General features: G+C 42.5%; 3 protein-coding genes across 6 annotated transcripts; 1 reads left to right on the plus strand and 2 right to left on the minus strand.

Moving 5' to 3' along the window:
• Positions 1-25,718: 25,718 nt before the first annotated feature.
• On the minus strand, positions 25,719-37,361 carry EEF1AKMT4 (EEF1A lysine methyltransferase 4). Its single transcript, XM_072142386.1, has 3 exons — positions 37,164-37,361; positions 34,587-34,870; positions 25,719-26,847 (listed from the first exon to the last, which is right to left on the minus strand). The coding sequence occupies exons 1-3, from the start codon at positions 37,306-37,308 to the stop codon at positions 26,560-26,562; spliced, it is 717 nt and encodes a 238-aa protein (XP_071998487.1). The 5' UTR covers positions 37,309-37,361; the 3' UTR covers positions 25,719-26,559.
• A 2,756-nt stretch (positions 37,362-40,117) lies between these two features.
• Positions 40,118-53,994, plus strand: ALG3 (ALG3 alpha-1,3- mannosyltransferase). Its single transcript, XM_072142391.1, has 9 exons — positions 40,118-40,438; positions 40,519-40,618; positions 42,488-42,635; positions 44,433-44,593; positions 50,113-50,233; positions 50,541-50,746; positions 50,839-50,915; positions 53,399-53,543; positions 53,629-53,994. Exons 1-9 carry the CDS (start codon positions 40,270-40,272, stop codon positions 53,810-53,812), a joined length of 1,311 nt encoding a protein of 436 aa, XP_071998492.1. The 5' UTR covers positions 40,118-40,269; the 3' UTR covers positions 53,813-53,994.
• On the minus strand, positions 50,113-113,409 carry VWA5B2 (von Willebrand factor A domain containing 5B2). 4 transcript variants are annotated; one of them, XM_072142388.1, is made up of 22 exons: positions 113,064-113,408; positions 110,094-110,239; positions 103,823-103,981; positions 102,765-102,984; positions 100,408-100,601; positions 100,119-100,250; positions 93,218-93,342; positions 91,677-91,850; positions 90,818-90,928; positions 84,533-84,735; positions 74,974-75,088; positions 74,709-74,894; positions 74,425-74,626; positions 73,373-73,686; positions 73,047-73,242; positions 69,216-69,551; positions 69,008-69,142; positions 67,248-67,346; positions 63,424-63,498; positions 55,725-55,782; positions 55,522-55,642; positions 50,113-54,746 (listed from the first exon to the last, which is right to left on the minus strand). In XM_072142388.1, the coding sequence occupies exons 2-22, from the start codon at positions 110,230-110,232 to the stop codon at positions 54,138-54,140; spliced, it is 3,903 nt and encodes a 1,300-aa protein (XP_071998489.1). In that variant the 5' UTR covers positions 110,233-110,239; positions 113,064-113,408; the 3' UTR covers positions 50,113-54,137. The 4 variants fall into 4 exon arrangements, with proteins under 4 accessions (XP_071998489.1, XP_071998488.1, XP_071998490.1 ...); XM_072142387.1 differs by having other exon boundaries at positions 102,753-102,984; XM_072142389.1 differs by lacking the exon at positions 90,818-90,928 and having other exon boundaries at positions 102,753-102,984; positions 113,064-113,409.
• Positions 113,410-144,179: the final 30,770 nt, after the last annotated feature.

A 144,179-nucleotide genomic window follows, 5' to 3' on the forward strand; every position in this document is an offset into this window, starting at 1 on the left:
TACTCACCCATCTTCGGCGCGCAGTTAAATAGATTTGTGGTGGTAGGTTTCCTTTAAAGAGGACCTTTCACCACCTCCTACATGTGGAGATGGGTATACCATCCTGTAGGGGCTGCCACACAGATTCAGTAGCACTTTGAATTATCTTTCTAGCCGCATGTTGCGGAGATATCAGTCCAGGTATCTGACCATTGTAATCTGTGTTGTGTCAGAGAGGAGGGGCTGGAGCTGGGGGCTTGTGTTATGCTAATCTTCTCTCATACAGTCCAATCAGCAGGCAATGTTAGAGAAGCTACTATACACAGTAGTGAGCTGTGATTTTTTACTCATCTAAAGGCTGTGTTAACACACATTCTGCTAATATTCTGTTGACATTGGGGTTCATTTACTAAGGGTCCACGGACGGCACAAACGTTGCATATTCCGGCGATTACCGTTTTACGCTGCATTTAAAAGGTGATTGTAGCGCATGTGATCGGATTTTGGCGCAAATGCAACGGCTTTAATGCGACACAAATCGGGGGGTGGGCCGTCGGATGATCCGACTGATTCGGACTGTGCGCGGGATTTAACATTTGAATTTGTGTCCCAAGCCATGCACTTACATGCACCGGGAATAAAATGGTGAACTCCGGCGGACCTGAGCGGGGAAGCGACACAAGCAGGAAATCCGGTGCATGTTCTTAGTGAATCGCGCTGGAAGAGTCCATGATCGTCGGACAACACACAGTGGGGATCGCACAAGGGACGGGTAAGTAAATGTGCACCATTGTGTTTACACCGCCTATACATAAACACAATATGTAAACTCAAACGCAATGTTACAGCAAAAGCAATGTAAACATAAAACTTGATGTAAAAGTATTTACATTACATTTACACAAACATGAAATTACATAGTGTTTGCGCTTACATTACATTTGCATTCAAGTTATGTTTGCAGTACATTTATGTGCTGCTTGCGTTGTGTTTACGTGTATGTGGTGCTTGGGTCACATAAACATAAGTTTATGTGGCGTTTGCATTTACAGTGTGTTTGCCTGGCATTTGCATTACATTTGCACTTATGGTTATGTTGCAATTTCTTCAAGATTATGTGGCATTTGCGACACATTTAGGTTTCTGATTACATGCAATTTGCATTTACGGTGCTTTTGACGTGGCATTTGCATTGTGTTTAAGTGGCATTAGAGTTTATGTGCCATTTGTTTACATTGCATTTGCATTATGTTTACACCTACATAAGGTTTACGTCCTGGTGGCATTTGCATCGCGTTTCCCTATACACGTGTTTTCATTTGCATCATGTTTAGATTTATGTGGCCATGTTTGGGCCATGTTTGTGTTTCTTTTACGTTACATTGCATCCAGATTGCGTTTTTTGTGGTATGTGCATTGGGTTTAAAGCTCGTGTTTGCATTTGCTTTCACGTGGCGTTTGCATTGCATATATGTTATATTGGCATTTACGTTACATTTATGTGGTTCTTGTGATTTCTCCAGCACCTGTCAATGGGAGATATCTGACACTGCCTATGTGTTAAAGGCAGTGACAGATCACCTCCAATACTGCCATCTACTGCAATGCAGTAGTATTGCATTTGATGGTAGTAATAACTAGAGATGAGCGAGCACTAAAATGCTCGGGTACTCGTTATTCGAGACGAACTTTTCCCGATGCTCGAGTGCTCGTCTCGAATAACGAACCCCATTGAAGTCAATGGGAGACTCGAGCATTTTTCAAGGGGACCAAGGCTCTGCACAGGGAAGCTTGGCCAAACACCTGGGAACCTCAGAAAAGGATGGAAACACCACGGAAATGGACAGGAAACAGCAGGGGCAGCATGCATGGATGCCTCTGAGGCTGCTTAATCGCACCATTATGCCAAAATTATGGGCAACAGCATGGCCATGACAGAGTGACAGAATGAAGCTAGATAGCATCTAAAACATGCAATAATTGACCCTGACACTATAGGGGACGGCATGCAGAGGCAGCGGCAGCAGGCTAGAGAGTGGCATGGCGACATACCCTAAATGGACTCAGGCTTCAAACCAATGGGTGGCAGAGAGGAACCAAAGGAGGTGAGCAAGAAGCGCTCAAATAATATCGGTACATGATAAAAGTTTGCCAGTATATTTTGTGGATTACACAGCAGGGTGGCGACAAAGTTAACATGGAAGCCATGAAAACAACCCAAAATTCTGCCTGACACAGCTCGTTTGATAAGGGGACCATGTATGGAGGCAGTGAACTAGTAGTAGATTAAAGGTGCTGCAGTTAAAACTATGTTAGTTGGATCTTGGCATGGAGCTGGCGCTCCGCTGCCAGGCGAGCTTTCGCCAATCCAAGCCCCTGTCTCTAGGCTACTCCCCAAACAGCACTTCTAAGAACCTTTTGTATAAGATCAAGTGTAGTAGCGTTCTTATAAGTTTAGGATATGCCGGGTGAGGGGAATGTAAACAGATACGCAAGAAGCGCTGAAATAATATCGGTAAATGATAAAAGTTTGCAAGTATATTTTGTGGATTACACAGCAGGGTGGCGACAAAGTTAACAAGTTTGATGTGGAATGCCCTGTAATAGCTCTTGGGCGGTGTGCCTTTTATCGCCTAGGCTCAGCAGTTTGAGCACCGCCTGCTGTCGCTTAGCGACGGCACTGCTGCTGTGCCTAGAGCTACCGACTGATGGCGCCATGCCCACGGATGGTAATTCGGAGGAGGAGGAGGTGGAGGAGGGTTGGGAGGAGGTATAGTAGGCCTTTGAGACCTGGACCGAGGTAGGCCCCGCAATTCTCTGCGTCGGCAGTATATGACCAGCCCCAGGGTCAGACTCGGTCCCAGCCTGCACCAAGTTAAGTGTAGTAGCGTTCTTATAAGTTTGGGATATGGCGGGTGAGGGGAATGTAAACAGATGCGCAAGAAGCGGCTGATGCGCATGGAGCTGGCGCTCCGCTGCCAGGCGAGCTTTCGCCAATCCAAGCCCCTGTCTCTAGGCTACTCCCCAAACAGCACTTCTAAGAACCTTTTGTATAAGATCAAGTGTAGTAGCGTTCTTATAAGTTTAGGATATGCCGGGTGAGGGGAATGTAAACAGATGCGCAAGAAGCGCTGAAATAATATTGGTAAATGATAAAAGTTTGCCAGTATATTTTGTGGATAACACAGCAGGGTGGCGACAAAGTTAACAACTTTGATGTGGAATCCATGAAAACAACCCAAATTTCTGCCTGACACACCTCGTTTGATAAAGGGACGATGTATGGAGGCAGCTATATGGACGACTTTTGGAGGTAGCAATGGAGACAACGTGTGGAGGCTGCTATGGAGACAATTTAATTTGGATAGTGCCTGTATGTGGCAGTCCCAAAAATTTTTCAAACCAGAGGAGCAGGTAGGTGGCCCTCCAGTAAAATGGAATAGATTGAGTGCCTGTATGTGGCAGTCCAAAAAAATTTTCAAACCAGAGGAGCAGGTAGGTGGCCCTCCAGAAAAATTGAATAGATTGAGTGCCTGTATGTGGCACTCCCAAAAATTGTTTAAAACAGAGGACCGGGTAGGTGGCCCTCCAGAAAAATTGAATAGATTGAGTGCCTGTATGTGGCACTCCCAAAAATTGTTTAAAACAGAGGACCGGGTAGGTGGCCCTCCAGAAAAATTAAATGCATAAAGTACTATAGCTAGAGCCAGTGGGCCCTGTCAAAAAATAGCCAGTTTCCTCTGCTTTACTGTACAAAGAGGAGGAGAAGGAGGAAAATGAGGAGGAGGAGGAGTGGATCAATTATTCAGGTTGAGCTTCCTTCACCTGGTGGAGATTGGAAATTATGAGAAATCCAGGCTTTATTCATCTTAATAAGCGTCAGCCTGTCAGCGCTGTCAGTCGACAGGCGTGTACGCTTATCGGTGATGATGCCACCAGCTGCACTGAAAACCCGCTCGGACAAGACGCTAGCGGCAGGGCAGGCAAGAACCTCCAAGGCGTACAGCGCCAGTTCGTGCCACATGTCCAGCTTTGAAACCCAGTAGTTGTAGGGAGCTGTGTGATCATTTAGGACGATGGTATGGTCAGCTACGTACTCCCTCACCATCTTTCTGTAAAGATCAGCCCTACTCTGCCGAGACTGGGGACAGGTGACAGTGTCTTGCTGGGGTGACATAAAGCTGGCAAAAGCCTTGTAAAGCGTACCCTTGCCAGTGCTGGACAAGCTGCCTGCTCGCCTACTCTCCCTCGCTACTTGTCCCGCAGAACTACGCACTCTGCCGCTAGCGCTGTCAGAAGGGAAATACTGTTTCAGCTTGTGCACCAGGGCCTGCTGGTATTCATGCATTCTCACACTCCTTTCCTCTGCAGGGATGAGAGTGGAAAGATTTTGCTTGTACCGTGGGTCCAGGAGAGTGAACACCCAGTAATCGGTGCTGGAATAAATTCTTTGAACGCGAGGGTCACGGGATAGGCAGCCTAGCATGAAATCTGCCATATGCGCCAGAGTACCAACGCGTAAGAATTCACTCCCCTCACTGGCCTGACTGTCCATTTCCTCCTCCTCCAACTCCTCCAACTCCTCTTCTTCTGCCCATACACGCTGAACAGTGAAGGACTCAACAATGGTCCCCTCTTGTGTCTCGCCAACATTCTCCTCCTCTTCCTCCTCATCCTCCTCCACCTCCACCTCCTCCGATATGCGCTGAGAAACAGACCTGAGGGTGCTTTGGCTATCAACAAGGGAATCTTCTTCCCCCGTCTCTTGTGACGAGCGCAAAGCTTCCGACTTCATGCTGATCAGAGAGTTTTTCAACAGGCCAAGCAGCGGGATGGTGAGGCTGATGATGGCGGCATCGCCACTGACCATCTGTGTTGACTCCTCAAAGTTACTCAGCACCTGACAGATATCAGACATCCACGTCCACTCCTCATTGTAGACTTGAGGAAGCTGACTGACCTGACTACCAGTTCTGGTGGAAGTTGACATCTGGCAGTCTACAATCGCTCGGCGCTGCTGGTAAACTCTGGATAACATGGTCAGTGTTGAATTCCACCTCGTGGGCACGTCGCACAACAGTCGGTGAGCGGGCAGTTGGAGGCGGCGCTGCGCTGCCCTGAGAGTGGCAGCATCTGTGCTGGACTTCCTGAAATGCGCACAGATGCGGCGCACCTTCGTGAGCAAATCTGACAGATTGGGGTATGTCTTGAGGAAACGCTGAACTATCAGATTTAACACATGGGCCAGGCATGGCACATGTGTCAGTCTGCCGAGTTGCAGAGCCGCCACCAGGTTACGGCCGTTGTCACACACAACCATGCCTGGCTTCAGGTTCAGCGGTGCCAGCCACAGATCAGTCTGCGCCGTGATGCCCTGTAATAGCTCTTGGGCGGTGTGCCTTTTATCGCCTAGGCTCAGCAGTTTGAGCACCGCCTGCTGTCGCTTAGCGACGGCACTGCTGCTGTGCCTAGAGCTACCGACTGATGGCGCCGTGCCCACGGATGGTAGTTCGGAGGAGGAGGTGGAGGAGGGGTGGGAGGAGGAGGAGGCATAGTAGGCCTGAAACACCTGGACCGAGGTAGGCCCCGCAATCCTCGGCGTCGGCAGTATATGACCAGCCGCAGGGTCAGACTCGCTCCCAGCCTCCACCAAGTTAACCCAATGTGCCGTCAGCGATATATAGTGGCCCTGCCCGGCAGCACTCGTCCACGTGTCCGTGGTCAGGTGGACCTTGTCAGAAACGGCGTTGGTCAGGGCACGGATGATGTTGTCTGACACGTGCTGGTGCAGGGCTGGGACGGCACATCGGGAAAAGTAGTGGCGGCTGGGGACCGAATACCGAGGGGCGGCCGCCGCCATGAGGTTGCGAAAGGCCTCGGTCTCTACTAGCCTATAGGGCAGCATCTCCAGGCTAAGCAATCTGGAGATGTGCACATTAAGGGCTTGGGCGTGCGGGTGGGTTGCACTATATTTGCGTTTCCGCTCCAGCGTCTGGGGTATGGAGAGCTGAACGCTGGTGGATGCTGTGGAGGATCGTGGAGGCGACGATGGGGTTTTTGTGGCAGGGTCCTGGGCAGGGGGCTGACTATCAGCTGACACAGGGGAAGGAGCAGTGGTGTGCACGGCCGGAGGTGAACGGGCTTGTTGCCACTGAGTGGGGTGTTTAGCATTCATATGCCTGCGCATACTGGTGGTAGTTAAGCTAGTAGTGGTGGAACCCCTGCTGAGCCTGGTTTGGCAAATGTTGCACACCACAGTCCGTCGGTCATCCGGTGTTTCCTTAAAGAACCTCCAGACTTCTGAAGATCTAGCCCTCGCCGCAAGAGCCCTCGCCACGGGAGCTTCACTAGTTGACACATTTGGCGCTGATGCACCAGCTCTGGCCCTGCCTCTCCGTCTGGCCCCACCACTGCCTCTTCCAACCTGTTCTGGTCGAGGACTCTCCTCCGTCTCAGAAGCACTGTGTTCACCCGGCCTCTCAACCCAGCTTGGGTCTGTCACCTCATCATCCTCCGATCCCTCAGTCTGCTCCCCCCTCGGACTTCCTGCCCTGACAACAACTTCCCCACTGTCTGACAACCGTGTCTCCTCATCGTCGGACACCTCTTTACACACTTCCACTACGTCAAGAAGGTCATCATCACCCACAGACTGTGACTGGTGGAAAACCTGGGCATCGGAAAATTGCTCAGCAGCAACCGGACAAGTGGTTTGTGACTGTGGGAAGGGTCCAGAAAACAGTTCCTCAGAGTATGCCGGTTCAAATGCCAAATTTTCCTGGGAGGGGGCAGACTGGGGGGGAGGAGGCTGAGGTGCAGGAGCTGGAGGAGTGGCGATTTCGGTGACATGGGTGGACTGCGTGGAAGACTGACTGGTGGACAAATTGCTCGAAGCATTGTCAGCAATCCACGACATCACCTGTTCGCACTGTTCTGGCCTCAACAGTGCTCTACCACGAGTCCCAGTAACTTCAGACATGAACCTAGGGAGTGTAGCTCTGCGGCGTTCCCCTGCTCCCTCATAAGCAGGTGGTGTCTCACCCCGGCCAGGACCACGGCCTCTGACCCCTGCAGTAGTTGGACGCCCACGTCCCCGCCCTCGTCCTCTACCCCTAGCCCTCGGGTTAAACATTTTTAAAATGAGAGTTATAGCTTTAATTTTTTTTTAACTTTTTTTTGTGTTTTTTTTTTTTTTTGTGTTTTTGAGTTTTTAAAACCAAACGATGCTATCCTATTGCTATGGCTATTTTCTAGCCAAGTATGAAAGCACACTACTATGCCAGATGAGATGACACTGAGTTATTAAACAAAATAAACGTAAAATAAAAAAGGACAAATGGCAGACTGTGCCTAATTGAAATCCAACCCCTACTAAATTTTCCCACTTCGGTCTTTGCAATGGATATGTGCGTCACTAAGCGCAAAACACAGCGGTCGCAAGTCTCACTACAAATTGCTCACAATTGGCTAGTAGATGCACTGCAGCAAGTACAGCCACCAGCAGATCAACCATAAATCAAATATATAACGCTACTGTAGGCGTAAGTAAGCCGTTTGGATTCTCCTATGGCTATTTTCTAGCCAAGTATGAAAGCACACTACTATGCCAGATGAGATGACGCTGAGTTATTAAACAAAATAAACGTAAAATAAAAAAGGACAAATGGCAGACTGTGCCTAATTGAAATCCAACCCCTAATAAATTTTCCCACTTCGGTCTTTGCAATGGATATGTGCGTCACTAAGCGCAAAACACAGCGGTCGCAAGTCTCACTACAAATTGCTCACAATTGGCTAGTAGATGCACTGCAGCAAGTACAGCCACCAGCAGATCAACCAGAAATCAAATATATAACGCTACTGTAGGCGTAAGCCGTTTGGATTCTCCTATGGCTATTTTCTAGCCAAGTATGAAAGCACACTACTATGCCAGATGAGATGACACTGAGTTATTAAACAAAATAAACGTAAAATAAAAAAGGAAAAATGGCAGACTGTGCCTAATTGAAATCCAACCCCTACTAAATTTTCCCACTTTGGTGTTTGAGGTGGATATGTGTGCCACTAAGAGCTAAACACAACGGTAGCAAGTCCCCCTGCTAATTCCTCACAAAATGGTACTAGATGCAAATAAAAAAAAAAAAAAAGTAGAACGTTATTGTAGCCCTAAGAAGGGCTGTTGGGTTCTTGGAGAATCACTCCTGCCTAACAGTAAGCTAATAGAACACCCTAACGCTTTCCCTGACCAGCAGCAGCTCTCTCCCTAGCGGCATCCAGACACAGAATGATCCGAGCAGCGCGGGCAGCGGCTAGTCTATCCCAGGGTCACCTGATCTGGCCAGCCAACCACTGCTATCGACGTGTAAGGGTACCACGTCATGCTGGGTGGAGTGCAGAGTCTCCTGGCTTGTGATTGGCTCTGTTTCTGGCAGCCAAAAAGCAAAACGGCGGGAGCTGCCATTTTCTCGAGCGGGCGAAGTATTCGTCCGAGCAACGAGCAGTTTCGAGTACGCTAATGCTCGAACGAGCATCAAGCTCGGACGAGCATGTTCGCTCATCTCTAGTAATAACCTGACTTGATAGGGTTTAAGTACCCTATGAGGTCTATAAATACAGTAAAAAAAAAAAAAGTAAACGACCTTAAACTTCAAATCACACCCTTTCCCTAGATATAAAAATAAACAAAAGATGCCCAAAAACCAACAAAAATGTAAAGTGAAGGATATACAGTCCTCAAAAATTGTAAAAGAGACATATCATTTGGAACACATAGAGAAAGCTGGAAAAACAAAGCCCACAAGACCTGTGCAAATGCGTTTTTTTCACCAATTTCACTGCATTTGGAATTTTTTTTTCTGCTTCCCAGTACACAGCATGGAATAAATACCCCCACTAAATTTGTTACTTAGAAAATAAGCCTTCATGCAGCTCTATGCATGGTAAAATGAAAAAGTTATAGTCAGGGAGCAAAAAATGTACAAAAAAATGCTGCATCCTTAACTCCTTCGTGCACTTGGATGTAATATTAAGTTCCTGCAGGAAGATACTTCCTGTACAGGGACATTCTATTGTGTCCCACTTCTTCTTCTCACAAAAAGAACCAATACCAGAAGCAGGGGCTGTCAGCTGTATATTATATTAAACAATATATCAAGCATGACCGCGATGTGTAAGGGTCTTCACCCTATGGATCAAAACTCCTGTGCCGCTTGCTGAGGATCCGATCCTCTTCGGAGCTGCCCCGAGGTCTGGCAAGTGCCCCCGGGCTGCCCGATGTCTCAACTTAGATCCCGGAAAGGATCTGACTGTAAACTGTCTGCATGAGCAGTGTAGAGCAGTGTATTGGACTTGAACCAACGATCAGAGCATCACCGGTCCAACTTTAAGTTAGTAGAGTAAAAAAAAGTTTAAAAAAGTAAAGGTTAAAACATTAAAATAAATTAAAAATAAATAAATAAAAATATAAGCACCTAACATTTCACTTACCCATGAACACTTAATAAAGTATAAAAAAAAAAATACACAAAAAACCCCACATATTTGGTATTGCAACCCCCATAACAATCTGTATAATAAAACAGAATTGTTACTGGACCCGCACAGTAAACGCCGGGAAAAAAAAACAAAAAACGTTCTGAAAATAGATAAATTTTAATAAATACCCTTAAAAAAATGCTCTTAAAAGTGAGTAAAAAAAAAAAGTTACGCACTCTAAAATAAGACCACTAAAAAGAACAACTCTTCTCGCAAAAAAATAAGCCCTTTGCTGGATTTGTCAGCCGAAAAATAAAAAAGTTATGGTTTTGATAAGATGGTGATGCTACAATGAACAAGATTTTCTCCAAATTAGTTTTTATTAAGAAAAATTGAATAGAATACACAAAACCCCCACATATTTGGTATCACTGTGTCCGTAACAATGTGTATAATAAAACAGAATCGTTACTGGACCAGCACAGTGAACCCCATTAAAAAACCTGCAAAAAACTGATCATTTTTAATTGATACCCTTTAAAAATGTTTCTAAAAGTGATTTTAAAAAAGTTTTGCACTCCAAAATAAGACCACAAAAAAGAACAATGCTTCTTGCAAAAAAATAAGCCCTTAACCAGATTTGTCAGCCAAAAAAAAAAAGTATTTTTGTAATTGTGACAAACCACAGAATAAAAATAATACACTATTTTTATGGTATTTTAAATGGCCAAAAAAACCCTAAAAAAGATCTTCCCAAAAATTGATGATTTTCATTTCCTCTACCAACAAAGAGTTAATAAAATATCATCAATTAGCTATAGATGCCCCAAAATTATGTACCTGAAAAGTACATAGCAAAAAAATAAGCCACTAAGAGTCAACATTAAAGAAAAAAAAAATGATAGCCTGTACAATTTAACAATAGAAATCTGCTCTGGATGCTTCTTCCCTGCTTCTTCCCTTCTATGCCCCGCCATGTACTCGGGAGAAATTGGGTATCAAACTTTGTGGAGCCTTTTTTCATTAAATTCACTGCAAATTTTCCACCCAAAATTAATGTATTGTCCAAAAATATTACAATTTGTAGACCACACCTCAATTTTGTTTTAACCCCTATAAAACACCTAAAGGGTTAACAAACTTCTTAAAAGTGGTTTTTCATATGTTGAGGTGTGTAGATTCCATAATGGGGTAATTTACGATTCTAGCTATTATTTAGGCCTCTCACAGTCATTTGAAAGTTGAACAGGTCCCTCGAATTACAGGTTTTGGTGATTTTCCCAAAAATGTGAAAAATGGCACCCAAATTCTGACCCTAATAACCTGCTAGTAAAATACTTGGAATCTTAAAAAAACAATGATAACATAAAACAGACATTTGGGAAATATAAATTATGAATTAATCTGGGTGCTATGACTGCTTCAAATGTAGAGAATTTAGAACTCTAAAAAATAAAGAATTTTTTACATTTTTTGCCAATTTTTAAAATAATCTTAAAATCAGCTGGATATGCTGAAGAGTTCCAGAGCTATAGCCACTTATAGTGACACAGTGATCACCCTGGCATGACGTCTCCAGCATGGGAGAGTGACAGGTGATCCCACGTGTCATCATCATTAAAAAAGACCAGCACCAGGATTGGGATAAAGAGGACATTAGATGAGTATGTGTAGTTTGTTTTCTGTAATTCTTATGGGTAGTTTTCCTTTAAGCCTACCTGCACACAAACATGTGCTTTTAATGTTCCCGTGGATGGTTTCCATCCCCTATGTCATTGGCGGGTGAGATATGTTCACGTGCCAATGACAATAGAAATAACAGCCAGTACAAGGAATCTTGGTGCCCAAGGCAGACACATCATTGTCTTGTTGTGGTTGGCCTGCTTGCAAATTTTAAACCTCAATTTTTAGCTGAACAATTGCAATTAATGATAGGATGGGACATAAATTACTGGTTGGTTCAGAGAGATTCCCAGTAGTATTTTAGTATATGTGAGGAGTACTGTAAAAATACAGTAAAAATGTTTAAAATAAGTTTTAAAAAAAACATGTTAGGTATATGCTAGTCCCAAAAGTCCCTCTCCATCAAGATATAAAATCGGTTATTTCCGGCAGTCAACCCTGTAAATATAGCGCCCAACTGTCTGAATTGGCACTTTTTTGCCATTTTGCAACACATACAATGTTGAATAAAAAGTAATCAAACACTCCCAAAAATGGTACAAATGAAAATATCAGCTCTTCCCACACATACCAACACCCCATACATCTTACCAGCTGTACCTTTTAGTCCTTTTAGTGATTTTTAAAACCCACAGCAAAAACCCACAGAACACATGGAGGAGCTTGTAGCCCAGACCCCAAAAGGACAACTTTTGCCATACTGGTAATGCATTTCCCTGTCATCGAAAGGTTGAGTGTTACTCACACAACAATGACAATCGAAAAAGATTGTGGCTTGGTCAGGAGTAGGACCAATACTACCTTTTGCGTCGTGGGCAATTGGCTCATCCATGGGGCCATGGAAGCCATGTACATTAGCTCATAGAAATGCTAGCTGTAGTAACAATGGCTAGCATGGGTCCTAAATATGTTCTTGTTCTTATACTGTCTTTCAAGGTCCTTTTGTCCTTTATTGCCCTTAAACCGTTGGCATTTCTGGCTCAATAGGATTTGAAAAGTCTTTCATTTATTACTTCTTCCCCTATTCTTCCATTCATGCTTATCTCATTTGGTCATCAAGCACTTATACAGTCTTCGTTTTTTCCTGTCCTTGACTGCCCTTAAACAGTTGTTATTTCTGGCACAATAGGATCCAGAAAGTCTTTCCTTTATTACTTCTTCCCCTATTACCTCTTTCACGTTTATCTCATTCGGTCATCAGTAAGAGATGAGATTGTTCCACAAAACTCAGTTCATATTTGAGCTTTTTAGTGGTCCAAATACAGTACAATTGAACAAATGTGAAGCAAACCTGCCCATTTATTTTTCAATCTTTTCAGCCATTTCTGGTTCAAATAAGGATTTTGGAAAAGCTGGATGTGGAGATTTTAGTAGCACTCATAAAAGTGGAACTGAGTACAGCACACTTCAAACCGAGGCATTAAAAAGGGCCCTCTGGACCAACTGCTGTCTGAACTGTTATGCACATCATTTATCCCATTCCATAACACTAAGTAACCTGCTGTTGGGTTTTTATAAATGATGAAATCCACATAAATGAACCAAGGCTGTTGCTGTGGTTTCATGAAAACCAGCAATAAAATGATAGAGCAAGCCAAGAATCGCTATAAATAGTAAGTAACTGCAAATGTTCCTGTTTTGTTTCATAGCTCAATGCCATTAACTAGTTGTTAACATAATTCAATAACATTTTAACCCTTTGCTTGAAGAAAACAGTAGTTACTTACCAATAACCTTGTTTCATGGAGCCACGACAGCAAGGAAAATTGAGCATAAAGCGAATGCTCCTCCCCACTGGCCTCAGTGCTTACAGAGACTCGAAGGGAATGTTTGGTTAGTACATTTATAGTTTTAACTTAAACTTATCTCTAACAAATCCTTTTTTTTCTTGATTCACCTGTGAGCCTACACCCATTTTACAGAACACCCGGGTGGGAATAAATGGTGCTGCTGTGCCATGAAACAACGTTACTGGTAGGTAACTACTGGTTTCTCATTCGCCTCAACAGCATTACCCGTCAGAATAGCAGAACATACTTTGGGAGGGGAAAAAGAGGAAAGGACCTTTCTACCAAATTGCAGATGATCAGCACCCAACACATCTACCTTATAATGTCTATAGAACGTGTGCGGAGAAGATCAGGTAGCAGCCTTGCGTATCTGGTTGATAGAGGCGTTTCTGAATTCGGCCCAAGATGTTGCTAAGGCTCTGGTGGAGTGGGCTCTCAGATGCCCGATGCAGGCTGGTCAAGAGCCTTGTAGGCCTCTCTAATGGCAGTCTTTACAAAGGTGGCTTCTGTGGATGACAAGGCCTTAGTCCCTTTATTTTCTGCAGCAAATAAGATAAACAAGTTGTCAGATTTTCTGAAAGCAATAGTCCTTTCTAGATATTTTAGCACACCCCTCTTAATGTCCAGTTTATGGCAAAGTCTCTCTTTGTCTGTCTTAGGGTTGTTGTGAAAGGAAGGGAGAATCCCCTCTTGGGATTGATGGGATTTCAACACTACCTTTGGAAGAAATGCCAGGTCAGTCCTTAAAATCAGTCTGTCAGGAAGTACCTGTAGGAATGGGGCCTTAGAGCACAGGGCCGCATGTTCCCCTACCCATCTGACGGAGGTCACTGCTACCAACAGTACTACTTTCAGGAACTTTGTTGAAATCTCTCCCAGAGGCTCAAAGGGGGCTCCTGATTGAGTACAAAGGACCAACCTATTATCCAAGAGGGCACTGAAAGCCACCACCTGCACCTTCAATGTGGTTGGTCTGAGACCCCTCCTTACCCCGACCTGCAGGAAAGATAGATTATTGGCAAGTTTGGCTGATGTAAATCTATTGAAGCCCCGTCCGCAAGCTCAAAGAAAATCTTCCATATCCTAGCATAGATCCCATACGTAATAGACTTCCTGCTGCCCTGTATCGTGGGGATAACAGACTCCGGCACCCCTTTGTGTCTGAGAGTTAGCCCATCAACAGCCAGGCCGACAGATGCAAGTTCTTCTTTACGTTGGGATGTTTTATTGAGCCCTGATAGAGAAAATCCTGAACTTCAGGGAGGATCCACGGATCCAACCCCGAGAGATCTCCTAACACGGAGAACCAGGCCCTCCTCGGCTAGAAAGAGCCAGCCTCCAATCCCACCTTTGGGAGAATGCGTCTACTGCTAGCGGTCTCTGATCTAAACTGTAAAATCATTGAACCTTCCTGTTTTTCTTGTGCTACCTCCAATAGTTCTGGGTTTCTCTTAATATGGAAAGTTCTCCTAATACGTAGAACCAGGTCCTCCTCGGCCAGAAGGCGGCTATCAGGGTGACCCTGTTCTCTGATTTTCCTTAGGGTTCTCTGTATTAATAGCAGATACGGGAAGGTGAGGAGAATTTGGGAGGATGCGTCTACTGCTAGCGGTCCTCGGTTTAGACTGTAAAATCGTTGAACCTTCCTGTTCTTCAGAGAAGCAAACAAGTCGATTCTGGAAGGCTCCACAACCTCACCACAACCTGAAATACTACTGGATCTATTGCCCACTCTCCCTGCTTCACTGGCTGGCCACTCAGGAAGTCTGCAACCTCGTTGTCCTTTCCCCTGACATGAACTTCCACTAGGGAGGACAGAGAGGTATCTGCAAGGGAGAAGATCTGACTTGCTACCTCCATGAGTTCTGGGTTTCTTGTGCCCCCCTGATGGTTTACATATGCCACCGCTGTCGTGTTGTCCGAGGACCTTCAAGTACGCTCCTACAATTTTTGGAATTGTGGACTGTAAGGCTCTGAGGACTGCCAGTAATTTCCAGAAATTGGAGGACCTGTCCCTGGTGGCTGGGTCCCAGGTACCCTGGAAAAACAAATCTCCTAGGTCATCCCCCCACCCCGAGGGGCTGCCATCCGTGGACATGATGTAAATCTTTTTCTTAAAAACCACAGAAGTCCTGCTGAGAGTCCCTGACAATTTCCCACAACCACAGGGAGAGAAGGACCTCCTTGGACACTGACAGGGGCTGATCTAGGGAAGAGGGGGACCCTTCCCACTGATCTAGAATACACGACTGTAAGGGCCTCAAGTGAAACTGAGCCCATGCTACCCCCGGGATGGCTGTTGTCATAAGACCCACTGGGGACAAACCTTGATGGAGAGAGACAACTGTACAGGCCCTGAACTGCTTGACGATCTTAAAAAACTTTTCTATCTTCTTGGGTGGAAGAAAGAACCTTTTAGCAAAGGCAGTCTAACAGGATACCCAGAAATATCTTCTGTTGGCCTGGAACTAGAGAGAATTTTTCTAGATTAACGAGCTACAACAACTGAGACAGAATCTCGCAAACCCTCCGGGTCCGAGTCTGCTGTGCCTCTATGGAGTCCCCAACTAGCAAGAAGTTGTCCAAGTATGGGAAGAATAAACCCTGACCTTGTCTTATGTTGGCAGACCCCACGCTACATGGATGGCTACTCTTAGAAATTTTCTGTACTGAAGGTGGATTGAGACATGGTAATAGGCGTCTGCCAGATCGATAGATGCCATGAAACAGACTGGAAAGAGGTTACATACAATGGCAACAATGTACATATTAATGAGACCATTACATGTCTTTTATGAAAGCTCAACAACAAATTATGCAAACACGACCAATTCGTGTGTCCATCTTTTTTGGGGAAATCAAAACAATACATATAACCAACAAGCCCAAGTGGTCTCAAGGAGAGCAACAAAAGGGCGCAAGAAAGGCAAGGGACAAGCTTGGGGGGTATTGGGGCATTAAGCAGAGTACAGGAAGTAGAGGAAAGAAAGAGACGGGGGGGGGAGGGAGGAGGGAAGGAAGGTAGGGGGAAGAGGGATAGGGGTATGTCTCATCCAAGAGGGGCGTGCTTCCTCCAAGATTTCACAGTAGCTCCCTATATTCAGGAGACTGCTGGAATTGAATCCATGGCAGCCATGTCTTATGGAATCTTTCATGGTTAGAAGAGGAGAGGTCTTCAATGTACATAAGGTCATTAACTTTTGTCACCCACATAGCTATTGTCGGTGGTGTCGTTTGCTTCCATAGTAACGGAATGCAGGCCCTTGCAGCGATGATGAGGAACTGGCCCAGGGATTTTTTATATCGTTGTGTAGATATCTTGCAGTGGTGGAAGAGGAAGAAAGAGGGCTCTAGTACAATCACCTCTCCGCATAACGTAGTCATTATTCGCCCCAGATCTCTCCAGAACGGGGAAGAGTTTTCTGCAGGACCAAAATGTATGTAGAAAGGAGCCCTCCTCTTCCCCACATCTCCAACACGTATCAGGGACTTGTGGAAAATTTGTGTGTAATCTGGTAGGGACTCTATACCACGTGCTAGAAGTTTGTAGCCTTCTTGGTACTGTGAACTGATATTCGCGTGATGGCACAGTTCAAAAATCCTGTCCTTTAGTTCCGGAGTCAGTGAGATGTTCAAATCTTCCTCCCATTGTCTGAGGTATAAAGGACCTTAATCATTTGGGATTGAAAGAAGGCAAGAGTAGGTGAGTGACAAAGTGTGCCGCAGTCCGGTCACGTTACCACACAGGCATTCAAATGTAGTTTTTTCTGTCGCGTACTGCTCGCTGGGGGGTAGTGACGTCAGGTAATGCCTTAGTTAACCAGTTCTCCAAGCTCCCAAAGGGCAGGGCTCAGTCAGTTCTGTCATGTCTTGAGTCGTCATCCAGGTCTTTTCTTTAAGGAAATGTTCCGCCCTGAACCTCCCAGCCCCCCTCCACTGCTTGAAAATCAAGTCCTCAACGCCCAGGGCAAAATCAGGGTTGCCAAGGATCGGAGTAAGAGGGGACTTTAGCGGTAGAAGTCTGTCACGTATTTATGATGGTTCTTCACTTGGCTCTCTCACCCACCTAATACCTCTTGAAGGACCGGTTCTAACATCCCCTTGTCTAAAAGGGACAGAGCCTCTGATCTCACCAGAGAACAGTTCATACCCGAGTCTGTCCGGGTCACCCTGAAACTTATGGGGAGAGGGAAGCGAAAATCTAATTTTAGGCCTAGACCCACTTGCTCTCACATATTTTTTCCCAGGCTGAAAAAAAATGAGATAGCCTCCCCCCACCGGAATCCTGATGTCAATGGCTAGGGGGTTTCTTGGGGTCCTCTGAAGTTCAGGAGAAGAGGAACCCCTGAAACCTCCTGGCTTCTCTGATAGAATTACCCTTATCCTGTCTTGTCCCACGCCGACTAGAAAAGTCTAGCAGGGCCTTTTAAGGCGGTGAACCCTTTCTTTGTATCTCCTGCTTTCTCCAGCAGATCTTCAAGGGTTGGCCAGAACAGGGTTTTTCCTTCACAGGGGATGCCACACAATTTGTATTTTTAATTTAAATCCTTGACCAACTGTTCAGCCAGAGGGCCCGCGTCACAGAATTTGAAACTGTGGCTCCCCGGGTTAACAGTCTCAGGGCGTCTACTGACGCATCAGCCAAGAATGATGCCCTTTTAATGGATAGTGAGGGAATAAGGCTCTCTCTTGGCATTGTTTTCTAAATGTTGCCGCGATATTAGGTATAAATGAGGCGGTTGCAGCTTACCAGGTCTTCCTCAAAAAACCTTCCGCCTTCTTCTCCATGGGGTCTTTAACCCCTTCCCGACATTTGACTCTTAGTGCATGGCGGGAGGTGCGTTCCCGCAATATACGGTATGTGGGAGATTTGGCCCAGTAGAGACCGTGGTAGCGGGGTGCTGTGATGCAGTTCACGACAGTGACACCAAAGTACAGTCCAAAACAGGTCTAGCCTGTGTTTATTTCAGCAGGAATCAAAATAAAACAGCCTTCACATTCAGGCATCAAAACAAAATAATATCCTACCTGTCAGGGTGCTAACTAAACAATGGTTCTCTGACTCACCACTAACAAAATCACTTGGCTGCTCCAGGCACAGAGGTCAGTGCTGTGTGCTCTCCAGCCTCCTTCCAGAGAGAGACAACATTCTGAGCTCTGCTGAGCGGCTTTATTAGCCTGATTGGCTGTTCCCACCACCTGTGTCCAAGGTGCTGGACAACACAACCTCAGCACTAAGGCCTTGCATAATAGCAAAACCTAGGGGAAACATACCGCCCATCCACAGTTAACCCCTTCAGTGTCTCACATACCCTTCCCCTCTGTTTGACCCTGTGGGGGCGAACACTTTTGGCCATCAGACAGTGGGTACGAGACAGGGCATCGGCATTGCCATGCAGCTTTCCTGCTCGATGTTCCACCGTGAACTTGAAATTCTGCAGCATTAGGAACCACCTTGTGACCCTGGCGTTCCTCTCTTTGGCCTGACTCATCCAGGTGAGGGGAGAGTGATCGGTCACTAGTGTAAACTGTCGCCCAATCAAGTAGTATCTCAGGGATTCCAGAGCCCATTTTATCACCAAGCACTCCCTCTCAACTATACTATAGTTCTTCTCAGGGGGTGTGAGCTTGCGGCTCAGGAATGTCACGGGATGTTCCTCACCCTCCACTACTTGGGACAGGACAGCCCCTAAGCCCACGTCAGAAGCGTCAGTCTGCACAATAAAGGTCTTGGTGAAGTTAGGGGTGGTCAGTACCGGTCCCTCGCACAAAACCGTCTTAAGTCGCTGAAACGCCCCCTCAGCCTCTTCACTCCACTTTACCATCAGCGCCCTGCTACCCTTGGTCAGGTCAGTCAGGGGTGCCGCTATGGTAGCAAAATCGGGGATAAATTGGCGATAATAGCCCACTATGCCTAGGAAAGCCCTCACTTGCTTCTTGCTCATAGGTCGTGGCCACTGCTGGATCGCCTCTACTTTATTTACTTGGGGTTTGATGACACCTCGCCCAATACGGTACCCCAGGTAACGGGCCTCTTCCAGACCCAGTGCACATTTTTGGGGGTTCGCTGTCAACCCTGCTGCCCTCAGGGAGTCTACCACTGCTTGCACCTTGGCCAGGTGACTCTCCCAATCGGTACTATAAACTATGATGTCATCCAGGTAGGCCGAGGCATATCTCCGGTGAGGTTTTAGCATGAGATCCATTAACCTCTGGAATGTGGCGGGAGCCCCATGTAGCCCAAAGGGAAGTACCACATACTGAAAAAGCCCATCAGGAGTAACAAAAGCGGTCTTCTCTTTGGCCCTGTCAGTAAGGGGTACCTGCCAATACCCTTTCGTCAGGTCAAGGGTGGAGAAGAACCTAGCCTGTCCAAGTCGTTCTATCAACTCGTCAACCCTGGGCATGGGATAAGAATCAAATTTGGACACCTCGTTCAACTTCCTAAAATCATTGCAGAACCGTAGGGAACCATCAGGCTTGGGAATCAACACAATAGGACTCGACCAGTCACTTTTAGACTCCTCGATAACCCCCAGGTCTAACATCTGCCTGACTTCTTCGGATATGGCAAGCCGGCGCGCTTCGGGGACCCGGTAGGGTTTTTGGTGTACCCTGATGTGGGGTTCGGTTATGATGTCATGCTTGATGACTGAAGTACGTCCCGGTAACTTAGAGAACACATCCACATTTCGGAGCACAAACTCCTTTGCTTCCTGAATCTGGGCCCTGGAGAGGGACTCCGAGATCCGTACTTCAGGCACCTTGGCATCGGGTACACCTACCTCCGGTGTCCCCTTCTTGGGGACAGATGCTTTTTCTACTCCCATGGCCATCAGGGACTCTCTTTCCCTCCATGGCTTTAGGAGGTTCACGTGGTATATCTGTTCGGGTTTCCTCCTCCCCGGCTGAGATACCTTGTAGGTTACCTCCCCCACTTTCTCCATGACCTCATATGGTCCTTGCCATTTTGCCAAGAGCTTGCTCTCAACGGTGGGCACCAGAACTAGCACTCTGTCGCCTGGGTTAAAGGTCCTGAGTCTGGCTGACCTATTGTAGACCCTAGACTGGGCCTCTTGTGCCCTTGTCATGTGCTCCTTTACAAGGGGCATTACCGCCGCTATGCGGTCCTGCATAAGGGAGACGTGTTCTATCACACTACGGTGGCGGGACCTCTCCTCCTGCTGCTGGAGCATGGCCTGCTGCTGCTGCCGATTAGCTCTGGCCTCCTCTTGCAGGTATTTAATAAAGTATTAAAGTATTTAATAAATCTTGGCTTTATCCTGCACTTTGCCTGCTGCTTTCACCCAGGCCATGCAATGTTGCAGGATGTAGCCAGCCTTTCAGGTGTGTGTCTTTTTTGAACTGCCCGCATCCTCCACCATATGTGGGAGATTTGGCCCAGTAGAGACCGTGGTAGCGGGGTGCTGTGATGCAGTTCACGACAGTGACACCAAAGTACAGTCCAAAACAGGTCTAGCCTGTGTTTATTTCAGCAGGAATCAAAATAAAACAGCCTTCACATTCAGGCATCAAAACCAAATAATATCCTACCCGTCAGGGTGCTAACTAAACAATGGTTCTCTGACTCACCACTAACAAAATCACTTGGCTGCTCCAGGCACAGAGGTCAGTGCTGGGTGCTCTCCAGCCTCCTTCCAGAGAGAGACAACATTCTGAGCTCTGCTGAGCGGCTTTATTAGCCTGATTGGCTGTTCCCACCACCTGTGTCCAAGGTGCTGGACAACACAACCTCAGCACTAAGGCCTTGCATAATAACAAAACCTAGGGGAAACATACCGCCCATCCACAGTTAACCCCTTCAGTGTCTCACAAGTAATAGGACGTCAAACTTCTGGCCCTGGCTCCTAAACGGAGCCGGGGCCAGAAGCTGCGGTTGTCAGCTATATATTATAGCCGACAACCGCCTCCAACACCCGCGATCGGAGATTTATCCTATCGCAGGTATTAACCCCTAACACGCCGCGGTCGCGCTGACATTTAACTCGATTCAGACACCCCCCCCCCCCCACAGCGTTTACCGGGGGGGTCCGCTGCTCCGATTGCAGCCCCAGGACTGTATTAGGTGAATAGCTTGAACAAGCGTTCAGTAAACCTGTAAAAGTAAAGAGAAAAAGTTCAAAACACTAAATAAACACACTTTTAATAAAAAGAATTAATTAAATAAAGTTAAAGTCCCCTAAACGCAAACATTCCCTATACACATCTAATAAGGTAAAAAAAAACCTGAAAATCACCAAAACCCCCCACATATTTGGTATTGCCGCGTCCGTAACAATCTGTACAATAAGTCAGAAACATTATTGGACCCATATGGTGAACCCCGTAAAAACAAAACCCGAAAAACTCACCAAAAATTTTAAATTTTCATAAAAACCCTTCACAAAAATGTTCCAAAAAGTGATCAAAAAAAGTTATGTACACTAAAATGGTACCAATTGAAAGAACAACTCAACACGTAAAAAATAAGCCATAAACTAGCTCTGTCAACCAAAAAATATTAAAGTTACATCTCCGAAAAGATGGCGATGCCAAAACAAATGAGATTTCCTATATTAGTTTTTTTCCAGTAAATTTGGATGAAAATAAATGAAAAACTATATAAATGAGGTATCACCGTAATCGTAGTGATCTATAGAATAAAAATATTATAGTATTTTTAGTGTATAGTGTACAACCCCCAAAATATACAAAAAAAAGAAACAAATTGACAATTTTCTTTTCCTTCATACATTAGAGAGTTAATAAAATCTCATCAAAAAGCTACAGACCCACTAAAATGAAGTATTTGTAAAGTGGTTCTCATGTCACAAAAAATAAGCCCGAATATGTCCAAATTGCCAAAAAATAAAGATTGTATAGCCATTATAAAGTGACAATGCATAATCTGCTCTGAATGGCGCAGCTTCCCTTCGCTGCCCTGGCGTGTGCCCATACAGCAGGTTACCACCACATATGGGGGATTGTTATACGCGGGAGGGATTGGGTATCAAATTTTGTGGAGCGTTTTGGTATTTTATCCACTGAGACTTTGTACATTTTATGAAAAACACATTCATTTAGCCAAAAAAAATTTAATTTTTCGAAATTGCATCCGATTTTGTTTTGACCCCTGTAAACCAATTAAAGGGTTAACAAACTTTATAAAAGTTGTTTTACGTACGTTGAGGGGTGTAGTTTCTATAATGGAGTAATTTATGGGGTTTTACTTTTATTTAGGCCTCTCAAAGTGACTTCAAACCTGAGCAGGTCCCTCAATAGCAGGATTTTGCTTTTTTTTATGAAAATGTGAAAAATTGCACCTAACGTTCAAAGCCCCATCACATCTTACAAAAATAAGAGTATGCATAAAAAACCATGTCCACATAAAGTAGACATTCGGTGAATGTTAGTTATTACGTTTTTTGGTGTTATGACTCATCTGTGGAAAAAGTAGAACATTTTGAATTTCGAAAATGGCTTCAGGCGTTAAGGAACCCCATATCCTTAAAAGAAAGGATTTAGAGATTTAAAAAAAGAAACGTCTATTTTCTGGCCCCCCTCCCAGGTAGAAGAATCCTCCTCTTCAAAAGGGTACTTCTTCTTGATGACTCTAGAGATAAACATCTTTCGGTCTGGTCTTTTCCACTCATTCTTAATGAGGTCGGAGATGTTTTTATGTATTGGGAATACCTTCTTTTGTTTGACCCTCAAACATCACATCCTGAATAGACTTGGGTTCTATAACCTCCTCAATGTCCATAGTGACTAATCTTATCAGATGGTCAGTTTCCTCTAATAGAAACGTTGGTTTCCCTGCACCGTCGTCCTCAGAGTCAATATTAGCCTGGGTTGCAGTTGAACAACCTGGGACATTAGGAGCCCGGGCGTTCCTTAGGAATCTTCCTGGGGGAGTTGCGGACTTCCTCCCTAATAATGTTCCGGAAGGAATCGACTAAAGCTGAAGTTTCCTCAGCTCCAATTTTTCCCAAACAGGTCAGCTTCTGATAACCTGAGGGTAGTCTAGCCTCACAGACCCTGCATTCTCTATGGCTAGTTTTATGGGTCGCTTTCCTTGGAACATCCTCCCCCTAGAATACACCAAAAAAGGGGGGCCCTATTAAAGTACAGGCAGAAACGGACTCACCGCCTTGGCCTACATACCGGTATAGCAGTTCGCTGAGGGGTGTCAGGGGGGTCTTTCCTGTTGCTTTCCATACCAGCACATAATGGATATCCGTGCAGTTACCATGTGAAAATCCGGATGATGATCCTCATCAAGGGCTGACTGAGTGCAAAGAGGTTATATTCTGCAGTAACCTCTCCACTCTGCCAGAAAAACTCCAGGTGCTGCCCTCCCCACTCCCTCAGCCTGGCGCTCATCACCATCATCAAGTGCGTCATACTTCCGACGCACGGCCGCCCACGTCCCTTCCAGCCTTTAGAAAGCTCCAAAAAGTGCGGGAAGGGCGTGCCCGTGGGTCCAGCTTGCGTCCTTACCGCTGCTGATCAGGGACGTTCCACTCCGGACCTCTTCAGTGCCGAAACGTCCCCTGGAACTTCCGACCACCCGCTGGACCTCCAAGTGTGCCTCTCCTTTGTGCAACATTAAAAAGTAGTTAGTAGCTGAGGCGAGTGACACAAAGCCAAGATCTCTCTCTCACCTGCTCCCCCACCCTCAGGAATTCTCTATAGCCAGGTTAGCAGACTCAGTCAGTGAGGAGGTGGGGTAGCATGACTGTATACTGCAGTTGGCAGCCTCAGTGACTGGTACAGAGGACATCAATTTAAGTGTATTTTAGCAGAATTCTGGCCCTTAGGACATGGATAGAGACATTAGACTTCTAAAATGTACGGTGTCTGGTTGGTGGCAGTCGCTGGTGACAGGTTCTCTTTGAAGAGGACCTTTCACCACCCACACAGACACTGACTGCCTCTGATTGGACAGTGTCAGAGAAGATTAGCATATACACATGCCCCCACCCTCGCTGTATCACCTCCTCTCTGATGATTTGGTACATTGAATGGTCAGAGAATGGGCTCATATCTTGGTAACGGTGGGGGCTAGGAATACAACTCAAAGTGCCCCTGAATCGGTGAACAAGACCCTGCATTCTGTATATGTTAAAGTTAATAAGTTTGGGGTGGTGAAAGGTCCTCTCTAAGAAGTAATACATCCAGAATAAGATCAAGGTTTACCATTTCTTACCTGTTTCTGCAGTTCGCCCCACCCATAAAACAAAGTTCCTGCCATTGAAATGTTTGTCTTTAGGTTAAATATACAAGCCTCCCCAGTTTACTTTAGTAAGCAGTCTTTTTATCCATTGGGTCTCTGAAATGACTAATCTGCAGGTAATTTTATACTTACCCTCCCCATGTGTGTCCAGGTAGTCGGCATCTTCCGGGGGAGTCTGAGGGAGCAAAGCATGCAGCTGCCTGGAGACTACAAAGACACTGTAAACCCTAAGAGGCATCTAAGAATGGTCTGAGGTCTGATCGAGGAGGTATCCCTGGGAGCAGTAACTTAAAGGGGTATTCTCGTCTGGGCATTCACATTCAGTTTGATTAATCTGCCATTAATAAACATATCTTCAATTAGATGTTATTAAAAAAAATGTTCCTGTGTGAAGATAATTTTCCATAGATGTAGTGGCATGGTCCCTTAGAAACGAGATGGCTTCCTCGGATACGGCCACCTCTGCTGAAGGGATTGCAAAAATAAACAAAGTTTTTGTATATGAAATATCTGAGAATTACTACATGTCCCACAGCCGTCCTGTAGTGATGATCGCTGAAGCCAGGTGGTCAGAAAGGGCTCAATAGCGCATGTCTGGCCACTGCTGCCTAAATGTGACGTGGTCGTAACCGAGGAAGCCATCTCGTTTCTAAGGGACAACATGGCTATGTTTATGGGAAATTATCTTCACACAGAAACATTTTTTTTAATAACATCCAATTGAAGAAATGTTTATATATGGAAGATTAATTAAACTGAATGTGAATGCCGAGACGAGAATACCCCTTTAAGTTGATACAAGCTGACATCCTCCACCAACCTCCGCATTCCCGCAGTAGATACCTCTCAATCCTGACCCATGTAGGGACAGGAAGGGACCAGAGGTGCAGGAGGAGCCTTTTAACCCCTCAACATCCTGTCCCTTCAGGAGTCAAGGAGCAACCTCCAGGGGACCACCATGGGGGACATAATAGAAAACTGGCGTACAAGCCCTGATAAATCTCCCCCAAAGTCTATTTCAGGTGCAGTTTAGTGATTAAGCAATCACGTTATAAACAGGATTATAATCATGTTGGGGCATTTTGCAACGTGGGGATACCATTAAAGAAAAAGCTTCAGAAATTCCACATCCAGACATTTAATAAAAATATAGCCATAAACATTTTTTATTATCAAGTTATAAAAAGGTCATACAATCCCCAAAATTGTATTAATGAAAATGTCAGCTCCTCCTGCAATAAAGAAATATATTACCGTTCTTTACACCAAATTTTCTAAAAGTTCGGGACATCATAAGGGGATATAAAGGGAATTATATTTTGGTTTTTACCCTGATTTTTTTGAATAAAGCATTTTTCCAATAAACACATCTGCTTTCTGTGTGCAATTTATGGACATCATAATATGGTCATTAAGGAAATTTTTTTTCCCTATTTGGACCACACACAGTGACAGCACATTGTACTGTATATGGCAAAAACTATGCAAGTCTTTCATCAGATGTGTCATGTTAACATCAAGTATGGCAGAACAGATATGTGGCAGATCAGAACAAATTATAGTTTTTAGTCTTTATTTTAAAAAAAATTAAAAACAAAGTCAATTTACAGCAGTTTTCCAGATAAATCAATCAGCTGATAAAAAAAATCCTTTACAACAGGAATGACCATCACCTGTACATTTGCAGTTCAGTTCTCTACACTGCGTTACATCACGGGCAGCTACTGCTTGGATACAGATTTCCTATTTTTTATCAACGTTCCTGTACTGTAAAATGCATAGTGCAGCTATTTATCGTTGCAAAAATTTGGCTCATTAGATACGAACCATTCCGTCTTTTCCTTGAAGAGAACCTATCACCATGGACCTTGTCTTCACAGAGGACAGGTTGCAGAAGCCCATCACAGCTGGATAGCAAAAGATGTTTTTCTGCCTTTTCTGTGCATTTGCATTACAATATATTTATGTGTTTTAACTTACTTTGCATTCGGACAGAATCCTGTTCTGAGTCCCAGGTTTGTCTTAGTTTGGATGCATTTAAAAAGAAAAAACATGTGACTTGTCTGTGCTTCTCAATCACACCATAGCTCTCACCTTTCCGCTCTTGTACAACCCCTCCCTCCCCCTGATGTCAACTTCTCTGACTGTCTAAGTGAAAGAGCAGGAGGGAGGAGCTGTAAAGGAGCACAGAAGTAGAACAGGATTCTGTCAGGGTGCAACGTAAGTTTAAACACACAATTATATTATAATGCAAATGCACAGAAACAGTAGAAAGACATCTTTGCAATCCAGCTGCAATGGGGCTCTGAAACCTGTATTTGGTGAAAGTGAGGTCCCTGGTGACAGGTTCCCTTTAAGGAGTTAATTTCATCAAACCAAGTGGCCAGCATTCTTCCATCAGATCTGGATGTTATTAAGAAAGTCTTCGTCATCACATTCTAGAAGTGTAGGCATGTGCTCCAGGTTCACATGTGACTTATAAAGACTCTTTCCCCTCTCAATGTCCAAACATGTCAGTTGACCCCCTTTGAGCATCGTGTAGAAGTAGTAATGGAAGTCTCTGCCATAAGTGTCACATGATACAGACCAGCCATACTGTGGTTGTGCATAGTGACGTGCACGGAAATGTGGCGGGGAGAAAGTGATTGACATGAAGCATCCATTGGGGGCGAGAACTCGACCAACCTGTTTAATACAAAACACATGTTTAGGAGTCAGCAGCTAAAAAAGTATGTGGAAAGCAATGATAAATGGAAAGTTAACATATGATACATACAGATAGAGTGCTGCAACAATCACTACCAATCCAAATATCCCATTTGTATCAGTGTTCATCGGACAAAGAAAGCAAAATCACAGTTTTGTAAAGGAGAGACGGTAAGCTGTATTATACTTCTGTAAGCAGGGTACATGATGTAGGTAAGATACAGTGAGGGCATCCATTTGCTAAGGGATTAGGGATGTCGGACAGAGAATCTCATAAACCTGTATTCTTAAGAAGCAGAGATATGTATGTGTCTGCCCAAATAAAAAGATGCCTAGAGGCGGCTTTGTTTCCATGGCAACTTGACCAGACAACACTCAATACTGCCTTTGTCTCCATGGAAACTAACAGGGCCACAAATTTATTTATCCTCTAGAACTCCACCTTTGATCAAATTAAATAGGTTAGAGGTCATCACCAAAACATACATAAAAGGTCATCTTGTTGAGGTTATCTTAGAGAGAAAACTCATCATAAAAACGTGGAACTAAAGTACAAATATTGCAAATTGCAAGCATCACAGCCATGCCGTATTGTCACTACCTGCTAGAACTGCAGAGCAGTTTGCAAACTTTCACTCATGTCTTCACAGGCTAAAGCAAGTGCCCACTCTGCCGCGGCTCTCTTCATGCCCACCTGTAGTGTAAGGTGGTGTAAAGGGAGGAATAATTGCACTAAGTGGCGGTTCAATAGTAATTGCCATCATTTCTGGGCTCGTACACTGCCAAAGCTGCCATAGAACCTCTGATAAATATCACTAAGGGACTACAAGCAATATACTGTACCACACACAGAGGTTACAATAGTTACATCTTTCATTACAGTAAATTGTTACTGTTAGTATTATAAAAAGTTATACAATTTTCCAATATACTTTCTGTATCAATTCCTCACGGTTTTCTAGATCTCTGCTTGCTGTCATTCAATAGAAAACTTCTATGTCTACATCCAGTGGACATGATGTCTGAGGAAGAGGGCGTGTCCCTCGAAACGTCACATACCAACATGGAGCTTTCCTGTTTGGCGTGCGAGTGAGGTAGAGTCTCTGCCCTAGGGATCGTATTTATGTGAGTCTTTTCTACTATCATATAATTCAAGTACCGTGAATCGGACTTAAAGAATGGTGAATATTTTGCTATGTGAATTGGCTCACTAGACCCCAAGATATTTACAGGTCTTGCAAGCAAATATTAAAAAGAATATACTAATGTCTATGCATAATTATGGAATGAAATGAGAAGCATTGAAAAGTATTGTATGGCTATGAATTTACAAAGTAAAAGCAACATTTTGTGAAAGAATATTGGTTTGGTCAATTTTTGGACATTGTTCATTGAATGCGATTTTTGAGGAGAATTGGAGAGTCTCCCGTCCTAGACCATAACATAAAGAGAAACTCCACATACTGTGTTTTATATCCTACATCCAGTGGACAGAAATCTGACCATGGTCACACAGGTGCACGGCTTGTTATATTACAAATCTCTAATTACGCTCAAGAACATGATGAGCTGTGCACCTGTGTGACCAGGGTCAGATTTCTGACTACTGGAAGTAAACATAGAAGCTTTCTATAGAATGAAAACAAGTAGACATACAATTTTCCAAAATACCCAAGATAACTTTTTTTTACATAAAAACAAGAACTTAAATTTGCTGAAATTGGAATACCCCTTCCAACCAGGAGAGTTCTGGTCCATGGTGACTATTATGGTATCAACACATTTGTTGGTTTTGCTTACACCATGTACAGCATATGCTCACAAAAAAAAAAAATAAAAAATAAAAAATAAAAAATATAATAAATAAAAAAAAAAAATCTGATATTCGCATCTTTATCCCCAAAAACTGCTCCAGCTCTGACACTGCTCTGGTCCCTGCCCAAATTTACCTACTGGTGTCTTTATACATAAAGGAAATGCCTGGAGATCCTGGGACAGCTGAGGCTGGAATATCTTGGTATTATGAAATTCCTTCTAGAATTCCCACTTTTATGTTGGCACCCACCCGTTTACCTATTTAATAAACAATTTGCCGTCAAACTCTGATTCAAATGAGCAGAGAAGAGACACAGAGGCTGGAAGGGGGTGTAAGCTCAGACACCCCTATCTCTGGTTCTATCACATAGTCCTAGAAATATGCTTTTGGCATCATATAAGATCAACGGCTAGCACATGATCAAAAACAAATGTGTGTATGAGACCTTAGGAATATTTGATTGGTCGGTGTCGGACACCCTGCATTCCCACTGATCTGCTTTTTGAAGTGCTCCTGTGAGCGACACTTCTGCTTCACTGGGTATTGCCGCCGACTACATTTTTCACATGGTCTGCTTCAAACTCAGTCCATTTCAATTACATGGTGCCGAGTTACAATACCAAGAACAGTTACTGTACATTATTACTGGCCCAATATTTTATAAGAGGTGAGAGACCACAGAATTTGTCTGAATGATAGAGACTCTTCAAACAAACACTTGCTGATCCAAGATCAATCAGCTTTCCTAGATCGTACCTTTATAGCACTGGTAACATATCACCTGTCTGCCACTACACTCTACTGTCTTTCAGGTTGCATTAGGGAAAATGGAGACAAAAGTATTTGTAATGCAGTCGCAAATACATATCTAATAAGCTGACCATAAACTACAGTATACAGTAAACACAGTATTCCCATGTAGATAGAAGTCTACAACACGTGCCTGGTAATAGAACTGGCAAACAAACACAGCACCACCTACTGCACATCAAGAAGAATTACAGCAAAGCACGTGTATCAAAGTAAACACCATTTACAGTATGTACAATATATAAATTAGGCCAAGTTCACATCACCACTACAGGTGCCCTTAGCTCTATTCCATGGATAATGGAAAGCCCTTTTGTTTGTATGTGCATATATCTCAATAACGTGTATGCATGCAAGTTTCCCTTCCAGTACACTTCGGTTATTTACCATGGAATAAATAGCAGGACCATGTGTCACATAGTCAGTAGTGTGGATGGGGTTAAGGTAAAGCTTTAAAGGGATATGCCCCTGAAAGAAGGTTTTCATAATTGAATCCCCTAGTGATGTTCTACACAATAAATATCATTATTAACCCCTTACTTTACTATGTTACTGAGTTTTATTGCCGCTTTAGCTCCTAACACTGAGGGCATGTTCACATGATCCATCACATGGTGTGTCACGGTTTTTGATGCCAAAGGCTTTAGCTTTAAACATATGCTTAAAGAGGACCTCCTAGTGCTTGAGCAAACGCCGCAGTGTTAGAGTGATAGCGTTACCGGAAACCTCTGGTAAGACTATCTAACACTGCGGCGGGGTACAATGGGCGGGGTCATCGGACCACTTGCAAAGCTGTCCGATGTATCAAGGAGGGGGCAGTCCGAGGCGCTGCCTCTTCCCCGGACCGGCCCGCTCGCTCCATAGGCCGGCAGTGACTGCCCCGCTAGGCCCCTAGCCACGCCCCAACCCCAGCTTTGCGAGCTGTCCTACAATTAAACTATACCCCCCCGCTGTGTTAGATAGCGTTACTGGAAACCTCCGGTAACGCTATCACTCTAACACTGTGGCGTTTGTTCAAGCACTAGGAGCTGCTTACTGTAGTAAGCAACTCCTAGTGCCGATAAATTGGGTGACACGTCCTCTTTAAGTAACATTGCGTTTTAGCAAATACAATAGAAACGCGCTGTTAACTCACCATGTGATTCAAGTTGAAGCCTTTAGAATGTGTCAAAAACGTGATGCAACGCATTGTGTGAACGCGCCCTCAGGCTGCATTCACATGTTCAGTTTTTCAGGTGCAGTTTATGATGTCCAAACCAGCAGTGGAGTGAAAAAGGAGCAGCTTGTCTCAATGATATGGTTTTACCTATTATGATCCACACCTGCTTTTGGCTTCAAAAACTGCATCTAAAAAACTGACCGTGTGGCTGCACCCTCAGGATGCGGTCACACGTTGCAGTTAAACTGCATTGCAATTAGTTTTGGGTTGGTTTTAGGTGCAATTTCGTATTTTAACAAGTGAAAGACATCAAATCAACAGGTGAATGACATTTATTGAACAAGTTTCTCCTTGAAAATCAAATTCATCTGTTCAGTCTTTCACCTGAGAAAGTAAAACTACACCTAAAACCACCTCAAAGCTAACTGCAATGCAGTTGTAACTGGATTGTGTCCCCGAACCCTGAGGGCGCATTCACACAATGCGTTGCGTTTTTGACGCATTCCACTGGCTTCAGCCTTGATTACATGCAGAGTTTACATTGCGGTTCCACTGAATCTGCTAGAACGTAATGTAACCTTAGCATGTAATTACTGATGAAGCCAGTGGAATGCGTTGAAAACGCAACGCATCGTGTGAATGCGCCCTGAGGATGCGGTCACACGTTACAGTTAAAACTGCATCGGAATTAGTTTTGGGTTGGTTTTTAGGTGGTTAAAACTGCATCGCAATCAGCTTTGAGGTGGCTTTAGGTGCAGTTTTGTCAATTGAACAGGTGAAAGACATAAACTGAACGAGTGAATTTGATTTTGAAGGGGAAACCTGCTCCACAAATGTCATTCACCCATTCAGTTCATGTCTTTCATCTGTTCAATTGACAAAACTGCTCCTAAAACCACCTCAAAGCTGATTGCGATGCAGTTTTAACTGCACCGTGTGACCGCACCCTCACACGTTGCAGTTACAACCGCCGCAATCAGTTTCAGGTGGTTTTAGGTGCAGTTTTGTTAATTAAACTTGTGAAAGACATGAACTAAATAGGTGAATCCTGTTCCACAAATGTCATTAACCTGTTGAATTAACAAAACCACACCTAAAACCACCTCAAAGTTGATTGCAGTTTTAACTGCAACATGTGACCGCACCCTCAGTGATCATCAGTGTAAAAAGAGTGTGGATGGGGACACTATCAGTAGGTACATTATGATCTCTCTGGTTTTGTGAGATGCTGTGTGTCGACAATGTCCTTAGATTATCAGGGCACAGGGTTTATCTACACTTTTATGTAGCATCTAAACATTCTACTAGTATCTGACACAAAGAAAAAGAAAGAGGAGGCAGTTCAGAGATGAGATGCATATAACGCACAATGACACACCAGCTCCGCTACATCTAAGCTATAACAAACACTGTCAGCTCTGCAACATCTCACCTATAAACACACAGTATGGCACAATATAGGTATTTTGGCTAATTTATTAACCCCTTAGTGACCACCCATACAAGTTTCTACATCGGTCAACCAAGGGGCCTTTGGCTAGGAAGACGGGTTCTTACATTGACCTGAACCCGGAAGAACTTTGACCCAGCTGTCACATGACAGCAGGGCCCCCGTTTAACCCCTTAGATCCAGTGGTCAACGTTGTGACCGAGGGATCTATGTACCTGGTGAGGGAGGGAGGGTGCAATCTTCTTTTCCAGATAGCCAGAGACCTAATGAAGTACCCGGCTGGACCAAGCAGTCGGTCTGTCTGCCTGAGCAAGTGCATAGGCTAGTACTTCTAATACACTTCAATATATGGTTATTGCAGTGCATTAGTATGAACTAGTGATCACATGATGAATAGTTCATATGCTAGTAAAATAAAGTAACCACAAAAAATAAAATGCATAAAAAATGTCCCAAAAGCCCCCAACACATAAAATAATATAGAATTTTTAATAAAGTGGGAAAATATCACCATTAGCCTTTGGATTGCATTTCAGAAAAATTATTTCCAAAAAAATTAATAACTTTTCTATTTTTCTGTGTACAGAGCTGTGTGAGGGCTTGTTTTTTGCGTAACAAATTGTACTTCCTAGTGAAGGTATTTTATATTCTATGCCATGCACTGGGAAGTAGAAATAAAATACAAAATGCAGTAAAATTGACAAACCGCATTTGTGGCATTTTGTTGTGGGCTCTGTATTTACATCTTTTACCAAATGCCGTCGTCAACACAAAACGGAGATATGGTAAATGTTAGTCTCATTACTAAAATTAGTTATTAACTATCAGTTAGAAAAACAATATATTTAGAATTTTGAAAATATCTAATTTTTTCAAAATGTTTACCAAATTCACCTTTTTTTTTTTTTTTTTTTTTTTTTATAAATTATTTCTAAAATATAGCAACCAAAATTTCCCACTAACTAACTTGAAGTACATATTGTCACACTAAAAAAAAAAACAAACAAACAAAAAAAAAACAAAACACTTGGTTAATGTAAAGCATTCTAAAGTTATAACCGGATAAAGTTAAACGTGCTGTTTTTTTAAAAATAGGCCTTGATCATGAAGCCACAAATGAGCTTGGTCACTAAGGGGTTAAACAAAAAAAAACTGAAATATTACTTGGTCATAAGTATTCAGATCCCTTGTTGTGACACTCCTATTTAAATCACATGCTGTCCATTTCCTTCTGATCCTCCTTGAGATGGTTCTACTCCTTCACTGGAGTCCAGCTGTGTTTATTTAAACTGATTGGCCTTGATTAGGAAAGGAACACACCTGTCTATATAAGACCTCTCAGGGTGCGGTCACACGTTGCAGTTATAACTGTATCGCAATCAGTAGAGGTGCTTTTAGGTGCAGTTTTGTTAATTTAAATGGTGAAAGACATGAAGTGAATGGGTTAATTTGATTTTGATTACATCAAATCTACCCTCAGGATTCTGATCAATGCTGGAGTTATGGTAGGATGTGGACATGAAGTTGCAGATTTGGTGGAGTTGTTCTACCATTGTCTCTTTAATCAATCCTATAACTACTTTAGAAGCCCTTCTATTACACTGCAGCCAGGACTCCCTCTCCTCTCCGTTTTACCTGGCCCCATTTCAAAAATTGATTAAGTCTCCTCTGACATTTTTTTGACAGCTACTGGCCAGATCGTACCAAGAAAGAGGCGATTCTCAGATGAGAGATGACCGTTGCTACTCCCAATCATATTATTTGGATGGAGGATCTGATAGCAGTAGATGATGAAAGAATAAATGGGCAGAACTTATCAATGTCTTGCGAGATCCAACAGTGCAGCCCTCGACACCACTAGGCTAGTGCTGCGCCAGATTTATCCTTGTGATGAATTCTGCCCATTTAATCTGTCACAGCAATAGTCTATAGAGTTCTGCTTTTACCTACCCTTAACTGTGCGCCACAATCTGATGAACCATCCCAATTTGTCGGAAAGTTTTTTAGACAGCTTTTTTTTGCGCGAATCCAACATTTTCCTCCAATGTGTTTACACGACCATAACCCTATGGTTGACCTGCAGGGATTCAAATTCCTTTGTGCCCTGGATCTCTGGTTTTCTGTCAGTATTTTTTGATATAATGTATCCCTCCCTCTGCAACTCCTTACTTGCCCACTGGGCCAGCTACAGCCTTTTAGGTCTTTTCCCCTTCGTTACCTCACCCCTTCCCTTTATGTTTTGTTCCCCTTGTCTAGTCGTTTGTGTTCACTAGTTAATTGTGTATTTTGTTAACTTTATATATGCAGGGTGTTTACACACCAGTGATTTTCTTTGCCAATTTCCAACCCGGTAATTATTTGGTGTTGTGCTCATCAGGTTCAGACAAGATTTGTTTGCTTATGCCATTCTCGATAGTAATGTTATTTACAATTTGTAAATTGTTTGTACTTTCATAATAATAATTATAGACCCATAAACTTACTTCACTTAGGACTTGATCCACAAGAGTAATGGTATCTTGGCTAACTCTCCACGGATCTTTCTCATCCACCATCATAGCGTCGAGGGTTCCCTTTTCAATAACCAGGTCAAACGTCTCATCAGGAAACTGAAGATGCCGTGCATCCATGACCATCCAGCTCATGTCCGGTACACAGGCATTTCTCTGGGCCATCTCCTTGATACATACTGGGGAGTAATCAATACTCACAAGAGGTCTAACTCCTTCCTTGTGCAACTCAGCACTCAATGAACTTGTGCCACATCCTAGAAGGATAACAAAAATATATGATTACTTATAATCCCACATGATACAGAGGAGCAGTGAAAACAATGTCTGTAGCGAATCCCTGGCTTGTACATGACTACATACCACAGTGTGACTCCTCTTACAGTATCCCTATCCAAGAATCCCTGTATACTGTGAGTCTCCTCTACGTGGAAAGGAGGGCCTTTTATCAAGGTCACTGGCCGAGGTATATATCCATCTATAGATCTCCAGAGAAATATCTCTGTACTGCCCAGTCGAAAATGTGGTCGCCTCTTTAGAAAACAAAATAATTTGAGTGTAAATGCTTAAACCCATGTTTCACAATCTGTCGGTAGCGGGAGGCGGAGTCAGCTACGGCAGGGCCGAAATGTGACGGGGCACACCGATATGCCAGTGGGCCAGTCCGACCCTGGATGTTAGTATCTGTGTACTTTTGATAATTTTATGTGTGTACTATTTTAAGCTTACTAGTAAAAGTTAAATAAAACCTACAATGAGGAATATGCCATCAGAACTAGATCTGATGGTAGATTCCTCCCACCTGCCTTTAGCCCTGGTTTAAAACCTTTATTTTAATAATATGTTAATTAACTGCAGAGGCTAATGGGGTGTGTACTAACCTGGTCAGGCACTGGGAGCTAAGGCTACTCCACGCCCCAGTAGCCACTGCAGTTAATTTACATATTACTAAAATAAAGTTTTTAACAAGTTAGGTTAGGTTCCAGGATTATTAAATTACAGATTAGGAAAGAGGCGTGGTAGGTTTCCTGTAAGTATTAATTCCATTTTTTCTCATTATCTCTTCTAAAGTTTAATTATGCTCTACATTTATGAGAAGAATAATTAACATTGCGTTGGAATATTAGGGAAGATTTATAAAAACTGTTGGAGTGTAAAACTGATTTAGTTGCTCATGGCAACCAATCATAGTCAAGCTCGGCTCTGGAGGCGGGACACTCTCCCAGCCACCTGTGACGGCAGGACAGCACCCAAAAACCGGGATAGTCCCACCAAATCCGTGACAGTTTGGTGTTATGGTAATAGTTGTAGTGATCAACCACATTAAAAGTGTAAGGCACCGTGAGGGAGCCAGACAACTGCCGTGCAAAATATAGGACACGTCCTATATTTAGGCAGATTTTCTGGGTGGCCATTCAGCTTTCAGTGGAGAGGGGAGGAGTGAGGAATGGTCACCCCGACTCCCTTCTCGAACTGGTCATGTGCTACGCCTGGGATCTGGTCCAGGTGAGCACACAGGCCTTACATGCCAGGTGTTTGCTGCCATCTGCAAAAGGTTTAAGTGCAGCTGTCAAGCGTAACCACATCAGTTATTGGAGGGGAGTGTTGATGTGTTTAGTGAGCCCATCCAACAACTCATATGGGAGTGCTCATAATGGAGAAGCAATCATACAGTAATGTCTGCCGCTCCCTCCATCCACAGCAAACCAGCAGGACGTCACAGAAAGTCCCAGGAAATGCTGCCTGAGCATCATGTGACCAACGGCCTCAAGGAAACTTTATCAGACCAAGTATAATATGGATGACCCTATTAGATTCTTATACTTATCCTGGTAAAGTTATCTATAAGTATCCAACCACTTAAATGACCCTTATATAGGAGCAGCATACTGCCCAGTACTTTACATCACATAGATAGATGTACAGTAGATAACTGTGCACATGTGCTATACTGACAGCAGGCACTTCTAGCCATAGCATGGACAGGTCAAAGGAGTCAGTGGTCCACGTGGTCTTATGCGCCGGGGTAGGAGGAAGCCCCGCTCCTGGTGATGGGGCAGCTACGCTGACGTACAATTCTACTTCAATAAAAGGTAAATAAAAAGTCTTCTGTTCAATTTCCGTTCTCCAGGGATTCTAGTGGACCCTTTGGTACATGTTAATAACACTATAAAAAATTGGAATACTTCAAGGTTTTTTGCTCTTATGTACAGTAAGAGAACTTGGCCCAAACAGATGGGAGTGCAGAGGCAGCTGAAGCACTTGGGGTCGCAAAGGGGCCTGACCCAATGTTCAGAAGCTTCACCACTACTCAACTTTCACCTATAGGGGGCAGCTCAGGGTGAGGAAGGCGCCCTCACTTATCACTGGACTGTGACTGAAGTAGCTGCAGCACTTCCCCCCTCCTCACCCGGGACAATGGCTCTATACTGTTATACACGGAGCTGTAATATTAAACACGTGCTAAGGATTAGCATCCCCGCTGCCACCGCCTCCTAGTTAGATGGATGATGGGAGGAGATACATCAGTACAGGAGAAAGTGTGAGTACCGAGCACGAGTCCTCTAGTCCCGGGCCGCAGCTCTCTCCTCACAAGGTGTGCGAAATCATGATAAGAGCCAAACCACTCGTGCCCGCGCTCCTCCTCCTCGTACCGGCTGTCCCAGTACTGCAGCTCCTTGTACCGGCCCGACATCTGCACCTTTAGCCGGCGACAACTCCACGCGGGTGGCGGCGTCACTGGGGGGGCGGGACTTACACAGCCAATCAGCTGCGCGCTAACCTCCTACTCCAGCCACGTGTCCTGAGCCTCTGCACTGTGTCATATGGAAATAGTGCAGGAGCTGCCGCCGTCCCGTCATCCCCTCTGCTCCCCCTGAGGGCTGCATTGTAGTCTGCTCACAGCGTGTAGTAGTAGCAGCTCCCCCTGGTGTCAGTATTCTACCATGACACATACTACATAGAACGTGTTATCAGAAGCCAGTCCTTCCATTGAAATCCGTATTCTAGTCTGTGCAGGACAGGGCGTTATCAGATATAAGTCCCTTTTCCTGGAGTCACTGGCACAGATATACATTAAGGGGACACTCAACACATCATAGATCTGAATGAATGAAATATTCTTATTGTTCTGTACAGATTGAAATCTTTTATAAAGCATTTAAAGGAAACCTACCACTTCCAATAGGGCTTCTAAGCAGCTAAGCACGTACCACCGTGCTGCTTTGTATATAAAGATTACTAGAGTGTTTAAACGCTCTTGAGCTGGTGCACGGTATTTGCTGCTTAGCAGCACTATTGCAAAGTGGTAGGTTTCCTTTAAGACAATTTTCAGACACTTCTAGGCCGGCAGCACATGTGACGTATTGAAGCAGTCCGTTAAAAACGCATGCGTTTTTGAGCGGTTTTACCAATTATCTTAATTAAAACGGGTCAAAAACATCTGCGTTTTTTAAAAACCGCCTGCATTTTTCAAAAACGTCTGCATTTTTTAACGGACTGCTTAAAACGTCCCAAAAACAGGTTCAAAACGCCACGTGTGTCACTAGCCTTATAGCTAGTACAACAAAGGGGGCTTGGTCTCTGGAAAGGGGCAGTTTTCTAGTATTAAAGGGGCAGTTATCTGGGTGTTAAAAATTACTGAGGGACAGGCTATTTAAAAATAACAAACATGTACTTACCTCCTCCGGCGCCGCCGATGTCCCGTGCCGCGGCCCCTTTGATCCGTGCCCCTGTTTGTTTACAGGGGCACAGAAGCCGCGCACTGGAAACTTCCGGTCCGCGATGTGGCCGGCTCCTCCCATCTGCCCCGATTTGCGCCCCTGTATACAAACCGGCGCGCAGAGGAGACGGGCCACGGCACGGGACATCAGCAGTGCCGGACCAGGCAAGTAAATGTTTATTATTTTTAAATAGCCTGCCCCAGCCCAGCCATAAGTAATTTTTAACACCCGGATAACTCCTTTAACTAAGCCAACTAATAGGATGTGCAAAGTACGACTAAAGAGTCTTAGACTGCTCCAGATTTATCATCTAGACCAGGGGTCAGGAACCTTTTTGGCTGAGAGAGCCATGAACACCACATATTTTAAAATGTAATTCTGTGAGAGCCATACAATATGCACATTCCTTCAAGTAGATAAGTAGCCACGGCACATGCCCTCCAGTAGATAGGTAGTCACAGCACTTCCCCTTTAGTAAATAGGTAGTCCAAGTACATGGCCCCCAGTAAATAGGTAGCCACAGCACATGCCCCCCAGTAGACAGGTAGCCACAGTACATGTCCCCAGTAGATAGGTAGCCACAGAAAATGCCGCCAGTAGATAGGTAGCCCCAGTAGGTACTCCCAGTAGATAGGTAGCCACATCACATGGCCCCCAGTAACTAGATAGCCACTGCACATACCCCTCAGTAGATAGGTAGCCCCAGTACACGCCCCAGGTAGATAGGTAGCCACATCACATGACCCCCAATAAATAGGTAGCCACAGCACATGCCCCCCAGAAGATAGGTAGCCCCAGTACATGCCCCCCCAGTAGATAGGTAGCCCCACACATGCCCCCCCAGTACATATGTAGCCACAGCACATGCACCCAAATAGACAGCTAGTCCCAGCACATGCCCCCAAGTAGACAGGTAGGCACGGAACATTTCCCCCAGTATATTGGTAATCACTGCACATGTCTCCCACTAGATAGGTAGCCACAGCACATGCTCCCCAGTAATTGGGTAGCCATAGCGCATGCCCCCGTTAGTTAGGTAGCCACAGCGCATGCCCCTCAATAGATAGGTAGCCACAGCGCATGCCCCCCAGTAGATAGGTAGCCACAGCACATGCTCCCCAGTAGATAGGTAGCCACAGCACATGCTCCACAGTAGATAGGTAGCCACAGCACATGCTCCACAGTAGATAGGTAGTCGCAGAAAAAAAAGGGTATACTCACCTATCTGCTCTCCCTTCAGAGGCTTCTCATCACTCCCGTGCTCTTCTCTATGACCCAGATGCCACTGCCATCATTGCTTAGGCAATGGCGCCTGGGTAATAGAGAAGAGTGGATGCTGCTCTACTCTATGACACCAAAGCAATGGTGCGGTGATGGCACCCTGGTCACACAAAGGACACGGGCAGTGGTAACATCTCTGCATGCATCCAATGATCTTTGCTGTGTGTGTCTTAGATGTACACACTGGCGATCACTATTAATCAATTATCTGTCTGAGAGCCAGATGCAGAAATCAAAAGAGCCACATCTGGCTCCCGAGCCATAGGTTCCCTACCCCTGATCTAGACACTTTGATAAATCTGGCGCATCATCTAATTTGACTGGACACTTGCAGACTACAGCCCACATATGTAATAGGGAGAGCCACATATATAACATATATAACTGAACTCTTGCATCTGACCCCCATTGTTCCCCACAGCCATAACCTCTAAGACCCCTTCCTCTCAGCACTGACAGCGCACTGCCACCTCCTCCCAGGAAGCAGCAGAGCCCCGCCTCCGTAACGCCGGTCACATGATCTGTAGTGACACGTGCGCAGTGACAGCAGCACAGCCGCTCGTAGTAGCATCTGCCCTGAGCGCCCCGTGTGCTCCCAGCCTGCGCCGCTTCCTGTTTCCGGCTGGCCCGGTGCAGCTGTCACTCTAGAGCTGATGGCTCCGGCCCGGAGGAGAGGGCGCTCCACCATTATGGAGGGGCTGCGCCGGGGATGGGAGAACAAGTTCCAGGTTCTGATCGACCCCGGATACACGGCGCTGCTGGGAGTGTGCCTGTGCCTGGCCGAGCTGGGGGTCACACACTGGGTCATCCAGAGAGTCCCGTGTAAGTGAGACACGCTCATGTGTGGTGTGCGATACCGCAGTCATGTGCACAGACCTCATGCGTTTGCCCTCTCTCCACAGACACAGAGATAGACTGGAAAGCCTACATGGACGAGGTGGAGGGGGTCCTGAACGGGACCTACGATTACACCAAGCTGCAGGGGGACACCGGACCTCTGGTGTGAGTATCCTGCTGAGACTGTATAGGACATGCACCCTCAGACACTAATGGTGCCACTCATCTCCATTTTAGGACCACTCAGCAGAGCACATCTACCATCAGTTTACCCATGCTAGATGTGTCCTAATAAGTTCCTTAGGAACAACTTCTTTTATTAAAACTCCTGGAAATATAGAGTTATAAAAGTTGTTATCCTGGGGCGCTCAGGCTATGTCACCTCAGGGAGCCTCGTATTTTCACATTTATGTATCTAACCCTGTGCTAGCAGGATGGGGGGGGGGGGGAGGGGGGCATTAAAATACAAGGCTCCCTCGGGTTACGTAGTCTGTATTTGTATCGGTTTGTACCATCAGTTAATTTAATTGTGTGTGTTTTTAATAATACCGAGCATCCTCTCATTTTCGATGTTTTCAATGCAACCTCTAGTGGCCAAAGCAAAGAATTTGAAAAAAAAAAATGTATGGCAGTAAAATAAGGTATCTGTTGTTGTTGTTGTTTTTAATAAATGCATTAAAGCGAATGTCACGACATTTTCAAAAAATACAGCTAGGGACAGGTTCCTGTAGAACCCTATGAACTAACTGAGAGGCTTCTTTTTATATAAAAATAGTTTCCCTTATATGCCCTTAAATCAACTTTTTGTTATATTGCCTGGCATCAGAGGGTGTGTGTCCTGCTCGGCCGGCGCATCCCATGCCTCTTCTCAGCATGTCATGTGACCAGGGCGATGTTATCTAACGTCCAGTTACGTTTGCAACGTCTGATCACGTGGCAGTATCATGGCATGATCACAGCAGCCTCTATGGACTTCTACTCCTCCCCTTCCTCCATGGAGGCTGCTGTGATTTCATATGACCAGATACATATATGTGGTAGGGGTCCTTAGATGACATCACCCTGGTCATGGGACATGAAACGGCCAATAATGTATCAGAGCTCTCTCTTAATGTTCCACATAGCAGCATGTTCAGATGTACCCACGGTCGCGCGCATGGTGCGCCGAGCGCGGACCCCGGTGCGGGAAAGCCAGTAAGGATATAAACATTAATAAACTGTTAAAGCACTTTAAAACTGTTTAAAAACATAACTGAGATAAGCGCCGGCACCAGCTCACCCTGAGCTGGTGCACGGCATGTCCAGCTTATAAGCCCTATGCCAAGTGGTAGGTTTCCTTTAAAGGGGTATTCCAGGAATATGAATATCTGATACAAAAACACATAATGGTATAAAACATGAGCATAACAAAATTCAATGTCATTAGTCATAAAATGGAGCCTTAATAGTTTGATTTTATGATTCACAAAATTTTATGGCCTCACTAAAGTAGGTACAGTTATCACCAAGATGGCTGCCACTGGAAACTACAAGTCCCAAGATCCTTTAGTTCTCAGTAACTCCTTCTCCCTCTTATGCTCTGCTCCCAGTGATGATCTAACAGACTTTCTTGCTCAGTTACCATAGTAATGATGTGTAACTGCCATCACCAAAACATTGGTCATACTGGATGTACTGCAACCAACCAACTACAAACATAGTGGTGATCACGTGACCTGCCCAGGCAGGTGCTGGACATGTGATGTGGACATGTGACCAGCGGCCATCTTCTGTCCTGTGTATGCTCTGCAACGGACCGCGCGGAGGAAATTAACTGACTGATTAAAGGGCCAGTAGCATTTTAATTCTTCCTTACAGTCTATGTCACCAGCATTTTCTGCTAAGGGAAGCAAAATTTTAAATAACATATTATTAAGTATTTGGGGAGAGGAAGGTGAATGAAAGACCTAAAACAGAGAGTGTAACATTAAGCCTGGAAATACAGTTGTAAAAAAAAAAATTGATGTTTGTTTTTTGTTACTTTCTTCTAAACAGGTATCCCGCTGGTTTTGTCTACATTTTTAGTGCATTCTATTACTTAACTGAACATGGAAGTAACATCCGGGTGGCTCAGTATATCTTTGCTGTGCTTTACTTGCTGACACTTTTCCTTGTGTTCCGCATCTATATTGTCACTAAGAAAGTAAGTAACTAACAAGGGCATTGTCTATGTAAGGGTATCCACACACATAGCATGTTATATCATAGTCTATAAGGCTGGAAAATGTTTTTTCCCCATAACCTGTGATATTTTTTCTCTCCAGAAAGGTATCCAGGCCTCTCTTGAACATGTACATAGAGTCGGCCATAACAACCTCCTGCGGCAGAGAGTTCCATAGTCTCACTGCTCTTACAGTAAAGAACCTTTGTCTATGTTGATGGCAGAATCGCCTCTCCTCTAGGTGCAGAGGATTGTTCTTTGGGTAGTTGCAGAAATTGTGTGCGGTTCTGCAAAGCGCAGTGTTTGTAATTGCAAAGCAGGCGCCACCAAAGCCAAATTTCAAACTCTTGACTCTTCGGTTTCCCATAATGGGGCCTGTCAAGCCATGAATTGCAGTCCAAAACCGTCCTTTCAGCGCTTCCATAACTGATGGAATCGTTCACTGCTGCAGGAGGCCGGGTAGCAGCCGAGTGCCGCTGAGAAGTCTTCACTGTTGTGGGTCCTCTCCTGCAACTGCACTCTGTCCTGACACTAGTTGTACCACTGGGGTAAGGACAGAGCAGAGAGTCCCAGGGGATCAGGAGGAAACCCAGGAGTGGGAAGTTTTTGTCAGCTGTGCTGCACTGCTCCCGGGTCCTCTAACGGCGGCCAGTACAACCAGCATGGGGTATGGAGGAGAGAAGAAACTGCAGTGTGGTGGAGGGAACCGAAGAGGAGCCAGGAAATAAGAAGATTTTTTTTTTTGTTTGCTATGGGGTTAACCAGTAATTGTCTACTCCTGGCGGTATCTCCATTATTATAGTTATCTGCTCTGGGGTGTCTCCAGTACTGTTATCTGCACTATTATTGTCTGTTCTAGTATTTGGTTTATGGAGTGGTATTTATAATTACTGGGTTGGTCTTTTGTGCTGTACTCTGGTTGTTAGTGCATCTGGGTGCTGGTTAATGATGGGACCCATTAAAGTTGAGCTGTATGAAAATATGGCTTTTTAACCAATAAATGATGCTCACCTTAAATCAGGAATTGAACAGACATTTAAAGGACACCTGTCATCAGGTCTCTGCCACTTGCCCTGTCACCTCTACCTGTTGGAGCAGATCACAAGGATCCCATCACAGCCTTTATCTAGTTATTTCATACATTAATCATTGTAAAATCATCTATTCTTTATCATGTAAATGAGGCTGGTCACATGGTCAGAGGCAGTGATGTCACCCCTGTTCCCCTTCCCCTCTCCTCCCCCTGCTCATGTCTGTGTATAATGTATAGAAAAGCATTGCTAGTGTGTGTGCTGCATCTGCTGACATGCTGCATCCTCCTAATATACAGGTGAGAGACACAGACATCAGCTACACATGAATCTGACATGTTCTGCTGTAACATGGCTGCCTGGAGCTGTTGTATCTCTCCTATACACACACATGCACACACAGGCTGCAGGGGCGTGGCCACCAGCACCAGGAAGCACATCATTATACAGCCTCACATCATTATACAGGCTGTCAGTCATGCACTGGGGGTGTGGCTGTGCCTCCCACTCATGAATAGAGTGGACAGCTTGAATATGCTAATGCTTCATTGGACATTTCACAGGTCATTTGCATACAGCTTTAGGACCTCATTGCTTAGGTTTACAGGCATGTAGAGGGACAATGAAGGGATAGAGGCAATGAGTCAGTCAGCTGTGAGGGTGCTAACAATTTTGTCTGTGTATGTAAATAGTATGCATGTATTATGAAAAAAACAGCGTGTGTATTTAGCTGCTTGTTCTACCTTAGGTGCCACCCTATGTGTTCTTCTTCATGTGCTGTGCTTCATATCGGGTGCACTCCATCTTCCTCCTTCGCCTTTTCAATGATCCAGTTGCTATGGCCATCTTATTCTTTGCCATCAACCTGATCTTACAAGACCGATGGAGCTGGGGCTGTTTCTTTTTCAGGTAATTGGCAAACCTTGCTGCATTTATGTCTTAGGATTGTTTTGCTGGTTAAATCAATTGCCAAAATTTAGATTTGTTTTTTCTTAAAATATTTCTTTATTTTTATTGCTTTCATACTGCACACATTGAGAGCAATATGAGTTACTCATGGGCTACCTCACTAGAAAGTTGTTATGGTTTACTATTGGACATGGATTACAATGGGCCGGACACAGGGAGGAGTGTCATGTGTCTGTATTTGTTTGTGTGGGGGTTTTGTGGCGTCTGCGGGTTTCATTTAACCCCTTAAGGACGCAGCCTGTTTGCAGGTTAAGGCTCGCAACTTTTTTTTGAAATTTGACCAGTGTCTCTTCCTGTGGTAATAACTTTTGAACACTGTTACTTATCAAAGCGATTCTGAGATTGTTTTTTCCCCACATGTTGTACTTCATTTTAGTGGTAAATTTTGGCTGATAAGTTTTGCGTTTATTTACAAAAAAAGGAAAAAAATGATGAATTTTTAGAAAAATTTGCCATTTTCGAAATTCTAAATCACCGCGTTTTCAGGCAGATAGATTTACCACCTAAATAACTTGCAGAATAACATTTCCCATTTGTCTACTTTACATTTTCATAATTTTCGAAATGTTTGGATAATTTATTTTGACGTCACGCGGCCTACAAATCGAATAGCGATTTTCCGTATTTTCGGAATTGACTATTTTGGGGATAAATACTGTTTGAAATCAAATTTTACATATTTAGCATCAAAACCCCCTATATAACCAACCCATTTTCAAATCTGCACCCCTCAAACTATCAGAAACAGCATTTACAAAGATTGTTAACCCCTTGAGATCTTCATAGTAATTGAATCAAAATGGCGGTGAAATTTAGAATGGTCAAATTTTGTCGGTTATACGTTCATTTAGCCCTAAAATTTACACATTTCCAAAAGATAAAAAGAGAAAACTCACCATAAAATTTGTTCTACAATTTCTCCTGAGTGCAGCGACCCCCCACATGTGGACATTACTTGTATTATGGGGGCACAGCGAGGCGCAGAAGGGAAGGAGCACCCTGCAGCTGCCAGGATTTTAGTTTTCTGGTTGCCCCCTTTTGAAGGCTATAAAATTTTCGCTTTTCCGTTATTTGGGCCATGTGACAGCATTTTTTTTGCGGGACGAGATGCTTTTTCCAGTGTTGCCATTTTGGGGTTGGTATCACCTATTGTTGAAAATTTTGGAACTTTTTTTGAGGTCATGAGTATAAAAGCATCAATTCTGTACTGGATTTTTTACTTTTTTTTTTTTTCGTGTTCACCGTATATCCTAATAATCCTGTTATCTTTATTCTATGGGTCGATACGATTACGGGGATACCAGACATGAATATTTTTTCTTATGTTTTACTAAATTTGCCAAATAAAACCCTAATGTGGGGAAAAATCTATCATTTTTGCATCGCTGTCTTCCAAGTGGCATAACAATGTTACGTTTTTGGCTACAGAGCTGGTCGATGGCTTGTTTTTTGCAGGACATGTTGTTCTTTGCAACAATATCATTCTGGAGTACGTATGTTTTGTTGATGACTTTTTATTGCATTTTTAGTGGGATATAATAGGTAAAAATCATAATTTTTGATGGGTTTTTAACGGTTTTTTTTTTACGGCGTTCATCATATGGGTTCAATAGTTATTTAGTTTTATTCTATGGATTGTTACGGACGCGGTGATACTATATATGTGGGGTTTGTGTTATGATTTAGACTTTTTTGAGCGTTATATGTCTCTTTATATGTTTTGGGGCTTATGGGCATTTTTAGTGATTTATAAAGTAATTTTTTATTGAAAAACATTTTTTTTTACTTTTTTTTTACATGATCCACCATGGGATATGAACAAGCAATCATCTGATTGCTTGTTCTTGATAATACTCTGCAATACTAATGTATTGCAGGGTATTATCAGTGCCAGCCTATGCAGATGCATAGGCTGACACTTTGCCTTTAAGATGACGTCACAGACGCCATCTTAAAGGTAAACCCTCCAGGCTTCTCTGGGGTCCCGATCGGACCCCAGAGGTGCCAAAACAGCGATCGGTCCCCCCGAAAACGGTGCGGGGGGGCCGATCGTGGGGTAAAGACCCCCAGAAGGCATGTTAAATGCCGCGGTCGCGTTGACCGCGGCATTTAACGGGTTAAACACCCGCGATCGAAGCCCACTCCGACCGCGGGTGATAGCCGGGGATGTCAACGGTAGATTACCGTTGAAATCCCGCGGCTAACGATGCTGGTTCGGCTGCTATACAGCGCTGAACCGGCATCGTCTCTGCGCAGTAGCTGTACTGCGCTGAGCGCTATTCGCGGGACTCAGCGCAGTACAGCTACGGCGCAGAGCGGCAAGGGGTTAATTGAAATCAACCACTTAGTTGATGCCTGTTTGAGCTAAGCCCCCTTACGGTTTGGCGTGTTCTTACTGATAATGGTACTTTTCTTTTTTTCAGGAAACAATTCAGGAAAAAAAGGGTTTAAAATCATTGCAGTCAGGCTTGGGCACTCCAGGGCATCATTGCTATGGCGCTGTCTTTGCATAATTATCCCACCTCCTCTCTGCTCCTCCAAATCCTTCCCAAGAGCTGATGACTCCAGCCAGCTCTCGGCAAAGTCTTGCGCGTGCGCATTGTATACCTGCATGGTGCTTTCCGGAGAGGGAGGAGCAGCTGTTTATGGACACAGGAGGCATGCATAGTTATGCAAAGAAGAAATTAAGTAAATACCAATATTACTAAGAACATGCCAAACAGTAAGTGGGCTTAGCTCAAACAGGCATTATCTAAGCAGTTTATTTCCTTTAAAGGGGTTATCCGGGTATAGAAATTTAAAATTATTTTAAAATAATAAAGGTGTACTTTCCTCCTCCGGCACCGCTGATGACCAGCGCCGTGGTCAGTCTCATCTGTGTGTCGGTTTGTTTACAGGGGCACACAGGGAGCTTCTGGCTGGCCAGAAGCTCCCGTCCTACACCATCTCCCAGCGCTTACAACGCTGAGAGATAGGGACGGATGGGAGGAGCCGGCCACATCGCGGACCGGAAGCTCCCTGTGCACGGCTTCTGTGTCCCTGTAAACAAACAGGGGCACGGATCAAACAGACCACGGTGCGGGACATCAGCGGCGCCAAAGGCAATGAGTACACGTTTGTTATTTTTAAATAGTCAGCCGTAAGTAAATTTGTATACCCGGATAACCCCTTTAAAGTGTAACTGTAAAGTTACTGACAACGTTTTAGGACAGCTGACTGGGTCCTTTGATAACAATTCCAAAAATACCTGTATCATGCTGCTGGCTTCTCCCTAGTGTTAGATACAGCCTGGTCAATCTATTATCCCTTCTTAAAAAATTTAATTCCGCTATTACTGAAGGGGGCAGCAATTCCTGATTGTGACATCAGTTAAGAGCACTGAGGCCAGAACACAGAGGACTTTCACATGAATCCGGACAGCATGTTTGTAATTGGACAACCTGAAACATGTGCTGATCACATGCTTGTGACATCATTGCAGGTCTTGTTTTCTTGCACTCCTTTACTACTTCCCCTACCAACAAGCCTCCTCTTCTCCAGCTGTCCTGTACAGTTTCCGATGGTTACGAGAAAGCATTGCAAAATGAGAGTAGCGGGGCAGGCGAGGTAAAACACCTGCTAGCAGTTAAAAACCTGCAGAATTAGAGCAAATTTTTGCATAGTGCAAAACTCAAAAGTTTTTATTCTTTACTGTTGTACCATATATACTCAAGTATAAGCAGAGGTACCTAATTTTAACAAAAAATTTTGAATACCTATTGACTCAAGTATAAGCCTAGGCTGGGAAATGTATTGCCACAGCCAGTATATAAATAGCCTACTAAACAGTATAGTAAACAGTTACTAAAGGTGTCGGTAATGAAGCTTTATTATTAATCTGGTTCTTATGACAATCCAACATTTTTAAAATCCAATTGTCACAGAGACCAAAACATTTTTGGCTGGGGTTACAATTATAAAATATACAGTTCCGACCTAGATACAAATTGAACTTAAGAACAATCCTCCAGAATCTTATACATAACCTGGGGACTGCCTGTAATGAGCAGTGGAAGACTCCATACTACTCAAGGCTTTGGGTGGGGGCATTGTAGCTTTAAAGTGTTCTCTTGTAGACCCCACTTAAGCTTTTCTACAAGTCTACAAAGTTTAGCTGCCATCAAGGATCCAGACACTGAATAGCCAATTAATTTATAAAGCTGCATTGAGAAAGGATGTAAAACCCACTGGTTACATAAGATTAGTAGTATCATTAAAGTGGTCCACATTTTACATCTTTGGTTCAAAAATCCTTTAAAAACAATAATTTGGTCCGTGGGACACTTGGGACATATCAAACACCAGGGGTAAGCAATGTTCTCTCTGCCTTTTTGCACGCACTTTGGCTCAATATGTAGATATAGACCTACACCTTCTCCTGATATGCACTAGCACTTTGACTGGCCTGTTGAGACACTGTGGCAATCTATCTTTTGCATTGGGCACTTTATGTTATCAAGTGATAGGGATATGCACTAGCACTTTGATTGGCCCGTTGAGACATTGTGGCGATCTACTATTTGCATTATGCACTTTATGATATTTAGTGTTTTCTCCGCCCCCCCCCACTGATGTGCCCACGGTTATTTGATTTATCCATTGTGATGAATTTCCATCTTCACCCTCATTCCGATACCTGCATTATTTCCCGTTCCCCGTTTTATCTTATATTTTAATACATATCTGTATTGTATATATTCAATAAAGACGTTGTCACTTCATTTTTTATGTGTAAATTGGCCTAATTTCTAAATAGGTGCTTGTGTTGTAGACTGGCCAATATAGAAGGTCTAAAGTATTTGAGGAGCAATAATCATTAGCATGTCAAAACAGATCATTAGACATTCACTCCTCCCTATTTAACCCCAAAAGTGGTACTACTGCCTGTAATGAGCAGTGGAAGACTCCATACTACTCAAGGCTTTGGGTGGGGGCATTGTAGCTTTAAAGTGTTCTCTTGTAGACCCCACTTAAGCTTTTCTACAAGTCTACAAAGTTTAGCTGCCATCAAGGATCCAGACACTGAATAGCCAATTAATTTATAAAGCTGCATTGAGAAAGGATGTAAAACCCACTGGTTACATAAGATTAGTAGTATCATTAAAGTGGTCCACATTTTACATCTTTGGTTCAAAAATCCTTTAAAAACAATAACCCAATAGGCAGAAATCATTATAATGCGAACTAGTGTCACTTGTCTATTGCACCAGAAGGATATTCATAATATCTTCAACAAAAATACAGTGAAAAATTTGTGTTTATGTAAAAAAAAAAATTGGGTTTGCAATCAGTTTTTTTTCCTTCATTGAATATTAATTACACTATAGTTATTTATGGGGAGGGATGGCAAAACCTCACAGCAATTGTGAAAACATTATACAGGGTTTTTAGATAAAAGCATTTTTCCAATTTTCTTGTAGTTTAGCTGTATCTGTGAAAATGAACATTCTGCTGCTGGCTCCAGGACTTCTATATCTCCTTCTGTGCCGCTTTGGCCTGCTGCGCACTATACCAAAGCTTTGTATCTGTGCCCTTCTTCAGGTATGTACCCTCTCAATTCTTGTTCTATAGGTTACAAATGGACTCTTTCGCCCACTTCAGACCTGTGTTTGTGTAGCTAGCTGAACACTCTGTCCAGAGAGCAGGGAACATAGAGATCAGATAGGAAACAACATACTGATGGGCTAGAATGGGGAGAATAGCAAGGGAATGGCTGGTTATAGGTAATGGATATAATGACAAGAGCAATTGATTTGGGGGGGGGGATACCATGTTAAATATTCTATAGCAATATCTAGTGTACATTAATATCAGCTTTTTTCCAACTTGTCACAATGTGTTACTATAGATTACCTTGGCCCTACCCTTTCTGCTGGAAAATCCTGCTGGATACCTTGTGCGTTCCTTTGATTTTGGTAGACAGTTCCTATTTCAGTGGACAGTAAACTGGCGCTTCCTTCCAGAATATGTGTTTCAGCATCGGGCTTTCCACTTAGCGTTACTTTCAGCTCACCTTATCGGATTACTGCTCTTCTGTTTTCACCGATGGCACAGGTACCTTGTAAAATTTGTACCTTATAAATTTTGGTGGAAATATATTAAGAGATGTCTACTAAGTTTATCTTGACCCTTTCTTTTCAATACAGGTCAGGGCACAGCATTCTTGCACTCTTGAAGGATCCAGCACAGAGGAAACCTCAGTCACGCAGACTGTCAGCAAATAGTATCCTTTCCAAAAATAAGCTAAATTTTTGCATTACACATTGGCTCACATGCATCAAAACTAGGGAAAACTGTACTATGCGCGGTATGCCTGTGCAGAGTGCACAATATTAATCAAAACTGGTGCAGACACTTTATAAGTACATGTGCAAGCAGTTTGCAAGCTCTTTTCAGTGCAAAGTAAGACAGAAGACTGGTGCAAACACTTTAATAAATATGGGCCTATGTTTTTGCTGCATGTCTTCACCTTTATAATAATTTGAAAAAAAAAATCTCCCTTCAGCCGAGTAATCAAGCTAAGTGCTTCAATTACTCTATCTTGACTGTTATATATGCTTGAAATTTATAACAAACCTACTGCTAGTAACTTTTAATAGAACAGTTTTTGCAGGATGGCCTCATTGGATTTACAACTGCTACTGCCAAGTTACAGAAAGGGTTGGACACAAACACTTCAATTCTAGTTTAATGGACACGGGCAACATTTGTGAATCACCACCCTACAATACATAGACTATCCTAAAATGTCCATGTTAAAATGAACTTGCCTTTGTAATTATCCCACCCAATATAAATACTTCAAAACTTTGATTAAAAAGCGTATCCCTTATTCCTAAATGGTTCCTTTCCGTGGCTGCAGTGTTAAAAAAATCAGGTTTGTAAAACCTGTGCAAATCACCTGATATGAGTCCAATGAAGCCCTGTATATTCAGTGGTTACTACATTGCCCTTCCTCCTTGTTCCTGATTGACAGGTCTTAGTGCTATAATATGCAGGAAAATTGAGAGAGGGCTCTGTTACATGATTGGGCACTTAAAGGTAACCTGCCATTACAGATTTAGTTAATAAGGATAGATCTTATAGTAGGTTTGTGCTCTAATTTACAACCCAATACTGTTTTTTAATAAAAACATGACATTCTGTAATCCTATATGAAAACTGATCATTATCATATAACAGAGAATACTGGGGTGTGGAGTAGCTTCGCTGTGGAGAGGGAGTAAAGGCTACTCCACGCCCCAGTAGCCAGAGTTGCTCTGTAGCCAATATGTGTACGAGTTAGAGTCAAATCTCTTGTACTGCGCATATCGGTAGCTTAGGGACAAGGTCGCTCAGCAACGAGGGAGCGCGCTGAAGACTCTGGTAGGAGGGATCAACTCGGGCTACTAGGACGTGGAGTAGCCTTTACTCCCACTCCACGGCAAGGCTACAACACGCCCCAGTATTGAGTGAATTAGAGTAGGAACCTACCATCGGATCTACCTTATTAGGTAGATCTGTCATGGTAGGTTTGCTTTAAAGTCATGTGACCAGGGTGATGTCATCTAAGGTCCTTTTACATCTGCAACTTCTACTCCATGTATTGGAAGAAAGAAAAATGTGACAGGTGACTGAATCCTGAAATCCATAGCAAACATTCAGAGTGCAAACAACTCAATGTAACACCAGGTTAGTAAAATTGGGAACCATATAGGATGGCACAATTGGTAGTGGTGCACTCCGCATGAAAGTAATTACTCGATTAGAGCTATAAGCTTAAAAAGGCTGTGGCATGTCCGAAACCTCTCTGTACTCCCACTGGCCTGAATAAAGATTTTGCACTTGGTTGGTGAGTGACCCCCTTTAACACTAATTTTTTACTACTATTCCATGTATGTATCTGATCACATGAAATCATTCATCTGCCTACATGGAGGCTGTTGTGATTTCATGTGAGCACATACATACATGGAGTGGACATTGCAGATGTAACAGGACCTTGGATAACATCATGCCAAGTGATATAACAAAGTTGATTTATGAAACAATTGTTAGTTAAAAAAAAAAGGGGGTGTCAGTTAATGGGGCTTTATGGGAACCTGTCACTAACTATTTGTGAAAATGCGGTGACTGGTTCCCTTTAAGGCTTCAGAACAACAATACCTACCTATATGCTTTATAACGGTTAATAAATAAATGCTCAAAAAATGTAATACTACATATATTTTACTTTATTACATTTTGTAAGGCATTTACAGGTTTAGTCGTTTGAGAATTAGGAACAATAATGCTACTGAGAAAGCAAAATTAGGGCCTGAGCATTATTTAGAGGGGGTTTCCAGACCAATAAAATGAATGCTAAATGTGTTTAAATAGGGACCTTTCAATAATCATAAAGGATTACTACTCTCTCCACAGCGCTGCAGTCTACCGGCTGGCTGCCTGGGTCCCCATGGCTTTTTTTTCCCCCTAGCCCACAGAATGGGCTTGGGGATTGTCTAGCCAATCACTGATTGAGGTGCTTATTTTAACTTACAAAAACACTAAAATCTATCAATTTATAATCGTATATCTTAATAATCAGGATCTCTTTAGAAACACAATTGGTTTGTAGAAAAAGGATGAAGATCAATCATATTTCAACAAAGCTTCAGATTAACAATTTCTGGTCATCTGAAATGTAAAATTATTAACTAAAAGCAACATAAACCTTGACTCTATCAGAGATCATCTTTGTTTTGTTCTCTAGTAACTTCCTGGGCATTACATTCAGCCGCTCTCTACATTATCAGTTTTATGTCTGGTACTTTCACACGCTGCCATATCTGTTGTGGTGCACCGATACCAGTGTCCTGCCAGGCCTTGCCAAGTAAGATTTCAAATCATTGTTTAGTGGTGGATTCGGTTTTCCTGTAATACATGTTTAATAACTGGTGAACTTTTTCTCCTAACAGAATTCTTATATTGGGCCTTATTGAGTTGTCATGGAACACTTTCCCTTCTACATCAATGAGCTCGGGTGCCCTGCATTTGTGTCACATTGCCATTCTGCTTCACCTATGGTTTGGTGTTCCACCAGATGAAAAATCACCCAAAGACAATGTAGCAACCTTCAGGACTCCTAAGAAAAAGGACTGATACCTTTTACCCTCCTCAATAAGAGACATGCTATTGTATTATTTGCATTTGGAGATGTAAGTCATGAGGACTGCTGTGGCTAAGAGGAATTGGGTTTTTTTTTTTCTGAAATTGCAAGGGGAGTGGGAGACGTGTTGTCTTTATACACATTTTTTAACTAATAAATTTGGAAACTTGTTTCATTTTTAGTTAAATAGTGCCTTGCTATTAGGAAAAACAAAGGTTACTGGACTGTAGCATTATTAATCCTATATGTCCTTCTTTGCATTATCAGTTTAAGGCAGTAGACAGCTTTTGGTCATTGCCTGCATTTAGAAGATTCAATTCAGACATCACCTGGCTTGTAGCACAGCATATTTAGATTGAGATTTTCATCCCAATGACGTAGAAGTAGGAAAAGCTGTCGGGCAGCCCCTTTCAGCGCAAGCAACTGTAGACCATCAGGAAGTGTCTGTGACCGCAGCCAGCCCTCTGCCTTTGCTGCCAGTAGCTCCCATTCTGTGAAGAAGCCAGCACAACGATGCTCAAGCCACGCTAATGCTACAGCTGTGGCCCAAGAACAACCCTCAAGGTCTAGATCCAATTCATTGCCAGTCTCTGAAGGACATGGAGATGTGTCATATGGATCGGTCTCTGATCCTCGGCCACTATCTGCTTGATGGCAGAGCGCTTCAGGACAAGATGTGGCATAGATGGGCAGGGGGGAGGTATTCTTTCTCATTGGAACCTGTGGTTGAGATCCTCCTTTGCACGTTTGTGCTCCTCCAGACATGAGATCACCGTGATCTAATGGGCAAGGCTCGGACACTGGACTGAGGCTTCCACGATGACAGGAAAATGGAGAAGTGCGGAGTAAACGCTGTAAAGAAATCTGCACGACACTGGAAAAACTGCTGTTAAAGTTGAAAAAGCCCTCTGGGGACTGCAAGCTGATCTAAAGAGTAAAAATAATGATTGTGTTAATGACAGGTAGAACAAAAACAATACATATTCCAGTGAGGAGATTCATGTGATTTGCCAATGCTATATGCAGCCAGTTGTCTAATAGGCCCTGTATTCTCCAACTACCCGTGTAATCCAAACAAGTTGTGCAAGTCACATGGGGGAAATTTATTAGTCCTTTATTTGTCAATTCCAAATTTCTAAAACCCCTGATGCAAATAACTGAAGACCTGAAGAGATGTAAACTGTGCCTAACGTTTAGCATGTAAAATTCTGGCAACTGTTTAAAGATTGGGTGTATGTATCGAGGGAAGGGAAATGGAAGTAAGGATGACAGTCGACAACCATCCACAATAATGAGTCACGGATTTGACAAGTTAGTTATACATCTATATTAAAGGTTAGCACAAGCAGACATGGACAGTCCGCTGACCATATTACTTGGGATGGGATTCCTTGCATCATATTGATATGATGCAAGGAGTCCAATCCCCGGCAGTATGAACCGAGCACCTCTAGCGCGAGACAGCCCTAAGAGTTAGGCAAAACTCTTTCTCCTGACTACCCCTTATTAAGAAGCCTGTCAGGAGCAACCTCAGAAACAAAGGGGCGGTCAGCAGAAATCTGTGGCTGCCTTTAATTAAATGCAATGTAAACCCTTTTAAACATAGCCAAACACAACTAACATAGTATGTGAGTTATGCCAGAATATGTAATTTAAACTGACTTTTAAAAAGGTAGCCATTATAAAAATAAAATGTGCTTACCAGGGGTAGATAGTCATCTGCCACAAGTTCAGTTTTCGGCTCCTGATCTCCAGTTAAACACGGTTTTAAGGGGGATAGTTTTCCAGATAAATTGCGGATTTTCCTTTTACCAACACTAACCCTATAAATAAATGGAACAAGGGGGGTCATATTAAAAAATCAAATACCCATATAATGGTCTTAATATTATGCCTATACCTTACCTTGAGCTTAGGGAGGAATCTGACAATTTCTGAGAAATATATGGGCTAGCACCTTGTCCTATTGTAGAGAGAATCAATTAGAAAAGTTCTCAGCTTTCTTGTTGTAGATTAAGAAAAAAAAAAAAAAAACTGGTGCATCACTTGTTTTTTGCACAATTAAGGTGCGTTTTGTGGGATTTTCTTTTTTGGCATACTTTTTTCTCACTTTAGAAAGCTGGCGCTTACACATACACCTGGTCTAAGTCTCATTCATTTAGGTGTTGGTTGGTGAAAACATACTAACAAAGAATTGGGACATAGAACGCACAATCATGATACATAACCCCCTGTATCTTCAACTTTGAAAATCAGTACAATGTATTGAATGATAACGAATTACATACATTGCTACCAGCAAGCCGACTTTGTGAATCCACAAGAGAATGTGAATGGGGTTGGTCACCACAAATCTGCTGTGTGTGAATTTACCTTTTAGACAGCCAAGCACTTCATATAACTATAACTGTCCTCTGAAAGCTTGCCGTTGTGTCCTGTACTGCAGTCAGAAGGATCAGTCAGTCTAAATGCTTAATATTGCATTGACCAACAGCTGCCATCAAAAGGCACATCTACACATTAGATTGTTGGTTGAACCCGTCTTTACTAGAGATGAGCGAACACTAAAATGCTCGGGTACTCGTTATTCGAGACGAACTTTTCCCGATGCTCGAGTGCTCGTCTCGAATAACGAACCCCATTGAAGTCAATGGGAGACTCGAGCATTTTTCAAGGGGACCAAGGCTCTGCACAGGGAAGCTTGGCCAAACACCTGGAAACCTCAGAAAAGGATGGAAACACCACGGAAATGGACAGGAAACAGCAGGGGCAGCATGCATGGATGCCTCTGAGGCTGCCTAATCGCACCATTATGCCAAAATTATGGGCAACAGCATGGCCATGACAGAGTGACAGAATGAAGCTAGATAGCATCTAAAACATCCAATAATTGACCCTGACACTATAGGGGACGGCATGCAGAGGCAGCGGCAGCAGGCTAGAGAGTGGCATGGCGACATACCCTAATTGGACTCAGGCTTCAAACCAATGGGTGTCAGAGAGGAACCAAAGGAGGTGAGCAAGAAGCGCTCAAATAATATCGGTACATGATAAAAGTTTGCCAGTATATTTTGTGGATTACACAGCAGGGTGGCGACAAAGTTAACATGGAAGCCATGAAAACAACCCAAAATTCTGCCTGACACAGCTCGTTTGATAAGGGGACCATGTATGCTTACAGTTCATGCCAGTCGCTGCACTGGCTGCCAGTCTCCTTTCGAATACAGTTTAAAATAATAATAACCCTCATCCATAAAGCTCTGTATAATGCTGCACCCCCCTACCTCTCCTCTCTTATCTCAGTCTATCGCCCAACCCGTGCTCTTAGATCCGCCAGTGATCTTAGATTAACCTCTACCCTAGTGCGGACCTCCCACTCGCTTCTCCAAGACTTCTCTAGAGCTGCACCAATTCTATGGAATGCTCTGCCCCGGACTATCAGACTAATACCTAACCTCCAAAGTTTCAAACGTGCTCTTAAAACCCATTTCTTTAGGCAAGCCTATAACACTCATTAACTGCATGAAGTTTTAACTCTTCTACTAACCCGTCCTGTGTCGTCCTCCCATCTGTTATCCAGCAACCAACAGGCACCAGACTTCTCTGCAGTCCCATTCACCCTGGACCTGGTATATAAGATGACGGCTGAGTGGTTCAAGCGACAGCAATTCCATTTATTATATTTTTTTCTATTCCCTAAGAAGAATGGCTTGACCATTAAATATTCTTTTACCTCGTGTTACCCCATCATCTTCATAAACCGTAAGCTCTGGCGAGCAGGGACCTCACTCCTGTTGTTCCATACAAATGTTGTGCTCTGTTACATTACATTTGTATTTGTTTCCTATGATTTGTAAAGCGCTACAGAATATGATGACGCTATATAAATAAAGATTATTATTATTATTATTATTATGGAGGCAGTGAACTAGTAGTAGATTAAAGGTGCTGCAACTATGTTAGTTGGATCTTGGGATGGAGCTGGCGCTCTGCAGCCAGGCGAGCTTTCGCCAATCCAAGCCCCTGTCTCTAGGCTACTCCCCAAACAGCACTTCTAAGAACCTTTTGTATAAGATCAAGTGTAGTAGCGTTCTTATAAGTTTAGGATATGGCGGGTGAGGGGAATGTAAACAGATGCGCAAGAAGCGCTGAAATAATATCCCTAAATGGTAAAAGTTTGCAAGTATATTTTGTGGATTACACAGCAGGGTGGCGACAAAGTTAACAACTTTGATGTGGAATGCCCTGTAATAGCTCTTGGGCGGTGTGCCTTTTGTCGCCTAGGCTCAGCAGTTTGAGCACCGCCTGCTGTCGCTTAGCGACGGCACTGCTGCTGTGCCTAGAGCTACCGACTGATGGCGCCGTGCCCACGGATGGTAGTTCGGAGGAGGGGTGGGAGGAGGAGGAGGCATAGTAGGCCTGAAACACCTGGACCGAGGTAGGCCCCGCAATCCTCGGCGTCGGCAGTATATGACCAGCCGCAGGGTCAGACTCGGTCCCAGCCTCCACCAAGTTAACCCAATGTGCCGTCAGCGATATATAGTGGCCCTGCCCGGCAGCACTCGTCCACGTGTCCGTGGTCAGGTGGACCTTGTCAGAAACGGCGTTGGTCAGGGCACGGATGATGTTGTCTGACACGTGCTGGTGCAGGGCTGGGACGGCACATCGGGAAAAGTAGTGGCGGCTGGGGACCGAATACCGAGGGGCGGCCGCCGCCATGAGGTTGCGAAAGGCCTCGGTCTCTACTAGCCTATAGGGCAGCATCTCCAGGCTAAGCAATCTGGAGATGTGCACATTAAGGGCTTGGGTGTGCGGGTGGGTTGCACTATATTTGCGTTTCCGCTCCAGCGTCTGGGGTATGGAGAGCTGAACGCTGGTGGATGCTGTGGAGGATCGTGGAGGCGACGATGGGGTTTTTGTGGCAGGGTCCTGGGCAGGGGGCTGACTAGCAGCTGACACAGGGGAAGGAGCAGTGGTGTGCACGGCCGGAGGTGAACGGGCTTGTTGCCACTGAGTGGGGTGTTTAGCATTCATATGCCTGCGCATACTGGTGGTAGTTAAGCTAGTAGTGGTGGAACCCCTGCTGAGCCTGGTTTGGCAAATGTTGCACACCACAGTCCGTCGGTCATCCGGTGTTTCCTTAAAGAACCTCCAGACTTCTGAAGATCTAGCCCTCGCCGCAAGAGCCCTCGCCACGGGAGCTTCACTAGTTGACACATTTGGCGCTGATGCACCAGCTCTGGCCCTGCCTCTCCGTCTGGCCCCACCACTGCCTCTTCCAACCTGTTCTGGTCGAGGACTCTCCTCCGTCTCAGAAGCACTGTGTTCACCCGGCCTCTCAACCCAGCTTGGGTCTGTCACCTCATCATCCTCCGATCCCTCAGTCTGCTCCCCCCTCGGACTTCCTGCCCTGACAACAACTTCCCCACTGTCTGACAACCGTGTCTCCTCATCGTCGGACACCTCTTTACACACTTCCACTACGTCAAGAAGGTCATCATCACCCACAGACTGTGACTGGTGGAAAACCTGGGCATCGGAAAATTGCTCAGCAGCAACCGGACAAGTGGTTTGTGACTGTGGGAAGGGTCCAGAAAACAGTTCCTCAGAGTATGCCGGTTCAAATGCCAAATTTTCCTGGGAGGGGGCAGACTGGGGGGGAGGAGGCTGAGGTGCAGGAGCTGGAGGAGTGGCGATTTCGGTGACATGGGTGGACTGCGTGGAAGACCGACTGGTGGTGGACAAATTGCTCGAAGCATTGTCAGCAATCCACGACATCACCTGTTCGCACTGTTCTGGCCTCAACAGTGCTCTACCACGAGTCCCAGTAACTTCAGACATGAACCTAGGGAGTGTAGCTCTGCGGCGTTCCCCTGCTCCCTCATCAGCAGGTGGTGTCTCACCCCGCCCAGGACCACGGCCTCTGACCCCTGCAGTAGTTGGACGCCCACGTCCCCGCCCTCGTCCTCTACCCCTAGCCCTCGGGTTAAACATTTTTAAAATGAGAGTTATAACTTTATTTTTTTTTTAACTTTTTTTTGTTTTTTTTTGTGTTTTTTGTTTTTTTTTGAGTTTTTAAAACCAAACAATGCTATCCTATTGCTATGGCTATTTTCTAGCCAAGTATCAAAGCACACTACTATGCCAGATGAGATGACACTGAGTTAGTGCCTAATTGAAATCCAACCCCTACTAAATTTTCCCACTTCGGTCTTTGCTATGGATATGTGCGTCACTAAGCGCAGAACACAGCGGTCGCAAGTCTCACTACAAATTGCTCAGAATTGGCTAGTACATGCACTGCAGAAAGTACAGCCACCAGCAGATCAACCAGAAATCAAATATATAGAACGCTACTGTAGGCGTAAGTAAGCTCTTTGTATTCTCCTATGGCTATTTTCTAGCCAAGTATCAAAGCACACTACTATGCCAGATGAGATGACACTGAGTTAGTGCCTAATTGAAATCCAACCCCTACTAAATTTTCCCACTTCGGTCTTTGCTATGGATATGTGCGTCACTAAGCGCAGAACACAGCGGTCGCAAGTCTCACTACAAATTGCTCAGAATTGGCTAGTACATGCACTGCAGAAAGTACAGCCACCAGCAGATCAACCAGAAATCAAATATATAGAACGCTACTGTAGGCGTAAGTAAGCTCTTTGTATTCTCCTATGGCTATTTTCTAGCCAAGTATCAAAGCACACTACTATGCCAGATGAGATGACACTGAGTTAGTGCCTAATTGAAATCCAACCCCTACTAAATTTTCCCACTTCGGTCTTTGCTATGGATATGTGCGTCACTAAGCGCAGAACACAGCGGTCGCAAGTCTCACTACAAATTGCTCAGAATTGGCTAGTACATGCACTGCAGAAAGTACAGCCACCAGCAGATCAACCAGAAATCAAATATATAGAACGCTACTGTAGGCGTAAGTAAGCTCTTTGTATTCTCCTATGGCTATTTTCTAGCCAAGTATCAAAGCACACTACTATGCCAGATGAGATGACACTGAGTTAGTGCCTAATTGAAATCCAACCCCTACTAAATTTTCCCACTTCGGTCTTTGCTATGGATATGTGCGTCACTAAGCGCAGAACACAGCGGTCGCAAGTCTCACTACAAATTGCTCAGAATTGGCTAGTACATGCACTGCAGAAAGTACAGCCACCAGCAGATCAACCAGAAATCAAATATATAGAACGCTACTGTAGGCGTAAGTAAGCTCTTTGTATTCTCCTATGGCTATTTTCTAGCCAAGTATCAAAGCACACTACTATGCCAGATGAGATGACACTGAGTTAGTGCCTAATTGAAATCCAACCCCTACTAAATTTTCCCACTTCGGTCTTTGCTATGGATATGTGCGTCACTAAGCGCAGAACACAGCGGTCGCAAGTCTCACTACAAATTGCTCAGAATTGGCTAGTACATGCACTGCAGAAAGTACAGCCACCAGCAGATCAACCAGAAATCAAATATATAGAACGCTACTGTAGGCGTAAGTAAGCTCTTTGTATTCTCCTATGGCTATTTTCTAGCCAAGTATCAAAGCACACTACTATGCCAGATGAGATGACACTGAGTTAGTGCCTAATTGAAATCCAACCCCTACTAAATTTTCCCACTTCGGTCTTTGCTATGGATATGTGTGCCACTAAGAGCTAAACACAACGGTAGCAAGTCCCCCTGCTAATTCCTCACAAAATGGTACTAGATGCAAATTAAAATAAAAAAAGTAGAACGTTATTGTAGCCCTAAGAAGGGCTGTTGGGTTCTTTGAGAATCACTCCTGCCTAACAGTAAGCTAATAGAACACCCTAACGCTTTCCCTGACCAGCAGCAGCTCTCTCCCTAGCGGCATCCAGACACAGAATGATCCGAGCAGCGCGGGCAGCGGCTAGTCTATCCCAGGGTCACCTGATCTGGCCAGCCAACCACTGCTATCGACGTGTAAGGGTACCACGTCATGCTGGGTGGAGTGCAGAGTCTCCTGGCTTGTGATTGGCTCTGTTTCTGGCCGCCAAAAAGCAAAACGGCGGGAGCTGCCATTTTCTCGAGCGGGCGAAGTATTCGTCCGAGCAACGAGCAGTTTCGAGTACCCTAATGCTCGACCGAGCATCAAGCTCGGACGAGCATGTTCGCTCATCTCTAGTCTTTACGTTTTACACCCAATTTGTAGGCCTGGCATTAAAGTCTAGTGCTCAATTTAAAGACCATACAAGTTGAAATTCTACAGACCTTGTGTTTTCTTGTGCTGATCCTTATGTGTGTGTCCACAGCAAAGTAATTGTATAGGTTATTTACAATGTTAAAGCGAACCTGTCAGCACTTGTGACCACTCTCGATTGTATATAGTGTTAGGGACCCTGAAGATCTGTGTAACCATTGCTGTGTGTCTGTGAGTAACAGCAGGCCTGTAAATACGAATTTATACACCAGAATTGTAGCTGTATTTAGTCCATCAGGAGGAAGGTCTGTATGCAAATGAGCATGACGGCCTCCACGCTCCATAGATGTTAATGGAGCCTGGAGCCCCTCAGACTTCGCATACAGTCCTTCATCCTGGTGGTAGATGTCCTTCAAGCTTCTCTTTAGTCCTCCTTTTCTTCTCTTGAGTAAGAGCTGCAGCAGTTTTTTGGTTGGATACTAGAACACTCATTCAGAGCAAAGGGGAAAGGCAGTGCCTCTTAGCATATCCAGTGCATGATGGAGTGAGTCGTGATAAATTCCCCCCCGATTCATCCAAAACACATGCTGCCTCTGATCTCTTGACTGTCTTGACTGGTTTGAGAATGTAAGCTAGCTAGCAAGCAGATACAATGTATCCCATAAACAGGCAGACTAGTCAGTCTAAATTGTGCTAAAATGGGCACTGAAGTTGGGAGTGCTAGTTATACTGAGGAATCAATTACATTGGGTTTATTTTTTCAGACTTATAATGGTTACCTTCAAGTGCCTATACTACAAATGCAAAGGGAGGATAAGATCTATGCTGCTTTTCAGTCCCCACTTAAAGGAAATCTACAATTTGTTTTTATGCATTGTGAATCAAACATAACTTGAGAATGCTGTAGCTACAATGATGCAGAAACATCTCTTGTTTAATCCCTGATCCCTGAAGTGGTTTTGCTAAAAAAAAAACTTATAAAATTTAGGACCTTGGATAAGCTGGGTGCATACTGCTTGCAGTGTTTCACAGAGCTTCCTGAACCGTCCAGACAGGACTAATCAACCTGAGCTGAATGACTCGTACACAGCAGCTGGGAGATGGTGCAGTGATTGATTAATTCTGTCTCTCAGGGATAACACAGAATACAGCATTCTTTGAAGCAGTGCATAATTGTGGTAAGAGGAGTAGCGGCTGGCCAGCCACGGGAGCAATAGAGCCTCATTATCATAATTTTAGAATAGTTTTTTCAGCCAAACCACTCAGATCAGGGATTACACAAGATATGTTTCTGCATCAGTGTAGCTACAACATTCTCAAGGTATGTTTGGTTCACAATGCATGAAAACAAATGGAAGATTGCCTTTATGTGGCACAAAATACATTAAATACCCTGCAAATTACCACTGCTCCAAGTCTATATAAACCCACCTTCCTGACCTCCCATTTTCTCCAAGCCATTTTCAGAAGACAATCTTGGTGGGGAAGATGGGGGTTGTGGTGGAGCTGTTACAAATAAAAGATATACAAGTTTAAACAGCTTTACTTTCAAGAAAGTTAAAATCATGTAACCCTCATGTCGAAGTGTGACTTTTAAAAATGTATTACTCAAGTCAATAAGCTCATGAAAATCACATGCCATAAGTGTTTTGATACAAACTTTATACAGCTTAAAAGTAAAACTGTCACCAGGAGTGTAATTTTTAGCTGGTTATAGGTTCCAATATGCTATGCTGATTTTCAAAATCTAATTGGCAGCATTTTGAATACTGCCACTACTTTATAAAATTTTATTTCACATTACCTGGCTCTCTGCTAGAAGCATGTGGAGAGTCCCAGGGAAGGGCAGCTGCTGCAGCCTGTGTCTCGGTCTCCTCATGGTTTCTTTCTCTCCTTCACATTCATACAGTTTCCTCTGCCCCTGTTTATGTTACTTGTATTAAGGAGGCAGGGTAGGGAGGGGGTTGGTGTGGAGCAGGGGAAGAAACCATGAGGAGACTGAGACACAGGCTGCTGCAGCTGCTCCCTCCAGGCCTTTTCACATGTTGCTTGCAAGCAAATGTTATAAAGTAGAGGTACTGGTATTTTGAATGCTGACAAAGGTATTTTTTTTTTTAATCTGCATAGTATAGGCTATTGGAACCTGTCAACAGCTAAGGCTGGGTTCACATCACGTTTTTTGCATCCCCCTGACGGAGACGTTTTTGACAGCAAAAAACGTATCTAAAACGGGTGCAACAGTGTTTTCATTAATGTATATGGACATGATGGATGCCCAAACAGTGTAAATTTGTTTTGCAATGTGTCTATATCCTTTTTGGGCTGCTGCACTTGCCATGTACCTTTTAAAAACGTATGGAAAAATATGATATATATATAATATTGGTGTCTATGGATGACGAATGCAGAACGTGTTTGTGTATGCATCAATCCATCACATCACATCCATATTTATGGAACTTAAAATTGTCCATCTTGGTAAGGACACATGGGATTCTCTTTAGAATGCGCAGCAAACGGAAGTGTAAAAAAACACGTTTTTAAAGTGTAAAAACAGATTTTACGTATACGTCAAACAAACGTAGAGGGATGACAAAAATTGCATTCGTTTTTGTAAACTTTTAAATGCATATGTTTCAGTATACGTCAGTCGGATGCAAAACATGTGATATGAATCCAGCCTAAAAAAAAGACATTCCTGGTGACAGGTTCACTTGGAAAAAAAAAAAGTCTTTGTATCGCCATATTCTGACACCTGTAACCTATTATAGTTAGGCATACGGAGCCTATTTAAATATATTTAAATATTTACGAGCGATAAAATGTTGAAAATGTGGCAATTTAAAACCTTTTTTCATCCCGCCCCCCTAAGGTTTCTGATGGCTTATACAACATACTGCAATAGTGCTGTCTCATAATATATTGTTAATTTACGGCTTTATTATTATACCCTGCATCCGGCAGGGATTGTGTCACGACAAGTCTAGGGGGCCTCTGGTTGTCCTGAAACTGATCAGCGCTCCCACTGTTTAGAAGCTGCATCATTAATCACTGCCGTTAAAATGAACTGTAATAATACGACAGATAACTGTCCAGCACGGAGAGGGCTCTGCTGATGAGTTATTGTCATACATTCTTAAGGGAAATTTATTATAGGGAATCTACTTTCTGAAGTACCGTATATACTCGAGTATAAGCCGACCCAAGTATAAGCCGAGACCCCTAATTTTACCACCAAAAACTGGGAAAAACTACTGACTCGAGTATAAGCCGAGGGTGGGAAATGCATTGGTCAAACCCCCCCAGTAGTATACAGCCTGCCAGCCCCCATGTAGTATACAGCAAGCCCCTAGTAGCATACAGCAAGCCCCTAGTAGCATACAGCAAGCCCCTAGTAGCATACAGCCAGCCTGCCCCCACGGCCCTTAAAAAAATAAACTTATATACTCACCCTCCGATGTCAGTGCGGCTCCCCGATGTCGGCGCGACTTACCGATGTTCCTGATGTCAGCGCGTCCCGTCTTCTTTCTTCTCCGCGGCTCCTCTTCTCTCTTCCGGCATGGACGCTGCCATGTTTTCTTCTAGCATGCGCATACTATGACGCGGCCGCTGCTGACGTCATAGTATGCGCGGCCACTAAGAAACCATGGCCTCCTCCATGCCAGAAGAGAGAAGAAGAGCCGCGGAGAAGAAAGAAGACGGGACGCGCTGACATCGGGGACATCGGTAAGCCGCGCCGAACTTCGGGGAGCCGCGCTGACATCGGAGGGTGAGTATTTAAGTTTATTTTTTTTAAGTGGGTAATTTTTTTTGTTAGACTCGTGTATAAGCCGAGGGGACGTTTTTCAGCACATTTTTTGTGCTGAAAAACTCGGCTTATACACAAGTATATACGGTAGTTCTGGAGGTAGATTCCCCCTCCCTGGACCTAAACCCTTTTTATCCAATTCTTTTATTGAAGAGGTATTCCCATTTCGGTAAATGAATTGTTTGTACAATAAAAGTTATACAATAATATACTTTATGCATCAATTCTTCACTGTTCGCTAGATTTCTGCTTGCTGTCATCCTATAAGAAGCTTCTATATTTACTTCTTGTGGACAGAAATCTGACCATAGTCACACAGGTTCATGGCTCATTATATCTTCATACACAGTAATCAGAGTTGTGTGTTATGTAATGAGCCATGCACCTGTGTGACTATGGTCAGATTTCTGTCCACTAGAAGTAAAATATAGAAGCTTTCTATAGAATGACAGCAAACAGATCTAGAAAACATTGAGGAATTGATACAGAAAGAATATTGGAAAATTTAATAACTTTTCATTACACCAACAATAAAATGTAATTGCTGAAATGGGAATACCCCTTTAAGCTTTCCCTAAACTAAAGTTGATATTGATATGCAAATTAAAAAATGAATTTGCAAATTAAAGCTGCAGGAATTGGGGGGAGCACAGAGTAATCCCTATGAGCCCCTGTGGCAAAGGCAACTCAGTAGCCCCTGCAGATAGGTGGATGTGCTAAATTAAATATTTAGAAAAAAAATGTATACCTTCTTCTTTTTGAAGCAGTTTCTGAGGTAGATTTAACAACATTATGTAAATACAGATACATGTGTTGTTAAGAAATAAATGTATATTTAAAAAAGGTATAATAAATAAAAACTGAAAATAAAACTAATTGCATGTAATAATGAAACTAAATGTATTAACATTTTATGCAAGGTCTTTAAAGAGGACCTGTCACTCATAAAAAAGGCACTAGGAGCCGCTTACTAAAGTAAGGAGCTCCAAGCGCTACCCCATGTTTAGAAGTGATAAACTGCTGGCTTTATTGGAACCCTCATTTGGGGTCCATAGAAGTGAGTGTGAATTATACACATTTTTATACAAATTTAGTGTTTTCAAAAGTGACCAAGATAATAATGTTATGATGTTAGTTATACAGTATGATAAACACCAAAAAATGTTAATGTTAAAAAAAAAAATGACGGGATATTGGTCCCCATAGAAGCCTATGGTTCCCGCCCGCGGTACGGTGAGCCCTGCATGTGTCAACATGCTCTATCTTTTCCCGTGTTTATGTCTGTGTGCCATGCCTCAATATGGAGAGGGGAAGGGTGAGCAGTGCTGATTTCTCCAGCCAAACATACCACACATTCGTGTGGAAGTAGGCTAAATATGTACATTTTATGTACCTGAAAATGACGCCATAAAAAAAATTGAACATTTAGTCCCAAAACAGAAATTACCTGCATTGTCAAAGGTGTCATCCATAATTTCTGAATGTCTGTTTTCTGCCACAGACCAACTACCAGAATTTGAGCTGCCACTCCTTCTACTTCTTCCACCTAGAAGCAAATAATGCAAGAACAACTGTAAAGTACAAAAATGATGTGCTATGCTAAAATAAGCAATTCTCTAATATACACTCATTAGCTATCTGCAGCTGTTTGCCTGCTATCAGGGGTTTCACCTTGTCCTCCTGGCTGTCTATGTTTGGTTGGTTGCCATGGATCTGTATCTAGATAGTGGAGAGGAGTAGAGGGTGGGTGGAACCTATTGGAAGGAGCACTATGTGATGTGCACGCACCTGATCTGTAGCCTGCAGGGGAATATCAGTCCCAACAGCATGTAAAAAAAAATCTCTAGGACCTTCAGTGATGTGACAAGCATGTGATAGATCACATGCTTCAGGTCATCCAATAACATACTAGGAAGGATATATAGCAGAGCTCTGTGTGTTTAAAGGTTTTAATATAGTAGAAATGTGTATGAGTGAAAGTTTGGATGCACAAATAAAGACGGAGCTCAGGCTCCCCATCAGTTATATTGAATCGCTATCAGATCCTGCACACACAGCACAGTATATATACAGTGCAACCTCATTGCACAGGAAAGGGGTGGTCCGCAGATAGGGGCAAAAAAATCAGTTATTGAAATAAAAAACAGTTTTTTTTGGAGGGGTCTTCTCAGAGAAGTGGTCTTCTGGAGAGGGTTTTACTGTGTGTGTATATTATTTATTATATCTGTACATCTTTTTATTCCTATGTAGGTGTTATTATGTGGACATGTTTTAAAGGGGGTTGTCCAATACAGCAAATAATTCTTATTGTTTGTGTAATGAAAAGTGAATTCAACGTTAAGTTGAAAGTTCAACATAACGTATATACTCGAGTGTAAGCCGACCCGAATATAAGTCAAGGGCCCTAATTCTGACGTCACAGATTGTGCACCGGAGCGCCACACAGACCTGCTGCTGCCGGACCGAAGAAGAGAAGACCTTCGGGGGACGTCAGAAAGGAGAGTTTGTGTTTTTACTTGGCTTATACTTTAGTATATACGGTACTCACTGTATCCATTCCATACTCTTTTGCAGATCTCTGCTTGTTGTCTACTTGCTGTATTTTTATAGGTAGCTTCCTGTTTACTTCCTGTAGATCATGGGTCCCCAAACTTTTTACATAGGGGGCCGTTCACTGTCCCTCTCAGACAGTTGGAGGGCCGGACTAAAATGTAAAAATAAATAGCGGTACATGTGACCGCATTCGTAATAAACTGGGCCCCTCCTCAATTAATTATTTAATATACCCCCTCGTGAACTATTTTATATATTGGTCCAATAAATTAATTGGGTCAATTAATTAAATATACTGGGACCCCTCTCTGTACAAGCAGTAACCCTGATTCTGTCTCGTGATTAGCTGAACTGTTTGTACACGTTCACATGAATGCCCTCAGTGCTCTGGACTCACTGCCCTTAGCTGATGTCAACAACTGGAAGTCCCGTCCACTTCAGGAAAATCTGAGAAGATTTTACATCTATTAACCCTATATCTCAGGATTGGAAGAAGCATGATACAGGTATTGTTAAAATTATTGTCAAAGGCTCTCACCAGTTGTGCTAAAACTATTTTTTGTCAAGTAACTTTACAGTTATTCTTGAAGGCCACTTCATGACTTACTAGTCTGTTGCTTACAACAGGATTTCGAAATAGTTACATGTTCTTACCTCTACGCACAATCATGTGACCTGGAAGTAGGTCCTGGGTATGTGGGTCTATTGGAATATGGCAGGTAAAAACAGAGACTTGGGAGCAAGACTTGCTGGTTTGTATGGCTTTCAGTCGGAATCTTCGAGAAGAACCTACAATGGAAGCTTTATAAAGCGAGTTGATAACTATATATGATAAAAATATGCAAAAATAAAAGGATATTACCATGTTCAATGTCACACTCTCTCCATGCCATATCCTCATTATCTCGAATCACAGAATGTGCAGCTAATTGATGCAGGTCATAATTGTTTTCATACTCGGTAACAGTTTCAGAATCCTCTCCAGCAACACTCAGAAGTGGCTCCAAGTTTATTGTTGTTTCCCAAGAGTGGTTGCCGTTTCCAATGTAGCCATGGATTACAGCTCGGCACTGCCAACCAGATTCACTGCTGACCCCAGAACCCGTATTTGCTGCAGCAGGAGATTCAGAGAACAAATACTGTGCATCCACCAACATATCCCAGTCCAGCTGTGCAGGAGATGGAAGCTGTCCTATCACTTGATAACAGAAAAATAAATGGCAGTTAGTGAAAATGCAATAACATAACCGAAAACATTAACTGAAATAAGGAGAGACCAAAAAATTCTACATTGCGGAACTTTTCATTTTTTGCCCCTCCATTATGTCCCCATATATAGAGCCCCCTCTCCTTATAGCTTCCATATATAGTACCCACTCTTCTTATGCCCCCTTTTATAATGTTCATTCTCCAATACCCCTTTTATATTGGCCCCATTTATAGTGCCTTCTCCTTTGTGTTCAATTTTGTCCCCATTTAGCATTTTTATAACAACACCAACAAAAAATTACTTATCTTTCTGGTCCCTCTAGTGGTGCAATAAGGTGCCCAGTGTCGGCGACATTGCCGGCATTGGGAGTTGTACTGTCTATAGTGGCAGAACAGGAAAAACAGTGAGGGTGTTACTCCATGATCTACCACAGCTTGGCAGCTTCAGCTGCTACTTTACGGCACCTGGCTTGTGCACTCCCACTGGCTTCCCTATTCCCACATGACTGCCCATGCAATCATGGCGGGCGGTCACACGGCTGCACAATGCCCGATCTTGCACTAGACAGAACCTTTACTCAACGGACATCATCTGGGGAAAGCAAGAATAACCACCTTTCTGATATTTGCTGGATTTGTAAAAACATCTTTACTGTTATCATGGAAACATGAGGGGGGTTAGTCAACTGTTTTTACATTACATTTTACATTACATTATCTTTATATGGAGGGGGCAGCCGTTATCTAGGGGAAGTGTGGAGTGTGGCAAATTCTGTAGTGACAAGTTATGGAAAGGAGAAAAGGTTATGACATTGTCTACCTGTTGGAGAATGCTAACTATAAGGAGTCTGCCAGGAAGACGATCAGGATGGACCAGGGCAACACAGACATCGAAGTTAACAGTGCCAAATCCAAATTTGAACAGTAAATGATGTCTGTGTCTACTTGAAAGCAGGCCAGATGTGCAGTAGATTTAATGCTGGTATATATTTTTATTTGTGGTTATTTACTACTGATATATATTTATGCATATAGTATATTGATTTTTGTCATTTTTATGTGTGCGGTTTATTCATTGCTGGTAAATATTTATATGTGCGGCATAGTCATCGTTATTTATGTGTTTGGAATATATGCATGTGTATGCTACATTAATTGCAGGCATATATTGATATTTGTAGTACGGTATATACATTTCTTGTATATGTTTATTTGTGTTTATTTGCACTAGATATACTGCTGGTAGACCTTATTCTAGATAATGCCATAGCACTTCGCCTCTTATGTGTCTTATGATTTTAAATGGGAGCTGGAAGCCATTTAATTTTTAAAATATTTCCCCTCAGGGTAGGCCCTGATTCTGCCGTGTTCTGTCTACAATTTTACAGAGGGCGTAATTTTGCCTGTCTGCTTTTGGCACCAAAATTCGGCCCTGGTTAGAGGGTCCACTCAATAGACTCCTATACCTAGAACAAGCAGATAAATAAGTTATGCAGAATTTTGTTTGGCAAAACTATATATTAATCTCCTGCTCCATAACATACTTCCTGCAGAGCAAACTACATTCTTACATTGACACGTTCCATTTAGTACTATAATATTATAACAAGTGTTTAATAATAATATAAACAAACAGGTGTGGTTGATTACATTTTTTAATTATATCAGAAAACATTTTAATGGAAATCTACCATCAAATTCAAGCATGATAAACCAGGCACCCAGACTCTGGTAGTGTGCTAATCTTCTTATTTTGTTATCCCTGGCCTCCTTCCTTTTACAAATAAACAATTAAAATGATGCTAATGAATCGATCTGATCCATCTGCACTTCATCCCTCCCTCTGCCTGCTGTAGTCTTATGGTGGGGGAGTGGGGGTGGGAGTGCTCCTGCTTAGTGTAATAGTCTGCTAAGCCAGAGCACAGAGGGCTCTGTTAACACCCCCCATAGCAATTCTGACTTATTAGCAAAATTCTAATTTAAAGTTAAAATTGAAAATTAAAAATGGATTTTAGAAGGAAGGAGGTCCTGGATACCAAATATAATAAGATTACCACAGTCACAGTGCCTGGATCTATGAGTAAGTGTCCCTGGTTAATCATGATGGATTTTAATGGTTTCCTTTAGGCAATGTATTTTGAATAAGAGAAATAAGCCAGTACTATGCACCTTCTGAGCAGAGTTTTCTAATTTATGAAGTACTTATTACTGGCAGAGCAGCTCTCTTTAGAGTTTCTACTTATTTCAGAGATCAACAGTGAGGATGCATTCCTATGTTTTTTTGGCGGAGATTTGGCCTATAGCATTGTTTCAACATTGGGGAACATTTACTAAGAATGTGGGAAACTGCACTAAAAGTGCTCTGCCTGTGTATAATGCAGGGGGCGCCAACCTTTTTGTGGTGAACCTTTAACATAGGGCGTGCAATAGACTTTGCATGTTAAGTCCGGAGCACGATCCGACTGAGCACCGGAACGCCCCTTAAATTGTGTTGCCTGGTGGCTAGTGTAGCTGCGCCACAAAACGGTTGCGTGCAAATAATTTGTGATGCAGAAACATCTTAATTACCTTTGCAAGCGGTTTACACTTAAAAGAACATGCAAATAGCGCAAAGCCCTTAGTAAATGTTCCCCATTGTATTTACGTAAACATGGTGTTAAAATAGTGCAATTAGGCAAACCTCCTCCAAACAGCCTTGCACTGCATTTGAAAACACAACGTAAACACCACCTGTGAACGTACCCTGAAGCAGTTAATTATGTGTATTAACTCATCTCGCACTGCCCGCTGACGGCTAAAGCTAGCCGTGAGAGCAGAACCCGTAGACCCTAGGGAGAAGGGTGATGCGGTTCATTACCACTTCTCCGCTCCTCACAGCATTGCGCTGAAGAAGCACGATGCCGGGAGGAGCAGGACTCCATAGGTCTAAATCAGACTCCCCAGTCACAGGTGGTGGTTTTCCTCTGTAATTGAGGCTCTTATAGATGCCTCAGGTACAGGGGAAAAATGTTAAAGGTTCCCCCAGAAGTCTTTTATGACCTCATGGGGGACATATAAAGTAAAAAAAAACACACACACACAAAATATTAATTAATATTCATAAAAATACATTGACATTTCCCCATATAATAAAAAAAAAAAAACCCCGCTACACAATAAAAAGAATCACCACAGTCGCTCCGTTTGCCCAAGACTATACATATTATATATCAAAACGACTAAAACAAAATAGGGAATTCATTAATAAAAAACTATAAAAAAAAAAGTACTATAAATTACAAAAAGCCTTATTTTCACTTTTAACCCCAAATAAAAATGTTTAAAAACTGTTATTACCTATTTAACTACCTCTATGTGTCACAAAAAAACACCACAAAAAATGTTAAGGTGGCAAACTAAAAATGCTGGTCACTAGAGCCTTTCAAGGCCACGTCACTAAGGGGTTAATCATCTAGATTCTAACATCATTCAGAAATTTGCTTACAGGAATCACATAGTCCCTCAATGTGCTTAGTATTAACATCTTCTGGATCCTGGTTCTGTGATACTTTGTCTAACACAGTACGTAATCGAATCATATCCAGTTCTCCATGCGGGGATGAAAAGCTGCGACCAGACATGGTGGCATGAATCAGAGCTTTTCTTCTGACCAGTTCCTCTGCGCTCTGTGTAACTGTAGTCTGTGGGGAATGGGCACAGTTATTAACTTAATTCTGTGAAATGCAGCATCATAGTAATTCTGAATTTACTTGTATTTTTAAAGCAGAGTGCTGTCAAAAGGTATCCAAATTCCAAAAACGGCCATATTACCTTACGAGATGGGGTGGAATTTTGGTTGGGTGCACACATTCCTTCGCTCGAGATACTCTTCTTTCCCTGTTGAGAGGCTTTCATGGAGTATGGTGTTATACAGTCTCCAGAAACAGTTTCCCTGGATCCTACGGACTCACTGCTAGTAGACCCATGACTAGTTGCACGCGTAGGATCACTGCACATGGAACGCTGTGTTGGTGCTTGAGTTGGCTCAGTGCTAACTGAGCAATGTGTAAGCATATACTGTTCCTGTACATAAGAGGAACGTATAATACGTTTCCTTATATCACTCATTGGAGCTCCATCTCCACCTAAGGGAACAATTATTAGTTGAGGTTGATACTATACTATTAACTGATAAAAATAAAGAGAAAGAAAAGTGGGGTGGGGGCTTTTTGGCTAAATTATTAGACAAAGTGCATTATTTATTATATACACCTATTTTCAAATACTTATACACGTTCCTTCAGCTTCAATTTCTGCCATAATTTTGGACTTTTCTTCCTTCTTGTGCCTTTGCCTTCTACTGTAGTGTGATGGATTTAAAGTTAATCTATTGTTCTCTCTCTGTATTTTCATATACTGCTAACATGTTCAACCTCTTTCTACAGGTTGAGTCTTTGACAAGAAAGATCCTGTCTTATGCAGTGCACACTTCAAGAAGGGAGTGTGTATGGCATAATCTGCACTTCTGTATGTGTCGGAATAATCTTGTAGTTTTCACTACAGTGTGTGAATAATGGAGAAAGCCATTTAAAACAATAATAAAACAGTATCCTTTTTTTTTTTACTTGAAATTTATAACCAGTGTCAATACATGATGATCCTAACAAACCATACTCTACCACTTAATGGTCCCTATATCCCTTTATCCCTATCTGACCAAGCTCCTTCCCCTTAGATGCCACAGCACATAAAAGCCAAAACATCTAAGAGGTTAAAATCTGATCCTGGGCACTCTAGAAGGGGGTCTGCCAGTGTATACCAATATCCCTCTCGGAGAATGAGAAGAGAGGGAGAACAGTATGACATGTGAGAAGACGTCATACCAATGCTTTCAGTTCTTTCTGGATCTTCACTCCATGCAGAGAACTCCATTGAGATTTCATGTGAAATTTCCTGTAATGCTCGTTCCACGTCCTCCATACCAGCAGACGGATTTGGATAAGTTGTGTCTGAAGTCCCTGGGGTTTGAGACTCTTCTTGGGACTGGAAAACAGAACTTAGGGACCCTCCTCTAGCAACACGTGTCTGAAAGATAGCGGTGACCCAACAAAATAGAGTCAAAGCTACTGGAGACTGTAACAGATATTCCATCTACTTCTATACTCACTGGCCCCTTCTTGTTTCTGAAGTTTGCAGTGTTGTATAAGGTGCAATAGCTAATAAGTGAATCACCAGGATAGAGTGGAGAAATGTCATTGGGGGTGAGCAGGGCCTCCATATTTTCCGGCATGTACCAGTCGATAGTGATGTCACTCAAAGCTGGCTCCAGTGATTTCTTTAAGGATTTAGTCAGCTAAAGAAAAGCATAGCAGATGAGAAAATACAAGGAATGTTCTTGTACATATGATTGTACAACTCGTCTGTGTACTTACCTTGGGCTGTAGCCTTTCTCCCTCAGAAAGCAGCTCTACAGTTCCCCTTGTTAACTTTGCTGCTCGCTCAAGTATTTTGTGATGCACATTTAATCCAAGACCAAAAGCGAATACCCTGTAACAAAAATGATTTCCCAGTATTTACAATTCATTTCAGAAGAATAACTTGGGGTGTACAGATAGATTCATGGGGGGGAGGGGAACGTATCACACACCGGCGTCCCGCTCCCCCCTTCCCCGGTGTCCTGCAGATATAGTAAGAGGCTTAGGCCTCCTGATATATCCGACTGTTGGCGGCGCAAAGCTACGCCAGGTTCCACTTCCTTATACATTTTTTCTTTTAAAGTACACAGGCAGGCGGCAGGAATGCTTGGTGCTTGCCCGCGCCACTGTACCCATCTACGCCCCCTTCACAGCCACACGGCATGGAGGTGGTGTAGTCGCTATTATAATCAACTGGTGTAGAAGTACAGTGACCCAGAGGGGCCACTTTGGTATGTTTTAGGGTTTTCCTGTACCTTTGATGGCAGATGTTATAGTTGCACTGTATAGGCAATGTATTGCACTGTTGTTTTACAGGTTTGCACAAAAACACCTATTTTCAGATTGATATTGTTTTATACTTCCTATACTGACTTGACATTGTAATTGAAATGTGATTGCTACAGTCACTGTAGGGATCTTCTCTCCTCCTCTCTCACTCTTTGATTCACTCAGAATCTTCTGGAGCCCTCCAGAAGTCCCTGTGTGAAGACCTTAAATAGTGTGTTTACACAATGCTCGCTGCTATTTGGCTGGGGAGACCCTGTGCAAGGTCAACACCCCTGTAGGAGGTGTGTTTTAATTAGTTTTCCCTGGGCCTACACAAGGGTAGTGTGTGCTGGGCCTTAGCCAGGCCAGAGGCCTGCTCCTGCTCTCTCCATCCATAACGTACCTTAAGCCGCTGCCCTGGTGGCTAGAGTCAAAGACTCAGGTTTGCTATTTTGATTCAAAGTACAGGCGGTCCCCTACTTAAGAACACTCGACTTACATACGACCCCTAGTTACAAACGGACCTCTGGATATTGTTAATTTATTGTACTTTAGTCCTAGGCTACAATAATCAGCTGTAACAGTTATCAAATGTATCTGTAATGAAGTTGTAGTGTTAATATTGATTCTTATGACAACCTAACATTTTTAAAATCTAATTGTCACAGAGACCAAAAAAGTTCTGTCTGGGATTACAATGATAAAATATACAGTTCCGACTTACATACAAATTCAACTTAAGAACAAACCTACAGTCCCTATCTTGTATGTAACCCGGGGACTGCCTGTATACTACATGAACTTTTGAGCCCAGCTCCACAACCAGGAGGAAATTTTGGTATTTTTCTTCAAGACATTCCTGCAGTTATTTGTCAGAGAAGATAACAGTAAGTCAAGGGCTTCTCTGCCTAGTATTGTTGCCTTTCATGGGTTCCCCAGCGCAGTACGCTTAAGAAGACGAATCCGTTAATCGAGCCGGACTGCCTCATTACCCACGGTAAGCCAAGCTGTGGAAGTCCCCTGGATTGCAGTAAAGGCATTGAGCTAGGAGCCTCCATTTTCCTAATCTGAGACTGTTTCCTTACCCTTGCCTACCCATCCCAAGAGAGAGAGAGTGAAGGATATTACTAGTGAATCTATCAGCTATACTCCGCTAAGCAACTGTTATATAACAAATGACTGTGATAGCTTTCTGGCACCACATTCAGTAAAAAGTACCTGGTTCACCTGAACTTTGTGATAGAAGTTATTTACCCTGCACACTGCACAAAGGTGTTCCGGAAGAACTGAAGGGGTCCGTGTGGTACTTGGGAACTGCGTACCGCCACGTGACACCACAACACCCAGCAAGCCCATTGCTCCCAGGTTACTGCAGAAGCAGTAGTAAATCTCCCCCATGACGCTTTATTAATCCAAAAGTATCACATGTATCAGCCATGCTAAAATCGCACTGTAGCTTATGGTTCTGTGCTACCAAGTTTATCTGCAGTTTAACATGGACTATGTCCATTATCTTATTATCCAGTTATCCTATAGGTTAGGAGCTAACGTATATGTCACAGAAGAACCCCTTTAAAAAAAAGTCTGCACTTCTAGTGACCAGAGTGAAAACCCTTTAACCCTCTTGGTTAACCCCTTAAGGATGCAGCCTTTTTTTGTCCATTTTTAGCTCCCACTTTCAAAAATCCAGAACTTTCAAATTTTTCTGTGTACAGAGCTGTACGAGGGCTTATTTCCTGTGTAACAAATTGTACTTCTTAGTGATAGTATTTTTTATTCCATTGCCTTGTACTGGAAAGCAGGAAAAAAAAAAATTACAAATTCGGCGAAATCAGTGAAAAAACACATTTGCCCCATTTTCTTGTAGGCTCAGTTTTAATTTCTTTTACTGTATAATCCAAATAACACCTCCATTTTATTCTGTGGTTTGGTACGATCACAGGGATGCTAAATTTATACAGGTTTTATTGTGTTTTAACCCCTTAGTGCTCTGCGCCCTAGCTGTACTGCGCTGAGTCCTGATAATAGCGCTCAGCACAGTACAGCTACTGAGCAGAGATGATGCCGGTTCAGCTCTGCACAGGAGCCGAACTGGCATCGGCGGTCGCGGGATGTCAGCGGTAATCTACCGCTGACATCCCCGGCTAACACAGCGGTCAGAGTGGGCTCCGATCGCGGGTGTTTAACCCGTTCAATCCCGTGGTCAGCGCTACCGTGGCATTTAACTTGTCTTTCAGGGTTCTTTCCCCCACGATCGGCGCCCCCGCGCGGTTTTCGGGGGCACCAATCGTTGCTAAGGCATCGCTGGGGTCCAATCCATGCATGTGCATAGGCTGACACTGCTAACTGCTAATACCCTACAATACATGAGTATTGCAAAGTAATATCATGAACAAGCAATCAGATGATTGCTTGTTCATGTCCCATGGGGGAACAAGTAAAAAAAAAAAAAAAAGTTTTTCAATAAAAAATACGTTTATAAAATCACTAAAAATGCCCATAAGCCCCAAAACATATAAAGAGACATATAACGCATAAAATAGTCTAAATCAGAACACAAAACCCATATATATATATTAGATCACCGTGTCCGTAACAACCCATAGAATAAAAGTAAATAATTATTGAACCCATATGATGAACGCCTTAAAAAAAAAAACAAAAAAAAAAACAAACTCGCCAAAAAAAGATGATTTTTACCTATTGAATCCCCCCCAAAAAATGCAATAAAAAGTGATCAACAAAACATATGTACTCCAGAATGATACTGTTGCAAAGTACAGCATGTCCCTCAAAAAACAAGCCATCAACCAACAACAAGCCATAAAATCCTGGCAGCTGCAGGGTGATCCTTCACTTCTGCGCCTAGCCGTGCGCCCATAATACAAGTCACGGTCACATGTGGGGGGTCTTTGTACAAATTTCATAACAAAATTGTATGGTGGGTTTTCCCTTTTTAATTTTTGGAAATGTGTACATTTTAGGGCTAAATGAACGTATAACCGACACAATTTGACCATTCTAAATTTCACCTCCATTTTGATGTAATTACTATGAAGATCTCAAGGGGTTAACAATCTTCCTAAAAGCTGTATCTGACAGTTTGAGGGGTGCAGATTTTAAAATGGGTTGGTTATATGGGCAGTTTTGATGCTAAATATGTAAAATGTTATTCAAAACTGTATTTATCCCCAAAATAGTCAATTCTGAAAATCCAGAAAACCGATAAAAAATGATGAAAAATGTAAAGTAGACATATGGAAAATGTTATTCAGCAAGTTCATTTTAATGGTAAATTTTGGCTGATAAGTTTTGCGTTTATTTACAAAAAAAAAGAAGTACAACATATGGGGAAAAAAACAAACAAACAAACTCAGAATCGCTTTGATAAGTAACAGTGTTCAAAAGTTATAACCATATAAAGCGACGCAAGTCAGAATCCAAAAAAAAAGGACTGAGCCTTAAGCTACAAAATGGCTGCGTCTTTAAGAGATTAAACTTGTTTGTTTCCATATATATGGTTTTAATTTTTTAATGTCTCCATTTTCTGATGCTAATAACTTTTTCATACTCTGGTGTACAGAGCTGTGCGAGGTGTGATTTTCTGCTGACGTTTTGATATCCACCATTTTAAGGGCTGTATGACCTTTTAATCACTTTTTGTTACATTCCTTAAATGTTGCAAAATGAGGGAAAAGTGGTGTTTCCGATATTTGGGCAATATTATATTTTGATAGAATGGACATTTTTGAACGTGGTGATACCCAACATGTTTACTTGTTTATTTTTATGTAAGTTGTAGGAAAAGGGGGGTGATTTGAACTTTTAGATTTTAGTAATTATTTTTTTTAACCATTTTTCAGACACCCTTGCCGTGACCCTACCATATGTGGATTTACAATCGCACATTGTAATAGATCAGCCTTGGGCCATGTAAAAGACTAAGGCTGTCATGGTAACTAATTGTCAGCAAGAAAAAAGAAAATGGTACAACCCACGTGCTGTCTTTTTACTAGCGCTAATGAAGGGGTTGACACCAGCTATCGTTGCTAGCACCGATCGTGGGTGTTGGTGGGTATTTGCGGCCCTATGTAGCAAACCTCACGTCTTTATGAAGAGAGTTCAGTCCTCTTCATGGATTTTTTTAATGCTCCATGACGTATATGTATACACCATGGAGCAATAAGGAGTTTAAAATGAATGTTTCACTAGAAAATGAACAATTTTTCCATGACATCCACCCATGACGACCCACTTGGAGGATGCTCCTTGACCTCTTTAGGGACAGAAAGAAGAGAGGTTAAAGGCCTCCCACCCGCATCCTCCTGCCTTTGTTCTTCCTGTCCCTACAGGTGTCAGGTCAAGAGAGGGTCTCTCTCCTCCTAAGTGGAGGGACATCACTATACTGACCCAGGTTATGCGGGCCTCAGTCCAAATTCCCCTCCAGATCAATCCTCGGTCAGCGCGCCTTCCCTGGATCTTCTCTGGTCTGACGTCCGTCCTCTCCAGTGGCTAAGCAGGGTTGCAGCCTATCCGAGGACGCGTGACCCCGCTGGAACTAGAGTTCCTAGGTATCCTTTGAGCTCCGATGATGACTTCTGGTCATGACTGATTTTACAAGGAACACTGAAGGAGTAATTGGAACGCTGATGGTGGCCACCAGCATGGGGGATGGGCTCACCATTAAGGTATTTAAACCTTAGACGTAGTTGCGTTGATGTGAGGTCTATGGTGTGCACTCTTGTTATTCCTTGCTGTCCTAAACACATTAGGTCTGATGAGGCAAACTTGGACCTACTCCATCCGCCTGTTCATCTAAGTGGTGCTGTATGGCATGTTCTAATGTATTGCTTTTCTGCTATTAGAACCATAAGTTAGTATCTCCTTTACTTTCCCCCTAGGAGAAGGATCAAGGGTCCTCGGCCACACAAAGAGATCCCCCTCTGAAAAAGCCCAGACTAGTGATTGATTCCTCCTCGGCTGAAGAGGACTGTGATTTAGAGGAACCGTTCAGCTGATACTGAAGATCAGGCACCTCTTGAAGGCTATGCCCTAACCAACACAAGATGGTCTCTTTGGCTGAAGCAATGGGGTGGCGATATTCGGTTTAAAACCAAGCTCTGCAGCGTCCCCTTCTCTGGAGCCTCCGTATTTGGTCCAGAATTAGATGCCATCCTGGAGAAGACTTCCGACAAGGGGTTTTCGGAGAACAAGGCGGTTACTAAGAAGACTTCTTTGCGTCCCTTCAAGAACCCCAAAGACTTCTTTCGCGGGAAAGGTAAACAGGGTCACTGGAGCTACCCTAAGAGAGGAAGAGAAAGGGGCTTCCTCTATGCTAACCCACTTCCAAGAAACAGTGACGCCAGGGTGGGGGGGCAACTACGTGGATTCACTTCTCAGTGGTCAAGCAATGCTTTGAATCCTTGGGTCTTGAACATTATCAAGTCGGGGTACAGAATAGAATTCAATCTGCCTTCCTCAATATTTGTTCCTCCTTTATCTTCTGCTTCTCCCTCCACTCACTCTTATCTGGCAGGAAGTCTCATCTCTCATCTGCTCAGGAGTGGTTGTTCCAGTTCTTCACGATCAAGGGAGGTCAGGCTTCTACTCTCCTCTGCTCCTGACAAGAAGCCTAACGGTTCAAATCGCCTGATCATAAACCTGAATCTTCTAAACTTCTACCTACCGGAAGTTTCATATGGAGTCGGGAAAAGGAAACAACATAAAAGATCAGATCCGATCCTTCAGGAGGAAGGCTTCCATATCGAGCAATGAAGATCCTGGGCCTTCTCACAGCCTGCCTCCCTTCAGTAGCTTGGAGCCAGACCCGCTCTCGAATCTTGCAGAGTTGAATTCTCTGGTCTTGGAACAGGAATTCTTCTGGCCTGGACAAAAACCTCATTATTCCGTCCTCCGTAAAAAAAGGGACCTCCAATGGTGGCTACAGACGGAAGATCTGGAGAAAGGAGTTCCTTGGCACTGCCTCCCGTGTCACTATCATGACCGACGCAAGCCGTATGGGTTGGGTAGCAGTCTTCCCTTCTCACTTCGCCGAAGGATCCTGGTCCCCATCTCAGTCAAAGAAGCCTTCAAATTACCTGGAGCTAAGGGCAGTCTGGGAAGCCCTGAGGTTAAATGCTGTTCACCTGGCAAATCGCCACATCCACATCCTGTCGGAGAACACCATGGCTGTATCCTATTTGAGAAGGCAGGAAGGAACAATATCCCTGGTCCTTTCCAACTTAGCCAGCACCATATTCTCCTGGGCAGAGGGAAACATCCTCTCCATCTCAGCCACCCATCTGAGGGGGGTCCTAAACAGGGAAGCAGACGATCTCAGCAGGAGAACATTTTACCAAACGAATTATGCCTCAATCAGGAGATCTTCCTTCAGCTAACCAGCATCTGGGGCAAACCTCGATTCGACCCCTTTGCCACAAGAGAAAATACAAAGTGCGTCTATACTACTCCCTACTACTCCCTAGGTTCCTCGTAATCTGAAGGCTCACTCTACTCGAACCATGTCGGCTTCTTGGGCGGAAAAAAGAGGCGCCTAATTGGAACAGATCTGCAAGGCAGCTACATGGGCTTCTCCTTCTACATTTATCAAACACTATAGTTTGGACTGATCTGGTTCTCAGGATCTTTCCTTTGGAAGGAAGGTACTTCAGGGCAGTGGTCCCACCCTAACACTCTACTTATTTTGTAGATCTCCAAGTGGGCAGTCGTGGAAATGGTGAATTAGTACTCACCGGTAATTCGGTTTCCATCTAGTCCTCCGTGATGGCCTATATAGATTCCCCTCTCCCCTTTTTTTTTTTTTTTTTTTTTTTTGTAATATGTATGTGACTTGAACATACTAAATAAATTTGTGTTGTATCTTCCACTGGTGTAGTTATTTGTTAGAAACTGGTGGGAGGATGCGAGTGGGTGGCCATCAACCTCTCTTCTTCCTGTCCCTACAGAGGTCAAGGGGCATCCTCCAAGTGGGCTGTCATGGAGGACTAGATGGAAACGGAATTAATCGGTGAGTACTAATGCACCATTTTTAAAAGAAACCTACCACCACGGATCTACCTATAAAAGGTAGATTGGGTGGTAGGTGCATCTATAGGACGTGAGGATAGCCCTTTTAAAGGGCTAATCCTCCCGTCCCTGCAATCTTTTAATAACTTAATTCCCTCATATGCAGATTTTCTAAAAGGGCTACTGAGGCCTGGAGTAGCCGGAGCTGAGGCTACATGGCGCAGCTACTCCACGCCCCAGTAGCCCCTTTGATCCTACCAGATATCTTCGGCGTGCAGCTACGAGGAGCTCCACGGCTTCATAGCAGTGACCGCGCAGAGTAACCCGACTGATGCCGAAGTATAAAGTGCATGCCACAAGTCAAAGGCACAGGTCTGTCTTCAATCCAAAAAAAAATTACATAGAAGTTACTTGTGGCAGCAACATCTTACCCATGGATTATTGCATGTCACCTCCCCAGCGGACATTTTGGCGTTACACGTCTTAATCCTTTTTGGTATTTTATAAAGAGCATCAAGTATGCTTATTATGATACAATAATACCTATACAATGTACACATCGTTTTTACTCATTTATATCCCAGGACCAAATAACAGTATATACTAAATGACCATACGCTGTACTTATCAGCATAAATAACAAAACCCAATACTATCCTATGCTCAACATTATCTAAGGACCTAAAGGTTTTTATTTACAATCCATCATTAAAGAAAACACTACATAATGATACATACATGGAGGAATTCAAAATGTTTAAAGCCAGCAGGCCCACAGTTACTGATGACAGTGCTGGAGTTGAAATAAAACAGACAGAACTTTTGCACAATCCAAGTGTATTCGGTTTCTCAATGATGAATTGTCATAGACAGCATTGGCCACATTTATCACATTTTTTAACACAAAACTGACACTTCAAACAAAATGTAATAATGCTATTTTCAGTCTTCGTTTGAAAAAAAAATAGCAATATTAAAAAGGGGCAAAGCCTATAAACTGGTAACATAAGATAATTCTCCACCAGCATTTGGTCCATCATAAAACTCCTACTGGTTATTTAACCCCTTAATGACCGCCCTATCGGGATTCTACGGCGGTCATTAAGGGTACTTCTTGACGTGACGCCTTTCTACGGCGGCGCGTCAGAAGAACATTTTGGGACACCGGGTCTCGCTGGTGCCGGTGTCGGGCTGTGATATCACAGCCCAGACCCGGCACTAACATCCGGGATCGGAAAAACTCCGATCCCGGGTGTTTAACCCCTCACATGCTTGACCGCGGCGTGTAAGCGTGTCCCACGTGGATCGGACCCCCCCCGGTGTGCTTACCGGGGGATCCGATCCCTCCTGCCGCTGCCTCCGGGTCCGGCGAGTGACCCGAGGCTTCCGGCTTCTCTTCCCGCCGGGTCCTGCCTTCCGGTTAATAGACTCAATAGAAGTTGTTTTACACACGTTGAGGGGTGAAGTTTCTATAGTGGGGTAATTTATGGGGTTTAATTATTATTTAGGCCTTTCAAAGTCACTTGGAAGCAGAGTTGTCCCTCAAAATGTGAGTTTTGGCAATTTTCATGAAAATGAGAAAAATCGCACCTAATGTTCTGCGCCTCATAACATCCTGGAAAAATTACAGAACGCATAAAATATCATCCCAACATAAAGCAGATATTCTGTAAATGTTAATTATCAAGCTTTTTGGGTAGTTTTACTTCCTGTCTGGATAGCAGAACATTTCAAACTTGGAAAATGAAGAATTTTTACAAACTTTTGCCAAATTTTCACTTTTTTTCAGAACGAAACGCAAAACTTATCACTTAAATTATACAACTAACATGAAGTACAATGTGTCATGAGAAAACATTCTCAAAATCACCTAGATATGTTAAAGCATTCTGAAGTTATAACCAATTATCGGGAGACATGTCAGATTTGAAAAATCGAGTCTGGTCATTGAGCAGAAAACTAGTGTCGGTGATAAGGGGTTAAATAATCTTTTACTCCTCACCGTGTAGTTCTTGCATGCCGTCTTAAAATCTCAAGAACTCTGCTAGAATTGGAAAATCCAGTGTCTGTGATAATAAACAGTTGCCGGGGGTATCCACGATGCACTGCATGTGCTAATATTCGACCCAACATTGAAGAGAAATTGCTGGATATCCCACCCATCTTGTTACTTCGAAAAAATTCACATGCCATCTCCAAAGAATCCTGTCAAAAAAGATACATACAGAGACCCCTAAATTCCAAGATTACTGTTATCAGTACATCAGAAGTGGGGTTTAAAATAGCAACTTACTTTTCAACAACCTCTGAATAAATCAAATTCAGGTTATTTTTTTTTTTGCTTTTTAGTAACACTTTATGCGCTGCGATTCTGGTCTTTTGGCAGTGCTAGACAGAAAATATTATTATACTGGTGTGGTGCAAAACCAGGAAACAACTGGTGGCTCATTAAACAACAATAAATTGTATATGCAATGCACTTCACACATGATCAATTAAAATCTCTAGAAGTCAAGTCACATTGACAAGTCTAGTAGTCTAGCAGATAATAATCTGGTTTACATAATAAATATATACTAAATAACACGTGACAAAAATTGATTCATTTTATTCAATATTTGCATCTTCCTGGATGTTTATTTATGTTTGTTATGGACAATATAGACAACTTCGACAAGTTACAAAAATTAAGCAGCTTAGCTGACAGCAATTTTTAGTTAAAATAAATATTACAAGTATAATGGCCTGAGCAAGGGATGTAGACGTAGAAGTATGTTTGTTAGCAATTTAAAATTCCCCCAGGTTTTGGATAGGGCCCCAGTAATGTGCGTTTGCATCCCATTTGATACCAGTTCTCTAAATACAGCAGCATCACACAGGGTTGGGCCCATCACAAATGTATGGGTTGCGTTACAGCAGGGGTCAGGAACCTTTTTGGCTGAGAGAGCCATGAACGCAACGTATTTTAAAATGTTATTCCGTAAGAGCCGTACCACATGCAAATGGCCCCAGTAGATAGGTAGTCCCAGTGTCAGTGGTGCCCCTGCAATCTTAGTTTCGGATCGCAGGCACACCCATGCCCCTCTCCACTCACCACTTTCCGGATCCTGTCCCGGCTGGCCAGTGGTGCTGCCCACTTTCCGGGTCCCTATAAAGACCAGTAGCTCCCAGCATTCCTCGCCGATCTTAGTTCTTCATGCCTATGAGAAAGCTTTCCACAGTGTTTCCTTCCAAAGTGTTAACCTCCCGTTGTGACCCCAGACATCTTCCTGATTCTACTCCTTCGCTGCCAGCCCTGACCTCTTGCTCCGTCCCCGACCTTGCATCATTGCCGCCTGCCTTGACTGTGTACCTGTTCCTGACCACGAGACTGCCTAGTGATCCTGTACCTCGACCTTGGCTGCCACCATGGACAAGTCGTGCCTGTGGAACGACCTGGTGGTACCACGCTGCAGCAAGACCATCCTGCTTTGCGGTGGGCTCTGGTGAAGACTGAGTACCACTTGGACTCCAGTCCTAGGTGTCTGCTTACATCATTGTCCGCGGTGGTCTAGGGGTTTACTACTCAAAATCCTGACACCCACCAGATGCCTCCCAGTATATAGGTAGTCCCAGCACATGCCCCCAAGTAAATAGGTAGCCACAGCACATGCCCCCCAGTACATTGGTTGCCACAGCATATGACCCCAATGTATAGTTAGGCACAGCACATGCCTCCCAGTAGATAGGTAGCCACTGCACATGCCTCCCAGTAGATAGGTACCCACTGCAAATGCCTCCCAGTAGATAGGTAGCCACTGCACATGCTTCCCAGTAGATAGGTAGCCACAGCACATGCCTCCCAGTAGATAGGTAGCCACAGCACATGCCTCCCAGTAGATAGGTAGCGACAGCACATGCCCCCCAGTACATAGGTTGTCACAGCACATGCCCCCCAGTACATAGGTTGTCACAGCACATGCCCCCCAGTACATAGGTTGTCACAGCACATGCCCCCCCAGTACATAGGTTGCCACAGCACATGCCCCCCAGTACACAGCAAAAAAAAAAAAAATTACCAGCGTTTCCTGCAGCCAGCTCCTCATCGCTTCCACACTCTTCAGGCTTATATGATGGCGTATACAAAGGACGTAGGCAGCGGTAACAGCGCAGCCTGTGTCCAGTGATCAGACTAAGAGACACATAGCAGCCATCACTTATAATAATAATTCTTTTGTGTACAGATTACGCAGCGCTGCACAAAGCATGTCAAATTGGTTCCTGTCCCCATGGGGCTCACAATCTAAACAACCTAACAGTATGTTTTGGAGTGTGGGAGGAAACCGGAGTACCCAGAGAAAACCCACGCAAACACACTATTTATTAAAGATCTGTCTGAGAGCCAGATGCAGCCAACAAAAGAGCCATATCTGGCTCCCGAGCCATAGGTTCCCTACCCCTGCGTTACAGTGTGCTGTTCAGCAGTATTGGTTGGTACTTCTCTGGGGTTGTGGTGAGCATTTTATCCCCCAAGATGCTGGCCAAAATGGCATACAAAATAATACAAAAGCATAGTAAAAATTAAATTTTTTTCTCAAATATGCCATGTTAGTGCCAATGTATTTTGCCCAACTAATGCCACTTGGGACAAACTCGTCAAAAATCATTCTGCGGGTTATGGCAATACCCCACATGTGGCAATAATCTACAGGATGGGCACACGGCAGGGCTCAGGGAGCAAGCAAAATTTTAGCTTTTGGAGCTCCATTTTTACTAGGTCTGTGATGCAGTGCCCCTGTGTAACCAGTACAATAGAATCCTCCAAGATGTGACCCCATTTTAGGAAAGGGCACCCCTTGAATTTATCTAGGGTTGTATGAGCATTTTAACCACGGAGATGCAGGCTCAAAAGTAATTCAAAGTGAATGTTGCAGAGTAAAGATTGCATTGCAATTTATATGCCATTGTAGTCTCAAATTTATTTTGCCCTACTCATGCCACTCTGGACAAACATCAAAAATCATTATGCTGGTTATCCTGGTTAGAGCAATACCCCATATTTGGCAATAATCTACAGGATCAACAATCAAAATTTTAGCTTTTGTAGCCCCGTGTTCACTGGAATGGTATTGGGGTACCCGTACAATAGACAACCCCGAAAAGGGGTGGAAAGGAGAAAAACACGCTAAAAATTAATTCTGTGGGTTATCCTAGTTACAGCAATACCCCAAAAATCATAATGCTGATTCTCCCGGGTATGGCAATGCCCCATATGTGGCAATAATCTACCAGCTTGGCACGGTCATGGCTTAGAAGGGAATGTGGCATGATGTATAATCTGTGCATAGTACATCAGGGTAAAATGTACATCTACACTCACCGGCCACTTTATTAGGTACACCTGTCCAACTGCTCGTTAACACTTAATTTCTAATCAGCCAATCACATGGCGGCAACTCAGTGCATTTAGGCATGTAGATATGGTCAAGACAATCTCCTGCAGTTCAAACCGAGCATCAGTATGGGGAAGAAAGGTGATTTGAGTGCCTTTGAACGTGGCATGGTTGTTTGTGCCAGAAGGGCTGGTCTGAGTATTTCAGAAACTGCTGATCTACTGGGATTTTCACGCACAACCATCTCTAGGGTTTACAGAGAATGGTCCGAAAAAGAAAAAACATCCAGTGAGCGGCAGTTTTGTGGGCGGAAATGCCTTGTTGATGCCAGAGGTCAGAGGAGAATGGGCAGACTGGTTCGAGCTGATAGAAAGGCATCAGTGACTCAAATCGCCACCAAGGTAGGCAGAAGAGCATCTCTGAACGCACAGTACGTCAAACTTTGAGGCAGATGGGCTACAGCAGCAGAAGACCACACCGGGTGCCACTCTTTTCAGCTAAGAACAGGAAACTGAGGCTACAATTTGCATAATTGAGGAAGCGACGGCGAAACGTGCGTCGGGGTGCTGTGGTGGTGGTCTGGTAACTTAAAACTATATTGGTAGGCACTTGATGGGTATATTACGCCCTGGTTTGGGCATTTGGTAACATCTTTACCTTTTACTATGTGATCACCCCTGTGTGCCTGTATTTGATATCCCATTGTGGAATGTATTGTATTGCATTTGTGATTTTTGTGGTTTTATCATGTTTTTAACATTTTTTTGGAGTGTTGATTCATTATAATAAAGTTCAAATTGATTTCATAGTCATATAACATTCTTGTCCTTTGACAATTATTGACTACCTGGATCTTGTATACTGCTTTTTGGTATTCATCTTTTGATTGGTATAGGGATCGCTATAAATTGCAGAGGGTATCTTTGTTGGTACTTATTACAATTTGCATAAGCTCGTCGAAATTGGACAGTAGAAGATTGGGAAAACGTTGCCTGGTCTGATGAGTCTCGATTTCTGCTGCGACATTCGGATGGTAGGGTCAGAATTAGGCGTCAACAACATGAAAGCATGGATCCATCCTGCCTTGTATCAACGGTTCAGGCTGGTGGTGGTGGTGTCATGGTGTGGGGAATATTTTCTTGGCACTCTTTGGGCCCCTTGGTACCAATTGAGCATCGTTGCAACGCCACAGCCTACCTGAGTATTGTTGCTGACCATGTCCATCCCTTTATGACCACAATGTACCCAACATCTGATGGCTACTTTCAGCAGGATAATGCGCCATGTCATAAATCTGGAATCATCTCAGACTGGTTTCTTGAACATGACAATGAGTTCACTGTACTCAAATGGCCTCCATAGTCACCAGATCTCAATCCAATAGAGCATCTTTGGGATGTGGTGGAACGGGAGATTCGCATCATGGATGTGCAGCCGACAAATCTGTGTGATGCCATCATGTCAATATGGACCAAAATCTCTGAGGAATGCTTCCAGCACCTTGTTGAATCTATGCCACGAAGAATTGAGGCAGCTCTGAAGGCAAAAGGGGGTCCAACCCGTTACTAGCATGGTGTACCTAATAAAGTGGCCGGTGAGTGTAAATGTCCAGGGATGTGTGATAAATACCGAAGCACTCTTTCATACATGGTCCTGATTTTTCAGGGCATGTTTCACAATGGTAAATGGTGTCCTTCCTAAAACCTCTTTTGGAGCAAACCCTGCACCATTTTTGTGTTCCCTTTGGGGAACTTCTCCTGGAAAGTGCTGCCCTGGTACAATACGTGTTGTGGCTTCACTTCTAGAAGTACTAGCACTCCCTCCTTCCTGGTTTCCAAAAAGAAAATGCTTAATAAAAAGCACTTGAGAATCCAGGAAAGTTCCCTTCTGGCCTGCACATCAATGTAACATGTATGCATTATACAGTGCTATCTGAATGATGTGCAACACCCTCAATTTCTGTACTAGTACTGGGACAGGGGTGCTGGTGTGCCTATGTACTGTTAACACAAGGACCTCTCTCTTGTCCTTTTACTCAACACACAAGTGCTCGTCTCTTTTTTCCCAAGCAGCAACTTAGGGAGACCTATCCGATTTCTGTGTGAAGTGCCGCAGTATTTCTGGAAGCTAGGCACTTGAATAGTTTAGTGCTGGTGTAAAAATTGTCTACACTGCCATCCCGACAAGCGTTTCTCCAGTAGTGATGGGTTGTTCGTGAACAAGCCGGTACAAAAAGCAGACTGGACGGGAGTCAGCTGCCTTCAGTGAACTGATAGCTCAATTAACTGTGGGGGGGGGGGGGGTCTCTGTGGCTGGCATCTACTCTGGGGGCGTGGCATCTCTGTGGGTGCCGGCTACTCTGGGGGGGGGGGGGCATCTCTTTGGCTGCCGGCTACTCTAGGGGGGGGGGGGCATCTCTGTGGCTGCCGGCTACTCTGGGGGGGGGGGGGCATCTCTGTGGCTGCCGGCTACTCTGGGGGGGGGCATCTCTGTGGCTGCCGGCTACTCGGGGGCTACTGCCCCAAAGTCAATGAAACAACCATCCTGCAAGCTTCCCAAGAAGCCCCATAGTAAAAGTGTAGGTTGTAACTGCTTTAATTTCACTTCCCCTCATTTCTATGTATTGGGCAGTTCAATGGACTTTCATTTCTCTTTCTACTGATCAATGGAGGTCCCAGCAGTCAGATTTTTTTCAGTGAACATACTGTACATTTATCTCATTTATGTACCTCAAAATCCCTTTAACCACTTCTTAATTTTTAAATAAAATATAACCATATAAAAACGAGATAAGGAAAGGCAATAGCGAATGTGGCAAAGTTTGATCGACACTGCAAATTCTCACCAAACTCTCAGCATCCTTTGCAGTCAGCAGTAAAGAGTACACAGATTCCCTTGCAGCCCCCCTCACTCACGTTGCTGCACTGCCTGCTGGTTGGAAACAGGGCCCTGCTGTCACATGTGCCACCTGCTACATTCAGCAATGTGCGTGCAGGTAAACTTCTCACAGCCAGGATTAGAGAATCCTGCAAAACAAAGATTGGGTAAGAATGATATGTGAGATCTAGACCAGTGATAGCGAAACCATCTAGACACAGGGTTCCCGAAACCCACTTTTTTGTTGCAAAGTGTCAACATGAAAATTTAAGCAGTAACCTAGTGATCCCTGCTGCATCACAAGTTTCAATCATATTTGTGTCCTGAGCACTGTAGCTTCCCTCCAGGGTCTCCTGAAGAGGAAGAATCAGGGGACCCAGAGCAGGAGCTCCAACGATAATCTATCTCTACCCATACCTTCTCCTCCAGTAGTCCTGGCGACCAAGGTGGTGTCGCTTTAAAATAGCACTGAGCATGGCATGTATTGGGCTGTCTTGGACTGCAGGAGGAAGCCTTGAGTCCTGTCTGGCAAATTATGTGCTACAGTGAAGGTCTGGGTGCCCACAGATTAACTAGAATTTGGTCCTTTGGAGTGCCTGATACTGTACCTGACAAAAAGCCCGGCTTATGGTACCTTTTCAACTGGCATTTTTAATGGAATTTGCAAACGAGGCTCCAAACAGAGTCTCCAGAACAGATAAGAACTTAGCCTCACTGAAGCACACTGGAAGTAGTAGTGTTAATAAACCAACCTATTAACTGCCAATGGGGTCAACTGGGCACCTTTCCTTTTTTGGTCATTTGTGTTGTTATAACAGAAACCATGGCAGCAATGTGAACAGAACATAAGTAGCATTGTTTCAGAGTGTAAGTAAAATAAAGATGAACTAGTCTTACTTGTATATTATGGGTTGGCTCTTCCATCAGATGGACAATAAAAATAACTTCACGAGTAACAGTGGGTAGATCAGAGCTGAGAGAACTCAGAGAAGTAATATCCGGACAAAAGTTTAGCATCAAAACTGGATTGAAATGAAGATCTTTATGAAATCTCCGCCGCACAAAGTTGACCTAGTATTAGAAAGTCCGTTATGTGTTTCAACTATGTTATACAAAAGAATACAATTTTCTTTTCAAAGTATTGCAGTTTTCTTATCAAACAGTAAATGACTAGCATAATTTGGTATTCTGCATTTATTATTAATAAAATGTGGTCTGTTCATGTAGGTTTGCAGTTTTCTTTTCCCTTCAAACATACAGCTGTGTACATGACCCAAGACCTTTCGCAGAAATGTTTTATACACCAATGAGACAAAAACTGTGTACTTGGAACAATAGCATAACACTTTGTTTATCCTTAGGGCCTCAACACTTTGATATGATTGTGAGGAATATGTGTTTAAAAACTGGTGGAGAAGACATAATAAATCTCCCCCACTGTGTGCTTCCACTAAACTAATACCCGCAGCCAGAGGCTGAAGGGGGGGGGGGGGGAGGTACGGTTGTTGTGTTGATGTTACCACTGAGCCTCTGTATACAGATACCGCCTGGTGCCCATAGTAAAACAAATTAAAAAGTTAATACAAGACAACCCCTTTAATGCTAACAGTGTTAAAAGCTTTCTCCCTTCCTCCTTCTCCATAGATAACAGTGCACTTAAATATGGATTTAAAAAAAATAAATAAAAAATACATTCATAAGTAATAAAATCTTCCAAAAAATACAATTGATGTGGCAAAAAAATAAGCCACAACATGGGTACATTGAACATAAAAAAATGTTATGGCCCTTAGAAAGCAGCTAGTAATTTCTTGCAAAATATTTTTTGTCAAAAAGTTATGCAACATAAAAATACCCATTTCATATAATTGTTATTGTAGCAAATTGTTGGATAAAGTTAAAAAATGTATTTACACAAAAACAATGTTAAAATTGTGCATCCCATGAATGCACAGAAAGGATTAAGTACAGTTACAGCAACAGAAATATTATAGAGATTTGTGGGAATATTGGGCTCAGATGAAAAAAAAAATTCTTGGTCCTTAAGGCCACAAAATAAAAGCATGGATAAATAACGGACAATTATTAATAGATCCAGGCACTGTGACTGTAATATTCTTATATTTTTGTTATCCTTGGCCTACTTCCTTCATAAATCAACTTTTAGAATTATGCTAATGAGCCTTAAAGGCCACTGGGGTGGTTCCCAGAGCCCCTCCATTCTGCAGCTTCATCGGCTGTTACACTGTCCCACCCTCTGCTCCCTCGGCACTCCCCCCACCACCTTGTTGTAATCTAACTGCAGCACATGGAGAATTAGCAAAGTAGTAGCATTTAATGCATCCAGTTTATTTCCAATGATTCTGATGTGAATAACCGATTGTCTTATTTCCCAGTGACTTGTCCTCAATATGTAATATTAAATTCTCTGAACTTACCTGTCTTTCAGGGTCACTAGATTTCTTCATCCCCTTAATAAAATCTTTTCTCTCTTTTATATGCATCTCATATTGTTGAAATGTCTTGCTTCCTTTCTCAAGACAAAGATGAGGGAGGTGTGGTTCTTTAAAAAAAATAAATAAAAAAAAATAATCAGAAAAGGTTTCTTAGATCCTTAAAGAAATATAACTTTTCATTGATATGATGTGCTTTTCTTTTTTAATAAACTCAATGCTCGAATTTAGGAAATAATAGCTGTAAAAGTTAAATCTCTTAACCACATGCATTAAAGAACTGCATGAGTGCCGTTCACAATAAAGGACAACTGCCTTTGGATCCACAAGGTTTTGTTAAAATAAATGTGAGATGACATGCCATTACCCGCTCTGTACGTGCTATACTCCTGGTTGATACTCTGCACACCTCTGATGAACTGCCACATGAAATAGTGGTAGGGAAACGCGTTAGGTGCATAGGTGTTTCTAAGTGACCGTGCAGCTGTTTGTCACTGCTACACGGCACTCTGATTTATTTTTGGGTGGAAGTCATAGGTCTACACTTGGGGAGCAACCACCCTATCCGTGACCTTTCACCCAAGCACGCTAGTGGGTCCTCTAAGGGGTTCATACCCCAAAACAAATAGACCGAGTGAAATTCTGGCTCTCTGTTTCTTTATGAGGGTGATTGAACGAAGAGGGGACAATTAACTATATACCCTCCGACCCTCTAGACATAACATTGATAGATGTCCTGGTCCTAGATGAGGTACCCAAGCCTGTTGATGCATACTATAATGCAAAGATTTTTTGGCTATAGGCCGAGTTTTTATATTAGTAATGAATAAAGATTTATACTTTTAAATGTTCCTATCACAGGCAGTTTTTGCTTTATTTGAACTGCATGAGTGCCAATGCATAGTTACTACAGTTACTGTGAGCTAACAACAGGAAGGCATAAAGGAAAGATATGAACCAGCCATCTTGGTTCAAACACTACAGGTTTTGGCCCCAGATAACCGATGCGAAAATGCAAAAAAAAAACAATACTGTGAACCAGTCCTAACACAGATAAATTAGTAACGTTATGGACACAAACTTGTAAAATGATGGAATCACAACAGTCCCTTTGTCTGTGTAAAAATAACATTGTACAGTCACATGGTAATGTGAATTTCTTTGTGGATTAGGGCGATGCCACACATGGCGTTTTGAACCCGTTTTTGGTCCGTTTTTAAGCAGTCTATCCAAAAACGTATGCATTTTTGAAAAACACATGCGTTTTTTGAAAACGCATGTTTTTTTGACCAGTTTTAATGAAGATAATTGGTAAAACCTGTCAAAAACTTACTCGTTTTCAAAAATCGCATGTGTTTTTCAAATAGGCATGCTTTTTTTAACTGGCTTTTTAAAAAACAGACCAAAAACGGGTTCAAAACGCCATGTGTGGCATCACTCTCAAGTTGATATCAGAAGTACCGTAGTAGCAGCTGAATGTGACTAATAGATGAATCAAACCTTGATGAGACCTATAGCAGACAAGGGGATGTAAGTTTGACACATACCTACAAAAGTGCTATATATCCTGTATGGAAAAATAGGAGGAAATTACTAGTCAGGAGACAGCCAGAGACTCTAGGGCAGTGATGGCGAACCTATGGCACGGGTGCCAGAGGCGGCACTCAGAGTCCTTTCTGTGGGCACTCAGGCCATTGCCCAAGCACACCAGACAGGACTCAAAGAATCTTCCTGCAGTTCCAAAAGATGCTGCTTTCAGTTATATTTTGTTACTTACTTTGTTACTTGGGACTATAGGAAGAGGGAGAATGAGTAGACAGGGCCGAATTATCTTTGAATGACCTTCTGCTGGCCCCACAATTTTTTCTGTACAGAGGGACACTGGCAAGAAGCTAAAATGATGAAAAAGTTCCATCTTTCTACTGTGTTACTGTCCTCAGGAGGCAAATATGATTGAAAATTGTTGAACAGGGAGCAATAAGTTACTGCTTTAATTTTTGGTTGGCACCCCGCGATAAATCAGGGGGGGTTTGGGTCGGAGTTTGGGCACTCGGCCGCTAAAAGGTTCGCCATCACTGCTCTAGGGAGAAGGCAGAAGCGTTTCTTCAGTGCACCGAGCTGGTAATGCTGTGCAGTGAATGGCAGAGCAAACACTGTTGTCTACTTATTAGACCTGGCAGTTACGTAAATGCCGGGTCTACAAGAGAATCAGAGCTGCTGGATCTGATTAGTTGTTTCCCCCTGTAAAGCCAGATCACAAAAGGGTAGCCCCTTAGGCTCATTACCTTAGTTTTAAATGTTGATTTTAAAAGGTAGGAGGCCTTAGCTAACAAATATAGAACGATTCCCACAGTCACAGTGCCTAAATCTATCAGTGTCTGTGGTTTATCATGCTTTATTTTGATGGTAGATTTCCTTTAAGTTTTAGATCCTGTTCAAATGTTCTCTCTCAGTGAATTATAATGCAGTTGCAGCGAGGATAACAAAATCTGAAACAGTTTAAATGAGGTGAAGACATTGTTTCTCTCGGTTGTCTCATCTTTATACATCACTCTTACTGCACAGATGGCCAGATCAATGTATGCATATCATACATACCTAATAAAGAACATTGTACTTTTTATCTACATATCATTGTTCTAAAAAGCATATTTATTTGTTTCTTTTGACTTCTTATATTTATAAATAATTTTATTCCTGAAACTCTATGTTGTGCTGTTTGGCTTTATTCCTCGTATAAATTGAGGACAACTGGATTTTACTAGCATCTTGTATTTTGCTACACAATGACCGTGTGAAATCAGTGTTCACAGCTCCAGACAAAGTGAACAGTAACTTTATTTATATGTAGTTAGGTCCATAAATATTTGGACTGAAACAACATTTTTGTAATTTGGCTTCTGTACATTATCACAATGAATTTTGAACAAAACTATTCAGATGCACTCAGGTTGAACCAAATGGTAGCATAAAAAATTGAGGAACTACAGTATCTTTTAAACAATTAATTGGACAAAGTAATTGGACAAATTAAATAATTGTAAATTAAATGTTAAATTGAAAACTATTTGTTGGCAATGACTGCATGTAGTCTTGAACTCATGGACATCACCAGACATTGTTGTGTTTTCTCCTTTTTAATGCTCCGCCGGTCCTTTACTGCAGCAGTTTTTAGTTGCCGTTTGTTTTTTGTCTGAAGGTTAGTCTTTAATATCTCAGAATTCATCCGGCTGCTCCTGCCCCATGACATCATCAACAAACACTAGTGACCCAGTGCCACTGGCAGCCATGCATGTCTAATCCATCATACTACCTCTGCCATCTTTAACAGATCACGCAAGATGCTTTGGACCATCAACTGTTCCACGCCTTTGCCATACTTCTTTCTATCATTCTGGTGGAGGCTGATCTTGATTTCATTTGACCAAAGAATTTTTTGCGAGAACTTTTCTGGCTAAGATGTTTTTTTGTTTTTTTTAGCAAAGTCCAATCTAGCCTTTTTTATACTTGAGGCTTATGAGTGGCTTGCACTGTGCAGTGTACCTTCCACCATCTTTATCCACTAATCTCTTTATGGAAGATTTGAATATTGATATGCCTACATCCCGGAGAGTGTTGTTCACTGTTACTTTGATAAGAGATCAAATTTAAAAAAAAAAAAGACAAATCCAAGATTCACATTAATGAATGAGGTGGAAAATCCCCATATACTGCCATACTGTAGTATGGCAGTATATGGTAGGATCAATCAGACAACCTAGGGTTAAAGTACCCTAGGAAGTCTGAAAAATAGCAAAAATAAAAATATTTAAAAAAAAAAAGTTTAAAAAATTATAATAAAAACTAAAAATTCAAATTGCTCCCCTTTCCCTAGAATGGATATAAATAAAAAGCAAAAATCATAAACACATTAGGCATCGCCACGTCCAAAAATGCCTGATCAAAATATAATAACCGTTTTTCACCCCGTAACGGAAAATAGCATCCAAAGTTGAAAATGCCACTTTTTTGCCATTTTGAATAATATGAAACATTCTATAAAAAGTGATCAAAAAGTTTTACAGTCCTAAAAATGATCATAAAAAGTCATGAAAAGTCACAAAAAATGACACCACCCACAGCTCCGTACACCGAAGTATGAAAAAGTCATTAGCGCCAAAATATGGCAAAATAAATCAATTATTGCTTTTGTACAGGAGAATCATGAGAATCAGGAGGTCAAAGGAACTGACCAAGGAGCCCAGAGACAGAATTGTGGCAAGGCACCAAACTGGTTAAAGTTACAAAAGAATTTCTGCAGTACTCAAGGTTTCTATTAGCACAGAGGCCTCCATAATCCTTAGATGAAAAAAGTTTGGGACAACAACAACTCTTTCTCGATCTGCCCATCAAGCAATCTTAGGAGAAAAACCTTGGTGAAAGGGGTAAAGAACCACCCCAATATCACGGTGGCTGAGCTCCAGAGATGCAGTAGGTAAATGGGTGAAAGTCCCACAAAGTCAACTATCACTGCAGCCCTCCACCAGTTGGGGCTTTACGGCAAAGTGTACGGAAGGAAGCCTCTACAGGGAAAAATTGTGGTCAGGGCATCATGCTACGTGGGTGTTTTAAAGCTGCAAGGACTGGACAATTGGTTGCAATTGAAGGAAAGATGAATGCGGCCAAATACAGAGATATCCTGGATGAAAACCTCTTCTACAGTACTCTGGACCTCAGACTGGGGTGAAGATTCACCTTCCAACAAGACAATGACCCAACGCACACAGCTAAGATAACAAAGCAGTGGCTTGAGAGCAACTCTATAATTGGCCCAGACAGAACCCTGACCTAAACCCAATTGAGCATCTTTGGAGAGACTTGAATCTGGCTGTCCACCAACGGTTACCATCCAACCGGGAACTAGAGAGGATCTACAAGGAAGAATGGAAGAATTTCCCCAAACCCAGGTGTGAAAAACTTGTTGCATAATTCCCAAGAAGACTCTTGGCTGTACTAGCTCAAAAGGTGCTTCTACTCAATAATGAGCAAAAGGTCTGAATACTTATGATCATGTGATATTTCATTTTTTCTTGTTTATTAAATTGGCAAAAATATCTACATTTCTGTCATATCTACCTCAAGATAGGATGCATTGTGCACATTAATGAGCCAAAAGAACGGTTTTGATCTTACAAATATTTAGTTTAAAATGGCTACCATGCAAGCGGTAGATTTCCTTTAAAGGGAACCTGTCACCAGGGACCTCATTTTCCCTTAAGACAGGTAGCAGAAGCTTATCACACCAGCATGGCAAATATGTTTTTCTGCCTTCTCTAGGCATTTGCATTACAATATTATGGGGTGTTAACATTTTTCTGGCTCCTCTGTTTAGTCCCAGAGGTTTTGGTTTTGATGCATTTCAAAAAGCAACATGCAACTTGTCTGTGCTGCTCACTCCTCAGTTCCCACCTTTGTTCTCCTTCACAGGAACAGAGCTCACAGTTTGGTAAGTTGATATCAGTCGGGGAGCGAGGAGCTGTACAGGAGCAGGTGGCGCAGCACAGACAAGGCACAAGTTTTTTGAAATGCATCCAAACCAAATCCCAACCCCTGGGACTAAACAAAAGATTCTGTCAGAATGCCAGGCAAGTTAAAACACACAATATATTATTGTATATTGTAACAATATATATTATTAGGTTATTTTTCAGTCTGGTTCACACAGTGCAGTTTAACATTTTTTTTTTAATTGAATAGGTTGCCACATTCCTATATGTGAATCCTATATATAACAAATTTATGAAGGCATTAAATGGTTTTTACAGTTAACCTCTAAATCTCCTGGATATCAAGAATACTAAATGGAGTAGAAAAAAAAACAACAAAAAAACCTTCCTGCTGTTTTCCCCTGTTCTTGAAATGCACTCCTCCAGTGCTTTGATGACATCAGTTGGGCTGGAAGTGCTGCAGCAATGCAAAGGCAACGGCAGGCAGAGCTCTACCTCTTGTGACCGCTACTGGAAAACCCGTTTAACCCCTTAAGGACACAGTTTTAATTTATTATTTTCGCTCCCCACCTTCAAAAATCTATTATTACTTTTTTATTTCCCCATATACAGAGCTTTATAGGGGCTTGTTTTCTGTGTAACAAATTGTACTTCCTATTTACAGTATTTAATATTCCATGCTGTGTACTGGGAAGTGGGAAAAAATGCCAAATGCAATGAAACGCAATTGCGCCAATTTGTTTTGGGATCTGTTTTTACGCCTTACACTGTGCACCCCAAATGAAACCTCCCCTTTTCTCTTTCAGTCAATATATAATAACAGGGATACCAAGTTTATACAAGTTTCATTATGTATTTTTTTGCAAAATAGACAAAGAGCTCCTGTGGGTGACTAGAGCCCTTCCGTGCCACTTCTTTACAGGCTGTCGCATTGTTTCACCTTCTCCTTGCACACCTCCTTCTGCCTGATATTATTTCACACAGTGGGAGAGAGGAAGTGTGAATATGCAACACAGAGGGGCTCTGGTAACACCCCCAGAGCCCTTCAGGCTCATTACCATGGTTTATGATGCATCAATTTAACAGTAGAAGTTATGTACTTAGACACTCACAATGATAAAGAATAACTAGCTCATCAGTGAGAGTCCGACTGCTGGGACCCCAACCAATCACAAGAACAGGATCCCCTAGCTGCTACTTTAAAGTGGATGGGAATAACAGAAATAGCCAAGCACTTCATGTCCAACAAACAGACATAGACAGCGAAGTGATGGCTGGCCTACTGCAATTCATAGATGGGTAAACACAGGAAAACATTTTTAATGCTCTCCTCCAAAATGTTTACATCAAGGTTTTTTATTTATTTACATATATCGCTTCGTTGTTTTCCCAATATTTACCACTGGGATGCAGGATGATTTCTACTTCACGGTCACAATTATACTCTTCAGCCAGCGTGATCCATATGGAGGAGGCTGACACGGCAAAAGGACTTGCATCAGCACGAAGAGCATGAGATGGGCTTTCTATACCTGCAAAACAGCAAATTACAGGCATGTTTACAGAGTACTCAATATAGAAAGATGGGTAAAATTACAGAATGGAACTAGCTTAATAAAAATGCCACTGTGGCATGTCTAATCTGAACAACAATGAGCCCCAAAAACCCTCATTGACCTCTTTACTTGCCTGCCAGAAGACATGGACCCTGGACCTGTAAACGAAAGCTGAAATGATAACGCTGTGGATTGGTGGCTAAGCCAGTTAAGGCAGCAGAAAGCGAGTTAGGATGTGTAGAGGTCAGAGTCTGGGCTGGAAAATCTGCTAGCAGCACCCATGGACTAGCCCCTGACCCACTCACACCACCAAAACAGCTGGCAGAACTGTAAGACAAGGAATAAACAAGAATTATGATTCACAAGGCACATTTATTGTTAGAGGCAAATCAACTAATAGAATACAATTAAGTGCAATGAAGTCTAAAGATCTACTCTTGAAGGTGGTAAAGCCCATTCAACTTCTGGCCAAGGAGAAAATAAAACACACAGGCCCACATTTATTAAAGCCCCTGCACCAGTTTTCTGTCTGACCTTGCACATTCTTTTCAGTGCAAACTGCTTGGACATGAATTTACAAAGCGTCTGCGACACATTTCTGTTGTGGCTGCACTATACCCGACACAATACTGCACCGAAAGGGGCATTCTGGTGACTGAACATTTATTATGCGGAGTCCGACAGAATTGTGTCGCACTTTATGTTAAAAGTGCACCAAAAAAAAAAAAAAGTAGGTGCTCTCTGTCGAAGCAGTGCAGGTTGCGCCATATTTATGAAGAGCGAACCACAATTCATGAATCTCCACAGACAATATGCACCTAGTGCAGACTGCACTGTTTTTGATAAATGTGGTCCATAGTATGTGCAACTGTTAGTTATATATGAAAATGTCAAACCTTTGACAACTCCATATATAGTGTGATATTTGGCAAAGGCTATATTAGCTCTTGCCATGCCTAGTTCCATTTTCGGCTGCAATGTTGACAAATGTTGAAATTTAAGTGGGTATGTATCTTTGGCCAAATTTTTATTTCAAATGCAGTACTTGGAAAGCAATTGAGTTATATTAGATTTCCTCTTAACAATGGGGATAACAGAATCTACCCAGTCAAGAACTAATTTAAAAAATATTCTAGTTTAAGGTAATGGTTTGCCAGTAGCACTATTGTATGTAATACGTTAATGTAAGTTTACAAAATTCTATCCTACATTAATTATTCTAAATGAACAATTTTTTTAGCCACACTGGAGCCCCAAAACTGGAAGCGGCTTATCAACAGCAGAAAAATGTGTTTGTTTAAAAGGGAACCCGGCAGGCAAAATAACCCCAAAAACTTAATATATTTTCATAAACTTATTAGAAAGCATTGCCCCTATCCCTACATTGTCCCTCTACATGCCTCCCCTGCAGCCTGTGTGTATGAGATGCTCCTATTCATGTGAATGACAGCCTGTATGATGATATGAGACTCCTAGTGCTGGCTCCTCTATGTGCTTCCTGTCTCTGGCTGCCACCAACCTGAGTGAAGTTGGCCCTTCACTTTGCTAAAATCTAACAAAATTGGTGTCAAACAATTGTGCAGCAGAAATTTTTGTTTGTGCCGCTATTGTTTTTAAGAAATTAATCAATGTTTCCAGAGGTCATCCAGTCCCCCCCCCCCAAATTACCCAAATCAAACAAAACTGGTGCCAATCAATTGCGCTACGTTTGTGCTGATCTGATTTTGAACCTATTAACAAAATTGTTAAGGTCAAAAGGTCAGCCAGACCCCACCTCACATTGACCCAATCAAACAAAACTGGTGTCAAACGTTTGTGCAGCAAAAATTTTCTTTTGAGCTGCGATCATTTTTAATATATTGATCATTAATTCCAGACGACTTTTATTCCATCCAAAGTACAATGTGTTTGATAGCTGCCCTGGTGATCAAACCAGAGAAGTGTCACTAGGGGTATAATCACACGGCTGTCTAGGGGGATGTATATGAGGCCGCAAATTTGCGGCCGCATATACGTCCCCAAAGACAGCAATGGCGGCCTGGCGCCAGTACTGTACCACACATGAGTGGCACCGATCCATGCTGTACACAAGGAAAAGATAGAGCACGCTCCATCTTTCCCAGTGTGCGCGGCCGTGCACCGCTTTTCTCTATGGAGGGGTCACCTCCTCTGAAAACTTTAATTGATATCTTCAAAACGGTAGCGGCACAAATGAAAATCTGATGCACAAATGTAGCACAAAAGTTTGACACTAATTTTGTTAGATTTCAACAAAGTAGGGGAGCGCAACTTCATTTAGACCATCCCCAGTGTCCCCCATCTAGTGTATAGTTGTTTAATGCTTATAGATACAATACTCTTTTAACAACAAATAATAAAACATCTGGTGTTAGTATAGCATGCAATACAGAAAACATCTAGTTATTAACACAGTTTTACACATAAACCAATTCCCCAGTACACAGAACACACAATCACCATGAGCACAACCTGTCGTCACACAGACCATCCCCATGCTCTTTGTGTTCCCCTAGATTTGATGCCAAGGGGGTCAGTGTTGAGTTGAGAGTCACACGTACAGCTCCTCCAGAAAGTGTTTGCAGCTCTTTGCTACTTTGCAGAGTCACACTGACTACTGCAGAGGGGTGCACAGATCCCACACTAAGCACAAACACATTACGTGCTGTATCTGGGTCTAAAACAAGGTGTCCTAAAAACATGGAGAAGAAAAAGAAAAGAAAAAAAACAAAAAAAACAACAATCAGTATAGGTTCATTGCTTTGTCTTTTCCCAATGATAAATACTAGGGGGTGATTTAATATGTTAGTTTGGCTGAAGTCTGTGAGTCCGGGATTTGCAACTAATGATTGATACATTTGGCACATCTATAAGCTCACTTCTGTCCAGAGAGGTTACTCCATTTTTTATACCAATGAGGCTTATATATTTTTATTTATAGTGGCATTTGATAAATCTGATGTACATGTCACCTCTGCAGCCAATCACAGACCTCAGTAGTGACCCCTTCACACGCAGCTAACCATGGACTGAACTCTGTAGTAATATGTCGCATGTGTAGGGGTCACTATACCGCTCCCTGAATTCAGACTAGTATGTCTATATCTACAATAATGCCATGACAAACAGTGACATGGTTAAAAAGGTACATACACATTTGCAATCAACTTTATAGCCACAATGAATCTAGCACCTATCTTCAAAGTCAATAAGTAAGGCCCAATTCACACTTGCATTGAGGCTTTCAGTTATGCTCTCCATTTTAGCAGTGTAACAGTCCTCTCTTTACCTTGCATTTCCCATAGACTTCAAAGTACAAAGGTTACCTTCCTTTACAATTCCGTTAAGAGTGGAAAAAAGATGTAGGAGACTGCACTATTAAATAATGGACAGCATATTTTGCCAAATGCGGGTATTACTTAGCCCTTTTTTAAATTAAAATGCATTGGAGAAATTAAGTCAAAAATACATACAAGATATACTGTTGTGGGAGTCTTTGAGCTGGATTCCTGGATAAACTCAGTACTTACCATTGGGGCAATAACAGGGCAGTGACTCCCAGTGACAGCTAGAACAGCATGCCTCCATTCGTATTTGGCTCTGGACTTGAGCTTGTACTTTCCTGTTCCCGGTCACTGCCTCAAAACTGGTCACAACCTCCCCCTCCTCCAGGAGGTATATAAACACGGCTAGAGGACACACAATGATTAGCAGGAGAAGAGCTTAGCATATATTCTACCATTAATTCTAATACGGACAATCCTCCTGTACGGTAACATGGGCACAATTTAAGATTTCTTTATTCACCATATTAAGACCCTGTTTTGTTTGAAAAATTGAACAAGGTCCTTTTATGGGAAAGCAGAGAAAGGTTTCCACACTAAAATCTTGAAGAAACATTTATCTACAAGAATTGAGCATGGTTTCACTATGGAAGTTGTCACAACATGTCTCTATGACTTAGATGGGTTGTACAAAGTTCCACTGTCATTCTCTATCCACAGAATAGGGGATAACAATCTCATTCCCTACCGACCATGGGAATGAGTGTCCCATTCTCACTAATTGAATGAAGTAGCTGTTGAGCACGCGTCCGGATGCTCCATTCAATGGTATCTGACTGTGAGGGTGCGGTCACACGGTGCAGTTAAAACTGCATCGCAATCAGCTTTGAGGAGGTTTTAAGGTGCAGTTTTGTCAATTGAACAGGTGAAAGACATGAACTGAATGGGTGAATGACATTTGTGGAGCAGGTTTCCCCTTCAACATCAAATTCACCCGTTCAGTTCATGTCTTTCACCTGTTCAATTGACAAAACTGCACCTAAAACCACCTGAAAGCTGATTGCGATGCAGTTTTAACTGCACCGTGTGACCGCACCCTCAGAAGTTAGCAAGTAATCTCCAGCACACTCATAGACAGATAATGGGAGTGTCAGGCTGTAGCAGGATGGTTCTGTTAGTTTCCTATCAATGTGATATAAATAAATCTGCTAATAGTGTTATGTGACCGCTTCAGGTATAAATCCTAGTTTTGTGTGAACATCATGTACTGTAAGCAGGGGCGTCGCTAGGTCAAAACATCCGGGGCCCGTGCCCCGGATCTTTTGGCCTGTGCCCCGAATGTCCCAGATCAGTGGGACACTCGTCCCGCTGTCCCGGCATATTTCCCTACTCTCATCGCTATCTACGTGCTCAGGACGTAGTTAGCGATGAGCACTGTGGTGGGGAAGGAGCCGCCGGAAGAGCTAGAGGTGAGTATCAGTTTTTTTTTTAAATTATGAGTGGGGGGGGGGGGGGGCACATTGAGGGGAATTGGCATGGGGAACATTACAAGGGGCTGTGAAGACATTTTTTTTGGGGGGGGGGGTTGTTGGGGACATTACAGAGAGGGCTTGGGGAACCATACTGGGGGTTGTGAAGACTTTGTGGGGCTTTGGGGACATTACTGGAGAATGTGGGGAATATTACAGGGGGCATTGGGGACATTACTGAGGGCTTTGGGGACATTACAGGCTGCTGTGAAGACATTGGCACAGCTGTGGGGGACATTACAGGCGACCTTAGGAATACTACTGGGGGCTGTGGGGACATTATTGGGTGCTGTGAGGGATTTTACAGGGGGCTTTGAGGACATTACTAGGGGCTATGAAGACTTTTGAAGGACTGATGGGGGACATTACTGGGAACTGTGGGGACTTTAAAGGGGGCTTTGGGGAACATTACAGGAGGCTGGGAAGACATTGGGGGGATATAGGGGGCATTACATTGGGTTTTGGGGACATTACTGGTGGCTGTGAAAACTTTGGGGGGGTTGTGGAGACATTAAAGTGGGCTGTGGGAAACATTACAGGGGGCTCTGAGAACATCCGGGGGGCTGCGAGGACATCCGGGGGGCTGCGAGGACATCCGGGGGACATCCGGGGGGCTGCGAGGACATCCGGGGGGCTGCGAGGACATTCAGGGGGCTGTGAGGACATTATTGGGCGCTGTGGATGGACGTTACAGGGAGCTCTGGGACATTACAGAGGGCTGTGGGGGACATTATAGAGGTCTCTGGAGAACTTCTCAATGGGGACATTACTGAACTCTAGGGGGACTTTACTTACTGTAGGTATTTTTAGGTGAGGGGATTCTTTATGTGGGCACTATTAGGGATGGCATCACTTAGTTTAGGGTCACATTCTTACTTGTTAGTTCAAGAGTGAACATTATTAGGCGAGTGTCACAATAAGGGGGTAATGTAATGTAAATTATGGGGCGGGGGCAGTATAAGTATATGTCAGCTTAATTATAAAGTGTGGGGGCCACAATGGGAACCATGTATTGTGAGTAAACCTATGTGTGTGTGTGCGTGCGTGCGTGCGTGCGTGTGTGTGTGTTTTATGGCTTGTACAAAATGTTTTACTAGGAAGCATTTATTGTTTCTGTGTTAACAGTATTTTCAGGAGGACTCTGTCTCTATTGGGCCCCTTTCACAGCGGCTAGCATACGGTCACCATAGGAGTGCATTGTGGACGGTACGGTGAGCACAGTCGTGTGTCAGGGCTTCTTATAGAGATGGGAGGGGGGAGGAGAGCTCACCCCTCCACCTCCCCAACCAGGCAGTCCTGGCTGTGGCATAGCATGTGTGTGTGTGAATGGGGCCTAACAGTAAAGGAGAGGGAGTGTTAGGGGTAGCAGCAGGATAACACTGTTAGGGGACCAAGATGTAGGAACAATAAAGAACATGAGATGTCTGTGTGGTGATCAACACAGGGAGGACACGTGGCTGAAGAAAAGACGTGGTGATGCCAGGACCTAATGGAGAAGATAGAGGACACATCACCTGCAGTCACTGGATGTAACAAGTAGGGATTTCTCCTGTGTTTTCTGTAGCTGTATGTGTTGTCTGTAGCTTGTATATACAGGAGTGGGCATTACTGAAGTTGTGATACATATGCATTAGGGCCTGTGCCCCGGATCTTTTACCAGCCTAGCAACACCCCTGACTGTAAGATGGATTTCTCACGCTGATTATTGTTGACATTCCTCATGCTTCTTTTTATTATATAGTCGGTTGTCCAGTCTGGGAATCCCCATCACACTGCTATCCTTATTAGCTAACCTTGTAGCTTCCCACCGTATTAAAGGGGTTATCCGGGTTTTAAAAATTTCTTATGGCTGGGCTGGGGAGGGATATTTAATCATAATAAACATGTACTTACCTCCTCCGGCGCCGCCGATGTCCCGCGCCGTGGTCCCTTTGATCCGTGCCCCTGTTCGATCCGTGCCCGATCCCGCACACAAGGAGCTTCCGGCCGGCTCCTCCTATCCGTCTCTATCTCTCAGCGTTGTAAGCGCTGAGAGATGGTGTCGGATATGAGCTTAAAGCCGGCCGGAAGCTCCCTGTGCGCCCCTGTAATGAAACCGGCGCACAGAGAAGACCGGCCGCGGAGCGGGACATCGGCGGCGCCGGACGAGGTAAGTAGATGCTTGTTATGTTTAACTACCCCACCCCAGCCCGGGCCTCAGTTATTTTTAAAACCCGGATAACCCCTTTAAGATTTAGTACAAAGACACAAGGGTTTACCCCATCAGTAGCCTCAGCTGGAACACAAGATGTTTGTATCTAGCAATGAAGTTCGGATTTGACGTCTGGGCCATCAAGGAAAGGGGATGGCGCTAACCAGACTGTAAGGCCCCTTTCACACTTGCAATTGTGATGCGTTGAACTCACATCATACTCACAGCATGTGCTGCCTGTCTTTTTAACTGTGTTAGTCCTTCATTAAACAGGGTCAGTCCCTTATATTTGTATCAATTCAAATATAAATTCCTGTTCACCTACACATGCTTTGCAATTTCCAACTCTCCCATACTATTAAATGCTGGGGCAAGACACATGCTCGACCGGCAACTTCTTTCAATTAGTGATTGTGGTTAACAATACAACTTGGCACAACTTTGTTAAAGGGGTTGTCCGACTTTAAAAAAACTGAAGGTGGGCTGGGGTGGGCGTTAAAACCCCCCCAAAAAACCTATACTTACCTCCCTCAGTGCTCCCGCTTGGCTGTTTGTTGGAACTGTGCCCTTGCAAACAAACATGGGCACAGCGCCGACCCAATAACTTCCGGACACCTGTCCTAGCGCTGTAGCAGGTGGTGGCCGAGAAACTTGGAGCTCTGGAGAAGCCGAGTACAGGTTCCCGTCCTAAGCCCACCTCCTAAGTTTTTGATGAAGTAGGACAACCCGTTTAAGTTTTAAAACGAACCAGTCACAGGGAATGTTATTTTTAGCTGGTGACAGTTTCCAATAGCCAATGCAGAGCCAATTTAAAAAATGCTTTTGTCAGCATTCTGAATAATTTCAGTATTTTAGAGAACATTATTTCACATTACCTGCCTGGAAGCAGTGTTTGGTGGGTCCCAGTAGGAAGGGGTTGGATCCTGCAGCAGTCTATGAGCCCGTGTCTCAGTCTCCACATGCAATCTTCCTCTGCTCCACACCATCCCTCCTCTGCTTGCTCAATGCACATAACAGTAAGTTGGTAGGGAGCTGAATAAATATGGAGGAGAGGAGACCGAGACAAAGGCACACACAGGCTGCATATGCCCCTCCCCCCAGGACTCATCAAACGCTGCTGCCAGGTAATGTGATATAAAATCAAAATTTCTAAAATGATCAAAGTACTAAAATGATTCAGAAAGCTGACTAAGGCATTTTTAAAAATCAGCATAACATATGTTATTGAAAGCTGTCACCAGTTAAAAGTGACATTCCTGGTGACAGGTTCACTTTAAGATGGCCTTACATATGACATTTTACGCAGAATATTTACTCATTTTGAAGAGCGTCCCAATATCTGATTGAAAGGTAAACATTCCTTCATCTTGTTGGACATTTATATAGTAGTTCTATTGCATACCTCCTAAAAATACGGAAAGAGAGACTGTATACTATGGAAGCCTTAATAATTGTAGGGTTTATTAAAAACCCAGAATTGTTTGCTTAGTCTATTCAGAATAAGAAACTATACTTAAAGAGGACCTGTCACCCTGGTAAACCCACCCACCAAATGTGCTCCCCATAATCCTTCCCCCCGCCCCTTTATCCCTAGCCATTTTTTATTTTTTTTTTATTTATGTGCAGTAAATTTATTTAAACTGATCCGACCTCTTACTAAATAAGAGGTTTGATCGTGTAACCGGTGCGCTGGCAGTCGGCCTTATTCATTAGGGGGCGTGCTGACACACCCCCAGCACGCCCCCGCCAGCGGTCACATTGTAGAAGCCGGCAGCATCGCATCGCTGCCGGCTCTCCGCGGACTGGCTGACCCACATTGCCGGCCACGCCGCACGGTCAGCGGCTGTGGGCGGGCTTATTTACAGCGGAGAGCCAGCAGCGATGCGATGCTGCCGGCTTCTTCTACAATGTGACCGCTGGCAGGGACATGCTGGGGGGGTGTCGGCACGCCCCCTAATGAATAAGGCCGACTGCCAGCAGACCAGATACACTATCCGACCTCTTATTTAGTAAGAGGTCGGATCGGTTTAAATAAATTTACTGCACATAAATTTAAAATAAAAATGGCTAGGGAGAAAGGGACTGGGGGAGGATTATGGATTATTTGGTGGGTGGGTTTTCCAGGGTGACAGGTCCTCTTTAAAAGAAATCTACCATCAAAATAAAGTTTGTTGTAATAGCCTGTGAAGCGACAGCACTGCAGGCCTGTGGTAACACCCCCAGAGCCCCTCAAGCTCATTAGCAAAATTATAAAAGTTGATTTTAGAAGGATGGGGGACATGGATAAAAAAAATATAATATTACCACAGTCAATGTGTCTGGATTCATGAGTAACTGTCCCTGGTTTATTATGCTTGAACTTGATAGTAGATTTTCTTTAACATAGAGAGGACAATAATAATATACACCCCTGGGACATGGGTGTACACAGTATATAAACAGATCGTTTGATTCATACAATGAAAGCTATCGTTTCCAACTGAGTTTGGTTCCTCAAAATATTTTAAATAGGAGTCCAAAAATGAAAAAAAAAACAAAAACTAAAAAACTGATAACTGCTCTACACCTTTTCATTACCTAAGCTAAACTGAAAAAAAGAGTATAAAATACTGAGCTTCCATAGGCACCAAAACATTTGGACACCAATATCAGATGTCTGGTTGATTCTACTGTGTCCTGGGTACATGCAGTCTTGAATCTGATACATATTAAACCAATGTGTATTTTGAATTTAACAGGGTAATTATACGGATTGAAAAAACTACTTTTACATCATAGTTCACGCTTATACTCCCACCTTGCACTGTGTCGACACAGTTGTTCAGGTAGGTCAGTTGCGCATGGAGTCCCAGACTGAACCCTTTGGCACAGGCATTTACACATGAAGCCTCTAGAGGGAGCTGCACCCAAGATGAGGTATCGTACAGACCAGGCATCCTTACACTAATGAGAAAAATTGTTACATTGTAGCACAAATATATTTATATTTAATAATCATACATGTGTTCACATTCTTCAATGACAATACTTGATGGATAGCAAGTTACAAAAAATGTAAAATTAAATTGATCAAAAAACATTTCTTTTGTTGGTAATCAATTATGCCTGCCTATATCCATATGCTCTTTTGGTTTGTAGCTTCCCCATTACCCTGGTTTCCTAGCAGCGCAGTGATGAGGAATACCGTTTCCATGAGATCTGTTCTGGAGATGGCTATGTTTACCCGTGGATTAATCATTTATCTGGACACCTTTATTACACACACAGATGACACAGTGCAGACCACCGTCCCAGTGCTGTCATCGTTATTCTAAGAAGAGTAAAGAAGAAAGGCGATACTGAGTATCTGATGGTGAGCTTTTGGGAGTATACGTTGTTTTTGTCAAACATGTTATCGAGAACTATTATTCACGAAATCAAATTTACTCAAAAAAGTATTGCTTGATTTCTTCCTTTCTTCTGCTCTCTATGGGTAACACAGTGCAAGTACAAGCATTATAATTGTAAAGCACAGTCCATGCCCCAAAAGGATGGGCAAATTGATGTTACTGTACAAATCTAAAAACACATTTCCATTATTTGTCTAGTGGTTAGCTAACATAGAATTTTCCCTTCCAGCTATACTTTGTATGTGAATACATACTGTATAATCATAGTGGATACATTATCATACCTGGGCCACACATGTCTGATGTCATAGCCATTGTTTTTTTTAAAATTAAACTCTTTATTTTCAATTTTTTCCCACAAAGTATGCATTAAACCCGTCAACATGCTGGGCTAAGAATATACAAAAAAAATAACAAAAAAGTTACTGGTGTGGTAGTTCTAACTAAAGTGTTCCCCCTTTGCAAAGAAAAAAATAATATTGTCATTGGCTTTTTAAATAGTTTGGGTATTTTGTTTATTACAATGGTAAAAAAAAAAAAAAAAAAAGTATAAAAAATTGCTTCGAAAACATAGATAGTGTTCAACTGGAGGATATGCCCATAAATTGAATGTGGTTCCTCAGGGACCCCTGTTCTTGGGATCCTATTTTCACAAATGGTGGTGCAGCAGTTGGAGTGTCACCGATCAGCTTGTTATCCCCTATCCTGTGTTCAGGGGATAACTTGAAAACTTGGGACAACCCCTTTAAAGGGTAAAGAAACATTTTAGCCTGTAAATTGCCGTGGGGAAAGGCCGAGTAGTGGTTTTCAGAGCCCTGAACACTCTAATTGTGGACCTATTCTGCCTGGAGATCCTCTTTAAGTTTGTATGGATATTACAATATGCATCCAAATAAGTGAGCACAATCAGCTATTTTGTCCAGCAGGAACATTTCTAATCAAGACTATCAAAAAAAAAAAAAAAAGGGGATAATTGCTGTGATAACCAGAACTCATAATTCCTTAAACTAAAAATAGCAGATAGGTATGATACCCATTTAATTTAGGGGAATATAGTGAGAGCTCAAGAGCTTATACCTTTCCATACAGCAAGGAAGCAGATTAAAGGAAACACCCATAGTTAAAAGCTATAGTGGATGTAAACCCATAAAATGTGCCACCATATTGGCTCAATATGTGATGCCACCGTGGTGTGACGATCTATAAGCAAGACTCCAGGACCTGTCATTTATGCAACAATGTGTTGGTAGTTACAGATGCATAGCAAAACTGTCATATACTGCAATAAGGTAGTATTGCAGCATAAGGTAGGAACTATCAGAGTTAAAGTACCCTAGGAGGGCTAAAAATCTGTGAAAAAAAAAAAGTTTAAAATACCGTCCTTTCCCTAGAACTGATATAAAAATAAACAACAAATTCATAATCTCCTTAGGTATCGCCATGTCCCAATCTATCAAAATACAAAAACAATTATTCCCAGTGGTAAACCCTGTAACAGAAAAATAGAACCCAGAGGTCCATGTTAACACTTTTTTGCAACACATAAAAATAATCGCCACTAGGAAGTACAATTTGTTACGCAGAAAACTAAACAAACATAAAAAACACTGAAAAAGAAAAAAAAATATATTCACTTAAAAGGGGGGAGGAAAAAATGGAAACAAATCTAAAATTGTCGGGAAGGGGTTAAGACTACAATCACATTTACAGAGTGTTTTAGGGAGGAAACAACAGCTGTACCACATCTTACAAGTCAGCAAAGGAGATGTCACCAGGAAGGTCTGTAACATTATGTAACATTAAATATGCATTAGATGTATTGTGCCCGTACATGTTAGACGCAGCATCTGCCAACCAAACAGGGAAAGCTGATCATCACATAGCAAGAAGCAAAACAGCCCCTTCCTCAAACTAGAACGCTAACATGTGTTGATAGATATCCAAGACACAGTAACAAACAGAAAAAACTCTACTCACTGATCACCCATATTGATCAGGATGAATAGAATTCCACCCATGCCACCTATAACTGGCACTTCCTGGGACACCTACTGCCAACTTTGACTTTTTTTGTATATGATAGGGCAGGACCGGGAAAAAGTAATTTAGCAAAATATATGTCCCCCCCTCCAGTTTTTACAGAAATAGTGGTCAGCAGCACCTGCAGCACATCATAGCTATATGTACCCCTTGGGGGGGCACAGCTCAATCCCCCAGACCCCAGTAATAGAGCAGCATACAACATATTAATCCCTGTACAGACTGGTAGAAGAGCCAGAGGGGGGTATTATCAGACAGTGTGCCCGGACTACCCCTTTATCAGCCAGAAATAAAACAGGGTGCCAGTGCCCATCCTGAGAGGGTGTCTCCTCCATCACCTCAGTGAGATGTCCCTGGGACTGTGCCAGCACTGCAGAGAGGAGCCGCCGCTTACAAGCAACCAGGGTGCGGTCTGTGCCTTCTCCCAGCTGCTTCCTCATCAGTGAGCAGGTCGGTGTCCTCCGTGCTGTGCGCTCAGGACGGCTCCCTGCTCTCGGGGTGCTATGGGTGCCGGCACCTCCTCCTCCTCTTCCCTTTCTCCTCCCTCTCTGGCTATGGACTGCGTCTCCCAGGGCAGGGAATGGAGCAGTCAGGGCTTGCTGTACTTTGTCAGCCCGAACTCCCTGCGAGTCCTGTCAGGGAGCCACCGTTCCCTCTCTGTAACTGCCCGGCGTTCACCCTCTGGTAATGTGCAATGGGTTTTTTCTGCTGCCTGTAGGTCAGACGTAAATTTTTTAAGGTAATTTTTAAAATCTAATCAAAAGGTATCTTAAAAACTATTGAAACAAAAAAAAAAAAAAAACCCTGAAAAATGCAATGGCTCATGTATTTTGAAATTACAGTTTAAAAAAAAAGTAAAAAGGGAAATAAAATGCTAAAAACCAAAATGCCCACATTTACAAAATTATTAATGCACTTTGGAGCTGCGTTCATGCATACTATGGGGCAGATTTACTTACCTGGTCCGTTCGCGATCCAGCGGCGCGTTCTCTGCGGTGGATTCGGTCCAGCCGGGATTCATCAAGGTAGTTCCTCCGCCGTCCACCAGGTGGCGCTGCTGCGCTGAAAAGCATATGAACGCACTGGAGTTCACCGGCTCGGGCTGAGTGAAGGTAAGCGCGTCCCAAGCGACACATTTCTTTTTTTTAAATGCGGCGGTTTTTCCAAATCCGTCGGGTTTTCGCTCGGCCACGCCCCCCGATTTCCGTCGCGTGCATGCCGGCGCCGATGCGACACAATCCGATCGCGTGCGCCAAAATCCCGGGGCAATACAGGGAAAATCGGCGCAAATCGGAAATATTCGGGTAACACGTTGGGAAAACGCGAATCGGGCCCTTAGTAAATGACCCCCTATGTGTTCTTTTAGGGAAAGACTTATGTTGTATATGTGATTTACCGCATATATGTGTTTCCTATATTTGAAAAAAAAATTAAGGTCTTTAATAAGCGTCAAACTTATTTTCATTTTCTTTTAGTTTTTTTTTTTTTTTTGCGCTTTTTGGTATCGTTTTGAAAAGTTCGCCATGTTGGTTTTTTTAGCATTTCGTCGGATTGTCATTAGTTTCCAAATGTTTGACCTATGAAAATGTTGCAATTTCGGCGCAAATCTAATTATTCTATGCTTAACTCTTAATATTCAGAAACATTTTGCAGAAGCTATTGAATGATAACATTACTTATGTGAATTTATGTGAATTTTGTTTCTCACATCTCATCAATATGTAATCAGACGACACGGCCCTTGTTTAAGACCTGTCATATACAGCCGTTTAGGACTTTTAAAACACAATACAAAGGCTGTGGGGGGAGGAGCTTAGCCTAATCGCAGATGCATTTACATTGAAACTTTATATTTGGAATGAGCATCTGTGCCTTGCATGTAAATGCAAGATAAAACAAGCTCCCAAACCCCTCACCCCCCCACCCCCACCCTGGGTCGGGCTGATAGAAAGCTAGGGTCCCATTATGTGAATTTGTGATATGCGCATTGTTAATGGACTCTTGTGAGTATGATGAACTGAAATAAATTTTAACTTTATTGGAACGTACCACACCATCTGCCTGCATATTTTCTTCCAGCTACAAATATAATTAAAGGAGGATAATGAGAGTGCAAAGGTGCTAGTCTGAATGGAGAAGAAGAATATTTGGAGCTCCGGTCATAGTGAAATTATTTTCTCTAGTTCTGTGGATTTTTTTGAAATATGCATGCATTTTAAGCAGTTTGAATTAAGATAATTGGACAAACCTGTCAGAAACTGATGTGTTTTCAAAAAACGCATGTGTTTTTCAAAAACACATGCGTTTTTTGAGACTGACTGCTTAAAAACGGGCCAAAAACGCGTTCCAAAAACGTGTGCCATCACCCTCAATGTCCAGGGATGTGTGATAAATACGGAACAATCTTTCATACATAGTCCAGGTTTTTCTGGTCATGTTTCACAATGGTAAATGGTGTCCTTCCTAATGCCGTTTTGGAGCACACCCTGCACCTTTTTTGTGTCCTTCCCTTGCTGGCAGTTTGGGGAACTTCTCCTGGAAAGTGCTGCCCTGGTACAATGCATGTTGTGGCCTCGCTTCCAGAAGTACTAGCACTCCCTCCTTCCTGGTTTCCAAAAAGAAATGCTTAATAACCACCTCTTGAAATTCCAGGTAAGTTCCCCTCTGGCCTGCACATCGATGTAGCATGTAAGCTTATATAGTGATATCTGCATGATGTGCACGGCCAGCTTCTTGTACCACACCCTGGTGTTGTATGGCTGAAGCACCTGGTCCGACAAGTCAACCCCTCCCATGTACTTGTTATAATCCAATATGCAGTCAGTTTTGGGGGTTGACTGGCCAATCGCAACGATCAGCGGGCGGGTCCAATCCAATTAGCCGGTTGACGTCAGTAGGAGATTCTCCTGCCTCCATTTCCCAAGTCCTATCGCGATATCACCATGTCAGGTGACATGGTAATACGCAATGCAACGGGTGTGCTGGCATCATGCTTGTGAGCGAGTCTCGCAAGAGCCTACACCGAGCGACAAGGGGTTTAAACACAAATCTTAACAGTCTTAATCTTAATCATTAGGCAAATCTAAAATGCAATGTAAACACCACGTTTGAACGCGCCTTAACAGATAATTTGTATGCAGCACTACCAGGATGAAAATTGTATGCAAATAAGCTTGAGGGGCTCCAGGCTCATTTGCATGCAGTCCTTCATCCTGGTGGTAGAAGCTCTTTAAAGGAAATATACCAGCAAAATCAAGCATGATAAATCAGGGACCTTTCACACTTGCGTTTTCCAAGTGTGTTTTCTGCGTGTGCTTTTGACTCTGACCCATTGTAATCAATGGGTCTTCTCAGACTTGCATTTTTTTTCACGCACGTTTAAATCTCAGCATGCTCTACTTTTGCAAGTCACGCATGTGAAAAACGCACCATACAAGTCTATGAGATGCATCAAAATCGTTTTTCATGCATCAATTGCCATAGAAAAGATAGAGCTCAGTCCGTTTTCTTCGCGTGAAAAACGCATTGAAATTGCATGGAAAATGCATGAAAACCGCTTGAGAAAAACTGAGACACTGAACAAACTCTGACTGAAAACTGATTGACCTCTGATGCAAAATGTCAATTTTTCACTGACCAAACCCTGATCTCACCCTGATCAAACTCTGATGTGATCTGCAACGCAAGTGTGGAAGGGGCCTTACTCATGGGCACATTATTTCTTTTTTAATGTTTGACATACATCCTCATAGTTAATGAACTCATGCCCACTGTATGTTTTTTCTACTACCTGTTTATTTTGTGTCATCGCATCCAATGTAAGATATGAGACATGTCCTATTCTTGGACGTGTCCTCGTCAGGTCCAGTCCTGAAATTAATTGAAATCCATAGAAAATGGACTGCAGTTGTGAAGCATGTGTAATCCTTGTGCAGTCCGTTTATGAATGCCGTTAGGAAATATCATGTGACTCAAAGCCTACATTTTTGCCAATTATCTCATAGACCGCCCTTCTTTCTATTCTGCAGAACTGCAAAAATGGATGGCATACACACACATGGACATATTTCTGGCCAGTAGTGTAGATTTGTACTGTGTTAGCCATGGAGAGCAGAAGAAGAGTGAAGAAATCAGGCGATACCTTTTTGAGGCTAACTGAGTATATTTGATGGTGAGCTTTCGAGAATACTAGTTCTCTTCGTCAGACATGATGTTATGCATGAAACAGAAAATTCACAGCATTTTATACACACTAAACAGTGATCATCAAAGGATATTAAAAAAAACCTCTAAAACAACAGATTGATAAAAACAGGGACATCTTATTTACAACAGGATGGCATCTTTTTGTTGTTGATCATCATATCCTGAAGTTTATGGTAATATAATTGGAGTTTGTCCTTCATCTCCTCTGTATCATTTTCCAGGAGTGTCTTTAGGGCATGTATTTCCTCCTGTATTTTCCTCTTGTTGTTATAGAGAATCTTAATCATGTTGTTGCGCAGTTTTTCAGATGTCCGTATGCACAGCCATTCTGCAAATCGACTGTTGTAAGTATTCCGGGTTGGGTTGCGTAGTGTGAAGCCTTTAGGGATAAGTCCTTCCTTTTTGCATTTTGTTAGGAAAAATATGTCGCTATGCGGTACATTGTGGTATCTTCCAAGTTGCTAGTAGTGTAGATTTGTACCGTGTTAGCCATGGAGAGCAGAAGAAGAGTGAAGAAATCAGGCGATACCTTTTTGAGGCTAACTGAGTATAATGGCTGTGCATACGGACATCTGAAAAACTGCGCAACAACATGATTAAGATTCTCTATAACAACAAGAGGAAAATACAGGAGGAAATACATGCCCTAAAGACACTCCTGGAAAATGATACAGAGGAGATGAAGGACAAACTCCAATTATATTACCATAAACTTCAGGATATGATGATCAACAACAAAAAGATGCCATCCTATTGTAAATAAGATGTCCCTGTATTTATCAATCTGTTGTTTTAGAGGTTTTTTAAATATCCTTTGATGATCACTGTTTAGTGTGTATAAAATGCTGTGAATTTTCTGTTTCATGCATAACATCATGTCTGACGAAGAGAACTAGTATTCTTGAAAGCTCACCATCAAATATACTCAGTTAGCCTCAAAAAGGTATCGCCTGATTTCATATTTCTGGCCATACAGACAAGATACTGATTCCATACTGACACTTTACATTCTGTATAAAAAGCATGTTCTATGCAGGTAGCCATAGATCCAGGCAACACCTCCATAGCCCTTCGGATTAATTAGCATAATTTTAAACGTTTATTTTGGAAGGAAGCCATGGATAACAAATCTGAGAAGATTACCAGTCACAGTGTCTAGATCTATGAGTATGTGTCCCTGGTTTATCATGATTGATTTTGATGATAGATTTTCTTTAAAGGGGTATTCCCACAAAGAAAAGATTAACTATTTCAGGATGCAGCCAGGTTGTGTTTATTTAAAAAAATAAAATTTGCCAATTATTTTGAGAAATCAATCTTTTTCAAAATTTGAAATGATCTGCCTTTGAGACTGATAGTTTTACCACCAAAAGTAGTTGTCTACTAACATTTCCCATATCTCAACTTTATGTATGCATCATTTGTCCTTTTATTTGTATAAGACCAAACAAAGAGTTTGAAATATAAATTATTAGAATACCCTTAGACGCTCCCCCCCCATTTTGAAAAGTACACCTCTCAAACTACATTTAGGAAGATTGGACTAATTTTGTCGGTAATGCAATGAAATTAAAAAAAGAAAACCCATCCCAAAATTTGTTATGCAGTTTCTCCCAAGTACTGAGACATCCCACATCTGGACGTTACTTATTGTATGGGAAGGGAAGGAGCATCCTGCAGCTGCTAGATTTATCCTATGGAATTTAGTGGATTTTAGTTTGGTTGCTAGTTTGATAGTTTTGTAGGCTATAAAATTTTAGTTTGGGGGTGAATCTTCCAGTCATACCATTTTGGCATTGCTGTTCCCTATTATTGAAAATTTGTTAACTCATTTGCAGGACAACTGAGTAGAAAAGCAGCAATTCTGTAATGGATTTTTAAAATTTTTTTTTTTTGTGTTCACCATATAGCCAAATAAACATGTTATCTTTATTTGATGGGTCTATACGGTTAACTTTTAGTAAATTTGAAAAATAAAACCTAATGTGGGGGAAAATTTATCATTTTTGCTACGCCATCTTCGAAGTAGCATAACTGTCACAGGTGCTCCCATGACCCACGACTGAGGTCACGGACGCAGCCGTGCTCCTCCATGTGCCGCGGCTCTCACCTCGGATCCAGCGCTGGCTCCTACAGGGCTTCCAGAGATTTAATTAGTGCTGGCTGCCATTTCTGATAAAGTCTCAGCCTCTTCCTGTCTTCCCTGCCGGATCTCTGTGCCTCATAGCCTTAGAGAAAGCTTTCCTGATTTCCCGTTGTAAGCACGATTCCATTCTTGACCTCGCTCCTGTGCTGCCCGCCCTGACTTTCCGATATGTCCCCGACTACGATCTTGCCTTACAACTCTGTACTTCACCTTGGCCACCACTGCGGACAAAGTCGCACCTGGACCTGGTGGTACCACGCAGCAAGACCAACCCACAATGTGCAAGTGGGTGAAAGTGATGCATGCCTAAAAGTGAATAGTAAAAATGTAGAAGAATTCTGCTAATTGGGAAAAAACATGACATTATGGGGCACATTTACTTGCCCGGTCCTGCGTAATCCCCGCTGTGCGTTGTCCGACGAGAATGAACTTTGCCACGATTCACAAAGATCATGCGCCCGATTTCCTGCATCTGTCACTTCCCCGCTCAGGACCACCGAAGTTCACCACCTTCTGCTCGGTGTATGTAAGTGCATGTCTTGCAACACAATTTTAAAGTTAAATCCCACGCTCAGTCCGAATCCGTCGGATCGGCCGATGGCTTCCCCCCCCCCCCCCATTTCTGTCGGCACGGCACAATCCCCTTTTAAAAAGCTTTCACAGTGGCGCAAATCCCGAAAATTTCAGAGAATACTTGTTATTGTGCCACCTAAAATCTAAGCCAAGTTACCGTTGTAAATTTAATGTTTAAAACATTAGAAACCTTGATTATGAACAGTGAGATCCGGTATAACAAAAAAATATAAAGATAAGAACAAATGTATGAAGAAATATTGCAGGAAGTTATTGGTATTATTCCGGTGGTAGATTAAAAATTATAACTAGATACATATTGATTGCAAAACATATATTTGCGTTGATGCAATACTCGAAGATGTTACCTAGCACTAAAACTAATAGTCACGGAAATGGTTTATTAAAACCTGGGAATATATCTGTATCAATATAAGTTAAAAACAGCTAAAAAACAAGACATGATCAAAAAGAAAAAGCAAAAAAAAGGTCAACTGTTATCAGGTGAGGTTGGCAAGGTCTAAGGCATAACTTAGAGGTATAGTATGAAATAAGCAACCGCAGTATCATTACAGAAAGGAAACGCTAAAATTTTCATTCAATACCAATGTTTTAACTGTGTTTAGTGTCCATATCCATTTCCATTCTATTTGGAGCAGCTTTTTCTTGCGGGTACTCTCTCTCATCTTCAAATCAACATGATTAAAGCCCTGAATTTTCAAAAGATTTGGATCACAAGCATGAAATTTTCTGAAGTGACAAGGAATTGGTTTTAGTTTGTCAATCTGGGAACAATCAATGGACACCGCATTAGAGATATCATTAACATGTTCCCTTGCCTTTAACCGTAGCTCACGCGTAGTCATGCCAATGTCAATTTTTGAATTTGGTAGACTACGCCCTTTGTGTCAAAAGAGAGAGTCCAAGTGATTTTGTACTCACAACCACCTCTGAGGTTTGAGAATGTTGCTGCACATTCTATGTTCAGGCAAGATGTACAAGGACCACATGGTCTACTTCCCCAGCCAGATTTGGAGGCCCCAAATACCAATTGTTGAGACTGAATAGGGGGGAAGTAGCTCCTGACCAAGATGTCTCAGAGATTTGTAGCTTTTTTTCCTGAGTAATTGCTAGATATGGGGGTCAGTATTTGTTTGAGAATCGGATCAGAAAGTAATAGAGGCCAGTATTTCAACAAGATAACAGTAATTTCCTTCAGTTACCAACCTTGGTGGCTGTATGGAAGGTGCCCTAAACTGCGGATGTAATAAAGATTAATGGTTGATATGTCAAGCTTTTCTATACACTTTCTATGATTTATTGATAGTCAACTCTAACCCCAACCTGAAAAACACTGTTGGAGGTTGGATGCTTGTTCTTCAAATTGTTCATCTGTGGAACAGATTCTTCTGATCCTGAGAAATTGTTCAATGGGAATTGCGTTCAATCTACATCTCAGATGGGCTGAAACATATTGGAGATAGGCATTAACGGATGTCTTTTTGCTATAGATTTCTGTACATAGGAATCAATTCAAATCATGAGTAATAGAGAAAAATGTTAGCATTGCTCTCATACGTCAATTTAATATTAAGAGTTAACAGAGCTAACAGTTAAGCCTATCAACAAATGATTTCAAATGAGTCAAATAAGTCTAGCTGGTCACCCTACCAAATGAAGATGTTGTCGATCTACCTGGCCCAAACATGTATCATCACAACCTGTATCATCTCCTACAACCCCAGGAATGAATTGGCATATGAGGGTGTGCAAGCAACCCCCATAGCTGTAAGTAGAAGGAGACATTAAACGTGAAGAAATTGTGACTAAGGACAAACTCAAGGAGAATCATGATAAAATTCTGTTCCTGACTGGTATAGTTAGTCATCTGTAAAACGTATAAGACTGACTCCAGCCGTCCTTATGTCTATTAGCGGTCTTCAGTGATTCAACATCATATGTTCGCAATATATCATCAGGGTCCAAATAAGTTCCATCAAGTCTTCAAAGGAGATCCTAAGAGTCCCTTAAATAAGAGGGAAAGCTTTGAACTATTGGCTGCAACAAAGTGTCAATATATTTGCAAACATTATCGGTCAAGTTGCCTCTCCCTAAAATAATCATTCTTCCAGGTGGTGTGGTCTAATTTTTATGAATTTTAGGAAGTAAATACAATGTTGAAATAGTGGGTTCCTTTTTAAACCGTTCTGAAATTGTATTTTCAACCACTGCTCTCTCAAGAATGTCCATGTCGCATAGCTGTCTACGGGCCTCTTTGAGGTATATGCATGTGGGCCATAGGACAACGTTACTGCCCCTGTGATATATTGCCAAAATCCTGTGAAACCGCATTCACAAATACAGAACCTGGGCAGCTCGAAAAGGCAGGAAATCTGGTAGATCTAATGTATGATGGTATGTAATTTACGTTTGACTGTTCTGAATGACTAACAACAGTTTGGGAAGAATTGACTACAGCTAAAGTATCAGACATACCATGCTCCATCAATAGTTCTTCCAATGTTTACAATGCTTCTCCATCTTGTGATTTGGTGAATTGAGACTGTGTAGAATTCCCATCACCAATTTAAAAAATAAGTTTAAACATCAAATTGTGGCAAACAGATTTAGGTCCTTTACTGCTCTAAAGGGAGAGGATGGGGCAAAGTTTAGGCTCTTTGATAGGACTTGTATATCAACAGATGTCAAAGAGATGTCAAAGAGAGATTGATTACCTTCAATTGATGTTCGAATCATGGAGCCTGTCCATCTTCCTCCTAGATTGCCGTGGTGGTCCAAAATCTCTTTGGTTTTTGTCTATGCCCGTATGCGTTCTTACTGAAATATCATTCACATTACCAATCAAGGAGATTGAGGAGATTGATGGGGAGCGGTCCACGCGACTGGTCAAAATTAGTCTCTGCTATTTATACATTTGACTTGTGGACTGGTCCTTCTGATCTCTCTGAAGTTTCCGTATTTTGAGATCATAAATCTCTTTTTTCCATTTTTTGAATTGAGGAATCCATCTCTTATGAGAATGTGTTGAAATCATCTGTAGTTATCAGGGATTTTAAGTTGTCTTATTGTGAATGAAACTTTGCATCCAATGCATTGATCTTTTTAAAGTTGCATCACAAGTAGATTCCCATCGTGTACCTATGTTTTCATCTCTATCCCAAAATAAGGGTAAATGTTAACACGCAAGCCTCTTGGGATTAAATCTTTAGATGGATATTGTTCAAGAAATGCTCTATAACAACATAGTTTCAGTCTGTGATGCAAAAGTATTTTTAATTGGCTTTTGAAATAATAATAATTCCTTTATTTATATAGTACACACAGAATACACAGCGCTAGACAGAGCTTGCCAAATCGGTCCCTGTCCCCAATAGGGTTTACAATCTAATCAACCTCCCAGTATGTTTTGTAGTGTGGGAGGAAACCAGAGGACCCGGAGGAAACCCACGCAAACACAGAGAGAACATACAAACTCTTTGCAGATTTTGACCCTGGCACTTCAACCCAAATAATAATAATATATAATATACACTCACCGGCCACTTTATTAGGTACACCTGTCCAACTGCTCGTTAACACTTAATTTCTAATCAGCCAGTCACATGGCGGCAACTCAGTGCATTTAGGCATGTAGACATGGTCAAGACAATCTCCTGCAGTTCAAACCGAGCATCAGTATGGGGAAGAAAGGGGATTTGAGTGCCTTTGAACGTGGCATGGTTGTTGGTGCTGAAACTGCTGATATACTTGTATTTTAACGCACCACCATCTCTAGGGTTTACAGAGAATGGTCCGAAAAAGAAAAAACATCCAGTGAGCAGCAGTTCTGTGGGCGGAAATGCCTTGTTGATGCCAGAGGTCAGAGGAGAATGGGCAGACTGGTTGGAGCTGATAGAAAGGCAACAGTGACTCAAATCCCCACCCGTTACAACCAAGGTAGGCAGAAGAGCATCTCTGCATGCACAGTACGTCGAGCTTTGCGGCAGATGGGCTACAGCAGCAGAAGACCACACCGGGTGCCACTCCTTTCAGCTAAGAACAGGAAACTGAGGCTACAATTTGCACAAGCTCATCGAAATTGGACAGTAAAAGATTGGAAAAACGTTGCCTGGTCTGATGAGTCTCGATTTCTGCTGCGACATTTGGATGGTAGGGTCAGAATTTGGCATCAACAACATGAAAGCATGGATCCATCCTGCCTTGTATCAACGGTTCAGGCTGGTGGTGGTGGTGTCATGGTGTGGGGAATATTTTCTTGGCACTGTTTGGGCCCCTTGCTCTGTGGGAGCACTAAGGGTTAATAGCTTCTGTCCACAGCAGGGCCGGCGCTATGGGTAGGCAAAGGTGGCAATTGCCCAGGGCAATTTCAAATGAATCTTGAATTTTGTTTCTAGGTGCTATGGATCCAGAGATATTCAGGGTTAAAGTGAGAATATCAGGTGCCATTTTTATATATAAAAATCACTGCCAACAGCAGTTCAACAGTTATTATCTCCATTTTCCTAAAACTTAGAAACACAAGTTTAGATTCATATAAAAGAGGAGACTCTCTTCTTTCATAGGAAAAAAGAAGGTTCTATGTTTCACAGAGCTAGAGATACAGCCCCCTGAAGTGCACCCCCCCCCTCCAGATTCTTAGCCATCAGGCTGCAGGGAGCATTTGCTGGACACAGGAGTTGCTGCACCTCCCAGATAATGGAAATATTCACTTTATATGTTGCTATATTTTGAGAAGGGATAATATGAACTAATATTCATGTTTTTAACCCTTCTCTATGCAGAACTATCTAAGAACACACTTTCTCTCTTATTCCCTTTTATTTTGTGACAGTTTTTTGTTGTTGGGAAAATTGACTGATACAATGAACATTCAAACCCAGAACATGTCCATAAAGTTATATGTAACACCAAAAACGCACACATGTTCTGGAATAAAGTTTTTATTTCCCACCATCCTCCATTACTTACACCTATGTTATGAGGTTCTCACTCTCATTCTTATGATCCGCGGAGGGTTCTGTTATTGTGCAGCTAATACAATGGCGCACATCTAAAAGTGACTTTATTATCTCATTAGCTTGGTTTATGGATATATAGTTATTTATTTGGGTGACCATTGTGTAAGGAACATACAATGATACATCTGTGTGAATTCTGTAGCTGAAAAGCAGATATCTAGTTATTACAGTGTTAGTGATATTATGATGATTTATTTATGTGAACATATCAATATGGGACATTTGTGAACTCTACACATGTCCATCTATTACATTTAGGAGATGTGAAGGTAAATAGTTTCTGTTTGGAGCACATTTTTTTGCCATCAAAGTAAAATTTTAAGTATTTTTTTGTAAAATGTTTCATTTCGAATCAAAGTTGCATGAAGGCGTCTATGTCCATAAACTCTTTGATGCTATTTTGAAAATGGGGCAAGAGTCTGCTTTCAAAAAATATCGGTCCCTCTTCCCAATGGGCCTCACAAGTCTAATCAGCCTACCAGTAATTTTTTGGAATGTGGGAGAAAACCGGAGGACCCGGAGGAAACCCACGCAGACACAGAGAGAACATACAAACTCTTTGAAGATGTTGACCAGCGCTGCAAGGCTGTAGTGCTAACCACTGAGCCACCGTGCTTCCCATCAATCTCCCTATCAGCTATCTATCTCCTATAAAATTCTGCAAAATTACAGTTTGTTTTACCATACTAAAGGGAGCCTCTTGCTGACTGTGACTGGTCATAAAATAGTTTTATTTTGGGGCCCCACTTTTAGTTTTGCCCAGGGCCCCACTTTGTCTAGAACCGGCCCTGGTCCACAGTGCAGCATGAGGTGAAGAGAGAGAGACAGAAAATTCAGTAGAATCACAGACTTGGATGGAGGAACTTAGATGGGACATCTGTATCCACAGTCCCCTACAAACTCTGCTACATATACAGAGAGAGCACAGTCACATGACCTCCCCAGTAGGTCAGTAGCAGTATCCCTTCCCTCTAATGAGTCTGTAGATTTGTTTATCTGACAAATTCACAGGAAATTTGAGGGGTATAGCATTCTCACTTTAAACTTAAATATTTCCGGTTCCCTGGTACCTAAAACACAATTTTAGATTCATGTGAAACAGGAGATTCTAGGTGCCAAAGACCTGGAAATATAGCCCTTTAAAGGGAACCTACCACCACGATTCTACCTATAAAGGCAGAACGGGTGGAAGGTGGATGAATGGGGCGTGAGGATAGCCCTTTTTAGAGCTTATCCTCACGTCCCGGCTATCTTTTAGAAAACTTTGTAGCGCTGATATGTAAATTTTCATGAGGCTACACGTCACGCCTACTCCACGCCCCAGTAGCCTATTTTCTCCTCCCACCATTTCATCTATGGCGCGCAGCAATGAGGAGCTCTCATCAGAGTACCCGGCGTTCTGCGACGTTCTGCGCAATGCGCAGTAGCTCCGGCCTCGGATCTATGGCTGCGCAGCTGCAGGCCTGCGTTCTGCTCATGTGCAGAACGCCGGGTACACGGACGAAGGCTCCTCGTAGCTGCGCGCCGTAGATGAAATGGTAGGAGGAGAAAATAGGCTACTGGGGCGTGGAGTAGCCGCGACGTGTAGCCTCATGTCCGGCTACTCCACGCCCTAGTAGACGCTTAAGAAAATTTACATATCATCAAGTTTTCTAAAAGATAGCGGGGACGTGTTACCCGAATATTTCCGATTTGCGACGATTTTCCATGAATTGCCCTGGGATTTTGGTGCACGGGATCGGATTGTGGCGCATCGGCGCTGGCATGCACACGACGGAAATTGGGGGGGGTGGCCGAACGAAAACCCGACGGATTCGGAAAAACCGCCGCATTTAAAAAAAAGTGTCGCGGGACTCGCGCTTACCTTCACTTGGTCCGGCTTGGTGAAGATCAGTGCGTTCCGGGGAACTTTAGCGCAGCAGCGCCACCTGGTGGACATCGGAGCAACTACCTTAGTGAATCCCTGCCGGACCCGAATCCACTGCAGAGAACGCGCTGCTGGATCGCGAATGGACCGGGTAAGTAAATCTGCCCCATTGTGTCTGAAATGTGTTTCAAAATGAATGAAGCACTGGCATGTTAAATCTCCCCCATAATAAATCTGGCGCAGAAGAGAACTGTCTATTTACTGTCTTAAGCATGCATCCACACCTTGCAGTTAAAACTGCATCACAATCACTTTGAGGTGGCTTTAGGTACAGTTTGTTATTAACAAGTGAAATGCTTGAACGCCGCGTTTAACACATTTGTTTAAAAACACATTGGAACAGCTGAAGAGAGATTTACCTAATTAAACAGCTGTTAACACTTGTGTTTACAAAATGCAACAGTTTACGCATTAACACATGTGTTAATGTATGTGTTTGTTAACAAAACCCAAGTGTTATCATTTGCATTTTGTAAACGCAAGTGTTAACAGCTGTTTAATTAGGCAAATCTCTCCAGCTGTAGAAGTTGATGGAGTTAGGTCGTCATGATTCAATAGGAGAGGCACTTTTTGCCTCTAGCCTGTTACTGTAATTGTCTGTAATACTTGGTATTGTAAATCTCTCCAGCTGTTGCAATGCGTTTTAAATGCCTGCGTTAAACACAACGTGTGACTGCACCCTCAAAATCAAGACCTGTTCAGTTCATGTCTTTCACCTGTTAAATTAATAAAACAACACCTAAAACCACCTCAAAACTGTAAATGATAGTTTTAAGTGCATGTAGATGCAACCTTAACACCTTCAGGACTCATTTTGGCCTCTAGGACACAGCACCATTTTTCAAATCTGCCCTTTGTCACTAGTGGTTATAGCTTTGAAATGCTTCAACATATCAAGGGGATTTAGATATTTTCGCGTGACACATTGTACTGCACATTAGTTTAAAAATTTGGGTGATCTCTTTTGGCAAAAAATTTGAAAAATTCTTCATTTTCAAAGTTCTAAATTCTCCACTTTTGAAGCAGTAATTTCACCAGGCAGTAGTACCTACTTGACGCTGCCAGTAGTATATGCTTGTTTAAAAGATTAAGCCATGCATGTCTAAGTACTGGCTATTCTTCACGGTGAAACTGCGAATGGCTCATTAAATCAGTTATTATTTAATTAATTTGGTTAATTAAATTAACCAAATTCATTCATAACTTACATTTTCCAAATGTCTGTTTTATTTTGGAATGTTTTTTTAAAATTCCACTTTCCATTCCATTTAAATGTTATGAGGTTTAGAATGTGGGTGCCATTTTTTACATATTTTGGAAAAATGGCAAAATCTGTATTTAGAGGGACCTGCTCAACTTGCAATTGACTGTGTGAGGCCTAAGTAATAGCAAGATTCGTAAATTGCCCCATTAAGCAACCTACACCCCTTAACTCCTTAACGCTCTGCGCCGTAGCTCTACGGCGCAGAGGTATAAGGGAAGTATGAAGAGGGCTCACGGGCTGAGTCCTCTTCATACAGAGGTGGGGGTTTTTGCATTTTGCACAAAACCCCCACCGCTAATAACCGCGGTCGGTGCTTGCACCGATCGCGGCTATTAACCCTCTAAACGCCGCCCGCAAAGTCGCGGGCGGCGTTTAAAAGACGGCGGCGCGCGGGCGCCGCCATCTTTTTTTCGATCGCCACGCCCCCGAACGTCATCGGGGGGCGGCGATCGGTTACCATGGTAGCCTCGGGTCTTCTCTTGACACGAGGCTACATGGTTTATGCAGGTTCGTTACAATGAGCCAGTGGCTCATTGTAATGTAAGACCTGCAAAAACGCCATATATTGCAATACTGTAGTATTGCAGTATATGGTAGGAGCGATCTGATCATCTAGGGTTATTGTACCCTAGATGGTCTAAAAAATAGTGAAAAAAAAAAGAAAAAAAAAAGTTTAAAAAATAAAAAAAATTAATAAAATATTAAAAGTTCAAATCACCCCCCTTTCCCTAGAACGGATATAAAACATAACAAACAGTAAAAATCACAGACATATTAGGTATCGCCGCGTCCCAAAATGCCCGATCTATCAAAATATAAAAACGGTTACGGCCGGCGGTGACCTCCGAGGCGGGAAATGGCGCCCAAATGTCCGAAATGCGACTTTTACACCTTTTTACATAACATAAAAAATGAAATAAAAAATGATCAAAATGTCGCACAGACCTCAAAATGGTAGCAATGAAAACGTCGCCTCATTTCTCAAAAAAATGACCCCTCACACATTTCCGTGCGCCAAAGTATGAAAAAGTTATTAGCGTCAGAAGATGGCAAAAAATTTTTTTTCTTTTTTGTACACATTCGTTTAATTTTTGAAAATGTATTAAAACACAATAAAACCTATATAAATTTGGTATCACCGCGATCGCACCGAACCAAAGAATAAAGTAGGCGTGTTATTTGGAGCGAAGAGTGAAAGTCGTAAAAACTGAGCCCACAAGAACGTGACGCACGTGCGGTTTTTTTTCAATTTTTCCACATTTGGAATTTTTTTTCAGCTTCGCAGTACACGGCATGTTAAAATAAATAACATTACGGGAAAGTAAAATTTGTTACGCACAAAATAAGCCCTCACACAGGTCTGTACACGGAAAAATGAAAAAGTTATGGATTTTTGAAGTTGGAGAGCGAGAAATGAGCCGGAAAACCCTCCGTCCTTAAGGGGTTAATATATGAAAAAGCACTTTTAAGTTTGTTAACCCTCTAGATGTTTTATATGGGTTAAAACAAAATACAGGTGCAGTCTAGAAATTGTAATATTTTTTCACAATACACTCATTTTGGACAGAAAATTAAACATTCGTAATGGAGTAAATGAAAAAAGGCTCCACAAAGTTTGATACCCAATTTCTCCCGAGTACATCGATACCCTATATGTGGTGGTGACCTGCTGTATGGGCGCACGGCCGGGCATAGAAGGGAAGGAGGCCCATCCAGAAGAGATTTCCTTTGTCACATTGTACAGGCTATAATTTTTTTTTTTTTTTATGTGGACCTATAGGGGAGTAATTTTTTGCCACATGAGATGCACTTTTCTGGTACATAATTTTGGGTGATCTATAGCTTTTATGAACTCTTTGTAGAGTAAATGAAAATCATAAATTTTGGTAATTTTTTTTTTTCTGGATGTTCAATATACCTTAAAAATAATGTGGTATATTTACTCTTTGGGTCACCACGATTAAAATACCTAATTTTTCCAAATTTTAAAGGATAGAAATTAATTTGGAGAAAATTTAGGCATAATTTTAGCATCACCTTTTCAAATGCATAACTTTTTTATTTTTTGACTGACAAATCTGGTTTTGGGCTTATTTTTGTCAGAAGAGTTGTTCTTTTTAGTTGTCCTATTTTGGAGCATGTAACTTTTAATTTTTTTAAATCACTTTACAGAATTTTTAAGGGTATTAATTCAAAATTGTATATTTTTTTTAAATCTTTTTTTTTTCAGAATGAAATTCCTTTTTTTACAGTGTTTACCGTGCAGGTCCTGTTGATGATTGTTTTATTATACAGATTGTTATAGATGCAGTGATACCACATAACTTTTTTATTTTTCGGCTGACAAATCTGTCTAAAGGCTTACTTTTTGTGAGAAGAGTTAATCATTTTAGTGGTCTTATTTTGGAGCGTGTAACGGTTTTAAAAATCTCCTTTTAGAGAATTTTTTTTCAAAATGACCTTGCTTGGAACATTTATTTTGGGAAGAGGGTTACAGCCTTCACCGTGCGGGTCCAATACACTGTGCAGACAGTTAAATGTAAGGCCTGGAAGGGGTCTGACTACAGAAGAGATTGGGCAGCCCCAGGGCACTCGGCAGACGTGGTATCTGCACAGAAGAGGATTGGATCCCTCGGTAAGTGGTTAACAATTGCGTTTGCTATTATCTTCCTGCATGGACTTACTATTACATCCAAGTGCGCATAGGGATTAAGGGGAAACAAATTAATACATCCTCCCTAATATTCTTAGGAAAATTTCTACTCAGTTCTGGTATTGTGCTTCAAAACTCAATGTAATTGCCTGGCTGTTTCATCTCCCCCACAAACACCTAAAATCAGAAACTGTTTGCCATGGAACTATTATTTTAACTTTATAGTATCAATGTAATTAAAAGCAATAGATATTGGTGAATATTTTCTATATGTTTGCACTGTGGAAAAACAAATAAAAGCAGTGTGGTGTTACAAATCCAAAAGATAAAAGTGATTTTGGTCTCCATGTTACAGGTGAAACTCCCCCGCCTCGCTCCACTCCATCTGCTCTAATTACTCTCAAAGTTTCCTGCTAATGACAGAGACACCTGCTGCCTAGTGACAGACTCAGGTTACAGATGGATAAAGGGTCTTTGTTATTTACCAGCACTTTTCACTGCTCTTTGCACACTGGACTGGCCTTGCATAGCAGCTACAGAACTAAATGTCCTGGTGCATGTAATTATGTGAGACCTGCATAATCCATAGATGTCTTTACTGACCCTGGAAAACAGCATTTTAAATGCCTGTAAATCCTAGGAAGCATATCTGTTAATTAAATCATAATCTTCTGAATGAAAAATACATAGATGATTTCATTGGCTGATTCTAATACCATGGTGCTGTGTTTTGGGGGGAAATTAACACATATAAGCTTACAAAATCCTACCATTATCAAGACCTGATTTACCCTTTACATCTTTATTATTTGAACGTGGATATGCTGCACTATGTACCTAGTTTCTAGGTAACAAGAAACTACTATATTGTGCCCTTTGGATCCTAGGAACTGTGAAATAATATACCAATTTTATAACAACATTGTGCAGATTTATGAAGTATTCTAATGGAAAAATTTATTTGATTGAGTTTTTTTGTCGAAAGCAATCAAAGTGCAACCTTAATTTTTCAAGAACATCATTACTATATATACTCGAGTATAAGCCGACCCAAGTATAAGCCGAGGTACCTATTTTTAACTCAAAATGGGAAATCCTAATGACTCGAGTATAAGCCTAGGGTGAGAAATGCATTTGTCACAGCCTTCAGCCAGTATATAGCAAGCAAGCAAATGCCCCCTAGTATATAGCCAGCTAGTCCCTTTTCCCAGTATACAGCCAGCTTGCCCCTGCCCCCAAGTATTTAGCCTTACAGCCCCTGCCCCAATATATAGCCAGCAGCCCTGTTCCCAAGTATATAGACATTCAGCCCCAGTATATAGTAACCTAGTAACCTATATCCATCAGTTTCTTTGCTATCCTCCTCAGTTTAGCACAGTCCTGAAGTAGCTGATTTCCTTGCCTGTGCTAACAAGCCCTGTGAAACAGTCTTGTAAACATATCTACAATATCTACATTCTCACGGGTGGGAGGGACTGGTGCTCCCTGCTCACAAAGGAGGGGGGGGGTAATCTAACTGTGCTCTCTATGTGTATAGTAGAGTTGATTTTGTTCAGCACTGTGGATACATATGTCACCCATAATAGTGAGGTACAATATGTTCCCTATCAGTTCCTCTATTCCAGTCTGTGACTCTACAGAACTTTCTCTGTCTCTCTCTCTCTCTTCACCTCATGCTGCACCCTCTCTCCCACCTTGTACTCTGCACTTTATGCACAGTGCAGAGACGGTATTAGTGTTCAAACAGCACAGACTATACACTTGTAACAGTCTCTTACCCATAATCAGATGAGACGAAGGCTCATTTGAGCCAAAACGCGCGTCGGGCTGGAGTCAACCTGGACCTGGGAACCTGCCATCTGATTATGGGTAAGAGACCCTGTTTACTCTAAAACATTTGGGGCAAGTGCAATATAACCCTATATATATATTAATGTTTATACTGGTACATATATACTTCATTCACCTGACCCCCAGACAATCTACAATGCATGGTTTTTCCCTTTGTGTCTAAGTGGTGTTAGTCCTCTGTCTGCGTACCACCATCTGTGGCTGTACATTTTTATCAATACTTACATATTTTAATGGTTTTCTGTATGTTAAACTTAATAAAATATTACTTTGTTATATTTGCATCGAGTGTTTATGTCCTGGGCCCGTCTTCCCGTTTAGGTAGGCAAAATAGGTAATCATGTACAATATGTAGTGTTCAGTGGATTTACTTGCACAATTCTCACTGGATTTGCTGCTAAATTACTGAATGTGAGAGCATAAAGTATCATGGGATAGGTGGGCAGAGTGATTTGGACTTAGCTTCAGGACAGAAACAGGAAGAGGTTAGTCTCCACCAACTTCATCCCTGGAGTAAAAACAATAAAAAATGGCATAACTTTGGAAATAAAAGGGTGAGTAACAAAATATGTCATTGTACTGTTTGTTCTTAAAGAGGGAATCACATTTGACAATTTGGTAAAAGCATTATGACTTCAGAGTTATGCTTTAAGAAGGGCTACCTTGTAAGGCAGCTCCCATAACATCAAGCATAACCTTCAGGAAGCCTTATGACATGATGTGACATTAAAACCAAATCAGAAGGAACATACTCCCAACTGTAGACCGCACTGTTTTGATCTGGTTGGGTCTCTTCTGTACAGCATAGGGAACTGGTTTGGCTGAGTGAGAGGCTTGATTTTTCTTGCTAATTATTCAAAGGACCTTGACCCGGTCTAAATTCTTCCTTGTGGTCTCATTTGTTGTTTCTTCTTACTTAGCCACTCGCATTCAGTTGCAACGGGCCCCAGCTCCCACGTCTTTCTTTGATTATTTGTAACCCCTTTTCTGTATTGGTTGGTGTTACTGAGCAGATGTCATAATTCCACGCTCATTGGCTATTTAGGATTGGGTTCTGTGACTTGAGTCATGGAAGGGTTAGAGTTCAACCATGAAGTCCATGTATCCTTCCCTCTAGAAAGTTAAGACCACTTCCCAATAAAAGATGGACTAACATCTCTATGGAATTTATTACTGACTTACCATTGTCTGGCAAGGGGGCAATGTGGTAATTTGGTGGTGTATGGAATCGGTCAAATGTCCCACTTTATCCTTTTTTCTTAACCCACAGCGAAGAAAGTGGTGAGAAATGTTCATTACATACACTCACCGGCCACTTTATTAGGTACACCATGCAAGTAATGGGTTGGACCCCCTTTTGCCTTCAGAGCTGCCTCAATTCTTCATGGCATAGATTCAACAAGGTGCTGGAAGCATTCCTCAGAGATTTTGTTCCATATTGACATGATGGCATCACACAGTTGCCGCAGATTTGTCGGCTGCACATCCATGATGCGAATCTTCCGTTCCACCACATCCCAAAGATGCTCTATTGGATTGAGATCTGGTGACTGTGGAGGCCATTTGAGTACAGTGAACTCATTGTCATGTTCAAGAAACCAGTCTGAGATGATTCCAGCTTTATGACATGGCGCATTATCCTGCTGAAAGTAGCCATCAGATGTTGGGTACATTGTGGTCATAAGGGGATGGACATGGTCAGCAACAATACTCAGGTAGGCTGTGGCGTTGCAACGATGCTCAATTGGTACCAAGGGGCCCAAACAGTGCCAAGAAAATATTCCCCATACCATGACACCACCACCACCAGCCTGAACCGTTGATACAAGGCACGATGGATCCATGCTTTCATGTTGTTGACGCCAAATTCTGACCTTACCATCCGAATGTCGCAGCAGAAATCGAGACTCATCAGACCAGGCAACGTTTTTCCAATCTTCTACTGTCCAATTTCGATGAGCTTGTGCAAATTGTAGCCTCAGTTTCCTGTCCTTAGCTGAAAAGAGTGGCACCCGGTGTGGTCTTCTGCTGCTGTAGCCCATCTGCCTCAAAGTTCGACGTACTGTGCATGCAGAGATGCTCTTCTGCCTACCTTGGTTGTAACGAGTGGCGATTTGAGTCACTGTTGCCTTTCTATCAGCTCGAACCAGTCTGCCCATTCTCCTCTGACCTCTGGCATCAACAAGGCATTTCCGCCCACAGAACTGCCGCTCACTGGATGTTTTTTCTTTTTCGGACCATTCTCTGTAAACCCTAGAGATTGTTGTGCGTGAAAATCCCAGTAGATCAGCAGTTTCTGAAATACTCAGACCAGCCCTTCTGGCACCAACAACCATGCCACTTTCAAAGGCAATCAAATCACCTTTCTTCCCCATACTGATGCTCGGTTTGAACTGCAGGAGATTGTCTTGACCATGTCTACATGCCTAAATGCACTGAGTTGCCGCCATGTGATTGCCACTGGCTCATTGTAACAAATCTGCAGAAGCCACGTAGCCTCGAGTCAAACGAAGACCCGAGGCTACCATGGCAACTGATCGCAACCCCCCAATGACGTTCGGGGGAGGGATGATCGTAATAAAGATGGCAGCGCCCACGCGCCGGCGTCTTTTAAATGCCGCCGTCGACTTTGCCGGCTGCAATGAAAGGGTTAATAGCCGTGATCGGTGCAAGCACCGACCACGGTTATTAGCGGTGGGGGTTTGCTGCAATATGCAACAACCCCCACCCTTGTATGAAGAGGACTCAGCCCATGAACCCTCTTCATACATTCCCTGTACCTCTGCACCGTAGAGCTACCGCGCAGAGCGTTAAGGGGTTAAGGCATTTGCACCAGTTTTCTGTCAGACTTTGCACTGAAAAGAATGTGCAAACTGCTTGCACATGTATTTATAAAGTGTCTGCGCCAGTTTTGTATCTTAGCTGCATTGTATCCAACAAGACAGAAAAAATGTGCCCCTAAACAGATTTTGGCAGTCTAGTCATCTGTCTTAGGGTAAAGATATAGAAAATGTACTGTTCTGAAAAATGTATTGAACACTAAAATACCACATCCTAGATCTAAAGGAATGAAATATTCCAGCTGCAATACTTTATTCATTACATAGTGGAGTGTTCTGAAAACAAAAATAGAAGGTCAATGAACACAAAAATTAATATCCCATGGAGGTCTGGATTTGGAATGATACTCAAATCAAAGTGAAAGTTAAAATTTCAGGCTAATCCAAGTACAGTGGAAATGCCTCAAGTTAAGAAAATGAAGCTCATTGATTTGTAGAGCGCTGCAGAATATGATGCTGCAATATAAAAACGATTATTATTCAATACTCTGTGTGGCCTCCACGTTCCTGTATGACCTCCATACAATACCTAGGCATACTCCTGATGGGGCGACAATTGCCACACACAGCACCTGCAGAGAAGAGGCCTTCCTCACTGAGATAGGAGGCTACAGAAAGTTGGAGGGGCTACAGCAGATTGGTCGTTTAAGTGGAGACTATAATAAGGGAGGCATTATTAGTTTTTGGGGTACATTAGGGGGACATAAGTGGGGACAGGATGGGAGATATTATACTTTGGTGGGGGGCACATAATTGGTGCATGTGGATGTGCAACAGGAAAAAGAGCGTTATATAGGGTAGGCATTATCCTGGGTTGTCACAGTAAGGGGAACATTATATTATGTGGGGCCATCAGGAGAGGTATTATATTGTGTGGGCACAAAAAGGGATGGCTCAAGGTTTATCTGCATCATGCTTTATATAATATTTTTGGTTACTAATATTTTCTCAAAAATAGTTACACAATTGTACACCTTGTTATAAGGTCCCAGACCCTAACAAAATAAAGTTAGCGGGTTGAGCAATATCTACAAACACCATGGGGCACATTTACTTACCCGGCGCATTCGCGATCCAGCGGAGCGTTCTCTGCTCAGGATTCGGGTCCGGACGGGATTTATGAAGGTAGTTCCTCCGCCGTCCACCAGGTGGCGCTGCTGCGCTGAAAATCATCTGAACGCGCCGGAATACACCGAGCTGGACCAGGTGAAGGTAAGCTCTTCCCAAGCGACACATTTTCGGTTTTTAAATGCGGCAGTTTTTCCGAATACGTCGGGTTTTCGTTCGGCCACGCCCCCCGATTTCCGTCGCGCGCATGCCGGCGCCGATGCGCCACAATCCGATCGCGTGCACCAAAATCCCGGGGCAATTCAGGTACAATTGGCACAAATCGGAAATATTCGGGTAACACGTCGGGAAAACGCGAATCGGGCCCTTAGTAAATGACCCCACATATGTATTCGCCCTGCCATGCAATGATGATTCAGTCTCAAGCTGTTAGATACATTGCACTAATTAAATGCAACAAATCTAAATATGTGCATTAACACCTAATTATACATAAATGTGATTGAACTCAACAGCTTTTTACTTTATTAGTTTCAGAGTACAGTCAGCTTCTTGATAGCTAATTACTGTTGTGTGCTATATACATATTGACAGAAGTTTTAAGTAACGTAACTAATGTGATTCCTCTCTCATGCGGCCTCTATTAACCAGTTGGGACTATAAGGATCGCTTGGCAATGGGAAGGGTTTTTTTTCTTTAAAACAATATAGCGCCATCTAATGACACAAATACCAAGTTAAAAACGTTGATGTTCTTGTTACATGGGCATTTATCAAGGAATGTTACACACTTGAGTCAGCATTTGATCTTATTTTGTAACCCTTGAGCCCTGTCTATACATCCTTAACAACAATGCAACAATCTCTACTTATAACCAACATCATTATAATTGTTTTTGTTAATAGAGCACCAAAAATTTTACGGTACTATACATTTAGGTTCACATGCAATGTATAAAAACCAAGCACATATTAGAATAACTCCCATACTGTATAATTGCCACCACAATTGCTAAACTAACTAATATGTTACAGAGGCTTATACACACACGTTTTATCTATAGCTATGTTTATATTTTTCCATCTGTTTCTTTCCTGTTAAAATGTCTCTTCATAAATATTCAAATGTGGCTGAAGTGCTTTGGGGGGCTCTACTACACTTGCTGGTCCGAGGAGTGACAAGGATTATTGCTACCAGGGACCTTGTTACTACTGGTTATTTGGGGGTACTTATACTACTGGCTACTGGGGGCTCTCTTACTCCAACCTACTAGGGGCTCTGTTGCTTCTGGCTACTGTGGCTTTGTTAATATTGACTACTAGTCACTGTGGGGCTCTGTTACATTACTGCAGTAGCCACAAGTGACTAACAACTATTGGGGCACGATGACTTTTGGTTACTGTGGGGCACTATAACTATGGCTACTACTGGGGGTTTTCTGTTTCTATACTGGCTACTGAGGGGGTCTTGTTACTATTTTTGTTACTGGAGGTCGCCCTGTTATTATATTGGCTACTATAGGCACTAGGAATTGGCTATATTAGGTCACTGTAACTATTGGCTACTGTAGGGCACCGTGACTATATTGGCAACTGCTGGGGCACTTTTATTACATTGGCTACTAAGGGGGTCCTGATACTATTTTGTTTACTGAGGGAGTATGGTTACTATTTTGGCTACTTAGGGAGTCCTGGCACTGTAACTATACTGTTTACCATGGTGTACTATTACTTTATTGGATACTATTAAAATATTGGCTACTATAGGGCTCTGTAAATATATTGGCTACTGTGGGGGCCCTGTTACTGTTTTGATTAGTGGGGTGGTGGCATGTTATGATGTTGGCTACTGTAGGGGAACAGTTATTGCCAACTGTGGGTGCACTGTTAATATATTGGCTACTGTATGGGCACTGTTAATATGTTGGCTACTGTGGGGGCATTATAGTGATATATAGCCAGAGAACAGTATAAAGGTTGGGGTAGGAAGGTGGATTAGATGATGATGAAAAGAAAAACCTAAAATGTTTGTGTTGCAAAATCTTTAGAAACAAGTTTTGACCAGAAAAAGCTGACATTGTGGTATAGGTCTTTGTGTTACCAGATTTACAGTAAGTTGTGCTGTGATGTGCTTTGTTAATTCTCCTGTGAGGGGGAGATACATGGAGAATTTTTGCAGTATTGATGTGCACAACTTGGTTTTGGTGTTGTATTTATGTACATGGCTTATTTCTGGAACTGTATTTATGAATATAATTTGGTTCTGGTATTGTATGTGTTCTAACTTCTGGATCTATGCAATCAACACAAAATGTTGGTATTTATAAGGTATTCAAGGGCTGTATTGCTCTATAAATGAGAGCATTTACATGGCCGATTATAGCCTTTTTGGTACCCGAGGCAAAAATTAAAATGCTCCTGTCCACCAAGCAGCCCACCGCTGATCCATTGCTCACTGAAATTGCAAGGAAAGCATCTACAACCTGATAAAAATATGCTGACAAGATTAATAACAATTCATAACATCCTCACAACCACTGACACTATACATGTGGAGAGTTGCCTCACACACTAGTAGGTCAGTCAGTGACACGAGCATTTGGGGCATCTAGAACCTTTCAAGATTCAATCTACTCCATCAAAACAAGGACTTAATAAAAAACTACCAGTAAGATTAATGAAAAGCAAACTACACCTACTCACCTAAGGTCCTCTTCATCCCAATCCCAGCAGTGTTCTTCTTTAATCTTGACACGCCAGGATCACCTGGAAAAAGCAGGCTGGAATGTGGGGACCATGCTGGGAGAGGTAGATGACCTCACACCTCCTGCGTGATAGGTACCTCCTTCTCCCAGCATGACGTCATACAAGTGTGAATAATTAGCAGCCCATAGCGCTGGATATCTCGTCCCCATGCTCTGATCTGCTAATTAGAATTCTTTTTTCCACATGATCCTGTCTTAAGATTAACCCCTTACCAGCGGGCACCATAATAGTATGTGCCCACATCGTGCCGAGGATTGTCGCTCCTTGTGACGTCATCGGGGAGCGGCGATCTGGTGCCATGACAGCCTTGGATCTTCTGAAAACCCAAAGCTGTCTCGTTTCAACCTATTCATTACAATGTGCTAATTGCACACTGTAATGAATGAGGAGTAAAATCCCCATATACTGCCATACTGTAGTATGGCAGTATATGGTAGGATCGATCAGACAACCTAGGGTTAAAGTACCCTAGGAAGTTTGAAAAATAGTTAAAATAAAAGTCATATAAATATAAATAAACAGCAAAAACCATAAACACATTAGGTATGCTCCATTTATCAAAATATAATAAAGTTTTCTCATGGCGTTTAACCCCGTAACAGGATATAGTGCCCAAAGTCGAACATGGCACTTTTTTGCCATTTTTAAAAATATAAAAAGTGATCAAAATGTCGTACAGTCCTAAAATGATGCAAACAATTACACCACCCACAGCTCCGTACAATGAAGTATGAAAAAGTTATGAGTGCCAGAAGATGGCAAAATAATAATTAAAAAAAATTGTAAGGGGCTCATTTATTAAGGGTCCTCAGACTGCACAAACGTCGTATATTCCGATGATTACCAATTTGCGGCACATTTAAAAGGGTATTGTGCCGTGCGCAATCGTGTCGGCTTTCATGCGACCCAAATTGGGAAGCGGGCCGATGGATTCGGACTGAGTGCGGGATTTAACATTTAAATTGTGTCACAAGACATGCACTTACATACACCAGGAAGAAGAAGGTGAACTCTGGCGGACCTGAGTGGGGAAGCGACACATGCAGGATATCGGGCGCACGCTCGTAGTGAATTGTGCCAGAGTCCATGATCGTTGGACAACGCACAGCGGGGATCGCGACAGGATCGGTAAGTAAATGTGTCCCACTATTCCCCACTTAAGACATCTTTTATATAGCCCACCCCCCAAATAAATTATTGTATATACAGAGCCCTCAATTTATTATATATACCAGACCCCCTAAACTGATTACATACCGTACCTAATCAGTTTTTATAATTAATATGAAGCACATAAAGCATTATATTTTGAAACCCAGTGGAAATGCATGCATATAAGTGACTTGTATAACTACATGTGCTTTGTAATTAACAATGCAAAACTCATATTTCTACTTACAGAATTCATATTAATACTTCTGTTTTGCCTGATGTGATTCAACAATTCTGTTAGTAATTTACGTACAGCACCCTGCTAATTTATATGCACACCCATTTTATTTATATTAAGCTCCCCTTATTTATTTTTATATATTAAATTATATATAAAGTAAATTCTATATAGTACTCTATATACAACCACCCAGTTTAATTAAAATACAGCCCCTATATACAACCCCCCATAGTGTATATAAAGCCAGACCCCACAGTAGATGGTGTATACTGCCAGAACCTCCCCCATAGATATGTCAGACCAACCCCCCCATAGACAGTATATACAACCAGACACTCCCATAGATAGTATATAAAGCCAGACCCCCCCCCTTAGATATTATATATAGCCAGAGCCCCCATAGATGGTATATACAGCCAGTACCCCAATAGATAATATATACATATAGAGCCAGTAACCCCTCCCCCCCAATAGAAAAAATAATAGACTTAATACTTACCTGTCTCCAGTCCTAGCACTCCCTGTCGCTAATGTGTTGTCCATTTCTCCCTCCGGCAGCATTTCTTCTCTGCACTGGCACATGATAATGTCATGGTGGCCTGTGTCATTCAGAGCAGAGCACACAGGCGGGTCTATGCTGCACTTTGTCTGTCAATCACATCGCCATTTTAAAGACTTAGTTGGATTTACCAGCGTTTTGGAAAGTCTGTACTATTGGCGATATAGGGGTCTGCAATCTGTTGAAAATGGAGTGATAGGGGGTTTCTAATATTATGTACCTTATATATTTGAATAGAAGCCAAGGTTTTCAGCACATTTTTTTTTTTACATCTATGCGGTAAACTATGCTATAGCTGCAACAGACTCCATCTCAGTCTCCTCAGTGCATCCTTCCTCTCCTCACTCATCAAGCTCCTCACCTGCCTGCTCAATGCCTATGACAGGAAGAGGAAGTCTGCAGTGGTGAAAGTGAGCTCGCAACACGCAGCTGACAGGGAACCAGGTAATGTGAAAAAGCTTTCAAAAGTATTGAAATGATTCAGAATGAATTATTAAAAGAGGCATAGCCAAAGGATTTTAGAACCTGGCACTAGCTAAAAATAACATTCCTGGTAACAGGTTCGCTTCATACAATACAATACGATATAACTTTATTGATCCTCGGGAGGGGAAATTCATTTGTACACAGTCCTCAGGCATATCGATACACATATGCTTTCATACAGGTTACACTGACAACAGACATTTCTTTGCTTGTAGATTACTTTCTTACATCTGTTTTTTATTTACATACATTCAATATAGACATACACGATACAAGACTTACTAGTAGTTACGTACAATCAGCGTTGGCCAAGGGGAAACACTGTTCATTGCTTATGGGGCGACATGCTCCTGGCGCATTATGCTGCCTGGCTGACAACACCCTATATATCCAGTTCTGTAGGATACAGAACCAGAAGACTGATTGTTCTTGTTAATATGACAGAAGAAGCATGTTTCTAGGTACTATAGAAACAAAGATAGTGTATCTGAAGTGACACTCCACCTCCAGAATTATCAGTACCAAATTTTACTTCATAGTGACAGTACTGGAGAGCAGGAAAAACGCATTTATGCCATTTTATTGTGGCCTTGGTTTTTACGGCTTTCACTGTGCGTTCCAAATGATACCTCACCTTTATGTTTTGCAAAATGGCAAAAAAGTGGCATTTCAGACATTTGAGCGCTATTTTCTGTAACGGGGTTCAACACCATAAGTTAGTGATGTTAAGTTATGTTGGTGTGCTGCTCTAAAGTGACTGAAACCCTCCGTCAGAAGGCTGTCCAGATAAAGACCTACCAGCTACAGCACGAGAAGTTGGTTGTTCCAAATCTTTGATTTCTAGAATATTGCATCTTTTTTTTTTTGTAATTTTTATTAATGTATTTCTTTTTAAAAGAGAAAAGTTGACACATTACTTTCTATGAATTACAATAATTAATCATTGCATATCTTAGACATTATTTTCAACTGTTCATATAAACACTTAAATTGACAAATACTCTTAAAACTGGCCGTTGCACCCCTTCCACAAATTTCCATCTTCTCTCCTTGTACCTATACTGTCAATATATTCCACCCACCCCCAACCCCCCTCCCCCCAAAAAAATAAGAAGAAGAAGAAAAAATGAAAAAAATAAATAAATAAAATTGAAAAAAAATAAAAAAATAAAAAATCCCTTCCTTGCTCCCCTTCTCTTTTACTTATTCAATCATAATCAACAGTTGTACCATGCATTCTCTATACAGGTTTTTCCTAATCCACGCCTGGTATCATTCCTTTACCAAAATATATCTTTGTTAGGAAAATTCCTATCTTCCCATATCTTCCATGCGCAGTCAAACCATTGTAACTTTTTACTTCTCCTTTGATACAACGAAAACTTTTCAATCTGCAGCGTTTTGTTTGTCATACTAATCCACATTTCTTTTGTAGGTGGATCTTCCATTATCCAGTTTCTTACAATACAGTATCTACATCCAAAAAAAAAAAAAAAAAAATAACAAAAGAAGCACAGTGTAACAGTTGTAGAATCTAGTGACAGTGATATCGACCAATGTAGCCAAAGGAAGGCCTCTTACTGATAAACTACAAAATACCAAATAAATAAAAACAAGAGGAAAGGACAAGGCTTCAATGCAACAACATAAAAGGGAAAATCTTTATTTAGTAAACAACAATGGGAATGCATAAAATAGAAGCATAATATTACCTGGCGTGCACCCCGACGCGCGTTTCAATCGCAGCAGGTCTTTGTCAAGGGATCCTTGACAAAGACCTGCTGCGATTGAAACGCGCGTCGGGGTGCACGCCAGGTAATATCATGTCCTCCTCTTGGTCACACTAGCTTCCACTCATTTTACACTATTTGTATGTGTTTATCCATGTTTATCATTTGGCGTCTGTGACCTCTGTTATTATTACAGTATACCTGCTAGCTATATAAGGGCTCTACCTCATTATTACTTTACACCCATTGTCGTTCATTACTGTTCATTACATGTTTGGGTCCCTTATATTGTACATTTTACATTTGTTCATGTATTTTAGGACATATTACCTGGCGTGCTTTTTTGTATCTTTTCTGAGATGATTCTCAGTCTATTTTATGCATTCCCATTGTTGTTTACTAAATAAAGATTTTCCCTTTTATGTTGTTGCATTGAAGCCTTGTCCTTTCCTCTTGTTTTTATTTATTTGGTATTTTTTAATACAGTATCTAGCAGTCATTAATAGCTTCTTCACCGCAATGTCTATATTACTTAAGGACTTGTTGTTGCCCATTATCCCCAGGATACAGGTTTCGAATTTCAAAATACCATCTATTTTATATAAATCAGTTATCTCCTGTATCACCTTGCCACAAAAACCTTTGATTTTTTCACATAGCCATAATATATGTACGTCATCAGCTTCCTCCATGTTGCATCGTTTACATCTAGAATCTTTTGACCTGTAAAATTGGGATAGCTTCTTGTGGGAATAATATAATCGATAAGCAATGAAGAATTGCATTTTTTTTTTGACTGGGTAATCTCTTTGAAGTGACACCCAAGTATCCCTTTCCATCCCAGGTATTACCTTATCCCATTTTTTGTATATCTCATCTATACTTATCTCTCTAAAGCTATTATTAAGTATCTTATATATTTTGGCAATTCTGATTTTAGAGAGTACTGCTCCA

This window comes from Engystomops pustulosus, chromosome 3, assembly GCF_040894005.1.
Source record: "Engystomops pustulosus chromosome 3, aEngPut4.maternal, whole genome shotgun sequence".
In the NCBI taxonomy this organism is placed as follows: Eukaryota; Metazoa; Chordata; class Amphibia; order Anura; family Leptodactylidae; genus Engystomops; species Engystomops pustulosus.

What these genes read in the sequence shown, in the direction of transcription:
- VWA5B2 (XM_072142387.1), bottom strand. Translation starts at nt 110,232, where the DNA reads ATGCCTGGTCTGTACGATACCTCATCTTGGGTGCAGCTCCCTCTAGAG. An exon ending in GAGAAAGGCTACAGCCCAAG is followed by an intron (nt 74,895 to 74,973) that starts GTAAGTACACAG and finishes GCTTTTCTTTAG; the next exon opens with CTGACTAAATCCTTAAAGAA. An exon ending in GAAAATGGGAGGTCAGGAAG is followed by an intron (nt 55,783 to 63,423) that starts GTGGGTTTATAT and finishes TCTCTACAATAG; the next exon opens with GACAAGGTGCTAGCCCATAT.
- ALG3 (XM_072142391.1), top strand. Translation starts at nt 40,270, where the DNA reads ATGGCTCCGGCCCGGAGGAGAGGGCGCTCCACCATTATGGAGGGGCTG. An exon ending in GGGGACACCGGACCTCTGGT is followed by an intron (nt 40,619 to 42,487) that starts GTGAGTATCCTG and finishes TCTTCTAAACAG; the next exon opens with GTATCCCGCTGGTTTTGTCT. An exon ending in TGGGGCTGTTTCTTTTTCAG is followed by an intron (nt 44,594 to 50,112) that starts GTAATTGGCAAA and finishes ATTTTCTTGTAG; the next exon opens with TTTAGCTGTATCTGTGAAAA.
- EEF1AKMT4 (XM_072142386.1), bottom strand. Translation starts at nt 37,308, where the DNA reads ATGTCGGGCCGGTACAAGGAGCTGCAGTACTGGGACAGCCGGTACGAG. An exon ending in GACTAGAGGACTCGTGCTCG is followed by an intron (nt 34,871 to 37,163) that starts GTACTCACACTT and finishes TTATCCTTCTAG; the next exon opens with GATGTGGCACAAGTTCATTG. An exon ending in TGGATCAAGTCCTAAGTGAA is followed by an intron (nt 26,848 to 34,586) that starts GTAAGTTTATGG and finishes TGTATTAAACAG; the next exon opens with GTTGGTCGAGTTCTCGCCCC.